Raw genomic sequence first — 109937 nt, forward strand, 5'->3', positions numbered from 1 at the left:
AGAAATTAACATGATGCCAAAAATGCATGGTAGTATTTAAGGAATACGACAGTATCAAGACAATCAGCAAGTTCAACATACACCAGTTAGGGGTGCAGTCAGCATCTATGCTCTCTTATTTACACATTCCTCCCTTCCCGTGGATTTTTAAGGGAAAGAGCACATTTAAAATGAAATGCTCTGCTGAATGTATATAGATAACAGTTTTTAAATTTAATTATTTTATGAAAAAATCTTTAAAAGGGTTATTCAATAATCAGTGCCGGTTTTTTGGTGTGTTCTGCTTCTTGTCTGGAGGAATTTACTACACAGGAGCTGTCTGAAGCGTAAATCAGAATAAACTAGGATAAAGACGCCTCGTAAGCTGATGCTTTGTACGTATTCATTATCTTTACCAGTAGGTGGAGCTGCCACGTTAGGTGCTGCATTTTTTTCACTTCTCCCCCTCCATTCCCCCAGCCTTCACCCTCCCCTTCTCCTAATAAGCTGTTTTCTGATATATGTTGGGTACCGTAGAGTGAGACTGAGAACAGGAAGCGGAGGCAGAATCAGAGAGGATTCTGGAAAGGTCTCTGTGTTTTCTTTTCCACTGAGAATACAGAAATTATAATTAATTAGCACAGCTTTGTGGATGGAAATCTGGACTATTTCAGGAGCAGACAGATATTATCATATTATTTTTGGATGCTGGGCTTTGCAGTGATTTGTCATTCTCTTTCAATCAGGTAAGCTGGCAAAACATTTAATTGTACCCATAATAAATCTTAGCAATATGATCTTTTCCACATTTCAGATCGGATTGTACCCTCTGGTTTGCTGTTAAGGTAGAGTCAAAGATGGAATGGGGAATTCAAAGCCATTTTGTACTGACTGATTGTGATGATGGTGTGATTTTTTCATTTTAACCTCATTAAATCTGGTATCTGGCCTCTTCCTCTTAATGTGATGTTGCAATGCAGTAGTCTTACTTGCAAAATCAGATCATTTTATAATGAAGGTATACTAAATTAATTCCTAGCATTTTATAAAGTGACCTTGTTTCCTAAGAAGAAAAATCTGGTGATTTTCAGGCTCAGGAACACCAGGTCTCCTAAGATTCTGAGCATCTCAGGCTCTGATGATCCAGGAATAAAATCTATGTGGTTTGTTACTGCTATTTTAAATATATATATAGTGTATATATATACATATATATGTATATGGTATTTGAAGAAATTCCTTTATTAGCTAGATTTTGTAAAAGATATGTAAGGAAATATTTTCTTTCTGTGCCATTTTTTCCATGGTTGTGTGTCTGTGTGTATGAGAGAATGGGCTCACGAACTGTTAATTAACCAGAGGTCCACACTGACGATACAGTTCACATTCTGTCTGTAACATTACTGTCTACCTTAACATATCATTCTTAATAGGACTGTTTGAATAAATGAGCACAAAAATTACTATATTTCATGTTATTCTACATTTATCTATTGTCTCATTCATTGTTATCAGTAATAATTAAAGCAGACGGTTATTAAAGGTAAAAGGAAAATATCTATTGAACATCACTTTGATATGAGAATTATTTTTTCAGTAGTGGTTCTAAGACACACGTTCACATTAAAACAATATATGATATTATAGTATTAATTTGGAAAATATTTCCAAGAGAAAACAGTAGAAATGAAAAAAATGACAAAAAACCCACCGCACAACATGATGAAGAGCCCACTGTTTACAAATCACCATCTCAATCCATATAGGAAAAAGAAAGTCGGATTGCGTCTCAGGTGGTGTTCAGAGTAGCAAGTGAGGCCTGTACCTGAAGTAGTGAAGTTTTTAATTTGTATTTTTTATGCTGCCAAATCAATATTCCTGTGGCGTCCTTGTGTAACTTCAAAATAAATAAATAATAGCAATTTTGATGATGTTTCTTTTAGAAACATATCGTGTTTGTGCTTTTGTAACTGATTTGTCAAGAAAACAGTTTCAGAAGATGACTTTGTAACAGTTTTAATATTTTATTTTTTTCCTCTTACACATCTCCATTTTGGGAGGAAAGATTGTTAAAGACTAGAATGTGAGCTGCTGCAGTAATCTGAAGCTTCACAGCACCTGTTAATGTTGTTTATTAGGCCTTGATATTTATAGAAACTATGCTTGTGTTGTTATCTTATGGTTTTTCCCTCTAACGAGCAGAAGTTAAGGGCCCATACTGATTTTCTTAGCTGTGCCAATTAAGCTCGGTATTGTTAAGTTCTGTTTAGATAATACTGGCTGCTAGGAGAGGTAGAGGCTTTCACATTTTCACTGGAGAACATGAAACAATTCCCCTGTGCCTTCTCAGGCTCTGTCACAGTGGGAATTTGGTCATTTCCCTTTATTACCAGGTAACTCAGAGTGGGGAGGGATCAAGGGAAAGGAGAAAGTATAGTAAGTATGGGGGTTTTAATTAACGTGCTGATGACACATTTTGTGTTTTCATCTCTTTTTCTTCATCAGATGATAGCATTAGATGAGTTAACTTGTACCTTATGAAGATTAGGCCTGGAGATAAATTTATTTGCCCTCAGAAGACTAAGGATTTTAGAAGCAAAAGGATGGTGGGATGTAAGATGGAACTTTCTGACTGATGGTATCCGTTTTTTTCGGCTGCTATGTTCTCAGCCCTGTATAATTTGCTATGTGTATGCTATGTATTAATTACATTGCTGGAGTCCCACAACTTTTGATGGATCAGAGAACAGCAGATACTAAGAGAGTTCTTTGTGCAAGGAAAGAAAGTTGAGACCTTTTTCTCTAAAGTGCAAATCTTGCCCCTTTTTACCCGTATGCTGTTCGTCCAATAAGGTGACAAGTGAAAAAATTGCTTGAATTCTGCTTGAGTTAAACCTAAGGGAAAATAAATGCAAGTTTCTGATATTTGGTATTTTATTTGTTAAGATGACCTATTTGTTGATCTCTGAAAATGGCTGATGAAAGTAAGTTTCAGGAAGTTACAGTTACTCTGTTCTTTATCAGAAAATTCTAGTTAGAAGTTAGAAACTTAACTTTGAAAAGTCTATTTAGCTTATTTGCCACTCAGTTCAACTGTTCTATATTTTTTTACCTTATAGCTGTTAATCAGTAATATAGACTGTTGCCATTTGCAGGATTATTGTTTTTTCATCCCCACTTGAGGAAATAAAAGGTTTAAAATAGCATAATAAAATTGATGCTCACTAGTTCAGACTGCTTACAGAACAAACGTACACACTCTGAGCTGTGGCTTCAGTGAGCCCGTCCAATCAAGTGTCAACCTCCATAAAATCCATCCCTAGGAAACTGCATCCTCTTCAGCAGAAAGTTGCTGTTGCTCATTACAGCTACCACTCCTAATTAAAAGCTCTGAAGCACATTGCCAATGGCTTCTCTCTCTAAGTTTGGTATTGACTGCCCTCCTATAGGACCTTGATATTGGAGCTGGTATCTTACAAGCAGTTCATGTGCTTTCATAAAAATTTTCTTTGTGGACAATTGGAATGCCTAGGATATTATTGTGATAGTGTTATTGCTTGATTTTCCTTGTCTTATTATGAGGTAAAGCAGAGGGACTAGGGATAAGAGCAGCTCAGGCAGGGACTGTATTACTTCAAAATATAAATATAGAGTAGGAGCACCATATGCTCTTGAGTAACCATAATGTGGGCTTACTATCACTGTAATCCTAAACAGGAGTAAGCAAGTTAAATTCTAGTTCACAAAAATATCTTGTTTCTCATTTGTTCATTATACATCCCAAAATTATTTCTTTCCCTTACAAAAAAAAAAGAAAAGAAACCAAAAGCACCAGCCAACCTACCCTAAAACTGTCATTTCAAATTGTTGCTAAACTTTAAAGTAGTCACCAGTCTTGGTAAGGTCTTCCTACAAAAAGTTACTGTTCACTTACTCTACCAACTAAGACAGATCATGGAATGTCTTTTATAGTAAAAAATGCAACTAAAAAGTTAAAATTTAATTAAAGAGATTAAGCTTTTATGAGGCTCTTTTCACATGAAAAAAACCTTAAGGAAAAGGTTACTTATGGTCAGATTAATTACTTGTCTAGTCATTCATTCTTTATTGTTATTGATCTCTTCTTACTGAGTAGTTTTACTTAGCCAAGTGTAATCATAGCACTACCTTGTGCACAGGGCCCCTTTTCAACCTGAAATTGGTTTTCCTGCTACTTCTCTGGATTCCTGACTTGATCCGTCAACTTTCTGCATGTCATATATCCTTATCAAATGATCGCGTTTTGAATATGTATATATTGACTGTGTAGTCCATATGCAGTGAGTCTGGCTCATCCCAGATATTTCGATTGCATACGTGCTGAGCTACCTGCTCAGCAAAGCTGATGTGTTTCACATGTGTTGCAGTTACTATATAAGTATGGATCAGCTGCACAGCACATACAGCTGACTCCCTATTACCTGCACTGCGTCAGGCACATCCTGATATTTCTTCGCAGGATTTCCTGAATGAAAGTATGAGGGGCAGTAGTAAATCTGAGAGGATATCACAGATGCCAATATGGAAAATGGCTTGGAAGAGTATCAGTACTATTGGCTCTGTGATCCCTTTTACGCTACCACGGTATAACCACTTAACAGGAAGATCTTTGGATAGAGAGACGTAGCAGGCAATTTCCATTTGTAGATGATTTATGCTTAAATTAGACATTGCTTATTTAATATTAGGCCCTCCTTTTTGATATGAGAGGGGAGAAATGTTTCTGGTCTTCTGGCATAATTTATTTTAAGAACAATGTGAAGTGAGAAACTTCCTTTTTCATTTGTGTGTGAAATTTGGGGCTAGCATAAATTGTTGCATGGTCTGCTTACCCATAAAATATTATATATGATTGTATATAGCTTTCTAAGAAGTTACAAGTTTGTATTCAAAATCACTAGAAAAATGAAGATGAAGAATTTAAATGAGCAAGGAGTAAAAGGAAATTAATTGTTCACAGGAGAAATAGTTCCTTTTATATAGGGCAACCTGCAGTATGTGGCCTGGCTACAGCATTCATTGAGAAAAAAACTGCCATCATTTCTCATAAATCATGTCCTTTGACTGTCTGTTAGTCCTGGGATAGAAGTAGAGATTTCCTGAGCCCATGTAGCCTGAATTTGGGCCATGTCCCAAATTCTTGCCTACATAGGTTTGAGTATCCTGAGAAGTCTGCCTTTGTTATGTGCTATTGTACTATCTTTTAGTATTTGGACACGCTGAGGAACTCCAAATGTATGTTGGCTAAAAAAATACTCTCAGAAAACCAAAGTTCTTGGTTGAATTTTAAATATGCTGAAATAAGAAGGTTTCGGATGTTAAAATGAATGCACTTTCTTAGCAAACAACTCTCACTGTCTTCTTGAAAGCCAGTCTCAAAGTACAATTGTGTAACTGTACCAAGACTTTGATACAAGAATATTTTTATCCCTTTTTATTCATATTTGAAATATATGTGTGGTGATCTTGGAAACCTGAAGATGAATTTGCCTGTCCCACCTAAAGCCACAGGATGTTTTTTTTTTCTCAGATGCAGTTAACATGATGCCAACTTGTTTTCCTTGAACACTGAGATTTCTCTACAGTTACTAGGGGTAAGAGCATTTACTTTTCAATGGATGTGTTATTGTGCAGTGGTTAAGTCATAAGAATCAAGCTGGTAGACTACAAAATTAGGATGTTAAGTCATAGGAATGAAGACACCCTATACATTTCATAAAAGTTAACCTAACTTCACAGTGAAAGAGAGAGATTTTTTAACGACAGAAAAATTGTTCTTATTTGAACAGATATTTGTGTTCTCCATTGAAAAGCACTCTTTAGATGAAAAGAATTCCCTAAATATAAACTGGGTCCAAAAATTCACATTTCCTGCGATAACTTTTATGTTACACGGAGAGAGAGAGAGCACTTTTAAATGATGAGTGAAGGCACATGCCTAACTTGCACTCTTGCACCCTATCAAGGAATGAAGGAAATTCCACTCATCACAAACAGCTTTGAATCTTTTCTAAAAATTCTGTTTCACTTTAACTCATGTATGACAGGTGAAAGCAATAGTGCGAGGTTTTACAGTAAGAAAGACAATCTATTTATAATGTTATATATATATGGATGACAGAATATATACATATATATATATGACAGAAATAAGTAGTTAATCTCAAAAGGCCCCAAGAGTCCAAGTTCAGATTGAACTGAAAGAATAGAGAAGGCTATCCTAATGTTTACTTCCATTCAGATTAAATGCCTGAAGAAAAGCCTGTCACTAGTATTTAAGGCCAAAATGTTCATATGAAAAAGTCTGACCTGAGACAGAAGTTCAGACCAAAAGCAATATAGAAAAAATTCAACCACCTGTGTTAGGAAGGAATTTCTTTCTACCAAGTGAAGCTGTAACTGAGTATTAAAGGAGTCTTCCTGAAAGGTTTTTACTGAAAACAATTTAAGTTACTTGTCATGTATTTCCTACATCCCAAGTTGCTTTAGTTTGTGTTATAATACACCAGAATTCTAGTAGCTGCTATAACACTAGCTATCATTCTGTAGTGTGTTTCTTAAAGCTAAAGTCCTCTAATTGGTACAATATTTATTTAATATACTTGAATTTCAACATTACAAGAGACATCATTTAAGGAGGTGGTACAACTTGTACCTCATAGGCTCTGCTCCTTTGGATTCATTACAGTTGTGTAGTGACTAGATCAAAATCATACTTCCATAATCCATTCGGAAAACATTCCAAATTTAGAGTTGGTTAAGTTTTATTAGGCACTTCCATGATGCCTGAATGAATGCCTTGAAAAAATCCATGTATGTTTTTCATAGGCTGTGTTAAGCCACAGGTATAAAGTACGCTGTTTTCATGTTGACTTTCTGTGCATTTTCCTCCTTGTGTAGTAACGATCACATTCAGCTGAGAATTGTGTCTTAGCCTCCCAGCCAGAAGTTTCAGTTTTTTCCCTTTCAGTTTCATACACAACTGTCAAAGTCTAAATGCGATCCATTAATCTTGTGCTATACAAAGTTAATTCTTTCATATTTTGTATTGATTAGTTTCTGGGGCTTAGTAAGACTAGGAAAGTAAGTGTTCCAGTTGCATGGTTCTTAATGATTCAGTTAATTTTCTGAGTTTAGTTTGTTATTTCTTTTTAGGTTCATAAGCGATATTTTGTGCTGCAAATGCATTTGCATAAGTTTCCATAGAAAAATTTAGAAAAGAGTATTACTTTACAAACAGAGCTTTCAATTTTTTTTACAAAGCAAAATTGATACTGCGATGTACTTAGAAATTGCTAAATGATATTTTATTGTGACTCCTTTAACACCTCCACAGTGGATACTGGTGTACGTTCCAGTGTTTCACTTGTCACCACACTTAAATTTTCAGTACAAAAAGGATTAGGAATTAGTTGAACCTAGAGTAGGGGGAGCATGCAACAAATAATTCTGAATCTGGTCAAGTAGTTTTGTGGATAATGCTGTTTCTTGTTAATCTCAAAACAGGTTAAGATTTTTGTAATCACTTAACACTCCAAATATCCCTATAGTTGCCCGAGATTTCCATTCATTGTCTGGCATTTGTCTCTAACATGAGATTTCACTTACTTGAAGCCATCACTGGGGTATCATGCTATAATGACCTTTATAGGAGTGTCTAATTTTGAGTAGCCCCATTTATTTTCTAAATCACATTTCAGATGGAATCAACGTATTTTGCCATGAGACAATGTGACAATAATATGCAACTATCTTTTCCAGCTCATCATTACATTGAAAGGGAGCTCAAGTGCATGAGGGTATCATCTGGAACTTTTTTTGAAGCAATATCATGTCTCAGAATTTGAAGGATATTCCAACCACTCTTAAAATAAATGTTGATGCCATAGAGGCAGAAGAGTTCAGGAAAGAGTCCCCCAGGAAAGAATATATATAGTCTGTCCATCAGGAATCCCCTCTGACTAGGCCTGAGATTTTACCTATGATTCACTCCTGGAAGCTGAATCAGGATAATCTACCCCAAACAAAAATGATTTTGGTGAACAATATATCAGCAAAAATAATTCTCTATCATCACCTTCAGCTCCAATAAAACTGTATAATCTGGACCTGCCTATGAAAATTTCTAGTCTTGGGGTGACAACCAAAGACACTAGATTAAAAAAAAGGCAAAACATTTCTTTTAATGTATTGCAAATATCTGCATTATACAGAAAAGTGATGCTTAAAACTGTAGGACATGAGTTATTAATTGAAATTCTGTAATGAAATTACTCTGACATGGCCCAGGCCTCTTATAAATTCGAGACAGAGGGCTCACAATTCTGCCAACCTCTTTCCTTCAATTTTTGCTGTGACTACCATTGATACTACTATACTACCAAGATGTACAGCATTAGTAGATAACACAGCTGCATCCCTTATCCATTGGAGATAGAGCCAGTACAAACAAATGCAGGATATAATAAATAGGGAGATGGAGACTAGGTGATAGGGTTACATGTGAAAAAAGGTTCTATGTGACTGCCTTGTGCCCTAATTCAAAATACAGATTTATTGAAATTACCTGCACTGCTAGTGTTATTAACAATTTTCACATTTAAGATTATTTCCTCAACACACATTAAAGATGACTTTCTCAACATTTTGCAAACTGGCAAATATTTTAACAACTGGATAGAAGCTACACCCCCTCTTTTGAAAATAAATGTCATATGAATGCTTAGTATTAGCAATTAGTCTTTTATTAGGAAGCTATAGCAGGGATATTATTTTAATTTATATATTTATTTCATATTATTTTAAAGCCTGCAAGCAACACCACTTACGCATTTTGCTTATTTGCACTGACCATGAGATCAGATTTCAGCCACAATGCTACTTCAGAGGCAGAATCCAGATGCACCCAATAGGCAAAGGGATGGGGAAATCCCCTATGTACCCCCAGGGAAAGCTGCATTCAGTGGAAAATATGCATTGGTGGATAAGTATCATTGGTGGCAGTATGAGAGTCATGATCCCCTGAGGGTAGTACTGGAGACACAGCTTTCAGATGTCTTCAGTGGAGCCTCTCTGGTAGTGACTCACCACAGTAAGATGTGCTGAATCAGTCCCTTACTCAAAATGACCAAGACATTGAGTTTGCTATTAGCAATCGTCGGGATGACTTTATGTTACATTATTAAACAAATAGAAGCTCTAATTGTGGTATCACTTACTGTATCTTTGTGAAAATGTAACTCTAGATTAATAGTAACTAGTACTAGGTAAATTCCAGATTAGTATTTTAAATATATTTTCTGTAGGAGTACTTGGAGAGCTTCTATCTTCATAAATAGGAGAAGCAGTAGTCTAGTAGAAAGCTTTCACTTTCTGTTTTTCCACCTTTTGTGTTCTCTTTGACCTGATGTGTGTCTACACAGTTTTTCTTTATTTTATCTAGAGTTTCTACAGCGGCTGCTCATTCTCACTACATGTGGAGAAAAGTATTATTAAGGGCTCCTTTGGCAGGAGCAGAGACCTAAAAGAGAGGGATGTCTTCTTTTTCTTTTCTTCTCTAGGAATAAAAACAAAGTAACAACATTAAAAAGTACAAAAAGTGCCAGAAATATATCTAGTTCAAATGAGAATAAATGTCTCAAAGACATCTCATCTCAATCTCAGTGGCTGAAGACTAAAGTTTGCAAGATGTAAGTAGACTATTTAAATTTAATGAACTACATGCTCATATTATTATAGCTTTAAAGACTGAGGAAGCCATAGCCAGCCTTGGTCAGCTCTTGTAGTGATGCAATTGAAGAACCTGGAGAAGAAATTATCTTTTTCAGCTATTACTTTGCTTGAGACAGAAGAAAAATTTTGTCACACAAAGAAAAACACTTATACCTACATTCTCTATGATAAGCAGAAGTATCCATATTTTCCTGCAAATATAGATTGAATTAACTTCTATTCCTGGTTAAAGACAGTAAATCCAGCAGGGAGTAATGATACACTCTGAAGTTCCCTAAGTGACAGATGAGAACACTCCTGTTAACCTGAACATGGTTATCCTGTGTCTACTAAAGACTGCACAAGTCATGCAATAATCTCAATAAGATCCATTTTTCCCTTTTAGTTAAAGCATGGAGGTAAAAGAATAAAGGAATTGTTGAAACTCATATCACTTAAAGGATATTCTTAAATGTACTTCTGGTCTATGTTAGGTTTTGTGGATTAACCCATGTTCCATTCTGCTTTTCCTAAATCTCTTTGCTATTAGGTTGGGAAAATGTGTCTATGTGACTATGTACTTATCTTTGTCTACCACAATTAATTTTGAGAAGCTTTGGACACAGGAACAAAGAATGACAGAGTCTTGAAGAGATTTCAGTCTTGGAGAAGCTTCTGCTCCCAAGGAGAAAATTTTCTTACCAATTCCATTTTCTGCTAGAAATGCAGCCTTTTTGTTTTCATGATAGCAAAAGATCCAGTAGCTAAATTCTGAGATTTGGCGTTTCTTAGAAAAATAAAGGTAAGACCATCTTTTCTTCTCAGCCAGAAATAATGTTTCATTTCATAAGATGGCCATTTGATATAATGCTATATGTCTTCACTAAAATATCAGTGGGAAAATGAAACTAACATCTTTAATGAGGTCTAGCGGTAGAAAATTGTGTTACATGTATTGTAGCTATTTTCCATTGGAATGTAAGGATCTTTAACATTGGAAGGTATTTGCAAAATATTAATAAAGTAGGTTGGGAAGAGACCCTTCCTCTTAAATTGCATATGGTTTTCATTTTGCCTTCTTCAGGTTTTTCCCATACTTCAACTATTCACGCTTGATCTCTTTTCACACCTTCTCAGAGGCAACTTACAGTGTTAAAGAAAATATAGGGCAGGCCTGCATTTAAAGACTTTCTAGAGGTTTTGGTCAATTTTTAAGTAAATAGGTCAAACAATTTATTTTGGGGGTTCTACAACTTGCAGGTGTGTATCTGAGGAATCTGTGTTCATTTCTTTACATAACCTACTTATTTTTGATTACTCCAGTTTACTAGGTACAGCATAGATTAGCCTTGATGTAAGAATCATAAGCCACTATGGCCACTCCTAGGTAGGAGGAAAGAAGAAATAGGACAAAATTAATTCAAAAGCAAATGTTGCAGTGAGGTCGAGAGGGAAGAAAAGAGCTGTGTGTGGAATGGCAGTGGGAACAAACAGGCAAATAAGCCAGGGGAAAGACTATCCACAGCAACGCCTTGGTAAGAGAGAGCAGCGCCCAAAGATATTCTGAGAAGTAGCTCCTGGATCATTCGGACAGGTCTGAGATTGCTTTCCAGTCTCTAATCTAATCTGGTTTGAATGTTTTCCCATTTGCCTAGCCTTTCACCGGTGGGACTGAATGCCCAGATTTCCAAACTCTTGCAGTACTTTCTTTTCCTGAGACTGAAGTTCTTAAGATTTAGTTAACATGCTTTCACACCTTATTGCAAGTCATTATTGAGGACATTAAATAGAATTGCATCTAACATCCCTGAAGCACCACGTTAGTATTAATTCGTTAGTATTTCCTGTATTTGCTGTTCTTTGGTCATGTTTCAATGTGAACCACCAATTCATATTCAGTCATATATCTCTATCCCATTCTAAATCTTTTTAAAGTAAGGTTTTCTTAAGGAAATATTATTTCTGTTACATACCCTTGTTAGTTGATTTAATATTCTTATAACAAGTAAGTATTTTTGTCTTCTGTGATTTATTAATTTTATTAATAAATACCTGGTGGTTATTTTTTATTTTGAATAGTTACGTAACACTAATGCCTACAGGCCACTGAGGCTGACTGTACCAATCCAGACAAAAATTATAATAATTGCTACAGATAAATTATATTCTAAAAAAATGACACAATAGATGAATGATAAATGTTGGAAGGAATGGAAAAAAGGAAAACAAATCCTACTTATTAGTTAGTTAGGATCTGTAAACATAAATTATCATAGTTTAAATTAGTAGATTACAGTTTAAAGAAGAGGCAGGTCCTGAGCAGGTGCTAAATGCTGGAGGCTGTTTTCAGCTTTGAGGAGGTCACTCCTTTCCTTGAGGTCACTTTCCTTTCCTTTTCCTCCTTTTGTGAAACCAACATTCGTGGATTCCTTGGTTTAGGACCCACGGATATCTCTGTAGATATCTCAATTAACTCTTCATTACGTTGCATTTACCACTTTGAATTACAGCAGTGACATTTTGGGGCTTTTTTTTATAATTTTTGGAGTTTTGTTTCTTATTCAAATCATAGAATCATAAAATAGATTGCATTGGAAGGGACCTTAAAGATCATCTAGTTCCAACCCCCCTGCCATGGGCAGGGACACCTCCCACTAGACCAGGCTGCTCAAAACCTCATCCAGCCTGGCCTTGAACACTTCCAAGGATGGGGAATATTTTTAAAGCAGTAAAAAAGCAGTAAAATATAGTGTAAAGATGCCAGGAAATACAAGGTAAATGTCAGTTATGAAAACATAATCTGTAACTGTAAAAAAATACTTCAGAGTATTTCAGCAGATAAGGAAATTAGCCTCTATGCGCAAATACCATAAGAAATTTCAATAAAAATATTTTATTTTAGATCGTCTTCATAACAAACTAATATTTATCCATCCTTTTATTTTTAGGATGAATTGAATGCAGCATTACCCAATTTGGAATTTGATCAAAGCATAGTAGCTTAAACATAACTTATCTTCACTTCCAGAAAAATAATACCTGAATATTGCAAAAAAACTTCCCAAATACTAAGAGAGGGAGTTAAGATGACTCATTTCTTTAGGCTCTTCCTGCGTACGCTCCCTCTATACTCCTTTCCTTCTCAGGACAGTGGTAGTTTGAGTTGAGGTGATTTTCTGACGACAACAGCAGTGATCAGCTACGCTTTTTACTTCTAAAGCTGCAGAAAATAATCTCTAGGTGATGCTGAAGTGGTGCCATTAGCGCTGTTGTTTCCGTCTCTCCTACCATGGGAGCCCCACCTTTTTGATTTGGACAAATATCTTTACTGGCCTAATGGGAGACAGCTAGTCTTATTAACACTAATGATTTAGAGCAGAGGTTTTTAATCCAGATTTTAGCATCTGAGCGGCTGTTGCTGTGCTCAGCACTGAGGAAGATATTATTCCCAAATTACAGCCTTTCAAATAAAAGATTAGCTTAAGAAAATTTCACAGATTCCATTTGCTAGCCTCGCACTTATTCCAACTCTAATCAAATACATGTTTGTGTGCCAGTGTTTCAGTTTTAATGGAATGAAAATCTCAGTAGTCAGCTTTGTCAAGGTTTTAACAGGAAAATAATTCTGATGCCAGTGTTATAAAAGCAAAAAACCAGCCCATCAGAAGAAACAAGGTTTCGTCTGCAAGGTTTGTTATTTCTCCACCTTGAAGTCTTTGAAGGCTGTATGTGGATTGTTTCATCCAGAATGCATATAACCTGTTAGATAACTTGATTGTTTTCATAAATAATTATAGTATCCACTTGGTTCTTACACCGATACTTTCACTTTTACCATTTGCCTGATTTAAAATATCATAAAAAGAGATACTTAAGGTGACTTCTGGCTTTTTCAGACACACAAATTAATTTGACATTGTTAGCACAGATATTTCACTTACTTTCTGAGTCATCTTCTACATGATGAGAAGATAATTATATTCAAAAATAAAATTTAACAAGTTATCCATAGACATAATATAATTAACTGAAATATGCATAAAATTAAGAACATATGGACAGTGTTTATTGTTCAATCTTACTATTTAAAGGAAGGTACTGAAGGAAAATGGGATAAGGATTTATAGAATGCAATGCTCAAGTACAACTAAATGGATTTACTTGGCAAAAACATGTCTTTAATAAATTGGAGCTTATCTTTTCTAATGAAATCTATTGAATTGTAGACCATTATACACATGGTATCTAGACCCAAATTGTATTTCAAATACTTGACAGTATCAGCAGTATCAGGTACTGAGGGGCCTGGACCACTCAGGTCTTACATGTATTTTTGACAGTATTCCTTTAAAGATAGTTTTTTAATGAAAGCTATTCTGAAATTATTTGATAGACAGAATTCTTTGTCTGAATTCTGCCCAGTATCATTTATATCCTGGCAGTTTAGTCATAGGATAACAAGCAATTTTAAAACCATTGAAGGAAGAAGAGGGAAGCTATCACTAAAATCCAAGTGGTTCATAGTTCCAAGTGCTGCCAAGAGCTTGTTCAGGGCTCAGTGCAGGGAACAGAATTACTTTTGTTTCATTGTTCTATTAAACTACTGCATGTATAGCAACAGTAATCAAACAGATATTTGTGTGTTGTTCTATTAAGCTCAGTAACCTGAACTAAAACACTTGGGGATGTTTAGTATAGGAAAAAACTTCTTGTGTAATAGCAGCAGCCAGGAAAGATATAACTGCACTAGACAGTAGTGGAGGCAGAACCCAAGTGATGTTTCCAACTTGTCAAGAAAGGTTTTTTAAAGAATGTTTTATGACTGTCTGAGAAATACAGTGAAACTTAAGTCTGCCAATATTAGTTTTCCCAGTCATTCATTGGCCCCTTTGTGGACTTCTAGCAATACAAATACATATATTTCTAGTGAGGACAATGTGTTTTGTTATAGCATTCATAACCATAACTGTTAATGGATGAAAAGCAGCCTAACCAAATGCACGGAACTAGAAAGAGAAGATGGACCCACTGATGACTCTAGGAGGGTGCACCTAGTAAGTCTAGTTTCATAGAAATGGTACCTAGATCAACAAGTTTCATAAAAATGGTACATAGATCAACAACTTGAATCACAGACCTGTAAAATGTGTAATAAAGGGATCAATTATTCAGAAAGACCAAAAGGAAACCTCAAACATGTTCTTAGTTTATTAATTCTGGATGGGCAAAAGCAATAATCAAAGGAGTGTGGACTGTATCCAGAGAATGTGTGCTTTTAATTCTCAAATAAAGGAAAATGTTGACTTTAGGATCCTTATAATTGGGAGTTACATTAGTAAAAAAAAGTATCAGCAAAGGCTTCTGTCTTGTACAAACTAAAAATTAGTAGCAGAAGTTTCAGTACAGCAACATGTGATAAGGTTGCCTGCTGGAGGTGCTGGCTGATGTAACAATTTATTTTTCCACTTATACTGCATCAGTACCTCCAGCCCCTCCAGGAGCCCTGTGACTCCGTGGGTTACATTAACTCATCGTTCTCCAGACTCTTCCTTGAGAAAAGTTTTCTCCATGTCTACATTACAGTATATTTTATTTATGAATTTATGGTCAGGTACCTTGGTTCTGCTCTTCTGTTACTTAGATGCTCGGTGCTATAATCTACCGACTAAATTATTTCAATGATCTCAGTGGGGATTGTACACACTGATGCTGTGCTGTGAACCCACTCCAGAGATAAAGTCTTGAGGTGGCACAGGAGCAGGTTTACCCACCATGTCATTGGATTGCTAATTCAGATTTAGGAATACGCAGTTTTATTTCTTTCCTCCAGTTTTCTACTGTAGATTCTTCAAGCGCTTTTTAACAGCCCCCTCTACCTTCATACAAGTTTTGATTTTTTGGGGGGTCATTTGAAAAGTAATCCATTATTTCATAAGATCATTACTTTGGCACTTTGTGTGTATGTGTGCGATTTCTACAAACTGTTCCAGACAAGCAAGAAGCTTTAGGAGAAAGACTATTTGAGTGAATGCAAATGAATACAATATTTTGTCTCAAATCTAGATGTGGCAACTCCAGAATACAGGTGTCGCAAATTCATGAGGTAACGTAAGGAAGACTACATGGCTTCAGGTACAGAAAACACAATTAGAACTCATTCCAGGCACTGAAATTCACTCTTACAAATTGGTTTTCACAATCAAAATTATTACTATATTATGCCACAACCTTTTGCAAAGTAGACATCAAATCATCATTTCTTACTTGGTAGCACTGCTCCTTAACCAGATCTGCCTTCCTTCTGCCATTCCCTCCCTCCAGCCATTCAAACCTCTCCACTGTGCTGTACAGGGCATCAGTTTAAGCAGCTGGTCCTGCTGCAGAAGGACTTGGAAGAAAGAAAAGAACATTACTTTCAGCTGATGCGCTGCAGGCCTTCATAAAGAGACGTGTTGTACAGTGGAGATTTTGGTTCAGGCAGCAGGGACTACATCAGCCAGCACTGGCACCAAAGACATTCATAGGGAACCAGAGTCTTAAATTTCAAAGTAGTTTTAGTCTGAAATAATATTATGACACTTACCTTGCAAAAAATCATAAGCAGCATTCTTTTCCACATGGTCTTGATCATACAGCCTGTTTCTTTTTACTTAAAAGGCTCGTGGTTTTTATTCACAGCTCATGCACAGTCAATAAATGCAACCTAACCTGCTTTGGTACCTAACATTAACCTTCAGCACAGTAAACTGTCAGTAAGAAAGAATTGTGCTTGTTCCTCCCGTAATTCAGTTGCTGTCATTTAAGCAGCATTAATCGTATGAAAACTTCTTTTTCATTTAATGGAAGTGTTTGCTGTTATAAAGTTGGATTACTGACGCATGAAAAATATGGGAAGATAAAATGTATTAACTAGTAAAATATAAGTTTACAATTTTCAAGACTACTTCATAGAATATGCATTTTTACTTGCTGTTAAAAGAAGATACACTGTTAAAACACTTGTATCATTATTTTCTAACTGGGAGAGTCTAAGGACATTGGCAGAGCAGTGTTTGTAGGCAGAAATACTGTCTTTTCCTACACCAGCAGGAAAAAGCTGAAAAATAATTTATAAAATATGTAAATAAATTCTGAGGAATTGCTTTTAACTTTTATTCAGCTTTGAAATATGCTGCTTCTATTTCAGGCCTGGAAAGCGTTTCTAAGCAAATGTTGGGGTTTTTTTCTTTTGGTACAATCTAGTTTTCCTAAATTATCTAATTTTCTTTTATAGGTCATTCTTATGCAAGAGGCTAAAAGTAATTAAATTTGCAGGATGAAAACATGGCACAGGCACTGCTGGTACCACCAGGACCTGAAAGCTTCCGCCATTTTACTAGAGATTCTCTCGCAGCTATTGAAAAGCGTTCTGCAGAAGAAAAAGCTAAAAAGCCCAAGCAAGAACATACAGATGATGATGATGAAAATGGTCCAAAACCAAACAGTGACTTGGAGGCAGGAAAGACACTGCCATTTATTTACGGTGACATACCTCCAGGAATGGTATCTGAACCTTTGGAAGACCTGGACCCATATTATATCAATAAAAAAGTGAGTGAGTAATCTTTTGCTCAAAATAAAATATAATTTTCTACATTTGAGAAGTTTAATCACAAATATAATAGTTAGAGCCATCAAGCCACTAAATATATGGAAACATCCTTTAATCTAACAGAACTGATTTACAGTCTTCTATATTGTGACTCCTTCAACATCTGTGGAGTTACTTCTTATTTACCTGTAAGGAAGATCTAGCTTCCTTGAGCTTGCCTGAACCTGGGAACATGACTGAATTTTCCTGATTTCAATGTAGCAGTAAGACTGGATATGACAAACAAGGTTTTCCAAGCATGATTTTGCAGGGGAGATGGTTGTAGATAACCAGGTAGCATCTGCACAAGTTAGTGAAATAATGAACTCTAACCATATTCTTTGCTTCTGTTACAGCTATACAACATATGTAAACATATATCTATCTATATATGTACAAAATATATCTATATACATATATTTAGCATATAAAGACTCTGTGTAAATCTTGGGTCATACAGAAGTACCACAATGAAAACTGTTGCTTTCAGTGCTTGGGATTGCTATGATAGTTCTCTGCTGCACAGCTGTCAATTAGAAGTCTATGGCAGATACCAGAGAAAAGCTAGGTTTTAAGGAATTGAAAAAAGACAGTTTTGTTGCTCTGAAGACTAACTGAGAGTTTTCATGCAGAACAATCAGAGCAAAGGGTTATGTGTTGTGAGAGAAAAGTGATATGCCTGCGTTTCATATGCAAGGCTATAACACAGCTGGACCATTAATAGCATAGTTGTGCTCCACGAAGAATTTAAACTCCTAAAAGAGGTGTACTTCCCCTTCTGATTTGCACAGTCATACAAAGTCCTCATTTTCACATGAACAGCAAACCAGGGACTTATAGAAAGGCTAGTTCAAACAGATCCATTCAAGTAAAAAGTTTGCCCCTTGACCTTTTTAAAAGTCAGGATCTGCAGTAGAGTATATGGTTTTTGATCTCACAGCAATGATACACACAATCTGGAAACAGACTACCTTTATATTACTTAAGAGAATGACAAGGAACAAAGAAGTGTATCTCTGCAGCTGGGATTAGTTGTAGACTGTGTTAAATTCCTCCAGGATCTGAAATAGTCCAGCCTGGGAATAATTAAAAATACCTTATGTCCTGCACAGATTAATAAAAGTACAGCTGACAGTAAGAGCGGGTTCTGCTCTGTACTCTCTATCTGCTGATTTCTGCATGCTCCTTTAGCAGCAACAAGACGTTCTCCCAGTTCCTGACAGACCTGCAAAGTGTTGTTGGTAAAGAGAGTGAAGGAAGATGAAGCTGTGGATAATAACTATAAATTCAAACATGCAGACAGTGTTTCTTGGACAAGTGCTTGGATTTATCTTTCCTTGTCTCTGAAACAGAGAAGGAAACGGACACAGTTGCTCTGATAACGATTTGAAGCATCACAGCCTGCCATCAAGATAAGAAACGATGTTGAGCAACTATAAAAAAATGAAGACATAAAATATATTAAACTGTAAAGAAAGTTATTTTGTTTGTTAGGAAAAAATCATGCCAATAGTGCTCTCAATTTTGTGGCTAAATTTGTGGTTGCCTTTGGTTCGCAAAGCGGTTTTAAAAATTATGGCTTCAGTAATAGGAATGGAAAATAAAGGAAAATCCATATCTAATTGCATAAGCTGACAGTTGCCAAAGTTAAAAAAGCAGTGCTGTAGATAATACAAATATTAACGTTATTAAGGAAATTTTTAAAAATGAAAGCTCAGAGAGGGAGTGTTGCCAAGGGTTATTTTCATTTATATTGTTTTGGTTATATCAACAGCTCCATGAAGATTCTTGCTTACAATATAATTGTGTGTACTAAACCCTTTTCTTGAATAGCTGCAAAACAATTTAGGAGTAAAGTAGCATAAATAAGTCCAGGACTAAAGTTTTCTAAACAAGTCTTCTACAAATGAAGTATCAGAAAACCTAAGAAGTGCTGAAGAATACTTTCTAACCTCCAATGATCAGAAAAATCAGGCTGATTTTTTGGAACAAAAGTGTAAAAACTGAGGCTGCTGATGGACTTGCTAGTCTATGAGAGTAATTAAACAGCAGAATCTTTTGTCACAGGTAACATCTGTATTTATGTTACATACCAGCCTAATGTGCTCAACAGAAAACAAATGGACATCTTAAATTATGACCTAGAATTAGTCATCCCTCCTCCAGTTTATAGCAGAAACTATTCTTAATCATCGACTTGTCAATGCGGGGAGAATCCCATGTGAATTGGAGTCTGTCTTCAGGCTCAGCTGCAGAGTGACCCTGGGACAGGCAGCTTCTTTCTACCATTTCTAGGGGGTGAAGGACTGTAGGGAAGAGAGCAATCCAGTGAGAGTAAGTCCACTCTCTGTCATCCTCAGTGCTACGCCTGATGTTATTCCGTGAACAGGCACCGGCAACACTCTTTACCTGTCTTCTTTCCCCCTGTAGAGAGGTGTGCCTTCTCTCCCAGAGACGGCAGACCAGGCCGTAAAGGCAGTAAAGGCCACAGAGAGGGCAGCATTTTTCTGATCGCAGCCCAGTTTTTACAGAGAATGGAAATCAACATGGAGAACAGTGATACGATATAGCTCTGCTGAGAGCGTAACAAAGACTCTATTATGGTAACACAAAGCAGAGCCATTACCATTGACAAAGAGCGAAAGGAATGAAGAATAGGCATGTCCTGAAGAAATTTCAAACAGCGCCAAAGATGCAAGTAAACCTCACACACGAATACACTTGGAATAAAAATGAAAACACTTAGGCGATGACTGCCAACAGGAACAGAATGAAGGTGAACACGAACCGTAGGTCAACTTTTAAAAGATAATAATGACCTAAATGTGGTGCTCGCATATAGGGAAAATAAGAGCATATTGTTAAAAGTGAAAACAGCATTTTTTTGAAGGAAAGATTTGTGGTTACAGGATGCCAAATTCTGGTGTACGTCTGTCTCAGACTGCTCAGAATGATGTCAGCTGGCAATTTATTAATCCCTCTTATTTTTTCACAGATACATTTTTAGAAGATACATATAGTTTTTATTGGTAGCATTTAAAACTCTAAAATGAGAGCAAAATAATTTTAAAATTATGGTTAATTGTTTAGTGACAGGTGTTTATCCTTGTCACCATATATATGTGTACATAATTCTGTCAAGTATTTGTTCCAAATACAAACTGGCGTTTAGAACTGCCCTTTTGCTGTTTTGGTTTTATTAGTGTTTGCTCACAAGGTAGAATGTATTTGATTAATTTGAAACTCTGACTTTAATCGAGGATTTTGTTAGAAATAAAATTGAAAATATTTTAGCCATGAAATGCCACATTTTGCCATTATTGATAAACTGGAATTGGTGATGATAATTCCCAGCAATTTTAATAATACCAGAATTCAGACCACAAGCTGGGAAATTTAGCAAATTGGAGAGTTGGCTGCAGAAGACTTACTCCACTGTATCAGTTATTTTCCTACCACAGGTAGACAGTAGAATGGAGCTTGAACCTCCCAGTCACAGAATGGAATCCTTTAGAATGAGGTAAAGGTATTTATGTAGTCAACACTGGATTTTAATTTTGTATTTCTTTTTTGCAGACTTTCATAGTATTGAATAAGGGAAAGGCAATTTTCCGATTCAGTGCCACATCTGCCTTGTACATTTTAACTCCTTTTAATCCCATCAGAAAAATTGCTATCAAGATTTTGGTACATTCATATCCTTTTTTCTTAATGTTGATTCAAGCGTTGCCATTTAAAACTATTTAATTACCGAAATAATACTTTTCATACAGATAAACAGATTATGTCTATGTGGGTGTACGATGCTAACTAAACATATGCTGGTCACACTTAAAAAGCAGCAATATCACATGTGAATTGCAGTATGATCTTCATTCCTACCGAGAGAATTCTCTACTGAACCACCTAAAGCTGTCAGAGTTTAAATATCAGGCTTTATATGCAAAAGGAGACCTGATCCCATACTAAGCCCTGCAGCTAAGGCCAAATTAGTAACAAACCATTGCACTTGAACATATCTAAGGTCACACTTTTTCCAAGACCAGTGGTACTATTCATGAGCTAGACTCACTTAGCAAGGACAAAAGAGCATGAGGAAAGAGCTGCTTTTTCAGGCGTACTTTTTCAGCATTGTGTTTTCAGCATTGAGGTGGGTGTCCTATAAAAGATCCAGGTCAGGATAAAGGAGAATATTTTCAAATATATTTCTGTCATGCCCAAAGAATTACTTGGGAGTAAACAACCACAACCAAGTTGCCTCTTGCGTAAAGATCTTTTAGCGTGATCCCCGTGGCTTCAATGAGTATTTATGTTTGGGTACTCATTTAATATTTTTACATACTTAAGGATGTGTTTAAGTTTCACTTAAATCCTAAACCTGCCATAATTATAAAAGTAATGCATTGTTTTACAGTAAGTGCACCATAACATGCCAGATGGCCTACTATTTAAAATAGATAAAATCATGTTCAAAGCTTTATTTTCAGATTTTATTTAGAATGTCACATTATTTGTACATATTTTTATAAACTCAATATTTTTAATGATTTCAGTGTTATAAAACTGTCATAATTTTTTGACTTACATGCCTTGACTATAATCTACATTATTCAGCATGCTTATCATGTGCACTATTTTGACCAACTGTGTATTTATGACCATGAGTAACCCTCCAGACTGGACAAAGAATGTAGAGTAAGTTAAACATTTTTACTTCTTTATATTGATGTCTTTGGTTTTGTGTGACTCCAAACAAGAAGCATTTATGGAAAGCTGCATGACTCTGGGCTATTCCAGAGTCATGAAGAATCAGATTCCATGAGATCATCAATATCTTTCTGGTTTCCTCCTAAGTAATTTAAATGGTTTAAGACTAACGCCTTGTTCCTTAAAATTATGTCTGAGGAATATCTGAACTTCTACTGTGAAGTACTAACACGAGCTCTTGTCCTTGGGTGTTCTGAGCCATAAATTGGAAAAGGAGATCCGGAACTTCAAATGTGCATGTAAAATTGTTGCGTGTCATTGGTGAGGCCAGCCTTTTATTGCTTGAGTATCCGTGATGTTAGCACAGTGGGACATTCAGTGTAGCTCACTGATGTGAACTCACAAGTGCCAGCCACAGCAAGCACACACAACACCCAAACCGCAAGAAACTCAAACCAATGAGGAAAGAGTCTTACCTGTGAAGGAGTAACAAAGAGCTGATAGAAGTAAGGAAACCACAAAGAACCTCTGTTTCCTTTCTTGTTCACGGTTATACATGCGTGTTTGTTCTCTAACAAAATACAGATAGATGTTTTCCTTTGAAATATTATGTTTTTCTTTGAAATACTACTACTCATGAAAAACCTGGTACTAACTAGTCGTGGTTTCTTTCATTCCCTCCTGTTCTCCAATGGCCATTATTGATTTCTATTTATTTATTTCACTGCATTAAAGAATCTTCCCTGAATGCTATATTTAGAAATGGCACTAGTAGTCACATGTTCCCAGTCTGCTCAACAGTGACTATGGCTTTTTAGGGTTGCTGAGAGTCGGAAAGGAGAGCAGTAGGGTCTGTAGGTAGATTTCCACACAGACCCATGTGGGTCTCAGGAAGTCCCTGCATTACACTGGTTATAACTGACTCTTGCATGTTTTTAAATGAATGGTTGTTCCCACACTCGGTAAATTGGTAATCATCTCCACACCTTCAAGAATAATAGTCTGGGCATGCTTTCTTATATTTAACGATTATTTATGAAATAAACCTGTATTATAGGCATGAGTATAGTTATTATCCAGAACTGATTTTCACAAAACTGTCTGATTTTGACATTAAAAAAAAAGTCTTCATTTTTTGGAACACTTAGACATCTACCTGATTTGTGAATGCAAGCAGAGGCTGCCCTGTGAGTGCCAGAGAATGTACATATAAATATCAAAGTCTGAAATGTATCAATAAATACTAGAATCTGAAATTATTTGCAAGCACAAAAACTGAAATTAAATCAACCTTTTATAAAATGAAGAGTATATATATGTTGGGTTCAAATTTCATCTACTGAACACAACTACATTCTTAAGTGTTGGGGGCAAGTTAAATTAATTATTTCCTCATTAATTATTTCACTTCTGAATAGTTTTTCTTTTCTTTTTTTGTAAGTCATCTTTGATAAAGAATGTCACTGTCTTTTGCGTAAATTTGCAAAAATCCATAATTCCTGCTTTGATGCTTTTCAGGTACACTTTCACTGGAATTTATACCTTTGAATCACTTATCAAAATTCTTGCAAGGGGATTCTGTTTAGAAGGTTTTACTTTTCTGCGTGACCCATGGAACTGGCTTGACTTCAGTGTCATTTTAATGGCGTAAGTTGTTCAAGAACTTTTTTAACTTTTAGGGCATGAAATTAGTGGCAAATTATATTATAATAAATATATTGATTTAAAATTATTTAGTTTCTGCAACCTGTGAAGTTTAGACAACGTATCACACATTTTAGTACTTAAATCAAATTAAAACATGGCAGGAGCCAGCAGAGAGTGTCATCCACTAGTGTAATTACTGCTGAGGCACACTAATTTCATGTCCTACAGTTTTCTGCGCACCAGAATGGAAGCCATCCCTTTGACTTCATGTCACTGTCCTATTATAAGCTAACTAGTTTAATTAGCTGTTCAAATACAAATCAGTGAGTTTCACGTCAATGACATTTAAGCAAAATTGATGAAAATAAAGAATTATAAAATCGAGTTGTACTGAAGAGACAGGTAAATTTTGAAGTTTGATTGCTAATATTGCCACAGAGGTTTTGAAGACCCACATAATTAGTATAAGCTCTGCCTCAATTTTGAATAACTGTGATTTAATTCTACAGGTATGTAACAGAATTTGTAAACCTAGGCAATGTTTCAGCTCTTCGAACTTTCAGAGTATTGAGAGCTTTGAAAACTATTTCTGTAATTCCAGGTAAGAAGTAGTTGGTGTAAGGTGTTAGGCCCCTCGTATCTCCAACTGTTATTTGTGTGCTGTCATTGTGTTTGTGTGTGAACTCCCCTATTACAGATATGTGACAGAGTTTGTGGACCTGGGCAATGTCTCAGCGTTGAGAACATTCAGAGTTCTCCGAGCTTTGAAAACAATATCAGTCATTCCAGGTGAGAGCTAGGTTAAACACCGAGGCTGACTTTCATTCCATTGAAGTCAAATTCACTTCTTTTGAGCATAAGTCTTGCTGTTTGCTGCTCGTGTTGCCAAAAAAAAAAAAACAACAAAAGGCACGGATCATAACCCTGGATTATGATTCTTTGCCTTTCCAGCATTAGCTTCTTTTATTTGGCAAAATCAGCCTTTGAGTTTAACAGATTCTTGCATGAAACATAAAATATGAGGCCTATGGGTTATTTTGCTTTGTTTTTCTGCACTTTATTATAACAAGTTGTCTCTTTTACATTAAATAAGCTTCAGTGCTATGGCTTTCTTGATTTTGAATTTTTTCCTTTATTTTACCACTTAAAATTGACATTAGTCTTAAAAACAACCAAGTAAAAATAAAAAAGCTACCAAAAAGGAGATAAACATTGCACAGGAAAATTTATCAAATGCAAATGATTTTTTTTCCTCAAAATTACTTGCAATTATAACTCATACTATCTTCATGCTGTTGCAAAGTCATATTTAATATTAATTTTTTTTCCTCAAAATGACTTGCCATTCTATCTCATTCTATCTTCATATTGTTGTGAAGTCATACTTAGTATTAACTGGAAACTGAATTATTGGCAGAATATTAAATGCAGAGAAAAACTAAGAAATAAAATCAAATCTATATCAGGAAAGCATGATTGATAAAATTTCCTGCTTGAGAATAACATTATATATTCAGTTTACTGGACTATATGTTCATTGCATATTCATACAAAAGAATCTTTTTCTTTCATTCATCTTCACAATGTCTAAGGCTGCTCATGAAGCTTTACTTTTTGAGAAATAAAAAATAATTTAAGTGTCTGCATGACGTCTTAATTGTATGGGAAGGGCAAAGGTACTCTTTGATAAATCTATGGATCTTTTCTCTTTGCAGGCCTAAAGACTATCGTGGGAGCCCTAATTCAGTCTGTGAAGAAGCTCTCGGACGTTATGATCCTGACCGTGTTTTGTCTGAGTGTATTTGCACTAATAGGGCTGCAGCTGTTCATGGGCAACTTGAGGAATAAATGCCTGCAGTGGCCTCCAGACAATTCGACTTTTGAAATAAATGTTATATCCTACTTTAATAGCACAATGGATGAAAATGGTACATTTGTTAACATGACAGTGAGCACATTTAACTGGAAGGATTACATTGAGGATGAAAGTAAGAATGATTGATATAACTATTTTCAATATATTCTTGGCTATAGTATGTAACAATTTGTGATCAAACAAAGAATATTGAACAGTTTATATGCCTGCCTTATGTGGAACTGCTTACAGTCACTGACTGACAGATATCAAATACATACAATAAACAAGTAAAACAAGCAGAAGGGTTCCTAAACAAATTACAAAGTGATCAGCAGCTAGCCACTCTGATTTTATTGCAATTTATTTTTATTTTACTTTGTAGTACTTTCAGGTTCATTTGATTTATTCACATATATTTCTAATGCTTTCTACACAGCGCATTTTTACATTTTGGAAGGACAAAGAGATGCCCTACTTTGTGGTAATAGCTCTGATGCAGGGTAAGACCCTTTCAAAAATCCTCTGTTGTGTTCTGTAGAAAAAGCAATAACATGGAACCTGTCCATAGTATTCACAACTCCATATTTAGCAGTGTTACAGAATTTAAAGAGTTTTGCTGCTAAATAATGATTTCTTACTCAAGTCAAAATATTTTACTCTCTGGCTAAACAAAATACTCATTAACAGCCTTTCTTCCTGCTTGATTGGAAAATTATGTTGGTGTTAATGATAAAAACTGAACTCTTGTAAAGTCTGTTTTGGAGATGTACTGATTGAAAAAAGTAAGATGAAAGCAAAGGTTAGAACTGAGAAAGAGAATACGTAAAATATTAAGAAAGCACAGTGGTGACTTCATAGTTCAGGACGGAATCTTTTTTTTCAAGCCTAACTCTTCTTCATTACTGGCAAATTCTGCCATACACATGTGCCCAGTTATGAGCCCAGAATTGTTAGCTGAACTTCGATACCTTACTGGCAACAGTGAAGAAGCTTATTAAAATAAAAATATCTCAGCATTATGTGGGAGATCCCTAACAGTACAATTGGATTTAGCTAATAATACTGTTTAATCTGTCTGTAACCTTAACAACATTTTAGCAATTATTTCTGCCAGGAAATTATTCATTTGGAATAAAGATTCTATTTGCAAAATGTGGCTGAGGAGAATTTAAATATTTAGGTCATTTCAACCAGTGAGCGGATGAAAAGGGTATCTTTCATTTACTGTGTTATTAGTTCGTTTCTTATGACTTTTTTTTCTGAACGAATTAAATTGTAATTCATGGATTTCCTGTGGAAAAATAATGCATATTCTTCCAAAAGATAACAAATATCTTCTAGAAGGAAATAAAAGTTATGACTAAGTAACCTCCTGTTTGGGTTTCACATAGGCAGTGTCCCGAGGGATATATATGTGTGAAAGCTGGTAGAAACCCCAACTATGGTTACACAAGTTTTGACACCTTCAGTTGGGCTTTTTTGTCACTCTTTCGGCTAATGACTCAGGACTTCTGGGAGAACCTGTATCAGCTGGTAAGAAATTTTTGTGACATAAAAAGTAAACTGTAGGTGACATACAAAATTATATAAATAGGCTTATTTGTACATGAGCTGAAAGCATAATGCTATTGCAGTATCAAAGATAAGTGGTGGAATAATATATAGATACACTTTCTACTCCCTAGACGCTACGTGCTGCTGGGAAAACATACATGATATTTTTTGTCCTGGTGATTTTTCTGGGCTCTTTCTACCTGATCAACTTGATCTTGGCTGTGGTTGCCATGGCCTACGAAGAGCAGAATCAAGCAACCATGGAAGAAGCAGAGCAGAAAGAGGCAGAATTTCAGCAGATGCTGGAACAACTGAAAAAACAACAAGAAGAAGCTCAGGTAATGGTGGAAATTGTACTTTCTGAACAGCCTTGGTGTGAGGTTTTCTTACCTGAAAGTAAAATATATGCAGGAATTTAGCTCCGTGAGTCAGAAGTCTCTCTAATTTCTGGACTGATTTTCTATTGCTTTTCATCTGGCATATAGTCATTTTCAACAGGACAATATATATATTCATACTATGAGCTTTCAAACTGTCCTTTCCTGCTGTAGAGAGATGTCTCATCATTCCTGAAATACTGGGCATTGAATATAATATGTTTTGCCGGATAATTACCAGTCATCTGTGTTACATAACCCTAGCCTCTTGCCATTACTCACACCACCCTTTTTTGTAAGCTTACAGCAGCCCATCAACTTCCCAAACATATCTTCCACTGCAGAATCTCATAGCAATCCCATAGCAATCTCCCAGACAGTTCTTTCTACAAAGAGTACTGGACACACTCTCAATTATTCCTTTATTTGATGGCTACCTGAACTGGTTTTCTTAATGAACTAAATCAGCTAGGCTGACAACTGTAGTCGAAGCTACTGGTCCTGAGTTTTGGGATGGCTCTTCACTCCAATAAGTAATATCTCATCCCTTTCCATCAGAGAGGAAACCTAAACTTTTTCTTCTCTCTGGCTGCAGCAGCAACAGGCAATAAATGTACCTCTGTGTATCTATAACAAAGACCTAGAGTGCTGTTACAGAGGGAAATGTGGGAGGGGAAACATGAAGAAGGAGGGAAGGAGAGCATGAAGACTTGTCTAGATGGTGTACCTGTTGCTGGTGAAGGTAGAAGGAAAGTGAGGAGAGTGTCCTTGCTGTGAAGACAGTGAGGGAAGACTGGATTCAACTACTTGCAGGCTGCTAGTTGGATTATGATACATTAACTCTTATGGTGGATATTAGGGATTCATTTTCTCTGTAAGGACTCTGAAGGAATCAGCCAAATCGGAGCATGATGTGGGGCTTTTCTCAAGAGAAAATGGGGAAGCAGGTCTGAAATACATGAAAAAGCCCTATGGTTATACTTTTCTGACTACCATAATTTTAGACCAGTGTCTTGTGCAGCCAGTCTTTAAGGAATAGTGATGCTATTGTTCTGCTGAAGTTGACGCTTCAAGTAGCTCATGCTACTAAACAATGAGGAGCTATACAACTCAATAGTTTATCTTAAGTTCAATTTATTTATGTATATTTGCATACTCTAACCCTTGAGTAAAACCAGCAGTATTACCACAGTGATAATAAAAACAGTTGATAAAAGCCTATAAAATTGTTCATTTTTGGCCTGTTAAGAGTACTTTGCTTTGTAACCTGACAGGCGACAGCAGCAGTAGCAGCAGCATCAGTTGCATCGAGAGATTTCAGTGGTATAGGGGGATTAGGAGAACTCTTGGAAAGTTCTTCAGAAGCATCAAAGTTGAGCTCAAAGAGTGCTAAAGAAAGAAGAAACAGAAGGAAGAAAAGAAGACAGAAAGAAATGTCTGAAGCAGAGAACAGAGGAGATATTGATAAGTTCCCCAAGTCAGAGTCAGAAGATAGTATCAGAAGGAAAAGTTTCCGCTTCTCCACAGAAGGAAGTCAACTGACATATGAAAAAAGGTTTACATCTCCTCACCAGGTACAGCACTCTTTTTTTATTAAAGCATGTTCATTTACTCTCATTTGCTCTTGACTGACATTAAAGCTCCTGTAGCAGCTTTACATATTGGAAGTTATGTAAAAGATGAGCGACAGTATTAGTTTGATATGATTTGACCCATTCTATTAGCAAAGGGATAAAAAGAACATACCAAGGACAACAGTAAACTTAATTAAAACATTTCTGAAAATGTATTTCTGAAGATGTATCTGGTAGATTGGAGAAAGAATCAAAGATTCTTTGATTAGTATTCATATAGATATGAATACTAGATTCTCTCTTCTGCATCCATTTCAAAACTATGCAAATATGTGGTTTTTTAGCAGACCCCATCGTCAAAATACCCTGAATAGGAAGTTACACACTGCCATTAGTTTCTGTTGCTTTCCTTAGCTTCTTTAAATGGTAGGTAATGAGAAAAGTAGCTGTAGTACTCCACAACAAAGACAAAATGTATAGGGATCATTTGGGCTCATATTTATAAGAATTTAATCATACTGTTCTTTTTCATTAAAAATTCATTATACAAGATGGAGAATCATTGCAATCGTAGAAAAAATAGTTTAGGAAGGACCTCTGGAAACCATTTAATCCAAACTTCAAAGCTCTACCCCCTTAAATCAAAGGATCACTTCCATCACTTAAGGATACCTTTGCTTATTTCAAGTCTACACACAGTTATGGTATTTGTAGAAAAATCACCCAAAATGCACCTCTTCAAAATTATCATGTCTGGTCTCAGCTAACAGATGACATTTAGCTACCAGTACTACCCAGGTTTAACTGCCAATGTTTATCTTATTTAACGGTCATATCAAGCGTGTTAGTTTAGAGACTGATAAAAAATATGAGATTCAGTGGCAGAAACACTTCACACTGAAATATATGCACCGAGGGGAGGAAAGCTTAATTTGAGACAAAGCCTCTGTAATTAGTCAAGTATAAGGGGTGATGCCTGGTCTGAAAAAGATACATTTGCATTTCTAAGGAAGTGAAATAATGTTTATTATAATTAAGAAGAATGACCAGGTTGTTCTCTGGATAATAAATTTAAAAAAATGTAAGGGAAAAATACTAAATGTAACTCAACTCCTTTGAGTAATAGTGTAAAAGTATATTTCCAGTCTAATAAAATGTACTATTAGTTTTGGGACAAAGCTGCTCCAAAAAAATCTTTCATTAATTGGAGTGGGCTTTGAGTCAGGCTGGTGCAAAGGAGCTGCAGACAAAGATCTAATCTTAGACTGCACAGTTCTGTCTCAGATATATATATGAGTCCGTACCTCATAGATGAGGATGGTTGAGTGACTTGAGCGTGCTAAAGAGTCACTGACAAAGTCTGAGCAGAAAGGAATTTCTGACTGCTAATCCAGTTCTTTAACAACTTGATAATAGGCCTCTCCGTTGTCTAGTCTAAATTCCCAGATGCTCTTTTACATAGTTCTGGTGAAGAGATTGATTAACAATATATTATGTTTATATTAAATACATTTTTGGTGCACAGAAAAATTACTTAATATAGAAGCAGGTATACTAAGGGGAGGAGAAATTGAGACAAAGAGATTCCATAGACAGTAAACTTTCTGTAGCTTTATTAACATGCAGTAAAGCATTGTTGCATGTATTTGTTCATACTCTGAAACTCGCAGAAAGCTTTCATCCTGGCAATTGTAAGGAAGAACTGTGAAACTTCCACAGAAACTTAAGTAGCTTGGGAAAGCAAGGCACTTCAAATGACTTTTGATAGCATTAAAATGAAATGTGAATTCATGTTGCAGAATAAATAATTATAATCCATTAAAATCAAGTGAAAACAAATATTGTATCTGTCTTAGATTGGAAAGAAAAGAAGGAAACGGTGCAATAGACAGGAAACAGCTCATCTTGAGACATCATGAATTACACAGCAGGGAGGAAATAAGTGATCATCTGAAATAATTTTTTTAAAATTAATTTAACATTTTAAAATACAAAGAGACCTTTATCAAGTAAATAATCTAAATGAGGATAATTTATTAATGAAAGACTGTCTGGGTAATTGTTTTTGCAGTTGTAAAAATGCTTTGGGGCATACATTGTCTGCATATAACTGAAATAAAACTGAGCTGCCATAAGAGTGGAAGGATTACGGGCACAAAATCAGTAAAGGAAGAGCTGATTTCCCTTCTTAGCCTTGCAGTTAGCTCCCTGGTGAAACAGGGTGGCAGAGCATGAAACAATGCGGTAGAATGGTATGGGGAGATAATCTGCCCATTTGGGTCCTGTAGAGATTTTGTCCTTTGCTACAATATTCCGTGTGCAAATGAATGATGCAGCCTGCAAGAAAAGCCAAACTTTCCTTTCATACCTTACTTTCCAGGAGCACGTAGGCACATATATTTCTGCCTTTACATGTGTTAGAATTGCCATCATTTTGGCTTATATTTTTTGTCTCAATCCAGCAGGGACTTCCAGAGCAGGCATTACTCCTACTAAATCCCTGAGGGGTCTGATCCATTTAGCCATGCGCAGAGCACGATAACACATATTGGAAAGACTGGACAACAAACGAAACAGCAGCCATGGAAACATTCTCTAAAAAAACAAGGGTAGCAATGGTAGTCAGAAGAAACCTAGTGAATGTGTGATTTTTTGAAGGACTGTAGGTTGGCCAAATACATTTACAAAGAAATGTACAAAGGGGGCAGTAATTAGTTTACCGCTGTCAGAATTCGGTGTCATGCTCTATAGCAGCTAGACTATTTTAGATAAAATTATCTTCAAGCATAAACAAAACAGCACTTTTTCTCCAGCCAAGTTTATGTAAACAGGTTAGCAAACCCATTTGGCTGATACTCTTCAAGTAACTCAGCTTGAAGCTGACAGCCAGCATAGAAAATTTTATCCCAAATTATTAAAATTTGGTATAGCTGCAAGAGCAGAAGAAATACATCTCATAATGGTAAACACCTGCAAGTCTTTATAACCAGCTGAGCACACACATTATGTGTGTGTATGTATGTATACATAAATCTGAGTATGTATATATAGACATACGTATGTATTGATATATGTATATATTCAGTTTGGTTTTCACAGTATTAATATAAGCTCGTTATATAATGCTATATATAAGCACTATATATATATATAAAAATATAAAACTAATAATAAACTAATATAAGCTCAAAGTGTCACTTTCCCTTTAATTATCCTGGAATAAAACCCACTGCTATTACATATAGTACTTTCTACCTGCAAAACTAGTGAAAAATTGAGAATCATCTCAAACCAAGTTTTTGATGTACCAAGATGTGAAGATTTGTCCAAATGCAGAACGGAAGAAAGCGTAATGTAAGGTTTCTTTTTTCCACAATTAGCACTCATTTTATTTATTCATGAATGCTGTTAATAAAATATGTAGCAAGGGAGAAGAACATTCCATTAACCAGCTTCTCCTGTAATTAAAAGATGAATTACCAACAACCACTGATTTATTTTTCTCATTTGTAAGAGGATATGTTTAGGTAACTGTGTCCCTGGTGAATGCTTGCTTTGAGCTGCCTGATGGCCAAGTGGTACCTTCTGGTAGGTGTGCAGCCTGCTGTAGCCCCCAGAGTGCTATGCCCGAGTGCTACTAGTCATGTTCACACTGTACCACCAGGGCTTCCCCAAGCTGTTGCCTCTGTCTTCTAGTTTTAGAGTACTGAATTTAATACCAAACTTAAGACCACTTCTGCCTCTAGCAAACAGAATAGATAACAATGAGTTGTTATCCCTAGGAATCCAGGGAATGAGAGAAGAAAAGTAAAAGATTTTTAGCTCTGTCCTCTAATAGAAGAAGGAATAAAAGAGAAGTACCTGCAAAACCTTGATAGTGATGTGGAAAACTGTCTTCAGCACAGTCATGGGTCCATACCAATTCATCCTGCCCTCTCTGCTCAAAACTGTCCAACCTTACTCATGTCTTTTGCACATTTCCTCAGTTCGCTACATTTCCTTAACAAGAATTTTTCCCCTCTACTTCAGGTCCCTTAATGAGCACATTCCCCTGCTGGACATACTGATACTTTTGAAGGAAATAGTGACTATCCTTCCTCCAGCACTGTAACTATTCTTTGAAAAGCCAAGAACTTAAAACTTCAGTTCTAATGCTGTTATTGTTTGGGTTTTTTTAAATCTTTTACAGTCTTTGCTAAGTATTCGTGGCTCCCTGTTCTCACCAAGGCGCAACAGCAAAACAAGCATTTTCAGTTTCAGAGGTCGCGCAAAGGATATAGGATCAGAAAATGACTTTGCTGATGATGAGCACAGCACTCTTGAAGACAATGAGAGCAGAAGAGATTCCCTCTTTGTTCCAAATCGACACGGAGAACGGCGCAACAGTAATATTAGTCAAGCGAGTGTGTCATCTAGAATGGTACCAGCCCTTCCAGTAAATGGGAAGATGCACAGCACTGTGGATTGCAATGGAGTTGTCTCCTTGGTTGGAGGACCTTCAACTCTAACTTCACCTACTGGTCAGCTTATACCAGAGGTAATTATAAGTGAACCAGTAATTATTATAGTTTGGCTCTGGCACAGAATTTTTTCTTACTGCATGCCTTATCATTTCTTAGAGCTGTGAGAAATAACTTGCAATAGTTTCTAAATAACAGAACATAAGGGAATAAAAGTGCTCAACCTCCTATGTCTGAGTCTCAGTAAAGTATTATATTACCCTTTCAGGATAATCCTTCAGTAAGAGATCTGCACATAGAAAGAAAAAAACCCCATAAATTGAATTTGACAATGTGTATGTTGTTTCACCTCATCAACAAAGGTAGACATGTGATGTATAACGAAGGATATAACTTGGAAATATGTATAGGAAAACATCTGCAAAATTGAGGAGAATGCAGTTACTGTTCCCATGATAGTTAATAGAAGTACCCCTTACTGCATTTATCTTGGAAGAAATTTTTCTCATAACTTTCATGAGAAAAAGATGTACAGTTCCTATGTTCCTTTGCAACTACATTACATTTCAGTCTCAGTTTCAGACTTCTGTAAACTAAGATGTTCTTTCAAACTTTAAAAAAAAGCAAGCTTTTCCATACATAGCATTTTAATAGGAATTCAGTATGGTATCTTGGTGGCTATAATGGCACTGTATTTAACCTGAAAAGTATTTTCACTATAAATAAGTATTAAGATTTCATTACTCTTACACATTTCTTTTTATTTTTGTTTCTCTCCTATCTTGATATAGACCTTCATACCCGAAATTGAATCAGATTACCTCAAAGGTTATGCGTATATAGTTCTATTTCAGAAATACATTCACTTGAAAAAAGATTTAGCCATTTAACTCAATTGTCTTCTTTAAAGAAACAGGACTAGTGAACTCTCAAAAATGTTTCTTCATCTTCACACTAAGATAACCTTGAAATCCTTTATGAGTTCTGCAGGCCTTTTTTATTCTTTTTCTGGATGGGGACAGAATAATGAGAAAAAGAGTGAGTGGTTTCCATGAATCACAGAATCAGTGGTAAGAAGGAACTAAGATTTAGGAAGTTTTTAATCCCAATCCTGTGTTTAGATCCCTAGGTCACACTCCAGAAGAAAAGCAAAGCAACTGTAAGGACACCTACATGCTACTGAGTAGTGACCTGTTAGGCACATTTAAATCAGAGCCAGGTATTATTGCTTTGAAAAGACTTTAGAAGCCATACAAAACATTCATTGCAAGCATATATCACAAATCCTGTATGAGCATTGCAGTGGGTGAGAATTAGATATAAGAAATATTAAAAAAGATGTGAAATTTTTTTGTCCTATAAAATTTTCCAACCATGCTTATCAGGTTAGGAATGCAGTACATAATGTTAGAGAGATAATTAATTCCTAGAATTATACTCATGTTTCTCGTATCAAAGTTACTTTCTTCAATAATAGTTCACTTCTTTCTGTACTCGCACTTTAATTATTTGACATGACTAGCTACTGGAAATTAATGTGACAGGTTTCAACTTTGATCATTTTTCCTTGGAAGAATAATAATAATCACTAGCAAAAAGATACCTAGCAAAAATTTTGTTCACTCAGTGATTTAAATGAGAACCAGCTTTGGTCCCACATTGCTTTGGTATTGTGTCCCCCAGTTGATTATTCCTAGCACTGTACAAAATTCCCATGGAGTTCCTCAATAAAGAATAAAGAAATTCCTACAGGAAATTACACAGAAACCTTCAGTGTGTAAGAAAAGTCTAGTATGCTGCACAAAGCTCATTTTGATTATCACTACAATATTTATACAGTAAATATTGTTAGTTGGCTGTTGAAAAGGATGGTTTAATTCCACAGTATTTCATTTACAGGGCACCACTACAGAAACAGAAATAAGAAAAAGAAGACTGAGTTCTTATCAAATTTCCATGGAAATGCTGGAAGATTCTGCTGCAAGACAGAGAGCAATGAGTATAGCCAGCATACTTACAAACACAATGGAAGGTATTATTTGATGCATTTTATCTGACAGGCAGTTCAGTGAATTTCTGCTAACTACATGTACAGAGCAATTATTTACATAATCTCCTTTGTAAATGTAAAACTGGCCATGTGAAATCTCTGAACATCAGATACAAAAGGCTTTTGAGCATTTCTACGATCACGTACGCATTCTAAATGGTTAGTCATTTATTTTTCATGGCACCTTCCAAAATATTACTCTATTGAGTGGACTAACGGAGACAAAATAGTCATAGCTAGGGGACTGCCTGAGCCTCAAACAGAGAATACAGGGATTTTCTTCCTATAAGACATTAACAGGAAAAATCAATTAAGATACACAGGAATTGCTATGATAAAGGCAGTGATGTGCTAGAACAATCATTTCCCTTAGACTTAAAATACAGGGATAGACAACTGGAAATGGGAATGAAAATGATAGTTTTAAAGAAAACAACCAACTGTAATCAACCCATGTCAATGCACGTGAACTGCCTTCCTTAAGCATTTCTTAAACTTTCTAAGATATCAAAGATTAAAAAATAATGTATTTGCTATATGAAAAAAACATACATTGTTGTAACAGTTTTGCTTATTTAACGGAAACTGAGTATGCTCACACTTCATACATATGCCATTAAAATATTTTCATAAGCTTAAAAGATCTATCTGCTGGATACTGGCACAGTGTGATAGCTGTTATAGTCAGACAAACCCTGCAGATGTCCTGCAACACATATTCTAAAAGGACAATAAAATATCAAGAAAATTTACAGTGCCCTTAAGATTACTTTAAGAATTGAAATATACTTTGTGAAGTGTGTTCTGAAGCCCTTTGCTCTCAGGTAAACAAATAGATCCCAAACTAGTTGTAGTTCAGAAATACAAAGTTCATATTGTTCATTGTCTTCTAGAAGTATTCACAAACCATTCTCGCAAACATGTATCTTTCTGAGTACCTCTTCCTACTTTAGTGCAAGAGTAAACTGTTGGTACCTCTTGATTTTTGGTGTGTAATTCTTAGTTCTCCTCCCAGGTAGAGAAGATATCTCCTTAGAGGGTGCTGCTCTCTTCCTCCAGCTAAATAGTTTGTCCTTCTGTTTTTCTGGCCAGAAATATGTCAATGTAAATTGTATTGTCCTGATAAGGCACCTCCTTACCCACATCTGGTGTCCATTATTTCAGAAGTTGCTAAGTGCAAGCAGTGGAGTCTTCTGTGCCAACTCAGCGGCCAGTGTGAGTGGCCAATTTTACCCAAGGCCATTCCCATCCTACCTTTCAGCGTTCTGCACTACATGTTCATAAATTTGATTATTCCACCCAATGCATATATTCCTTTGGAAGCACTGTCTTTGTTATGGTTTATAAAGATTATAGAAGACTCTCGCTACTTATGATACCTTTCTCTGCATGGAGGTGACAGTCCGATGTAGCGGGAGAGCTTGTTAGTTTCAATGAGTTTGAGAGCTGTGGCAACTGCCCTTTAACTTCCTGTAATTCCACCCATATATGACAATATTAGCGGCAAAAAGCAATCCACTGGTCCTCGAAGTGGAGAGTTTAGCACTAAATCCTTATTAGCAAATGCTGTAAAATGACATGTTTGTATTTTAGCAATATCACCCATAAGTGTTATGGTGATGGAGACCTCTCTGTGCTCTGAGGAAAACTAGCACCTCCCTGTATGTCTGAAAACTGTCAGATTTCAGATTTGGGTTGATGCTACTATACAGAAATGTTATTGAAACTATTGTGTCCGTTTCTTACATATTTTGTAGTCAAAGTATATCTCACTTAAGTAAATATCAATCTTCTTTCTGGCCTGTCCTCAAACTTCCCATCACATTAGGCATTCATCCTTGCTATTATTAACTCAGTGGAAGTTACTATTCTTCTGTAACTTTGACAATATAGACAGTGAAATGGAAGAAAAAATAGTTGGTAAAGATTCTAATTGAGAGCAGAGTTGTTCTGCTAATATTAACATTGTTGTCCTGTTTTGCAATTAATAGACACTGCAACTGTACAAGAAATTTTCAAAAAAGTTAAATGATAATTTTTAAAATGAGAAAACAGACATTCTGTATATTAAAAATATTGACTTAAATAAGTAATGATAAGTATGCTCACTGAGTCATTGATCTGTTACGATATTGTACTGGTTCAGTGTAGTGGCAAACGTAATACTTTTAGTACCTGAAATCAAAACATGTATGCATGTTACATACTTAACAAAAAAATTTTATGTTTTATGAAGCTTATACAAATCATATACATCAGCTCACTGACAATGGAGTCATGTTAACTTTTAATATCCAAAATTAAGGCATCTGCTGTAAGCAAGTCAACTAGACTAGACTAGACTGTCTAGACTCTCCCTACTGTCATGGGAAAGAGACAAACACATTTCTCTGTTTAGATAGATGTCTGAGATGATTCACTCTTCAGAGATAACTTGACTGTCCACTGGTTGTAGAGGAGCTTAAATAAATTAGATGGTTAACTTTAAGATGGCTAAAATATAGGTGAGGGAAATCCCGTGTTAGCGTGAGCTGTTTATTTGAATGCTTTAATCTTTTTACATATTTTAAACAAGAACTTCCAAAGGGTATAAAGGGAATATTCATTATTTGTTACTTGTTTCCTATTTTTTTTCAGAGCTTGAAGAATCCAGACAGAAATGCCCACCATGCTGGTACAGATTTGCAAATACTTTCTTGATCTGGGATTGCTGGAGCCCATGGTTAAAAGTAAAACACGTCGTCAATTTAGTTGTGATGGATCCATTTGTTGATCTTGCTATAACTATTTGCATTGTTTTAAACACCTTATTTATGGCCATGGAACATTACCCAATGACAGAACAGTTTAGCAGTGTCCTTTCTGTGGGGAACCTGGTAAGTGGTTTGTCATGCAGTACGTGGTGTAAAAATACCCTTTTCTAAAAGAAGAAATGCATTACATTGATTATAAATTTATTCCAGGTTGGTTTTTATAATCAGTTTAGAAACCATATATATGATTTTCATAGATAAAGTGATTTTTGCTGGAGCCTTTAACTTTCATCAACCTCTTTTGTAAATACTATAATTAAAAAACTGAATATGTGTGGAAGTGCATTCTTCACTGGATTCTGGGTTTTTTCTATAAAATGTTAAAGTAGCTTATCTAATTTTTACCATGGTACTGGTATTCCATCACAGAAAAAAAATTTCTTCTGTAAGAAATTGATGAAATATTCAGATGTCGTAATTTCTCTTTGAATTTTTTGCAGTTACACTACAGTGAAAGTACATTTCTAAGAAAGGCATATTTCTTGTTAGCAGTAAGTCCTTGCCACTTTAGGTAACTAAAAAATACATAATAAACTAGAAGATTTTGATTTATTCTCTAACAAAAAGCACCTTCTATCTGTAAGTTTATTAGTAGTGCCTTTCCTGATTTTAACCTGATCCAGACATTTAGGGTTACATATAATTCCTTTTCTAAACAGATACCTAAATGTGGCATAACACTTACGTGTTCTTGTGTGTTTCTCTCCTGAGCCTCAGGAAGCAGAGGACTGAACCTTGCAAATGTTTGTTTCAGAAGATTCATACATTTTTAATTTTTCGCTAGGTCACATAACTACCATAGTTTACGCAGGAGAGGTCTGGATTGACTCACACAGCATGCAGTCCTGAAAATCAAAACCAACCAAGTGTTCTGAACTAATCACTCAAAAAGATTAGTTTTGAAAAGTCTGCTACTATTTAAATGGAGCAGTAATATATTTCTCAGTCAGAGTATGTTTTAAAATCTGAACATCTTCCTTATACTGGTAATACATCCTTCTATGACTTGCGTTCTTGTGTGCATTAAGGTTTCCTTTCTCCTGGACGAAGATTTAATTGCTAGCATATTCTTATATTCATCACAGATTACAGAATATTGTATTTTAAAATGTTGGTCTGTCATATTGTTGAAATTATTTCTTTCCAATCATTTATACTTACAAGGTCTTCTGCCTTTTCCCATACAATTTTTTTTTTAGCCTAGTAAAAGTCATATTTTTAACTACCTTTATAACAATCCAGTATCCTCAATTAGGACTATATATATGCAGTGAATACAACTCCTGCTGGTTTCAATTAAATTCTCTGTTCCTCACTGTATTTGTCTATTAACCTTAATTTTGTGATTTCCATTCAAAATATGTTAATTTACTCTTTGCTTGTGACATCACGGTCTGTTTGATGATAAATTAAATATGACAAATATGACTCTGCCTTTTCTGTAGCATTTTAATGAGAAGGAAGAAATAGTTCTACGACACAGTGATTCATTTTCATAATACTAAAATTCATCCAGTATTCAAAAGTCCTAAGTAATTATAAGAAAACTTGAGTTTACTTCTGTTAAAATGGGGGGTTTTGCCTATTTGCAGATGCAGTTATGCTCAAGAAAAAGTTTGTGGATGGAATGGGTTATTTTGTGAAGGAAATATTTTAAAATGAAATATTCTTCTTTTTTTTTTTTCAATTATTTTGACAAATATGAGTTTTGTCAAGAATAATCTTCTTTGTTGCGTTCTCTTTACTGTACATAGCAATATCTCTTACATTCTTCTGACTATATGGTAACGTCTCTTATATATCAAATTAATAGGATAGTGTTTCTTGCTGTATTTCTAGTTTCTCCAAAGTATACACATTTTAAAATGTTAATATTTACATTTTGGCAATCGTGAATGTTTCCCCAGCATTATATCCACCTCCTAATCTTCTTAAATTGAAAGGTAATCGTGAGTGTAGTTATATAGGATTGTAAAAAGTCAGCTTTGCTTCCATAAAACTTGCTGAAGGAGGACTGAGAACAAGCTGTGTAAAGAACTGTCACAAGGCAATGGCAGAGTACTTTGGTGTACTTTAGTAGACTTTTGGATCATCTAGCATATCCTTTGAGTGTTGTGCAGAATATTCATATATTTTTAGGCATTTTGCATTATGCTCCAAAACATCTTTATTATGCTGCACAAACCACTGATCACTACTCGTAACAAGAAAATGCTGGGTTAACTACTGGACTCTAAAACACTAAGAAGCATTGGTAATTCCACATTTGCCAGTTCCAAATATTTCAAAGAGCATTGTCACCATGAAGTTATTTTTCCCAACAGGAAATAGCTATCAGGTGGAATAGTAGCTGTGTGTGAAACCTCTATATCTTTACAAAAAGCCCAGTGTAAGAAACTCCAACTTCCCCTGTCTATTCCACCCTCTGACCTAAAAGACAGACCTTAGAGAGAGAGTGTTCTTCTAACACTTCTGTTTAGACTGTGAGCAAGGGTGAAAAAATGCTGTCAAGTCTTCTTTTGCTTTACTGGGACTATTCTCTAGAAACAGGACTGAAAACACTGGATCATATCACATCGTCTGCTGGATGGATAGTCCAGCAGGTGTCAAATCTGAACTGGAGCTGAGCTGCTGACTGGTTGGTAAATAGCTTTTTATAGGCGTATCAAACCTCTGCCCCCCTATATCTGTCGTGATTTAGTAATTTGTTATTAATTATCAGTTTTCAGTGTTTAGAAATACTTCGATGGCATTTGGAGATAGCAATCAGCTGGTTTTTATAATAACAGGTACAAGTAACAGGTATGAGAACTCAAACCGGATGAGAAAAATTTACTCAGCTATATAAATTTCTCGTAACAACTCAACTCATTAATTACATTTTGTTTTAGGTATTCACTGGGATATTCACAGCAGAAATGGTACTAAAGATAATTGCCATGGACCCTTATTATTATTTCCAAGAAGGCTGGAATATTTTTGATGGCATTATTGTTAGCCTTAGTTTAATGGAGCTTGGTCTTGCAAATGTTGAAGGATTATCTGTTCTTCGGTCATTCAGATTGGTAAATACCTTGCTAATGAAATATTTGCGTGCAATTGTTTCACTGCATGTCTGTAATAATTACCAGTATTGTAAAGATATATTATATACTTAAATTGACTCACACTGTTTTTCATATATGTCTAACTCGCAAGCCATATTTGATAAGTACAAGTTTAAGGTGTTTGTCAATTGATATCCTTTGATATCTTTTGGTATCAAATTATCCTATTCATATGCTATCCTACTGATATCCTTTGCCAGCATAAGACTAACTGCTACCTTTTGAGATTTTGTAAATCTTCATTGTGCTGATTTCATTAAGATTCATCAAAGCTGAATATCTGTAAAAACATACATATTGCCACCAGCATAAAGAATCGTAACATTTTACTCTTTATATTGTGAACATTACTTTGTGTTACTCATAAACCCCCAAAGTAGATCCTCTCTTCACAACATTTATTTTAATGGCACCAAAAATAAACATTTAGTAACTCCATTACATATAACAAAGAGTCATAACAGTCTGACTTTAGGATAACACTTAAATTGAAATATTACTGAGCTTATATTAGAAATGACTTTTTTATAGCAAATAGTATTGTACACAAACTAATTTACAGGTATGTTTACTGGAGGCACAATTCATGATTTAAAAGTAATAGTTATCACATTACTTGAAAACCTAGGTTACTTCCTGATATATAGAGGAGGAAGTCATGACTTAGTTTATTAGCACCAGTTGCAATGGTACCCAACTTCACATGCCATAATTTGATTACTGAATATTATTTTTAAGTTAGTGTTTATGATTTGAATGACATCACAATATCAGCATCAAATTGTTGCTTCACAAATTGTCCTCTAACTAAGCCTGGAAGACCTAATGTGGTGCTGAGGGAAACGTGTAACCAAGCCAGCAAAGAGGGTGTAGCAAAGATGGTGAAAATAGTAAAAAGTTCTCAAATGTCTTTAAGAATTGTTTGGTAATCATCTGTAAGTGGATGTTCGAAAATATTAAAATCAAACGTGGTGCAAACAGAAATTATGGGTTTTTTTCTATGTGTTATCACTAAGATGAAATGCTGAACACTGCAGTTTAGGCACCCACCAAACTCCATGCTCCCTGCTTTCCATTAAAATAATAATGTGTTCCTACTGAAGAACAAATTAATCTACAGAAACTGATATGCTCTGATAAACAACTTGGACCTAGCTTCTATTTCATAACTAAAACTAATGATTCCTCTGCCTTTTTGTTTTTCAGCTTCGAGTTTTTAAATTAGCAAAATCTTGGCCAACTCTAAATATGCTGATTAAGATTATTGGCAACTCAGTGGGGGCTTTGGGGAACCTGACCCTGGTGCTGGCCATCATTGTCTTCATTTTCGCTGTGGTTGGGATGCAGCTGTTTGGGAAAAGCTACAAGGAATGTGTCTGCAAGATCTCCAGTGATTGTGTGCTTCCACGCTGGCACATGCATGACTTTTTCCACTCTTTCTTGATTGTATTTCGAGTGCTGTGTGGAGAATGGATAGAAACGATGTGGGACTGCATGGAGGTTGCAGGCCAAACCATGTGCCTTATTGTTTTCATGCTGGTCATGGTGATTGGAAACCTAGTGGTACGTGATGATGAAAAATTTTTGAACATTAACTCTGATGCAAAATGTACATAACTTACAGCTAGGCAATGAGAATGTTTGTCATACTTCTGTTTAGAATTAAACAATAAATCTGAATGTGCTAGATTCTGGGTAAAAATATATGATGCTTCCCTTCTCCCCCTTTTCACTCATTTCCATACACTGAAGTACTCTCACTATGGGTCCAGGAATTAGGGAATACATCAAAATGTCAAATCAAACACCCTATCGTGGGAGTGCTGCAGCTAATTGAGAGGTGCTGTTTAAATCCAAATGTCTTCCTAACTGCTCTTGAAATAATAAAGCTTATGCTGCACCAGCTCCTGGGCAGCTTCTTCTTTGGAGGAAAAAAATCTAAGACTTTCTTACACCCATTACAGCTAATTCCAACACTAATACTTCTGACTTAATGAAAATAAAGTATATTGTAGATTTTCTTATATAGAATCACTTGAATTTAAGTACTGAACTTTTTGGCGTGTTTAGGTGTAAAAAACAAAAACGAAATACAGAGTGATTGGACATTCTAAAAATACGATTGAAAGTTTCTAACTCAAAACTATAGAAGAAACCTTTATAGAGAATTTTTCATTTCAGATGACAAGTTAAAATACCAAAGGTTCAATATGTACATATTTCATTGGTGAGAAACTCTTAGAAATCAGGATTATAATTGGAATGCATCATTTACACTTTTACTTTAAGTTTCTTTTACTGTTGACCTTTGCAGTTCATTATGATTGATATGCATAAAAACCGTATTTTGTTACTTGACAAAATTCTCTTCCTTTAGTGATATATTTTAATGTGATTTAAATTTTTATAAAATAGAATTCAAATTGTTCGTGTCCTAGTTGTTCACATGACCTTGCAATCTTGGCATTATATCAGCAGAAAAGTGCAGAGCTCCAGAAAGTTATTTATGATCAGTAACCTACTCGACTATTTTTTTTAGTATTAGCTTCAACATAGAAATACTGTTTCAGATTCATATTGTCTTCTTTCTTCCAAGTGTCTTTTTACCTTCAGGGTTCTTTTCTGGAATTGTGAAAGTCTGCAGAATTAAATCTCATAGAGAGTACAAATGAGAGACCTAACACAGTTAACTATGGGGAAGTTTGTTTATGCCATTTTGCCGTATCATGACAACTTTTGATGCCTGGTGGTATATCAGACCGAAAGTATGAAATGATTTAATTGCTTGTAAGCTTTAGTGATATAGCCACAGTTTATAGGAGATTATATTAAAACGAGAGTAATGATGTTTGAATTCTGAGGCAATAAACCACAGCCCTCAGGCAACACTGGTGTGAAGATTGTTGCCTGCTGATGAAAGAAATCCATTTCATTTTTAAATTAAGAGCAAACAAAATTTTCACTTTTTGCCAAGTGAAAAAGGAAAAAAAAATCCAATTACAAACAACATAGGATTATTATAAATAATAGGGATTAAAGTGTAAAATTAATTTTTAAATACTCCTTTTATCCTTTTATGACAAGCTTTATGTAATTTAAGGGACAAGCCCAGAATTAACAAAAAATCGCAGTCTCATGGTATAATCTTCCAAACAGTAGTTTGAAAGTGTAAGTAGGTTATTATAGCATTAACTGATACAAGTTTCTAAAATACCTGCATCATAGAAACCCATCTAATTTTACGAACCATGTTTAATTCTACTTAAATTCCAGTGATTTTAAGTGATTTAGACAGAGGCCTTTCAAACCTCTGATGAATGTGTATAGCTAGAATTTTTGTAACTTTTTTTTATTTTATAGTCTAAGCAACCATGCTGCTTCAAACAAAGACCAAAAAAGTTTAAAATAATTATGTATTAGCTTGTCTGCTTTCATCTTCTGAGTGAATACTGATCAAAACAAATAAGGAGATATTTTGTAATTTAAGGTGCTAAGTGGTTGTCTAAAATCAGTGAATGTTGTTTTTCAAAACATTGTGTGCTATTTGACAGTATCCTGTAAAAATACTCACTTCTTATATGTATGTATTTACTGTACAGCTGTATTCTCTCATCTTTTAGGTATTGAACCTGTTTCTGGCCTTGCTGTTGAGCTCATTTAGTTCAGACAACCTTGCTGCTACTGATGATGATAATGAAATGAACAATCTCCAGATTGCTGTGGCAAGGATTCAGAAAGGCATAGATTATGTTAAAAAAAAGATACGGGAGTTCATCCAAAAAGCCTTCGTTAGAAAGCAGAAAGCTTTAGAAGAAATCAAAGCACTTGAAGAGCTAAACAACAAGAAAGACAGCTGCATTTCCAATCATACTGCTGTTGAAATAAGCAAAGATCTGAATTATCTTAAAGACGGGAATGGAACCACCAGTGGTGTAGGCACAGGCAGCAGTGTGGAAAAATATGTAATCGATGAAAACGATTACATGTCATTCATAAACAACCCAGGCCTCACTGTGACAGTGCCAATTGCAGTTGGAGAATCAGATTTTGAAAATTTAAATACAGAAGAATTTAGCAGCGAATCTGATATGGAAGAAAGCAAACAGGTATGATTTTTTGTATCTTAATGATTAAATTGTAGCCATGCATTTACATAGTTCTTAATTACATATTTAGAATTGTTTAAAAAACTGTCTTATCCCATGTAAATATATTTTATATTTTATTATTTTATGTAATTATAATTCAAGAAAAAAGTACCATAGGTGATGGCATACTAGGGAGTCCTTAGAGTTTACATCTTTAATACTCTGTTTATTAGCATTTGGACGATGTATAATTTTAAATATATCTTTCACAATTTTATGAGGTTTTAGGACTAGCACACATTTCATAAAGCATTCTTTCTGTAGCACCTGTAATGTGATCAAGAATTTATGGAATAAGAGTATTGCAGAAGGATAAGGAACAATCAAGAGTATGCAGCTTTGCATATGCAATCAAGTATAAGTGGAGAAATATTTTTTTTTCTCTATCTAGGGTAGTTGTAAAAATGAACCCAGAGACATCATAAATCAGTGATGTATTCAGTTTTGTGAGTAATATTCATACAGATTTTGGGTTCAGAGACTGTGGCTGGCGGAACTGAAGTAATCCAGATACCAATCAACGTCATGGTAATGTGGTATCTCAAGTTATCCTTGAGAGCAGAATAATCTTGTAATATAGATGCATGTGGAAACAGTTTACTTGAAAGCCTTATGCTATTGTTATTGTGCAATGAGACAGCAGTTGGTGTAAAAATCAGAAGCCACGTGCCTCAAAATATAAGTGGCTCAAGTACCAGAAGTGATCATGAAGAGGTGATAATGGTATTCAAGGTAAACTTTTTATGTTGGGGTAATGATCAATGACAAGCTAATAAATGCATTAGCAGAATATAATTCTATGCAATGCCACTAGAAATGTAGGAACTGTGAGGTTTAAGGGATCAGGAATCATGGGTAAATATGTTTTCAATTAGGTTATATGCTATGATGTTGTCTGATAACTCATTAATACAAAAAAGTTTGTTTACCATAAAGAAAGTTCATGACTGTATCATCGCTATACGGCTGCCATATTTGCAAATAATGCTGTATTCCTCAGCAATAACCAAACTATACCACATAACATTAATGGAAAGCCACGATCCAGTTAATCATAGTATGGGGTTTTTGCTAAAGAACATAAGGGAACATAAAGTGTGTGTGTTTATTTGCAACTGCAAAGAACAACTCTGCATAACAACTGTAAGATTAAGAGCAAGATATCCTATCAGTCATCTGAGTTGCTCAGTTATGTGACAAAGATTTTTTCAATGATCACCTATAAGATAGTATTGCAGTGCTTATCCATGCAATTTAAGAATACAAGAGATTCAGGAAGTGTAAAGCGATATGATTTATGAGATCAACTAGAATAAAAAAAAAAGCTTTCAAAGTGACTCTGGGTCTGAGAGCTAAGTATCTTTCACGTAAGCTGATCTAATAAAAATTAATTGTCTTTTCCAATGAACCTTTAGCGAAGTCATCTAAGTCTTTTCATATATTCTGATATTCTTAAAATGACATTTTACTATAAATTTTCTGCTTTCCTTGTGGTTAGTTTTGATAAATACAGTGATAAATGCCTTCCTAGTAACTTTTTTCATCTTATTAAGTTACGTGCCTAAAAATTTCCTGAATATGTTACTTTTAAAAAAGCTTGTAATATGCATTAGGAAGTTGGGAGGCTTATAAGCTGTGCAGATGTTAAATGTGTGGTTACGTGACACGTTAGCCTCAGCAGCAGAGCTGGCTTGGGAAGTTCCCATCCACACCTGGGCTCCTGATCCCCCGGCAGTCTTTACCCCTTTCTCTGCTGCAGTGCTTGTGGCTTTGTACTGTAAAGAGTGTCGCTGGAGCGATGTAAGTTAAATAACGTCACCCCATAGGTATTATTTGTTTATTTCTTCTTTAAGATAGATTGAATGGTTCAATTTATAGTGTACTGCCATATATGCTATCAGAACAGCTGACAATAAAACAAAATGCAATGCAAAGGCAGAAGCTCTTCTGCTTTCCAAGTGAATATATGATGTAAGTACAACCCAAGAAAATGGAGTAAGAGCCCTTGTTGTGCTGAGAAATTCTGAATGCTACCAACTTCAAGGTGACTTTCACAAGTCAATTGCTCTGTTCATTCCCATCTTTGCTTGGTTCGGGTATCATGCTTTATTCCTCTAAGAAGTTGTTTCAGGACCATAATAAATCAAAAGGGATCTTGCCGTTTTTTATGGACTTTAGATGTATCCGTATGTCTTCAGGAAGAGAAATCAAATCCAAAAGTCTGTACAAGCAATTTGAAAGTGAAAATTTCACATGACTGTGGGAAATCCGCCAGTAAATGATGGTTGGGGTATATATTAAGAACTTGTGGAGAAATTTACAATGGGGATAGGATAAGTTTAGGACTTCTGCAGAGCCTCAAGATTTCCATAGAATGTAATAATCACTACCATTGCAAAGCTGGAGCAATAGTGCTTCCCTCAAGTTCTGCTCACACACAACTGTTTAGCATTCAACTGTTTGACATGTATTTGTACAGTGCGAGTCTGCATATTGTGAACGGTATCTAGTAAGATAGGAATTTCTTACCAGTGCCCTGAAAATTGTGAATTCTATATTAACTGCAGTTTCTGTTCTGAATTCCTTACTCCATTCCTTCTGGATGATTTTTAGGGAAAGGATAAAGTCCCTTTTTTATTGTGTGTATAAAAATCGAGCTTCTTTGGTACTATATGAACAGATGTTCTGATGTGTGACAGGAATTTGTGAAGATTCCCAATCTATCAAGTCAACAGTACTGTTGAATCTTTTACTGCCTTCTGATTGTCTTTTGAGGAAGACAAAGAGTATATTGGCACAGTGTTACCTCTCTAGAACAGTACACCATAATTTGCTTTATTTTGCCTCTCAAGGGATACCACTGAGACAACATGCATCCTAGGAGAAGGCCTGGTCTGCAAAAGGAGGGGTACGAGATAGGGCAAAACTTTCCCTGCCTTAACTGTGGCAATACTTAGCACTTAAAATACCCTCAGGAGGTATCCCCTTTAATAACTTTTTATTTAACAACAGAGCTGTGGGAAGCTAGATCTGCACAGGAACTGTGAAATGAATCATTTTTTTTCTGGTGTTTTACTGACTGACACTGATATTAAGAGCAGAATAATTATTTAAAGTCTATCAGCAATAACAGGTCATGCTAGAAGTGGGGCAGGGTCTGTGTGCCCCTGAGGAACATGCCAAGAGAAGATCATTACTTAGTAATTGTAACTGCAGGTGAATGAGGAACAAATCGTAATTTTTCCTATTTTTATTATCAGATATACTATAGTACATAATTAGCTACCAAGTTTGTTTTGGAAGGCTGGTTCCTTCCTCCCCTCTCCCCTCCCCTTCATAAAAACACTTTCTAATTAATTTGCTAGTTAATAACTTCATAAATCTGTAAGAATCTATTCTGGAACCTGGTTGCAAGTCCCAGACCTTAACAGATCTTTCTAACACATATCACTAAAAATTTGGGGAAGTCTCTGTTTGAATGAAGCATAACGATAACATTTATTACATTTAAAAGTTACCTACTACTTTAGAGTAATAGTTGGCTGAAAGTACCTGAAAGAAGTGAACATTTCATTGATACTTTGAAGGAGGATTTTGTCAATATCTACTATCAGAAAATAGAGGTGCAATAACCACTGAAATAACCATCAGAAATAACAGATTTCTGCTCTGAAATAAAGATACTTGAGATAATTAACTTTAAAGATAATAAAGTAAAAGTAACTAAAGGGGATAATTTAGTGCTTTTTAAAGTTAGCATGGTGGATGCTGTTTCTGTTATAAAATATGCCTGCTAGTCAGTGAAATGAATGGACTGTGTTAATCTTACCAAATGTAAGACTCCTGACTATTGTATTTCGGTACCACTTAACAATTGTTCATTATATATGAATCACAACTTTATTAATAAAGTTTTGAATTTCAACATGGCAAAGTAATTTCAAAGATATTCACAGTTATGGAAAGCTTATTTCACAAGTAAAGGAATACGTATACCTACAGGCCTCTATCATTCAGAATTCCAAAAGCCTTTATATCTACAGTATATTTATAGTAAGTACAGGCTGCTCAATTAACTTCTGAAATCACAACAGATGGTTTTAATAAAACTAAAACTATTCTTCATCATCTAATCCACTGAATTTTCAAAACAAGGAATAAGTTCATTTTTTTGATCGGCTTCACTAGTGCCTTTGTGACTTGGTGAAATAAAAAGAAAGGAACACAGTTATTGCATTCCCAAATATTAAGCATTGCCATTGAGCTTCAGTAAACTTCTTAGCCAAAACATAACCAGTAGAGATTTGATCAATTTGTTGATGATTTTTTTATCACATTTCTTTTAAAATATCCAACAATCTAAATTCCCCTTTTCTAAAACTGACCAATTCTGGGACAGTATCTTCAAAAGTCACAGATTCTTTAAGTTATGGACTAGCTGTGGATAACTAACGAATGACACCGTATCTCTGGATACACTGATGGGCCACTGTCCAGACACCAATCCAATCCTGTTTTGGAACAATTAGAGAGAGTTTATAGAGTCAGAAGTATATAGCACACTAAATCTAAAACTAGAAACTTAAACAATATGATACTTCATCACATTTAATTTGAACAGAAACGAAGGAGGTTTGCTTTTATTGAGATCTATAAGTTCTACCACCATTATTAGAGGATGAAGGAGGAATGGGAAGACATACATCTTCAAAGTATTTTTGCTTACTGTATGTACATCTTTTGCAAACAAAAGAGATAATCACATAGTCAGTTAAATGAAGACTAGAACATTAAACCAAAACAAACCTTAAATTTTTCATTAATATGCATTAAGCACTATATAAATACTGTAATACTTTCCAAATCTGCTAACCATGTCTTTATTAATTTAATTCGTTGTATTTTTATTTATGAATCACAATTTCAGAGTGCGTATTATTAGGTCTAGCTTCTGCGTCTCTTATTTCTCTAAAATAAACTAACAAGTTCTGTAGAAAAGTTTGTTGAACATTTCAGGTGGTATGTATTTCCCTTTTTGCCAACTGATCATAAAATATTTAATAATTATGTTTTAATTGTGTTAAAGCCATGTTTGAATTAGAGATTCCAAAAAGAGGAAAACCCAAGATCCTGTGTCTTGAACTTCACTACCTACCATTCTTACTTCTCGCAGGGGTAAAACCAAGCTGGAGCAATCAAGAATGCAGCTCTGGTGCTTTTTAACCAGGTAGAGCAACGTGTCACCACTTTCACACAGGTTACCTAAGCAAGTTATACATATATATGTATATATATATATAATCACTTTTTAATGGATTTTGACTGGCCTGCATGCTATTCAGCTATGTACCTTCCCTATCCATTGCAAGACAGTAGAAACATGCACAGCTGCTCTCTGCTGAGTCATGGGACTCACATCACAGCATGGTCAGGTGGGACTGGCAACCCCGACATACATTTTTTAACTCTGCTAATGATTTTTCTGGATAATTTAATACAGTATTTAGCAATAACTGCATGCTCTACAGGTTTTGAAGTATGGATCATCAAAGTACTGGAATGTTATACGTTTAAGAGGACAACGAAAAAGGGAGCATGCATAGTTTTTAAAAAATAAAAACAACCCTTTTTGATTCAGCCCTTATAAATGTAAATATTTAATGAAATGTGTTAAGTGATTTATGTAATGATTACTTCACTTCCTTAATGAATAACATTTAAACTATCAGTAGCTACTCGCATAAAAATTACACTGTTATACTTTTAAATCTACAATGCACTGTAATGCAAATCTTCAAGATGCTACACACTACAATCTTTATTCATTTGGGCAGTGCATATCTTGAGTTTTATAAACTGTAAGCAGAGCAAATAGTTTCATAATTGCTAAAATTATACTTAGGAAATAACCCTCCTTAAAAAACCGTCAAAGCAAAGCATTTTACAAATACTCTTTTCTTAAACTTTAAACTCCTTCATAAATTGTGGTATCTTGGAATGTGTTTCACGGTAGCAGTCTGTGACTGAGCTGGGGGACTTGGTGTAAATTAGAAAGACTATGGAGTAGTTGGCATCATTTTTATAAAATTCCCTGCATATTTACCGTAGGGTTTTTTTCATTATAGGCAAGTATAATCTCCATTTATGCATAATTGGCAGAGCCTTCAGGAGTAGGGACAGCAAATACTGAACAGAAGCCAAAGTTACATGAAACTAAGGAGGTCAAATTATCCTAGTGAAACTTGGCGTCAAAAATTTGCTGTGATTGAGATTTCAGTCCTATAGCAGGATTCAAAGCTGTTGCCTTCAGGCAGAGTCTCGCTGGCTTCAAAAGGATAACCAAATGGTTGTTTTGTACCATTGATTATAGTATCGTATGATCTATTTATATTATATCATAGTATAAATTGCCCAGAGATTACAAAAAAAAAAAATCATATTGGTGTTTATTCTGAAAATTGTCAGATTGTACTGATGAAATTTTAAACCAAGATATGCTTCAAACATCAAATAAAAATCTAAGGAAAGAGATTTTTAAAGTGGTTTACTTAATATTATATAAAAGTCAAATATCATAAGGCCTGAGATTTAAAGTCAGTTTAGAATACCTTTGGAATCATTGATCCCCGTTATTATATATTCTGTCACTCGATTACAGTGCAGCTTTCAAGATTCAGAAGATAAAACCACGTGGCTGAAAAGGCAATTTGTAATGGCTGAATCCCTTTATTTTATTGTCACTTGAATCATGAAGCTGTTTGTAAAGCTTAAAATTTTAGTAGCCTGCTCTTGCTCTTATTGAAATCTAGAGTAAAATAAGAGCAAGACCGGGTCTTAAGTGAATGCATTTTCTTGTAAATGGGCACATTAACATGCTGTTGGTCAAAGCTTGTTTTAATGATCTAAGCTGTTGAAAAGAGATGCACTGCTCTGAAAGGACAGTATGGAGGCTGATGATATGTATATTAACCAAATATTTGGGTTGGTGATGAAGCATTTTTTTTACGTTATATTCTATACAATAATACTTGTAACACTATTTTCAGAAAAATATAAACTCATTGAGGTAGTCGTATTTTTTATTTTATTTGTGTGTGTGATTTCCACAGTATTGCTCAGGCTTCTGCTCTAGTCAAGCATGTTGTTTTGCTGATTCAGGCCTTGAGAATGCTGCATCATAAGCAACTGCTTTCAAATGTATCCTTGTAAAGGAAAATGTGTTATCACTGAAGATGCAAATAAGCATTTACAGGGCATGGCGTGTTCTAGAGGCTGATAATCACATTTATGAGGTGAAAAGAAGATTGTGTTAATCCATCATGTATCTTGAATTTCCTATTAGTTTTATTGCTAGGAAAAAAAAAGATCATTAAAGTCGCCTTATTTAAAATGCAATGGTTCTTTCCTAATTTAGGGTCTTGAAGCAAAGAAGAGGAGTTTTATAAACTTAATGAGGTTTTTTTTACAATGCAATTGTTTGAGATTATTTGAAAAATAATGAAGAGAATGGTTTATGTGAAAAATAATGAAGAGAATTATAGTAGGTTTTGTTTATACCGATTATAAATTGCACTTCTGTCACTTGGTTTTTAGCAACTATGCTGTCAGGGCTATCTGCAACAGTTTAGAAGAAGCAGTAAAAAAACTGACTGCCTTTTAATTGGCACTCACAGAGATTAGTAATTGACACTCGCTATGTACCTTTATCTTGCTACTATTAAGTAATTGATTTAATGAAGGTGGATCAGGCCATGAATTAGTTTTAATTTTCCTAACTTGAATGTGACAGATGATTATTTTCACAATATTTGTCTTTTATTTAATGAAGAAACTGCCTATAATTTCAGTGACAGGTTTCAGACTTCTTATTTCTTTATATTACAATGATATATAATAAGAGAATTAATTCACAAATCCTTTTTCCTTTTTAAAAGACAGCCTTATGCGTGGATAATAGGATGGTGTGCTAATAATGATGCTTAATATAGTTTACATTACTGTGCATTTTGGTCTGTAAATGTAATACAGAAAACAAAGTTTTCTCACTATATGAGGGACACGGTATTTTATTTCAGACTTACTGATCTACATGACCAGTAATAAAATGATTCCATTTAGAGGCAATACGGCTGTAATTATTTTACATACATAATTTTTGGAAATCTTAGAGGAAGTGCAGAATCAAAAAGGGAAACACGTTATTTTAACATGTTTACTAAGCAAAAACTAACCATTGGGAACTCCAGTTCTCAATGTATTTATACAAATGTTTTCACATTTGTCAGCATGATTTTCCATGTATGACAGATCATAACATTTAAAAAGGGAAAGAATGGCTTTCAAACTCATACCTCTGTTCTTGTTAGGAATCTTTTCTATTATGCACTAAGTAAGTCCTTTATTTTTGGTTATAATGCAGTAACAGCCATGCAGCCTGAGGTCTAAGGGACCCTATATTGACTACATTTGCAGGTGTGTGTGAAGGGCAGCTTCTTGAAACTTAACCCTGAAATTATCCATCACCCAACATGAATTTTTTCTAAACTTCATTCGTCTTATGTAAGAGTTGAATATGAGGAAAAAGTTGCTTACCAAACTATATAAGGTTATACATGTCATTTACTTAATTTCTGGTAGAAAAAATCCCTTAGCCCCCAGTGCATTTTCGTGAAGGGACTGGATTTTAACTGAAGAGTTAAATAACTAGTTTTAATTTGCAGCAGTGTCTCTGAAAGAGAGAATACATGGAAATACCTCCTTAAAAATTATTGTTTATTATTTACTGCAAAACCATTCAAATAATCTGAATAGTATTTTTTTATATATTCTAAAAATGTTACTATCTTGAAAGCTAAATGTCAAAAGTACTTGGTATTAAGCATTTTCTCAAAAAAATTTGCATAGAAAGGTCTTCATACAGGTCAGATCTGCTGAGCTGAAACCACAAACCTAGTCTGTGACCAAATGCTCTATTACATCAGTGCCTGTACGATTTAAAGTACTTAAGTTAGAGGTGCATTGCAGATCCCCCTCGAAATTCCTATGTATTACTGCTCTGTGGTGTAAACCAGACGTATTTCGCTGCTGTGCGTGTTTTAATGTTGCTTTCTGATTACAAGCCCTATTTCACAGTAAAAGAGAGTGTATTTTCTATGAAAGCAATTAAAGATGCAAACAGTATCAACAACTGAAAACAACTTGCAAACTCTGTGTCTAATTACTGAATTAGTTGTGTGCATCTTTGGCAGGTTTGGCCTTTCAAAATATGCTTTCTTAAAAGGACAGAATTATGGGCAGTCTTGCATGACTGAAAAACAGCTTGACCTGATCCAAATTCCAATGCATTTGGTAAAAAGTTACTTAATTTCAATTTCTTGATATCAGTCTCCACTTCTTGCGGTTTTCAGATCTAGAAGTGCTTTTACTGTAGTAAGGACTGTAGTATTTCACTGTACACAAAAGTAGTAGGATCATAGAAAAATTTGGGATGGAAAAGACCTCAGGAGGTCTCTCAATATGCACAGAAGACTGAAATGCAATGAAGAGATTTCAGATCTGGTAATTTGTGCTTTCTGCAAAAATTAAATTGTGCAGAAATTTGCCATTAAATGCCATTAAATTTACAACACTAATCAAGATATGGTGTATGTTTGGGAAAACGTCATCTGTAGTGGACATGAAGATATATGTGGAGCTTTCTGTTAGTTCATTTCACTGAGAAAACTAAGACACATTTTCAGTGTAATCCAATACAGTAAAGCAAATGAAATAACTCGAGAGCGTGGTACATGCAAGCTCTCCTGTTTTAATACTACTGAGAATACTCCAGAAGTCTTACATATGGATAAGGTTAGTAGCAAAATTATATTGTATTGTTCCTTATGAGAAGATAAACTGGGAAACAGAACTATACAATGTACATCTCATTACTGTTTTCACTTATGGTGATGCGTATTTATCAGCATAAATGTAGCATTCTTCAAAAGTCAGAGACTGGCATGATCTGATTCAGTACCATTTTTTAAATAATATGTATCTAATGAGAAAAAACTTTTCTGTGGAACTTTACTTGCAGAAAATAAATGCATCCAGTTCATCAGAAGGCAGCACAGTTGACATTGCCCCTCCTGGAGAGGGCGAGCAAGCAGAAATTGAAAGTGAAGAAGCTCTTGAACCAGAAGCCTGTTTTACAGAAGGTTGTAGAATAACTATTGACTTCAGAGATGTATTAGTAAAATGGCATTATTACTAGGCATATGTAAGTGCTTGAGACTTTCAAGTCTGGTGGACCTTCATGACCTCAACAATTGAAAGAAAATACTCTTAGCCTAGAATGCTGAAACTCAGATACCAAAACACGGTTTCCCCAGGCTTTGAGTAACTTTATTTGCCTGGCTACTGCATACATCTTGTAAATAAGAAACTTCATTAACTTTTATATTCTTAAAATGCTTTTCAGTTATTTGAAAGGGACCTTGAAATTTGGAACAAATTGATTTTTGTGAGACTCCATCAACAAATGGAACAGTTACATGCCAACAGTCAAAAATACCAATGTTTTTTGGATTGAGATTACTCATAATTATGTGTAGCATTGTCTGTTTTCTCTCCAAATTACTTATCTAAATTCAGATATTCAGGATCCTATAAAAGAGGATTCCAGTGTTTAATTTAAAATTTATTATAAAATTTGTTAAAGTTTCTAAGAGCGTTTACCACAGTAAATACTGACTTTGAAATAATTTGCTTTTGGATCTCTTAATCTAATGCAGGTTGTGTGCAGAAATTTCCATGTTGTCAAGTAAGTATAGAGGATGGCAAAGGAAAAATATGGTGGAATCTTAGAAAAACCTGCTACAGCATAGTTGAGCACAACTGGTTTGAGACTTTCATTGTCTTCATGATTCTCCTCAGCAGTGGCGCACTAGTAAGTAGAAAAAAATCGCATATGCTGAAATATTTAAATATATCCTTAGAAGCAACAGCAAAATTCAAGTTTGCTTCAGAAAGAGCTGTTTTGAGTGGCACTGTATAAAACTACCTGATTCCATTGTTTCAGGACGGAATGAAACTTGGCCCAAACTGGCAAAAGTTTGTTAAATTTCACATGCACTTTTTTAGTGATACTTTTGGTTTACCACTGTAAATGTGGTGCAATTTTATTTAAGCCAGCATAGATGTTCAAGTTTTAAATTGTCTGCCAATTTTCAGCATGTTCAGCAAGGGATTTGCGTACAAAGGACCGTTGTTAACTGTGAATATATAGCTATATGTATGATTTTAAGTTCTTAATTCCTTCTAGGCTCAGCCACTTCTTGGATTCTGCTTACAAAAAACCATACAAAAAATTGAATAATTACTTAATGTTTTTCCTTTTTTGGAGGCAAGAGATAGGGAAGAGCGTGACAGCAAGTTAAAACAACCACTTTCCAATAAGATTTACATTACCCACCTTTCCATCTTTCTCAAGTTGAATATTTGCTACAGTATCGATGTGCATAGTATACGTTCTAGCAAATACATTGCGCTTTAATTTGACTTTTAGACATAAGGTTGATTGATGGGAGGATAGAAATGTAATCTCCCTAACTGCTTTATAGAATGGAATAGCCATATCTGGAACAGATTTTGTATAAGAAAGGGGGTTTTGTGTGTGTATGTGAAAGTTTCTTAACACCACACTGTACGAAAATTCGTGCTTTGAGTTTATTTCTTCGTTCATTGGTAAAATGAGATATATTTATTCTATTCCAGACAGTGCAGAATACATAAAGTTGCTTGAATTTGCAGTATGGTTAAAGGTGGGAAATAAGTAAAATAAGAGGATGCAGAAAAACAAGAGGAAAGCTCTGACTTCCTTACTTTTTATTGATTTCTCCCTTATTTTTTACCATACATATTCTGTGAAACATTAGTAATTCCTGAATATATATCTTTTCATAGGCTTTTGAAGATATATACATTGAACAGCGCAAAACTATCAAGACCATGCTGGAATATGCCGACAAAGTTTTTACATATATTTTCATTTTGGAAATGCTTTTAAAATGGGTAGCATATGGTTTTCAAATATATTTTACTAATGCCTGGTGCTGGCTGGACTTCCTGATTGTTGATGTAAGTACACAGTCTTTAATATTATAAAATTCACTATAGTAAAGTCCTTTATGTTGTAAAACTCATTACTACTAAGTAATCTTCTTATAAACGTGCAAAAATAATTCACATTGTATAGTTATACTGCATTAGCCACAGCCTGCAGTGATCTGGATATGTTATTTAAAGGACATTTATATGCCAGAAGGAAAAGGATGTCTGGCCATCAGTTTGTTCATTCTTCATGGTTAATAATTGTATCAAACTTGAGATTTTATGAGGAGGAAAGCTAATTTTGAAACATGCAATTTTTAATGGACTCTGATCATACTACCTTATTCCTTTGCAAAAAGACGCTACATTATGAAAGTTTCTTCTACAAACATCGCAGCTTTGCAAGTGCAACAATACATTGGGTCCAGATTTCATCTGATTTCTCAGTACTTCATCCCCCCAAACTATACTGTTATAAATTTTAGTAAAAGAGAAAGACAGTGGCTATTTGGTCTAAAAATTAATTAGTTTTAATGGGCTGACAATCTGCAATAGTTAAATCAGCTATGACTTGGCAGGGTTTATGATAGAAGAGAATACAAGATTTCTTGGCTGCCTTCCCAGCTGTGATATACTTCTGTGCAAAGGCCTTGCTTATGTTGTCAGAAGGGATCAAAGCTGGTTTTACTCCCAGAATATTTTGGTCTCTTGCCTTCACACATTACCTGACCCAGTTCATTGGCTATACATGTCCTCAGTGTCGAACGAAGAGATGGCATCCCAGGGTAAACGTGCATTTATAGTAATTTCTGCCCAAGCTGCCGTATTTCTTGAGAAGTTTTACATAAATCCTGGTCCCATGAATACTTGTTCTTTATGAATATAGAATAGAAATGTATCAAATTTGTGACTCCCAGAGGAAAAAAAACCTAGCTAGATTGCCCCATAACTCAAAATGGAAGACCTTCTCTTTTTTTTTTTAACCTGCTCAAGTTAGTTTTGTTATACTGTTAATCTCTAGCTCTGTCCTGGAAATGTACACTAGAATGGAGCAGTGTAAATGGTTTTCTTAAGATGATGTTAATGCAGAAGACAGATGCTCCCTTCCAGGATTATGTTAAGAATGGAAATTTTTTTTAGATAAACTACAACTCATGTTTTAATTATTCTTTTTGTAACATAAACCTAAACAGATTATTCTAAGCTATACGCCATGGTTTCTTAGTAACAGTTTAGCCTCGGAGATGCTGTTATCTGAGCAGGCTTTCAGAATTATAAAGAACATCATCATAAGTAAATCAGCTTATTTTGCTAACTTTTTACCCATGATTTTTTAATTTAATAAACAAAAGTATGACTAAACAAGGTTGGAACCTTCTACTTTTGAAGAATTATATTCAATGTTCCAGAAAGTGGTAAAAAATGTCTTACTGTGCCTAAGGCTATTTCAGCAATTCCTTTAGCACCACCAGACAGCACTTGAAAGAAATGTATGAACTCATGTTATCTTCCTATAGAAAGCAGAGAATCTACACTGCTTTAACCCTACAGGGGAAAACCCTATCCCGAAAGGGGGAAAGGGTACTAGGCCAAGAGTTAGCAAGGCTCATAGACAGGGCTTTAAACTAGAATCGAAGGGGGAAGGGGACAAAACCAGGCCCACTAGTAATGAGCCTGGGGATAAAGGGCCAAGGAGATGGGGGTGAAATCGGTAGCCCAGCTCAAGTGCATCTACACGAATGCACGTAGCATGGGCAACAAACGGGATAAGCTGGAAGCCATTGTGCAGCAGGACAGCTATGGTGTAGTTGCCATCACGGAAACATGGTGGGATGACTGTCATGACTGGAATGCTGCAATGAATGGCTATAAGCTCTTCAGAAGGATAGCAAGGAGGGAGAGGCAGGAGTGTGGCTCTGTACGTTAGGGAATGTTTTGGTTGTATAGAGCTAGATTTCAGTGATGATAAAGTCGAGTGTTTATGGGTAAGGATGAAGGCGAAGGCAAAAAAGGGAGCTGTTGTGCTGGGAGTATGCTATAGACCACCCAACCAGGATGAGGAGACAGATGAAGTATTCTATAAGCGGCTGGCTGAAGTCTCGCAATCTCCAGCCCTTGTTCTGGTTGGGGACTTCAGCCTGCCGGATCTGCTGGAAACATAACACAGCAGAGAGCAGGCAGGCTAGGAGGTTCCTGGAGTGCATGGAAGATACCTGGTAGGTGAGCCTACCAGGGGAGGTGCCTCACTAGACCTACTGTTCACAAACAGAGAAGAACTAGTGGGAGATGTGGTGGTCAGAGGCTGTCTTGGGTTCAGTGATCATGAAATGGTCAAGTTGTCAATTTGTAGTGATGTAAGGAGTGGGGTTAGCAAAACCTCCACCTTGGACTTCCGGAAGGCAGACTTTAGCCTGTTCAGAACACTGGTTGAGAGAGTCCCTGGGGAGATAGTCCTGAAGGGCAAAGGAGTCCAGGAAGGCTGGACACTTTTCAAGAAGGAAATCTTAAAGGCCCAGGAGCAGGCTGTCCCCAAGTGTTGCAAGATTAAAGGGCAGGGAAAATGGCCAATTTGGAAAATTCCAAAAAGGAACTTTTGATAGGACTTAGGAATAAAAGGAGGGTTTACCACCTTTGGAAGAAGGGACAGGCAACTCAGGAGGAGTACAGAGATCTTGTTAGGTTATACAGAGAGAAAATTAGGAATGCAAAAGCCCAGCTGGAGCTCAACTTGGCCACTAACATAAAGGACAACAAAAAAGTTTTTATAAATACATCAACAAAAAGAGAGTCAGGGAGAATCTCCACCCCTTACTGGATGCGGGGGGTGAAAGTTGTGATTAATGGGGTGGAATCTTCTTGGCAGCCAGTCCCCAGTGGTGTCCCTCAGGGCTCAGGTTTGTGGCCACTTTTGTTTAATACCTTTATCAATTATCTGGATGAGGGGATTGAGTGCACCCTCAGTAAATTTGCAGATGACACCAAGCTGGGCAGGAGTGTTGATCTGCTTGAGGGTCGGAAGGCTCTACAGAGGGACCTGGACAGGCTGGATCAATGGGCCAAGGCCAATTGTGTGAGGTTTAATAAGGCCAAGTGCCGGGTCCTGCATTTCAGTCACAACAACCCCAAGCAACACTACAGGCTTGGGGAAGAGTGGCTGGAAAGCTGCCTGGTGGAAAAGGATCTGGAGGTGTTGGTTGACAGCTGAATATGAACTGGTGGTGTGCCCAGGTGGCCAAGAAGGCCAACAGCATTCTGGCTTGTATCAGGAATAGCGTGGCCAGCAGGAGCAGGGAAGTGACCGTGCCTCTGTACTCGGCACTGGTGAGGCCTCACCTCGAGTCCTGTGTTCAGTTCTGGGCCCCTCTGTACAAGAGGGACATTGAAGAGCTGGAGCGTGTCCAGAGGAGAGCTACCAGGCTGGTGAGTGGCCAGTAGTAGCCAGTAGTAGAGTCAGGAGACCAGGTCATATGAGGAGAGGCTGAGGGAGCTGGGCATGTTTAGCTTGGAGAAGAGGAGGCTGAGGGGGGACCTCATTGCTCTCTACAACTATCTGAAAGGAGGTTGTAGAGAGGTGGGTGTTGGCCCCTTCTCCCAAGTGAATAATGACAGGACCAGAGGAAATGGTCTGAAGTTGCAGCAGGGGAGGTTTAGATTAAATATTAGGAAGAATTACTTTACTGAAAGAGTGGTCAGGCACTGGAACAGCCTGCCCTGGGAGGTGGTTGAGTCACCATCCCTAGAGGTATTTAAGAAACGTCTAGATGTGGCACTTCAGGGCATGCTCTAGTGGCAGAGATTGTAGGGGATTTTTTTTATGGGTGTATGGTTGGACTCGATGATCTCAAAGGTCCTTTCCAACAAGTTTCTATAACATGCAGTTTAAACAGGTGTGATTCAGTGGCATTGTCCTACTAAGAACACCAGTGAGCCCTTCTTCATTAGAAGTGACTAAAGTTAATCAAAGTGTTTAATTCCATCCTCTAAAATTATTCAAGAGTAAACACTGATAGGCCTTTAGGGCTTTGACCTTTAATATCTTACATACCTGAGTCTCTCACTGTGAGAAATAGCCATAGTTGCTGTCGGTGATTGTGATCAAATTAGATTTTAATAATTACACAAAGAAATTGCAATTTTTAGCTCTGTCGGTTTACAGCCATGAGAGATGGTACATCTGGCTACCTCAGTTTAAGACCTTATCATGCCATCTCTGCACCCCACCCTTCTGTTATGTGCAACAACATCTGTAGCAAGGAGACGATATTTGGGTGGAGTGCCTTATCTACTCAAAATCACAATCTGGTAAATTCATTCAATTAGTTGACATTTATCAGTGGTTTAAGCTAAGAGACTGAATTTTGGATGCAGGGACATATTAGCTTTTTTTGGAAGACTAATTCTGGCAGAGGTATCCAGTAAAGGCTTGAGACAGCAATATATTAACCCAGTGCAACTAGATGCTACAGAGTATGTCATCCTGTACCTTGGTTTCTGCTCTCACCCCTTTTTCCAGAAGCCATCAGTCATGAGTTTATTATGTCTAGATTTTGATGTAGAGCTGTAATGACTCTAAGTTCTCTTTGCCACAAACAAAGCTAGGAGACATGACATCAAGGAACGAGACAGGGAATCTGGGAACACCCAATGAGTTTGTCAGTTATTAAATTTGTTTGTGTAGTTTTCTACTATGATATGTACTCTTAGATAATCTTAAGTGGATACTGGTTTATGCTGTATGTTTTTGAACTTTATAAGGTAGTCCTGTAATTTGGTATAGACGCTTTATTTCTAAATTATTGTGTTAATAAATTGTACTTGAATGAATCGGAAATAGGTAACTTTAAAACAAATCATGTATTTGCCAAATACCATGGGGCAGTAATGAATTCGTAAGTGGAACGAAATCTTTGACCTTCCTGAAATTGCTCATGCCTGATAAAAATTCAATGGGTACAGTTTTTGAACAATGAAATAAATGTAGCAAAAAACACCTCCAATTGGCTTTGCTGCATAGTACATTAAAAGTTAGTCATATTGATGGCTTATATAATATTTCTTCGTATAGCTAAAAATGTTTCATGTGTTTTGTTAAAACAGTTAAAGTAATTTAACTAAACTGTGCCCTCAACCTTTTTATTAGCTTTTCAGAAGAATTAGCTCATCAGCAACATTCCGGAAAAGATCAGCGTCACATTATACTAATATACTATATGCTGTATACACAGAGTAAGAGGCAACTGCTGCCCTGACAACTTCATAATAAAAATAAGCAGAAATAAGAAGATGAGCATATTGATATTTTGGGAAATGAGATAAAGAAGATGTCACTGTCTTCTGAGGCAGTCTCATATGTCTTTATGTGTATCCTAACATGGTACACTACGATAACATTGGATAATCCAGAAATTAGTGCAAGTAATTAAGTCAAAGGGATATTCAGATGATATATGCATGAAACCTAAGGCTCTTGTTCAGTGAGTTAGGGAACAGAATCATAGCTTGCAATTATGCATCTAAACAAAATGAATTTTGAACACTTGCCAGTAAAATAACATAAATTAAGAATTATTCACCAAGTACATAGAGAAAAAATATTATTTTAGCATAGGACCATAACATAAGAAAGGGTACATAAGGCATAAGAAAGGCTATATTGGGTCCAGTGTCCTGTCTCCAAGAGTGTCAAAAATGCCTGCCCGGAAAACTGGTAATATAGTATCTATCTATCAAAAAATAAGAAAAATCATTAAATTCTCAATAGAAAGAAAAATATTTGGAAATTTTTTTTCAAATCTTGCAGTTTATTTTTAGTTAAGTGTAATACCTGAACGCTTAAACTACATGAGAGATAGGTTAAGCAGCACTGGAAGTGAGGAGGGCCATATGCCACTGAGGACCTGGAATCCAATAACATAAATTAGCCACATCACCAAGTAGCACAGAATTCATATGGATTAAAATTTTAGGCCTAAATAGAAATAAAGTCAATGTGGAGCTGTATGACCAAAGATCTGACTTGGATGACAACCCTGACTGAAGATCTTGAGCAGGGCTAATTGTGACTGCTAGGTTTCAAAGCATTTTTTGCAACAGATTGTATACATTAGAAACCCTGCATTTTTCGGAGATGAATGTAAAAATGTAAAAATTCTTTCCACCATTTTGAGTTCATTTTCGTTTCTTAAAATTACTGCATCTGCATGCGTTCCTGTCTGAAAAGAAAAAAAATTAATCTATTTATCAGTGTACAGAGACATTTATTTTCTCACCTATTAGAAAAAACCAGGTGTAACAGATGACAGAAGACCAAGCTAAGAAGACTGAGAAAACCAGAGCAGTACAGAACAGCTGTATATACTTATGCTGTATATACAATAGAATTAATATCAAAGAATTCCAAGCAAATCTTTGCCTCTTGGTTGAACTGTCCTTCAGAGGAAAACGTGTTGTTTACAATAGATCAAGTATTTCTCTGTGAACTTCAGGTTTGTGATGTAAGAGCACTAGCACCATGGTAAGAAAGCTGCAAGAAGTTTGAAACAGAAATCACAAACTAGGCTGGAGAAAAACTTACAATCAGAACCTAAAAACTGCCAATATACCCACTGCCATTGAAGTTACAGGAGCTACAGCTATGTAACTAGCTTGTATGGAGTCTTGTTTGTGAAACATAGCTAAGGCATAGTGCTAGTTTGGGCAGAAAAGTATAAAATGAAGGAGCCATAAATGTGAATTCAATTTTGAAAGAGACGTCTTGCTCTCCCAGTGAGAGACATATTTTTTAATATATATTTCATAGGCTCTTTCAAATCTGTAAAATGTGCTGTCTTTACACTAAAGTTTATTGTCATGTCTGGGTATCTTGTTGATGTGAGTGAATCAATGAATATTCTTTTAAAAATATGGAGAATTCCATGTCTTGTCACCTCTGGAATATATTGAGTGGCTCTCTCACTGTAGAATCACAGCACAAATAAATTGTATTAATGACAATGATTAATAACAATTAATGAAAATAATTAATATAAAGGCAGAAATAATAATGTTATCTCTTGTAAGTGAACAGACCTCAGTTACAGACTACAGAAAATCAGTAAGATTTTCCTCTTAATATGCTTATAAATCACAGCAAGTTCTTTCACAAACTTAGCCATTACATAAAATAAGCCTTTCCTTTGACAAGAAGAAGTAGATCCTGACATGTAATCCAGTTGAACGGTACAGTGATATGAATTCACTAAAATACTATTTTCTGTTAGATTAATTTACACAGCAACATACTAATGAATAACTGATTTCTATCTGCTCTTGGATTGTCCTTTTGAGACATGATCTCGTTACTCTTGTGTTTGTGATTCATCTAATTGTTCTTTATGGATACAAGTAACATAGGAAAACACCTTTTCAAATAATGGGTAAAATCTTACCACCATTATCAGTGAATGCCTGTCATTTCTCTACAGCCAATTATTTGAAGAAGTCTCTAGACTGAGGTACAAAAATATACATTTGAGGGATTTTTTCAAGGACTGAAATATGCCTGTGTTCATTTATGTGTCTTCTATGCTTTTGGTGGTAGAACTGAATAAAATATGAGTAAGGTATGATATTTCCCCGCTCCTGTCTCCAAAACTGCTCAAAGTAAATTAAATTCTTTCACATTAATGCTGTTCAAAACTTAGTTCCATTTGAGAAGCAAATTAATTGCTCCTTCCCAAAGTGGATTGGCTTATAATAAAATCGCCGTAATGTGAATCAGGAGCTAACTGCTGTTGTAGGTAATAAAGCACTTGCTGTTATAATGCTAACATCTGTTAATATCTATCCCATAATATTTTCCTATGCTTAGAAGAGAAAAAAATATTGAAAGAGCTGTCAGGCAAGTGAGATATATTGTGAAATACATGAAATATATTGACCTCTGTCAATATACACTTCATAGATACCCTGGCTATTGTTGCTATGAACTGAGTGTTTGACTTCGAAGTAGTATTTATAACAAAAGCTAATTAACCAGTACATTATTTAGCATATTAATAGTGATTATAGATATTAATAATATTTTCAGTAGTTAATAAACTATCCTAATGTATTCAGAAATTTAAATTGCTGAAGGTTGAACCTTAATGAAGTTACTGAAATTAGGACTATTTTGTCTTTAAATATTTGTGAAAATTTTATCCTTCACCAGTAGTGCACTTCCATCAGACTGTTAAACCCTATCCAGCTATAACAGACATTTAATAGCATGTAGTCCTTTTTTGAACATGCCTTCATATCACCTCTTGCCTTTCCAGCAAGTATGAAAATTGTGGGATTGGGCCTCCAATGCCAATATAAGCAAGAATGGTGTTCCTCCATTTGTCACTGTTGATCTTTCTGTTGAAATTTCTGCTGAATATGTATTCTTTCTAAATAAAGTGTATAATAATTTGAATAATAATAATTTTTTTCCTGTATTTTTATAGGTCTCATTGGTTAGTTTAATAGCCAATGCTTTGGGCTATTCTGAACTTGGTGCCATTAAATCGCTTCGGACATTAAGAGCTTTAAGACCTTTAAGAGCCTTGTCACGATTTGAAGGAATGAGGGTGAGATAAAATGAATGACTCTGAATGAAAGAATGCATACAAAAATTACTGTAGAAGTGTGACACTCAGGCCTTCTGCAAAGAACTCCAGAATGGGAATGCATGCAAAAATGTGCGGAAAAAAGGCTTTCTGACATGTCCTTATATGCAAGATGTGTACAGCTTACATTTGGAGATCAGACCTTGAGCTCATTAAATTTGCCGGCTCACTGCTGCAGAGTTGTGTAATCCCAGCCCCCTGACTGTTAAAATTTCCACTGATTTGTGGACCTATATAGAAAAGTAAAAGGACATGAGAAATTTTAGAACAGAGGGTTGGGTTTTTTTCCTCCAGTTTAGCTGTAGTTAACTGTACCTAACTTCTATTCTCTGCTAGTTTGTCAGTGGTTCAGGATGGAATGGGATTAGCCAGAAAACAAAACAAAACAAAACAAAACAAGGTGAAGAAGCTGACAACAGTAACATACCAGAAACTAAAGCCTCCCTGTGGCTCCATCTACCTGTCTGGGGAAAAAAATCCTACAATAAATGCTGTAGTATTAGGGAAAGGTTCTCTGAACAAATGCCTGAAATAAGGATAGGGCTGGAAGTATAGAAGGGGAGAGATGCAAAATCATTTTCTCAGCTATTGTCCTTTCCTTCATATGAATGCATCTGCTGCCATCTTACCTCTCCTCCTACACATCTAAATCATTGCTGTTGAGGAAATTATTCTTTTCATATTCTGCCAATCTGACAAAAAATCCCCACCAAAGTATTACAAGCTGTCTGCTGAAAATTTCCTGGAAAAAATGATGCATAAAAAATTAACACGGTAATGTTATTAAGAAATCTTTTAATCTTTCATCTCAAAATACCTAGACGCTGCAATCCATGTTTATAGTTTGGTGATAGGTCTTACGTTCCCAAATAAATAGTGTGGTTCCTGTCTGGGTTGAGGCTGCTGATATTCTAGAGGTGGCCACACTAGCCAGCGTAGGGGAGCATGTCCTGTGGCACATCGCCATTACTACTATGTGTGACATGATTTGCATTGCAAACAACACGTAAGTGCCTATCTAATAAACAGGCAAAACCTCTATTGATCTTAGGCTACTTTCAGACAAATTAGTGAATTGAAAAATACTACTATTTTCAAAACCATTCACAAAAAACTACTGCAGTCTTGACTTGATTTGGTAGAAAATTATTGTCTGAATATCTGTGGCTTGCTTTCAATTCAATCACAGTAAGAGAAAATTTTTGTCAAGGGATTTCATCTGATCTTTTGCTGCCACTTGCCCATATAGAGTAGCTCAATTGTATTAAATGCAGCCAATTAAAAAAAAACCCTAATGGATAAGTGTAAAACAACTATAGTGAGACAGGTAATTTAAAACCAAGCCTTCTAGTAGATGCTGTTAATAAAAACTAAGTAAGATATGCTTAATTATGTTACATTGTATGTAGACGCTAAAATAAACTGGTGCCAATATATACATTAAGTTTCTGAGAATAAAATCATTAGTAATGACAGTTGCACATGCAGACATTTTTATTCAGTCTTCCACATCATCATTCTTTGATCTTTTTCTGGTTTATTTTCTATTTATAGATTTTGTTTTGTATGGTTGGAATTTAACATTTATTTCTCTCTCTTTCTCTAGAGCACACAAATTCTAAGAATCCATCTTGCTACTAACAGGTTTTCTTTTGCTTTTCGAGTTTTTTTTCAGACTTTTGCATTGTCTTGGTTTCCATATTATTTTATTTCTTGCTTTTTGCAGTCTCGTTAGTGTTTTTAATGAATCTTAAATAACGTTTCCCCCATAAATTTTTAATGTAAAATTTTAACTGTCCATCCCACATTAATGCTGTTTTAACATTTTAAAAGTATTTTTATTTTTCTGTTCACAAACTAAGTGGCTATTTTGTCTGCTTTGTTCACTAGGTGGTTGTAAATGCCCTTGTAGGAGCAATTCCATCTATCATGAATGTATTGCTGGTTTGTCTTATATTCTGGCTCATCTTCAGCATCATGGGAGTAAATCTGTTTGCTGGCAAATTCTATCACTGTGTCAACACCACAACTGGTGAGATGTTTGATGTCAGTGATGTCAACAATTATACTCAGTGTGAGGAACTTATAAAAAACAATCAAAGTGCCCGATGGAAAAATGTGAAAGTAAACTTTGATAACGTAGGAGCTGGATATCTTGCTCTGCTTCAAGTAGTAAGTAAATTTATATATATTATTTTTGCTCTTTTTAAAGCAGTCTAGGAAAAATGGTCAAGTTAAGACTGTTAACTACTCAAATGATTTCTTCACAGCGATGATGTACAGCTTACACAACTCTATTGCATTGCTACCTGTAATTTTTGTATTAATGATAGTAGAATAACTTTCCATTCCAAGGCTAGATAACACAGTCTCATCATGATGATAATAATGTGTAAATAATAAGTGAAAAAGGTACAAGAATCTTTAGTGGTGCACAATATAAATTTCAGGAATGCATTTCATGAGTTTTGCCATGGTGGACAAGGATCAGAGGTCCCTTTAATTATTAAAAAGGTCCCTCCCCTCCTTTATGAGCTCAGTTATCTTTTAAGACAGGAGGGGAGATAGCAGCTTAAAAGAGGGCAGACATCCTAACTGACTGTCTGGTCTGAAGGGAGCAAATAAGGCCGGCCAATGCCTCCCACATAGTCTGTTCCTAGGTATCATTACACATCCACAGCAACATTCTTTCACAGTCAAAATCCATTAATCTAGGAACTTTTGACACTGTGAATAATTTTTTCTTTTGCCAACAGCCTGGTCAAGGTAGAGTGGATTTTTCTTCATGGCTGTACTCATCTAAGGAACCATTTTGTAAGTTAGATGGTGAAAATAAACTTGGTGTCTCCAGTGCAGTTATTTGTTTAACAGGGGCTTGATTTTCCAGACCTGGAAGTGGGTTTAGGGTAAGGAATCATAAATAATGCAATATCTGAGATTGGGGCACCCAATGTTTCATGTAGCATGGAGCCAATTCTTTCTCTATTATCATAATATTTGTGTAAGAGGTCTGAAATCCTCTGAGAGAAGGAGAAGCTGCCCATGGGAAGAATATGGATAGTTACTGAAACACAGATCCTAATTGAGTATTAGGTCTGATTAATCACATAACACTTTCTCTTGATGTTTGCAGATAAACAGCACTTGCTACTAAAATAAAAATATTTCATTAAGAAGTACATGAAACCACAAAGACATTAACCTGTGGGTAAAATAGAAAAATGTAAAATACTTTTATAACAAAAAATAATCTTGAATTATAACTACCATATTCCATTAATGCTTGTTAAAGATTCATTATAATATACGAAATACTGTTACTTATAGTATTGTCCTTGTGAAGTATTAGATGTTATCATATTGCATAGCACATTCATTCTATTAATTACTGCTATTTATACAATGTCTGTAAACTGTATTTGCCTTTCAAGTCCTTTTCCTATGGACTGTGGTATAGAAACGTCTTTCTTCTAGGTACTGAGCATACCTTTTATTTATGCCAGAGGAGTAAAGACCTTAGCTCTTTACAGGCCCCTTGGCTTAGAATGGAACTTCTGATAGCTGATATCTGACCCAAAACACAAGAAAGAAAGAAAACAATTATGTTTAGGTGATTGAACTTTGCAGAATCACTTGTCTGTAAGTTGACATACAGCTTCACTGTATGAAAAGATGTCAGAATGTCATGGGATTGTTACTGCTCTGATATCACCAAGTTATCTAAAAAGGGTAAGCTTGTCCCTTCTACCCCAGAGCAGGTCAGTATCCCTACCTGACCTTGATTCTCAAATTAGCTACCAGGCTTAAAATGTTTTGCCTCTAAAGGCAACGTGACTCTCATATGCTGAGTAGTACTGAATGATGATTCTAATTCTCTGACTTCAGATCTCATTGCTACCCTTATACTAGAGATTAAAGTGAACCATCTTATTACCAATACTCGCCTCTGAAGATGTATAAGGAAAACTTCTAGTCTCTTGAAGCTGTGTCTAAATGTCATCTGTGTCCCCCATCCAGACAGTGTTGGTCTTTAATTACTACATCACTACTGTGGACCTTTAGTTCTTCTCTTTCTTTATTTCTTTTTCTTCTAATTTTTCATTATTTTCCTTTTCAAATATTCGCTTCCTCCCTTTACTTTTCCTGCAGAGATTAAAGCATCCTTAAGCATGTATCATGTCACCTCTTCAGCTGATTGCCTCTATTACCATCTCCCTCCATTCTTCTCCTATATTTATTGCTCTTATTAAACTGCTCATCTTCTAATGGTGCTATGCAAAGTGCACCAAATGCTTGTCAGTTGTCAAATGAGCTAGAAAGATGTGTGAAGCCTGGCTCCAAGCATACCTTCTTAGTAAATCTGTATTGCACTGCAAGATTCAGGAGGACGTGAATACTCCCAGAGTGCAGGTTTTCTCCTGTGAAAACTAGCAGCTATACCAAAGCACCAGAGCTACTTCTGGCAACCACAGACACAAATATACTCCTTGGGATCGTTCCTCTCCTGAATCTCCTCAGGAGACATGCTCTTTATCTGTCAATTTCACAGACTTTTTATCTCTTTTTTTCTCTATTGTGAATAAGCTTGGAAACCCAGGCTAATGAGCAGGCACTCACACCTTCAACTAGCATGTCACACCAACACCTTGGTGTTCCTCAGAAAGTGGACAATCCCTGTCCATGAAAATCGCCTCCTTAGAGCAATGATGAAAGATATGTTTTACTCTTTATTCTACCTAGACAAGTCTCTGTAGGAACTGAGCACAAAGTTTTATAAAAGTTAATCACAGCTCTTTGACAATTCACTTTTTGGTCTTCTGTAAATCTTACCCCTCAAGAACCAATGTTGATTATGAACAGAGTCTATTCATTTTAGTTACGTGGGATTAAAGAATTTCTAAAAATACCATGGCTATTTAGCCATAGAAAAAATATTCAGATGCGTGTTGGTATCTGTCCAGACGCTGTATTGTTGACTCCATCAATTCGTGCTGTAAACTTGATAAAATGGCTGTCACCACCAGTGATTTCAGTAGATTCTCCCTGAACATCTCCAGCATTAATGTCTATCTGAGTCTACCATTCTTCATCTGCAAAGGAAGCATCTGCAGCTCTAAACACACTGTGCTGTCACTAAGACCTTCAGAGCCTGATTTTCAATATTTTTGGAATACCTAAAAAATAATTTCTCAAAAAACCTAGTATTACTATGAAAAATATTTTATTATGCCTGTGTATTAAATGTGGTTTGTAAATTTAGAGATGATTTCATTAAAAGTTAAGATCCAAATGCTGTGACCTAGTTATCTTCCACATTATGAATTTTTATAGGGAAGATAAACAATTGTACTTTATTTCTAGGCTACTTTCAAAGGATGGATGGATATTATGTATGCTGCTGTTGATTCACGAGATGTAAGTGTAAGACTTTCAAAGATTGTCTGTTGATTATATTCTGATATCGAGTATAAAATTTAAACAGCTACAAATACAATGAAATTAAAATTATAATCAGCACCAATATATATTTTTTTCAGATACATTTAGGCTAGAAAGGAACTTTTATGTAACTTCATGAGTCTTAGAATTTGTAGTGGAAAGAATTAATTCCACTTCCTTCTGTTTAGACAAATAAGTTAAATTAAGTTAACTGGACTTTTTTTGGAAAACCTATTGTTAATGAAAAAAACAAATAAGAGGGTTTTTTAACCACTTCCTTTGGTAATCATGAGTATGAATTAATTTAAGATTATATGATGTAATTATTACGTATTGAATTTATTAATCTTGTTTTATGATTTGTAACTGTGCATTTCATTCTTTCTTTAGGTTGAACACTTATGTTATCTAGCTATTTAAGTTCAATTAGATTTTAAGGTTGAAGACCATCTGCTAAGTTTTCTAGGGATTAGAATTTTATCTTGGCTACAAAAGTAAAACTACATTTACCTTGTACAAAAAAGTGCAACACAGATGCCTGAACTAGTTCTATACAACCTAGGTTATAGTCACTCTAGTGATATCCATCATCACACAGTGCTAATTGTGTCCCAGAGTAATATATTCTGTTTCATTAACTTCAGCATTTCTACATCTAGCACATTGTGCAGTAGAGGTACAGGCGTTGAGATGTGGAATCCGAAAGAATCAAAACAATAAAAAAATCCTCCTTAGAAATTTGCCTCAATTTAATGGATTTCACAAAACATATACTCACTAGAAATTTACTGAAAGCATCTGTTTTTAGCTGGATGTAAGAACACTCATGTAAGATCAAAAGAGTTCCAGGGAGATTTAGGCAATAGTAAAATTGATTGATTCTGTTGCATGAAAATATACTGAACACAATATAAAATATTTAGATTTGTGCTGTTAAAATTTTTAGTACTAATGACTGCTCTCAGTTGCACATTGCTTCTTCCTTCTAGACAAGGGACTTTGTGTATATATACATACATAAACATATCTGTGTGCACATTTACTTTAAAATTCATTAAGTCATTCTGTCAGCTTCCAGTTCTCCAAATATTGATTGTAATGGACATGTTGGGTCTTTTTAATAACTGAGAGCAGTTTATAGCTTTTCTAACTGATAGCATATACCTATTCATAAATTATATATTGTTTTTTACGTCTAGTATTCTCATGGGTAATAAAACTTTATAATATTTTGTAGGTAGAAGATCAACCTAAGTATGAGGACAACTTGTATATGTATCTTTATTTTGTCATCTTTATCATATTTGGATCGTTCTTTACCTTGAACCTTTTCATTGGCGTCATTATAGACAACTTCAACCAACAAAAAAAGAAGATAAGTATTTTAAATGTGTCCATAGTGCTTTTAATAACTTATGTAAAGCTAATAAAAATCAAAAGTTATTTCAAGTTCTTGAATAAAAATGTCTCTTTTTGAAACATAATCTGTGTAAAATTTGTGGATGTGATTTTGACAAGTGAAGAGGGACAAATGAATTGGTTCATAATAATTTGAAAATTGTGTAGGAGTTAAAATGAAGATGCAAAAAGGGAATGTGCATTGTTCTTATGATTAGATGTAATATTGTCTGGCATGGAAGAGTTTCTTATTTAATTAACTTTAAAAAATTAAGATAAATTAATTTTAATTAATCTTATAAAATGTTGACACTTAATGAAGATACAATATGGCACCGTGTTCATGAAATAGATAATAGTTCTGAGACCTGATTAAACAGTGGGTTAAGAGTAAGTCCAATAGAGCTGAAAGATGAACAGTCCTAAAGATACAAGAAAAAATGTGTACGAGCTCTATTTTTCTAACACTTCTGTAAGAAATGAGGCGAACTTCTTAGACACATATACACTCCATAATTTATTAGCAATAATTAAGCAAAGGTATAAAAGGAAGGATATTTTTTGACATAAAAGCATGTTTAAAGTAATTATATTGATAATGCATATAGTTTTATTTAAAAGAACTTTAAAAATCTAAAAATGTGAATAATCACATTTAAAATATTTTGAAGCCTCACAATTCTTAGCCTTCAACTGCCCAAAAGTACTAGAACCTCAGGATCATTCAAAATCTTTGTATGCTGTGAAAAAGCAGTTTCATATGATTTGGTTTTATCTGATCACCAAATAAAAAGCAGCAGTAGCAAACAGAATCTATGGTAAAAGTCAACCGGGAACTACAGAAATTTCTCCTTCTGGAAATATTCTTTAGCTTCTTAAAAGAGCCATAAACACATAATTCTTTGGGCTTTGATATCCAGTTTAGCAGTGACTTTGACATTGTGTTTCCATCTGACTTAGTTCAGACTCATCAATAATCACGATTTACGTTATACTGAAGTTCGGGCAGTCAGTTGCACATCTGACTGGCAGCATTTGCATCTGCAAACAAAAGCTAATCTGAGTTAGTCAAGGTTCCAGTGGTGTTTTAATTAAGAATTTGCCATGGCATGATTTGGATTACTTTTCTTAAGTTTATATCAAAGGTGATTTTTTTGCCGTCTTTAAAGAGACCCAAATACTCTCCCTTGACACAACTTGTGCCTCAGAGTTACCCCACTTTTAGACCTGGCTAGCTGTAATCCTAAAAGTCCAACTAGAATTTAGGACATGTAAGGCACCAGTCAGGCTCCTATGCACTAAACATAGCCTAATCAGCAGGTTATTTAACAGCATCGGTATAGTAAGAACCATTTTAGCGATGTCAGCAAAAGTGAGCATGAAGACACTGGAAAAATGCAACTGTCAGCCTGGCAAGGCACCAGTAACAGGGGGTTTTGTATGTTAGGAATGCATATGAGCATCCACAGTGTAAATACCTGAAAAAATCACTTTTGTTATATAAATCAAATATGATTCTATGATTATTTTACAGAGAGACATACTGTAGTTAAGTGTTGTATGTGTGGACATGACAGTAATTAGTTTTGATATTATTTCTTTACTTTGGAGGTCAGGATATATTTATGACAGAAGAACAGAAGAAATATTACAATGCAATGAAAAAACTGGGATCCAAAAAGCCACAGAAACCTATACCGAGGCCAGTGGTAAGAGTGATTTGATTTTAATACCCCTAATATTAAATACTCATTTGGGAATATGATTTTATCCAATAAGAGAAAGGTATAAGTCTGGAAAGAAAATATTTTTTCCATTTATTTTCTTGTAAGGATAGAATTTGTCCACTTTTTTTAATTCAGCATACTAGATCGTTCATATTTCATTTAAAAACATACACTCTGAAGTATGAACTATAGGATTTAATAAGGTTGATGAGATAAATTTCATAATTCCCTGCCTAATTCCTAGAAAAGTGAAGTTGATTGGATAATTTATTGGTTCTTGTTAACCATGGATAAACTTCATTTTCTGTTTTTTCTCCTCCCAGAGAATTTGTAGGAAATGGTGATGCAGTGGCCCTTGCTGCTGAAGACAGAAGGGGGCAGTGGTCACCTAATGTGAAAGAAAAAGACAGATGCACATAATCTTACAGAATAAAAGAATGCCCCAGGGAGTAAAGCATAAACTAGGATAAATTTGTCTCTAAGATAAGAAACTACTCTGTTATTTACTGAACTCCTACAGTGTTTGGAAAAAAAACTTGTTGCACCTTATGCACTGAGAGGTTAAAAATAGTCTTTCTAGGGAGAGACATATGGCGATAAACATAAATAAGTACTAAAGGAAAACTAGGATATTGCAGTCGTGGTGTATTTGAGACATGCAACTGCAATGGTCCAACGATCTCACCAAGCATAATTAGTTTAAGGAAGAGAGAGACATCTGTGGGGGTTAGTATTCTAAAACCATCTAAGAATAAAGATCAGAAAATGAGTTTCTATTTGGCTGGTACCCTTGCTGGGTATCGAGTTATAACACCAATAATATAAATTGACACTTTTATTACTATTATTATTGCACTGTTTCCCTTCTGTCCCTTCAGCCAACAGTGGTAGACTTTTTGATCCACTCTAACTGGATGAGACACAAACCAACATGGGTTTGGTGTATACTAAACCAACATGGGTTTGGTGCATTGTGAATGGGTCCTGCTGTGCACTCCTAAATCTTGCAGGGACTTACTTGCTTTCACATTTGGCATTTGTAAAGGCAAGTATTTTCAGAGTATAAACTGTATTCCATCTTTGTTTTTGCAGAACAAATTCCAAGGCATGGTCTTTGATTTTGTTACCAAACAAGTATTTGACATCAGCATCATGATACTCATCTGCCTTAACATGGTCACAATGATGGTAGAAACAGATGACCAGAGTAAAGAAATGGAAACAATTTTATCCCGGATTAACCTTGTGTTCATTATCCTTTTCACTGGAGAATGTGTCCTGAAATTGATTTCACTTCGCCATTACTACTTCACTATAGGCTGGAATATTTTTGATTTTGTGGTTGTGATTCTCTCCATAGTAGGTAAGAGCAATTCCCTTACAAGAAAGAACTAGTGGAAGGAAAAGGGAACATTTGTTTCAAGAATGTTATGATACTGAATATGAACTTTCCTGTTTCCTATATGACTTACATGTTGAAATGATGAAGTTAAGCCAATATAGTCCTTCATAAAAGACAGTGGTATTAGGCTCAGCTTCAAGAACTAATTAAATCTAAGACAGGAACTTCTCTTTCCAGGCTGCTTTAGGAATAACTGAAAGCTTAGACAGACACTAGCTACCTTGCCACAAGCAGTCTTCCTTCTTTTACTTATTTCCCTTCTCCTAGATAGCATTTCAACATAAGGAAAGTGCTTTCACCTTAATAACAGCTTTCAATAAAATGTAGCAACTTGTATGAATTTTTGCTATAGGACAGAATCCCTATACTGATTGTTTTAGAGATAGTGATAAATCAATCTTTCTATAGGTAAGGAATGAATAAATTTAAAACTATATTTTAAATATTCACTTCTTTTCTCTAGGTATGTTCTTAGCTGAGATGATTGAGAAATATTTTGTGTCCCCCACACTATTCAGAGTGATCCGACTTGCCAGAATCGGTCGAATCCTGCGTCTCATTAAAGGCGCTAAGGGAATCCGCACTCTGCTTTTTGCTTTGATGATGTCTCTTCCTGCTTTGTTCAACATTGGTCTGCTGCTGTTCCTGGTCATGTTTATCTATGCGATATTTGGCATGTCCAACTTTGCCTATGTTAAGAGGGAAGTTGGCATCGATGACATGTTCAACTTTGAAACGTTTGGCAACAGCATGATCTGCCTCTTTCAAATTACCACATCTGCTGGCTGGGATGGTTTGCTCGCCCCAATTCTGAACAGTGGGGAGCCAGACTGTGACCCCCATAAAGATCATCCGGGGAGCTCTGTGAAAGGCGACTGCGGCAACCCTTCTGTTGGGATCTTCTTCTTTGTCAGCTACATCATCATCTCATTTCTGGTAGTGGTGAACATGTACATTGCTGTGATCTTGGAGAACTTCAGTGTTGCTACTGAAGAAAGCGCTGAACCCTTGAGCGAGGATGACTTTGAGATGTTCTATGAGGTCTGGGAGAAGTTTGATCCCGATGCAACACAATTCATAGAATACAGTAAGCTATCAGATTTTGCAGCTTCGTTAGATCCTCCTCTTCTTATAGCAAAACCAAACAAAGTCCAGCTTATTGCAATGGATCTGCCCATGGTAAGCGGCGACAGAATTCACTGCCTTGACATCTTGTTTGCTTTCACAAAGCGTGTTTTGGGGGAAAGTGGGGAGATGGATGCCCTCAGAATACAGATGGAAGATCGGTTTATGGCAGCCAATCCTTCTAAAGTCTCCTATGAACCAATTACAACCACATTAAAACGAAAACAGGAGGAGGTATCTGCTGTCATTATTCAGCGTGCTTACAGGCGTTACCTTTTAATGCAAAAAGTTAAAAAGGTGTCAAGTATATATAACAAAAATAAAAACAAAGAAGGAGATGGACCAGTTATAAAAGAGATAATTATTGATAAACTAAATGGGAACTCCACTCCAGAAAAAACGGATGAGAGTTCCTCTACAACTTCCCCACCTTCTTATGACAGTGTAACAAAGCCAGACAAAGAAAAATACGAAAAAGATAAAGCAGAAAAGAACTACAAAGGTAAAGATGTCAGGGAAAATAAAAAATAAAGATCTAAGAATTCTGCTTGTGGGACAACTTGTTTACAGTCTTTGAGAGTGAAGCATCAACTGGACTCCTGCAGGAGGTTTATGCCAAACTGACAGTTTTTACACATATATATGTGTGTGTGTGCGCGCGTGAGTGTGTGTGCGTATATATACATTATATATATACTTAAGGTCAGTGCCTATAACAAAACAGTAAACCTTCATCATCAAACTGTGACTCTGTGAATGAGGGTAACAAACTTGACAAGAGGTTACTGTTTTCACTACAGCTGACACTGCTAAGAACGAGGGGGAAAGTGGCTCCACAGAGAAAACGGAGCATAAAATGCGTGCAAAACGATACTTTTTTGTGTTTCACACATTGCAAAACATGTAGAACAGTAATTCTCTTCACTGTTTGTAATGCAACTGCTACATTTGTCATATTTTTACAAAATTAGTATTAGTGTATTTATCATTTTTTAATTCACAAGTTGTTTACTATTATATGTGACTATTTTTGTAATAGGTTTTATGTTGGGGAAAGAGGTATGAGGACCAGGTGTTCTGCTCTCAGATTCTCTATAATGTACATCTAGAAGTGATTTGCATAGGCATGCTGCACTTGTCAATCATGGATAAATGAAAATATAACATTGCACAAAGCTAAAGATTTTAAGAATTTCCATGTTTCAGGGTTGCTCTTAAATTTGAGGCGTTCTAACTACACGTACAGCTGCATCCAGATTATGTGCATCCAGATTAATGTGCCTGGAAAGTCTCCTCTAATTTACAGGAATCTACAATGACTTATTTTTATGCAAATCATTAAACATGAAAAAGTTCTTGTTTTTGTTAAAATATTCACAGCTTAAAAAATATTGTGCAATTTCTGCACTGGAAAAATAGCTTAACCAAAATATACCTGGGGGTTCTATTGGTTTTGGGTTTTTTAACAGCTCAAATTTTTTCCTCGACTGTTCTTTACTTACTGTTTTCTCTCATTATGGCCAACATCCAATGAATCAATAAAATACCCTTTTCCATGTAAATATTAATGGTATACTGTCGTGCATATTTAAGTATAGAATTAAATGGGTAATTTGCAAGAACTCAACAGGACATGTTATATTCTATGTCATTATAGATAGTTTGGAGAGTATCACTGATACATGTCAATGCTTTTGCTGCTGTATCTTGCTCCTTCCACTGTCCACAGTCTCCACTATAGGAAGCCATGTGTCAGTGGTGAAGTGAATCAAATTGTCCAACCAGGCCTCATTCTTTCAAATCATTAAGCAATAGTTTGCAGCTATTTATGAGCTTTTTTAGTTTTGCCTTTTAAGTTTGAAGTGGCTACTATATGGTGTAGAATCAGACTATACAGGCCATATTGCAAACTGTTTAACCTGTTGAAAATGTGGTTAGCATATATAAATAATGTAAAGAAATACCATTTGGCAACAGTTTTGTATATAAGAAAAGTGTCTTCAAGTTTAGACCACTGTTTCTTATATTTCTTTCCTCATTCACTTGGCTTACTTTCTAACCACGGTAATTTCAAACTGGCATTATCACACTATGAGGAAAAAAATGAGTATTTGTAGACTATCTTGTTTTAATATTATATTTGCATATATTTCAATGTGAAGTAAATTGTGTAAATCTGGAACCCAGCTTGTTTCCAAATAGTTATATCTGGTAACAGGACATAGCAAGGAAAGTATTAGGGGAATGTGCGAATTTCTAGCGCTGTTTGCATCAGAAGTTCCAAGATAGTCTCATTGTTCATGAAATCCTTGCTATCTTGCAGTGTCTGTTTACATAGCCTATTCTTATTCTTTTTGGATCACGCTGCACTAGACTTGTACAAATAGGATCCACAATATTTCCCAAGAACAAAACGGCACATTTGTAAAATCGAGAACATCAGGACATTCTGTGTTTCATACACAAGCTAACATTAAATGTAGATTTTTTCTTTTACAAATGCTTCTGACTTGTAATGTGTTGGTGAAATGCATGCAGGAAATTGTTATTATCATAAACAACGTAAACAATATTACAAACGAGCCAAAAAATAAAGATTTCATTTTTTATTGTATTTATTTTCCTTTGTCTCTGTCCTTCTGTTGGTTAAAGCAAGATAAAAACTGGCTTTGGTACAAATAAAGAATGTTTTCTTTATCACTAGAGCTAAATACCTTATTCTTCACATTTGACCTTTTTTATGTAAAACAATTTAAAAAATCTGAGAACTTTGACCACACCCTATTGATTTCTACTTCTTTGTCACCAGCATACTGTCTGGGGATAACACAGGACATCTAGACATTCTGGCCCAACAGCCTTTCTGTTAACCCTCAAGAGCCCTTCTGAACCATAAAGGCACCGCTCAGTATCTAAGGTATTGTTTTAGTTCGCGACACTGCTGCTACCAAAGCTGCCCACGCTTTATGAGTCTTAAATGTGCAAACAAACTCTGCAAAAAAGTTGTTTGTCTAAAACATCCAGCTAAAGGGCTCATCAGAAACAGACAGAAGTTGTTTTAATTGTACAGTGATTCTTTTTATTCCAGTAATTCTCAAAAGCAAGAAATACCATTTCACTTAATCTCACAAGACAGGGACCATACTGAAACTCAGCTGTGTTAAGTAGTGTTCACAGTCATAATATCCAGATGTTACACAGTAGAAGTTTTGACTTACAATGGATGTCTTGATGCTGTTCAAGGACAGAAAGATATAGTACATTGAAACACAATATTATCTTACTAAATTTAAAATATTATATTTCAAAAATAGCAGTAAGTAGAATATTCCTGGAGTTTGCTCACCAGCATGCTTTCAGTTTTTTCTTCATCTGTGGATATTATGCCATGTTAGCCATATTTTGGCCAAACCCTAAATTGGTTGGATAGCTATGAAATAATTGATGAAATATTAACACTACAATCTATTAAAATCTGTAATATGATGAGCATCAGCAATTGCTGCAGCAGAGTCTCTGAGTTGGTATTCCATGCAATAAGGAAGCCATATTTGCTTACAGGAATGACTGTACCTACACCAGAAAAAATGCCTTACCAAGAACACACAGAATTGTCTAGCCTGCTCATACCATTAGTTCCTGGAGCTGGTCCCTGTCCCTCTTAGAAAACAGGGTTAAAGCTCAAGACATGGCCTCCCACAGTTGTCTGGGCATCCTTACAAGTACCTGGCCTCCAGGCCCAAATTAGAAAATCCTCTAATCACATTGTGTTAATGTCAGTATGTAAATCCTTGAAGTCAAAGTTATGTACATTATTTATTCCAGCACTCCTCTGAGTACCTTATCTAACCTCATAAATGATTCAATTTACTTCCAGAGACTTTTGGAGCTCTTCTGCCTCTTTGGTCCCTGACTTCACATCTAACAATTGCATTTTACTCATACCTATTCATATTAGCTGTTCAAAATAGCACCTAAAATCTGCAGAACTCATGCTCTGTGAACAGGTTGGCAAGTGTTCTGATGAGGAATGACAGTTCATTTTCAGGAGCCTGGAGTCTCTTACAGTACTCTTTCAAAGTAAGATTACTGTACCCAACTTCATTACCAAGCACTGTATTAGGGAAAATATCGACAATGCTTTCAGCCTGGACCAGCAGGAATGGCAGAGGGTCTTGTTTTAACCTGGACTGGAAATGGGCTCACTGCTTTGAGGGCATGTATGTTCCTCCTAATTATCCTTTGCTGCTTCTGTGAACTTCCTCTTCCTTTCTATCCCTTTTTTCACAGAAATCAATAGAGTTTGTATAATTTAAATCTCACGTCATACACTCCTCTCCTACACTTCCAGATCATTTGAACGGAAATGCCACTTGAAAGAACTCCCTATGTGGTACTAAGCAAACAATAGTGATGGCTATCCCAGTCAAGCATGGTTTTCTATTCCTACCACATTGTGCTTGGAGTCCCTTTCCACAGGTTCCAGTCGGCAAAGAAGGATCCCTTATGGCTACTAAAATCCCTGTTGTATGACTATACTGAGCCATGTCCATGAACAGGTGAATTTTCAACATTTCCAACCACAGATAAAATGCTTTCCACTACGTATTAAACCTCTTATCTGTCACGTATTGCCAAAATGAGAGTATTAGTAAGGCTGACAGTAGAGCTAGGTCACTCTCATAGTATAAGTTCATTACTCGCTGCTTTTATTTAATGAGTTTTTAGATTAAAAAATTTCCACATGGATGCCCAGAAAGGAGACATATTCAGTACATTGCAAATTAATTCATAGGGCAGCATAGCTTAATGCTGTTCCCAAGCAAGTGTTCTCAGAAGTCCTCGAGCCTCACATGAGCTAATGCAGCAGTACTAACATGTGCACAGTCATAAAAGAGTAATGAGCTTGCAGAATTAACTGAAGCTAATTCAGCACTGAAGTAATATTACCAAAAGAGGAAAGCTCAGCGTGTGGTGGCAAAAAAAACCCATTTCCTCAAAGTAGTAGCAGACTGGCCACAATAACGATAAGCGGGACTGCTATTAGAGCAAGTTAGGATCCCCAGTAGTCAAATGTATTTACTGTGAAATTCATTAATCCATTAAAGGAAATTGTGAGTACTCAGAACTTTTTAGTCCATTATGAATTGCGTTTTGTATTTTATTGGAAAAAAAAACAACAGTCAATCATTTAGAAGGTAAAATTATGACGGGAATTAATAAAATCAAGAAAGCCCTCAGCCAAAGTGCTCATCTCCAGTATATGACTTACATGTTACACCCTTATTATTGCTACATGATTGTTACAATTGTGTGAATATTTTTACACTGAAGAGCTTAACTCTCTTGAAGTGCCATGTGTTGTGATTTTTATGTTCATCTCTTCAGTTCTTCATCTAGATAGACAAATTTGAAAAACCATAAAGAAATCCCAGCAGAAAAAGAACTGACAACTGAACTGACAACAAAACCTAATACTTAAAATGAGTTTTCATTATTTTCTATTTGTTGCCTGTTTGAAGAATGGTTATCCAGACAGAGATAGGACTCAGAAAAGAGAAATAACACTAAGGCTGAAAACCACAGAAATAATTCATTATAAATAGACAAAGCAAATAGTAACCACAGTTCATTAGTCATGTGTTCAAATTACTGAGCTAGTTACAATGGATGTTTTCTAAAAGATCATTATTAGTTCATGTACAATTTAATAACAAGATGGGATAAGGTAAAGGGGGATCATGGAATGCTTTGATCTGTTTCCACTAAACACCACAGAGCAGGGATGTGATTTGTCTTTGTAATGCAACGCATACCCTCCACCACTTTACAAATTAAATACTTCACCCTCACAGAAGAACACATGCTGCAACATGAGCCTCAGCTAAGCTAAGAAAATAAATTGTACTGCAGTAGCCTAAGTAAACTGAAGCCAATTACCATCTCTCAGGAGAGAACACAAATCACATGCATCTCTGCAGCAAGTGCTATGTTTGATGCATATAAGAAAAGACATATCATGAACAATTTATAGCAGTAAAGCAGGCATCCATTCCCAAGTACATTTCCTGTATAATAAGAACCATTTAATGTTTTTTTTCTCATAACCTACATTAAGGGGAAAGGGGGAAAATGGTATCAGCCCTAAAATGTATTCGTTGTTCTTAGAGGAAACACATATAAAAAATAAAAAAGCATTTACCAGATCTTACATGGCATTGTTTTTTAAAAAAACCATAAGCCTCTCATGAGAATTTCAGTATCAGAGGGTTATTTGCTCTTTATTCTAAAACCCTTATAGCCTGTACATAGATCACAAACACTCTGCCCTACCAGCCTCCTAATGTAGAAATGTCAGGTTTGCTTTCAGAAGGCATAGCCCCAGGTATGTGCCTACAGCAAAGTACAAGCAAAGTACAGTCCTAATGAGTGAAATTGGCCATCCTAAATCAAAGTGGGTCATGCCATTTTTTCCCTCAGTCTAATGCAGTGATATCAAATCCAGCAAACTAAAAGACGCAGTTTAACAACATGCCATATAATAGCAGCTATATTCAAAGGTAACATGCACAGGTTTTTTAATTATGTCATACAAACACTGTAAGTGGTTGTATTATGAGTTGCTTTCCCAGGGAACTGGAACTGATTGAGTTCAACAGCCACAAAAATTTACACTTCTTCACATTTTTTCTCTTGTTGCTATTACAGGGGATGACAGTGATAGGTCTAATTTTACGACTCTACAGGAAGCTTAGTTCTGGTATACACTTCAGATCCCAGCTCTGATCTAAGGAAGGAAATTGATTGACCCAGAAAAAATAACAGCTTTTTGTCTCTGCTGAACACCAAAGGCCTTATCCTACCTCTTCACGTAAATAAGCAGAGGAGGATCTGAGAAGTATGTGAAGGTATTCAACGGGAAAGCTGTATAAATTCTCTCTCTCAACTAAGAGACATTAAATGAAATACATAAGCACAAAAAGATACAGAAGAAAAAAGGGATGATAGCTTTAGTTGGCATAGTCAGATCCTAACATGTGGGACACATCATAGGTATCATTTATTCTTTGGACAGGATTTTGCTACTGCAACTCCAGGCACCAGGGAACAGCACATTCTTTTCGAACTCTGAAAGTGACAAGGGACAAAACTGGCAGAGCATATGCTACTTCCATGAATGTGCGCTGTGTAGAAAGGATGTTACTAACATCTCCCATCTGCACTAGGCACATCCTTAATTCATGTGTTGCAGAGTTTGTGCAGAAATGAGGACAAGCAATGATTTTTATTTTACCGTTATCTTTGTTTCATAATGCAGCTTTTTAACCCAGAGTCCGTATTTTTAAATGCTTAATTTACATGTATATTTTCAGTTATATGTTTTAGATATAAAAACCTTTAACTGCTCCATTTAGCACATTTTTTTTTTCTTCTCTTACAAAAAATGAGAACGAATTATCTGGTTCATCCAAGTTGTGCAATAGGAAATGCAGAAAGGCAGCAGTGGTATTTAAATTACCTGCATCCTCTGCCCATGCCCTCCAGGTTTCTGATACACAGCAGAAGAATCTCAAGAGTTCCAAATGGAGACGTGAAGTAACATCCCACTTGCTGGCCATATACATGGAAATAAATACTGAGGGCAAAGAGCCTTAAAGGGTACTCAGCCTCCAATGGACAGCACTACAGGGGAATTCTCAGTTCCCAGACCCAGCATGATTATAGCCTTTTGCATACTGTGATCTGAGTTCATAAGGACTCTGATGTTGACACCTGATAAGTCTTCATGATTGGCACGGAAGAACAAGTCCTAAAACATAGTAGGTAACACAAATACAAAGCCCCCCATTGTTCTATTAGTCTCAGAATACTTGCCCAGAACAAGTAATGCTTTTTTAGCCAGGTGATTTACGCTATTTAATTGTCAATCGACCAGGCAGGGCAATTTGATGGCTGGGCTAGTAAATTTTCAAAGTGATTTTGCAATCCTGTATTTCTGGTACTAACCATTCTACTTCTATTTTACAGTTTGTACGTATATACAAGAATGCTCCTTGTTGTACTTCAAATTAAAATACGTAACTGACAATCTTGGAAGACAATGCAGTTTCCTAGTATGGCTGCTCCCAATTCATCGTTCTGCAGAATGTGTTGAGCTGAAGCTAGAGATTGTAAATATTTTACAGTAAAATAATATTTCTATATTTTCTAGGTCACTGCTTCTTTCTGTTCCTGAATCATTAGGAGCAAACAGCAGACTGGTGGAACTGCTGCATCTGAAGATGGATACAAAGAGACCAATCATTCTCCGCAGCTCACCACTGCTCCCGCACTCCTCCACAGCACTGAAAACATTACTCTTCCCTTGGGAAACTAGGATCCAGGTGGTAACTCTCATTCACTCAGCACGGGGACTTAGACACTTCAAGGAAGTACTAGCTGGAGACTTTTCTTACATTTAGCCAATTCTCTCTAATTAATTCTCCATTAAAAAGGCAGGGCTTCTTCCCATCTTTACTCTCCTCATGCCCTATACTCTCCTTCTTTCTGTCAGCTCACGTTAAATTTGAGTCAGGGAGACCTTCCTGTTGTCTGTGAACAGCATTCCTAGCTGAACTTTAGGCTGAAAATTCCAATGCTGAATAATATTAGTAACATCACAGATTACAAATTCTTTTCCACAACTCATCATCACCAGGTATTATATGTAGACATGTGCTGCTGTGGTGACACCTGCATGGGCCTTAAAAGTAAAATTTCAGTCATGTAGACAACAAAAAAAATCCCTTCTGAACCACAAGGCCAGCTTTCATTTAGCTTGTTCTGCCCTTTCAAGTCTGAAAGTCCTTTTCCATTTTTAAGTTTATGTTATTTAACTCTCTTACAACCCTCTCAAGCTTTTCTCTCCTTACTCAAACACATTACTTCCTCCAGCAGCAGAGATGTTTACCTGTGCTGCTGCAAAGGAGGAATGGAACTGAAACGACAAGTATCCTGCAGCAACACCAACTCCAGCTGCGGTCTCAGCAGACCTCAGTTTAAACAAGGCCATGCCAGGTCAGGCCACAGAAAAGCACGTAAAGGGAAAACACTGGCAATTCACTAGGTGGCACTTTTTGAGACACTCAAATCCAAAGCCAAAGATGATGCAATCCCATTTTTCAGCTATAGCATCAACAAGGTCAAACCACATTTAATCACTGAAAATGCTATTAGACCTCTTTCACAAGCAAAAGCTGGCAGTCTGTGTGTGCTAGGCATTGTCCAGCTTCTTAATTCAACCAAACTAAATTGCTGGGAGGTACTGAGGGAAGACAGAGCTGAAGGACTTTTTCCATTTACTCTCATTAGCATTTCCCACAACGGCATGTATACTTTCTGTCACTAGATGTGGTCACAGCCACAGAGCCCTCCCTTCCCGTTCAGACCTAAACCACTAATGCCCTAAACCACCACCGTATTAACCTGCTTTCACCTCAGAACAGGTATACCTTTCCTTCTGAAGTGCCTAACTCTGGGAAAATCTATGGTCAATATAATGCAGAAGCTCAGGCAGGCTGACTGTAATGGGCCGTTTGCCTTTCTAATCCGTGTAAAGACTTTAAATGGTAAATGTGAGCAGCTCTTGTCACACTGTCTGCAGTGATGTATTCTTTCAGATTCCTGTGTTTCAGTGAGCATACACATATGCAACAGGGTAGGTGTGTAATCAAGCACAACCCATACAAAAGAACCCACAGCTAGAAGGAGTATATCTTGATGCCCTTCCCCCCATTCAGGAATTACTATCATCTTACAAGAGCCCTCCCTAAGGGCTGTATGTAGTCATGGTGACAGGACATCACCACCTGTCTGCCCCTGCAATGGAGGCAATGAGCCAGAACACAAAGCTTTGTTTTGCTGCTGCTGAATGCATACAGCACATTTCCAAATAACCTGATCCTAACAGAAACCAAAGAAAATGAAATCAGTTTTCAAAGTACAAAATCTGAAGTTCCAGATTTAATTGTAAAGGGTTATGAAAATGAATCAATAAAACAAACAGTGGTTTGAAAAATTACATAAATGGACCTATTGCATATGCTTCAAAATGCAAATTTGAGCATAAAATTATAAAAGGGATGCTTTATGTCCAAAAGTCTAAAATGCAGGCATTAGAGAAACAGATTTTACAATGGGCTGCAATTGTTACAACACGTTGCTTTTCTTCCAGGGGAAATGCACATGATTATACACCGTTTGCCTGCAGTTAACAGTCTCCAGTTTTCAGCATTTTGCCAGTTTGTGAGACTCTAAACATCAGCTGACCAAAAGTGACACAGAAACCGGCTAAACTACTATCATGGTACCACACAGTGAAGGGAAGAAGTAAGCAGCATAAATCATTAAATAAGCAGGCAAAATCATCTCAGCACAGACAGGAGACAGCCTAAACAGAATGGGAGCAAAGGAACTCCTCCTTTTTATTCCTATATATCTAGTCTATTCCTCAGGTTATGCATATATTGTGGAATTAGGCAGCACCTCACAGTTCTCAGATGTGGGTGCGTGCCCCTACCTTAGCTTGACCTTACACTGGGCAAGACATAGCGACTATCTCTTTTCTCTTCCCAGCACGCTGGGTTTCCCCAGGAAAGAAATGCAGGCTGGTAGGGATTTTCAGAGTTCAACAGGTTTCCTGAAATGGGTGACTGGAGAGCCACAACTAAAAGCCAAGCTGCAGAATTCTCCATCTTGTGGTTTAGATTTACCATCACAGACCATATCTAGATTTTCCAGAGGTTGTGCTGCTGAATTGCATTGGGCCTCTATTTCCCTAAATGGGCAAGAGTTACTGGATACCTACAGCTCCTATGGATCCATTCACATGTGCTGGCTTTCTCAATACTGTGGACAACTTCTTTCAGTGTGGTAGACAGTGTGGAAGATCATAGAATCAGGTTGGAAAGGATCTTGAAGATCATCAAGTCCAACTGTTAACTTAACACAGCCAAAAACACCACTAAACCATGTACCTAAGCACCCCATCTACACGTCTTTTAAAGACCTCCAGGGATGGTCACTCAACCACTTCCCTGGATAACCTGTTCCAATGCTTGATAACACTTCTGGTGAAGAAATTTTTCCTAATATCCAATCTAAACCTCCCCTGGCACAACCTGAGGCCATTTCCTCTTCTCCTATCGCTTGTTACTTAGGAGAAGAGACCACCACCCATCTCGCTACAACCTCCTTTCAGGTAGTTGTAGAGAGTGCTAAGGTCACCACCCTTTTCTTCAGGCTAAACAACACCAGTTCCCTCAGCTGCTCCTCCTAAGACTTGTGCTCTAGACTCTTCACCAGCTTCACTGCCCTTCTTTGGACCTGCTAAAGCACCTCAGTGTCTTTCTTGCCGTGAGGGGCCCAAAACTGAACACAGTATTTGAGGTGGGGCCTCACCAGTGCCAAGTACAGGGGGACAACAACTTCCCTAGTCCTGCTGGCCACACTATTCCTGATACAAGCCAGAATGCTGTTGGCGTTCTTGGCCACCTGGGCACACCACCAGTTCATATTCAGCTGACTATCAACCAACACCTCCAGATCCTTTTCCACCAGGCAGCTTTCCAGCCACTCTTCCCCAAGCTGTAGCATTTCATGGGGTTGTTGTGACCCAACTTAAGGACTCAGCACTTGGCCTTATTAAACCTCATACCATTGGCCTCGGCCCATCGATCCAGCCTGTCCAAATACTTCTGTACAGCCTTCCTACCCTCAAGCAGATCAACACTCCTGCCCAGCTTGGTGTCATCTGCAAACTTACTGAGGGTGCACTCAATCCCCTCATCCAGATCATTGATAAAGATATGAAACAAAACTGGCCCCAATACTGAGTCCTGGGCAACACCGCTTGCGACTGGCTGCCAACTGGATTTAACTCCATTCACCACAACTCTTTGGGCCTGACCATCCAGCCAGTTTTTTACCCAGCAAAGAATATGCCCAACCAAGCCATGAGCAGCCAGTTTCTCCAGGAGAATGCTGTGAGAAACAGTATCAATGGCTTTACTAAAGTGTAGGGAGACAACTTCCCTCATCCACTAAGCGGACCATCTTGTCATAGAAGAAGATCAGGTTAGGTGTTCTTCCACCCTTTACTACACCATTTGTAAACAGTAAACATTTTATCTTTCAAATAGTTAGCAGAGAAGACAGAGTTTTGATGAAGTTAGGAAGAATGAAAAGAGTGGTTCAGTGCTCTCAGATATGTTATTGGTTCAATTTTGACTTTCTACCACCGCACAAAGTGGATGTGCTTATGCACTCTGCCTATAGTCACTCTCTTTCCAACAGATACCCATTTAACAGGCAGGCAGAGGCTTTCTGGCATCAATAAAACATTAAGGCTTCACGTCTAAAAACAAAATTCATCAAATGCTGAAGGTCACATATGCTAAAGTTAATCTGCCATCTTGTGGGTATATACCACAATACACTGTTTTTAAATATCTACTATACAATTTATTACAGACAAATTAGTATCTTGGACTTGTATATTAACCGACTAAGAGTAGACAGTGAAAGATTTCTGAGTGAAAAGCGGGAGATACAAATACAATCTACCATCTGGTAGGTAAGACATACACAATGGGTATTGTACATCCTAAAGATGTAACCACAGACCAATATTTCCCAAGATATAGTACTAATTCTAGTTGGGGAGACACTCTAGGCTAGACTCTTGGTCACTCTCAAAAATTAACAATACATTTATAATCAATGATTTAACGACATCATAAATCAGTGTAACTCAAAACAGAAAAAATAAGTCAGACTGTCTTCTAAACACAGGAAGAAAGAGCAGTCAAGAAAATGTGTCATCTCTTCAATGTGAGATGGAATCAAAACCTAGCAGTGAGTTTTATCTAGTAGTACAAGACGACTCAGGTTTTATTTTTGGCTAATAAACTTCTCTATTAATAAATTAAATCCACCTGGAACTACTACTGCATTCAATCTGAACACAAGTTGTAAAGCACATTTTCATGAGTTGCTGAGTAACAACTTCGTTACTGCTTTGGCTGCGGGATAGAGCAAGCATCAATGCAAAGGTAAAGTCACAGAATCACACAGAATCACAAAATGGTTTGGGTTGGAAGGGACCTTAAAGATCATCTAGTTCCAACCCCCCTGCCCTGGGCAGGGAACGCCTCCCACCAGACCAGGCTGCTCAAAGCCTCAAAAGTCCAAACAGCATCCGCAATGGTAGAAACGTCAAAAGGATTTCCCCATATATATAACTGTCAACAAATTATGACCATCAAAGAAAAAAATAAATTCACAAACGTGCTTAAATACTGCTCTAAAATGCAAACAACCCTTCTTTCCTTCCTGTGTTACATTAGGTCAAAACAATGTCATGAAGTTACATTAGTTTAATTGGTGACTAATTTCAACAGTGTCTTGAAATCTTAGTCCTTGGCAGGAACTCCCAAACTGCTATCACACCTCACGTGCATTAATATTTGTTTTCATTCTACTGAAAATCTCTCTCTAGTCATGACTTGTGGAAACTCTTTCTAAAATTAACAGTAAAACATTGATTATACTTTACATACAGATAATTTATTTCAATATAATCCTTCATTAATAGACTTTTCCTCATTTCTGATCATAATGACTGTTGCAAAGTCTTCTGTGGTGCTTTCATGGGAATATTTCTACTAGATAGGAGTAATAATCTAGTATTACCGAATGTCATGTGTCTAACACATTTCACTTTTTTAACACTTTGAAGTCAAACTATGATTATGTCTTAGTAAAAGTAGTTAGGTTGCTTTAACAAAAAGAAAGAAATGGACTCGAAGTACAGGCAAATAGCGTTTTAAACCATCACTGTTAGAGCCATGATGTGTGTCACTTGTGTAAGTATTGTGGAAGAAATTCACTTTTTTCTTAAGCAGGATTAAGGAATTAGCTTCATTCTTGGGTTAGAAACCTGGAATCTTTATGGGCTAGCTAAAGCAAAATAGCCAGCTTGACTCAGGAAAGCAAGAAAAAGGCTGAAGAAACAGCAATAGAAAGCCTTGCTCGATAGTTTGTTATATCCCTCCAAACAAAAAAATGCTATTCAAAAGAAAAAAGAAAAAAACAGAAAAGAAAAAAAATAATTTTGTCATGAACATTTGGGATGTATTTTCAGACTCAAAAAAAAAAATCTACAGAGCTTTTGGCTATTTACCCAGACAAAGATAACAACCCTAGCAGTAGATAGACGTGAAGACATTGCAGATGTGCTGCTGTTTTTGAGTCATTGAATGAATCTGACTGGGTATAAAAACTATGTCAGAGGGAAAACAAGGTCAGTAGAAGACCTCTTTTGGGTCACCTCTCACCTCCAGTGCAGCTGATTTGAAGGAGGGGGTGGGATAGGCCAATATAATAATATGCTTGATTTGATTTAATGATAACATTAAATATTTTCATGGCAGACTAGCTTGGTAGCCTGCTGAGTCAAAATTCTGCCTTACCCATGCAAAAAATGATTATACCCATCAGGTCAAAGACGACAATATCTTTTTCCACTTTTAAAAAGAAAGAACTATAAGAGATACAAATTCAGATATAACACAGATACAGCCGAAAGCATGTAATTTTGTAATTTGTTTGTACAATCCACCTGTATTGTTTCTGCTCACTTTATGAGTGTTGTATCAGTTGGAGTATTGGTTAATTTCAGTTAAATATCATCAGAAATGTAAGTATGCCACAAAAGCAAGACATGGATTTTGAGCTACTAATCTTTCAGTGGAATTACTACCAAGACTTTGGTTCAGTTCACTTTAAAATTAAGTATTGTTTGCAAATCCAAATTCTATATATGAGATGTGATTTTGAATAAAAATTCTTACCATATCTCTGTACCAGTCATGGCATCCTACATTGATTTTTGTGTGATATCTGAATATAAATATATTCTAAAAATGCTTCACACAATGACACTGAATATCAACTGAAATAAATTTCTTCAGTTATCTATAACTTTGTCTTCCCTTGTTATGTGCGTATATTATATACACACATACAAAATGCAGTTCAGAGAACTTCACATACAAGTATTCAGCAGTGTTACACAGACAAAAGTGACAACAATGTCTCATTTATGGGTGCAAGAGACTATGTGGATGTCTTCCCACGGTCAAAACAGACATTAAATCTGAATCTGTAACCTCAATATAGGGATTCTGTTCCTTGCCACCTACATGTGAGCATGCCTCATGCCGACCCATCAGAGAGCCTATGGATGTTTCTACACCATTTAGGACAAGTCAGATCACACCTGTCAAGAGTGACTCATACAGATAAGGCAACAGGTTTATCAAGAGATAGTTACCATAGCAAACAGATAGTGAGTTCAGTTTTATATGAATCAAAAGAAGAGAAATAACCTCCAAAATAGCTAGGCACTATCTTCAGTACACTATGTGGTTTTTTAATTCTGCAATTATTGAGCCAGTGCTACACAAATCACCGAGTCATACCATATACCTCATAGATGCATTTTGATCAAAAGATACTGTAGTTTGAGTTCTAATACTGATGAGCTACCAAAATACCAGATGCCCCTCTCAAACACATTTCTTAAACATTGTCGACATATTCTAGAGACAATATGCTTGACAACATCTGGCACACAGAATTGGCAAACTATTTAGAAAAATAATTCTTTTTTTTTTTAAAGGAGAAAAAGGTATGAAACTGATGCCAAAAAAATTCTGAAACCAAGTCATCCATGAACAAGCCAGTGTAACAAACCTAGTACATGAACAGCAGTATCAAAACAGAATACCGTCAATTACTTTCTAATTTAATGCATTTTACATTATTTGAGAAATATCTGAGAATATCTGAGAAAAGGAATAAATAACACCACTACAGCTGGAAAAGAAAAACCAAGATGGTTCATGCAGTTCGCTAGTTTTGGCCCAAAACCCAGATATTCTGCAAATAGAACCAGCAGTAAGAATTACAGTACAGCACATAATACATTGTCATTAACTATTAACTACTTTGATTTCAAAGGACTTCAGGGGGTCTGTGTGTGATACACACACTCAAGACACATAGTCTCTAAAGCAAATCAACTGTATTATAAGAGGATAAATGCCATCAAGAATATCTCTGCCAGAACTGTAAGTAATTAACAAAACACCAAAAAATCCCAGCCTATTCTTGTATTTTATTTGCAAAAAATTAATATGCAATACATCAAAAGATGTTTCAGATCAACTTGAACAACTGCAAACTTCCTCTGAAGAAATGCCTTTAAAATTGCACGAAAATAGTATTGTTGCTTCAGTGCTTGTTACCTATATTACATTTACTCAGACTGCAAATCGAGTAAACTGAAGTAAATCATTCACTAAGTTGTGCTGTTCTGTTTGTTTCCCTTTCCTTCCAAATTCAAATTCCAGAAACAGAATTTGAAGGTCAAGCTATGTTATTTTTGGCTTTTCTACTAACTCTGATTGAAACATGTTCTTGTCCCACAGGCTATAATTTACCCATCACTCTGCCCAAGTAAATGATCACTTTTGCACCTCTCTGCCCTGCTTATATCCTCCCTCTCAGCTTCACTCCATAGGAACCAGCTATCTCCTTTCTCATATAACCTGAGATCAATTATTCTCAACAGTATTTAATTTTGAAGTTTGTTGTTTCTATTTCAGATCCAAAAAAGGGGCTTCTGTGACCAAATGACACTTTGCCAACTGTACTAATTGTTCCAGGAAAACATATCACCTAGACCTACAATTCCAATCTAGCATCTGGTAGCTAAAACATACGCAGTCAGTATTGTAAAAACTTCTGTGTAGTTATTTTAATAATTCAGAATGAGACAATGAGATGAAGAGATTATTGCCCCACTTTACATATCCTATCCAATTATGGCATTTCTGCAGACTGCATTGCATAGTCACTCACATCATGCAATGGAAATTTGTGCATAAATGAATAAAAGACATTACAGGTTAGAACTTCTATAAAGTGCTAGCAAGGGTTAAATCACGTCTAAATACTTCGACAGTTGAGTCACGTGGCTGCTATTGAATGTGCTCTTTGCCTTAAGCTTTTCCTTGTAATGTGTCTTGATCTGTAAAGGAATGAAGAATAAAATAGCTAGGAAATATTATTTCTTTCCTCCTAGTGAAGTGGGGGAAAGAAGGGAGAGTAAGATTCAGTATGCATAGCAGACTATGTAGTGAAATCAAAGAACCCAGTGTACAAAAAGAAGTGAAAGCAGTGGCATCAAAAATGAAAATTATTTACTTACTAGAGTATTACTTACATTGAAACACATCAAATTTCAGCTGAAAACAGGACCCGTTTCATTTTTTAGTTATTCAGTTTTAAAGGAACTAGCCATTTGCCATAAAGAAAAAGTTTTGTTAAAAACCCAGTCATACGGTGAAAAAAACAGAATGCCATCAAGCTAGCCTTGTCATTTTTGCAAGTTTAATCTTAAATAATAAAATAAAGTAATGGTCTAAACAACAAAGCCAACTTCCTCCATTTTTGTTCTATCGCCCCACTGAGTTTAAAGTGCTAATGTTTTCACTAAACCCCATACATTGTAAGAAAGTGAAGGAATCACTAAATAAATCAAAAATTGTACAGGTTCATCTATTTACATATATTCATGTGTTTCTAAAATAGAAGCAGATGGGAATATAGCAGGCAGTATGGGAGGAGGCAGGGAAACGGAGAGAGATAATCATAGAATGGTTAGGATTGGAAGGGACCTTAAAGATCATCTAGTTCCAACCCCCCTGCCGTGGGCAGGGACACCTTCCACTAGACCAGGTTACTCAGAGCCCCATCCAGCCTGGCCTTGAATACCTCCAGAGACAGGGCATCTACAACTTCTCCGGGCAACCTGTTCCACTGGCTCCCCACCCTGAGTAAAGAATTTCTTCCTAATAGTTAATTTAAACCTACTCTCCTTCAGCTTAAAAACATTACTCCTCATCCTATCACTACACTCCCTGATAGAATCCCTCCCCATCTTTCCTGTAGGCCCCCTTTAGGTACTGGAAGGCTGCTATAAGGTCTACCCGGAGCCTTCTCCAGGCTGAACAACCCCAACTCTCTCAGCTTGCCCTCATAGGAGAGGTCCTCTAACTCTAACATCATCTTCGTGACCCTCCTCTGGACTCAGTCCAACAGGGCCATGTCCTTCTTATGTTGGGGACTCCAGAGCTGAATGCAGTACTCTTATGAGAGCAGATTAGAGGGGCAGAATCACCTCCATCAACCTGCTGGCCGTGATTCTTTTGACACAGCCCAGGATACAGTTGGCCTTCTGGGCTGCAAGTGCGCATTGTCGGCTCACGTCCAGCTTTTCATGCATCAGTACCCCCAATTCCTTCTCCTCAGGGCTGCTCTCAATCCCTTCATCCCCCAGCCTGTATTGATACCAGGGGTTGTCCCGACCCAGGTACAGGACCCTACACTTGGCCTTGTTAAACCTCATGAGGTTCACACAGGCCCACTTCTCAAGCTTGTCCATGTTCCTCTGGCTAACATTCCATCCCTCAAGCACGTTGACTGCACCACTCAGCTTGGTGTCCCCTGCAAACTTGCTGAGGGTGCACTTGATCCTACTGTCTATGTCACTGATGAAGATACTGAACAGTACTGGTCCCAGTACAAACCCCTGAGGGACATCACTTGTCACCAGTCTCCATTAGGACATTGAGCCATTGACCACTATCCTCTGAATGCAACCATCCAACCAATTCCTCATCGACTGAACAGTTCACCCATCAAATCCATCTCTTTCCAGTTTAGAGAGCAGGATGTTGTGGGGGACCTTGTCAAAGGCCTTACAGAATCCAGATAGATGACATCCGTAGCTCTTCCCACTGATGTAGTCACTCCATCATAGAAAGTCACTAGGTTGGTCAGGCAGGACGCGTCCTAGGTGAAGCCATGCTGGCTCTCTCAAATCACCTCCCTGTCCTCCATGTGCCTTGCAATAGCTTCCAAGAGGATCTGTTCCATGATCTTGCCGGGTACAGAGGTGAGGCTGACAGGTCAGTAGTTCCCAGGGTCCTGCTTTCTACTTTCTTTAAAAATGGGTGCAATGTTTCCCTTTTTCCAGTCACCAGAGACTTCACCTGACTGCCATGGTTTTTCAAGTATCATGGAGAGTGACTTGGCAATTACATCAGCCAGTTCCCTCAGGACTCTGGGATGCATCTTGTCAGGTCCCATAGAATTCTGTGTGTTCAGGTTCCTCGGGTGGTGACAAACCTGATTTTCTCTTACAGCGGGAGGGACTTTTCTCTCCCAGTCCCTGCCTTGCGGTCCATCCACTTGAGAGGTGTGGGGAGAAAGGTTGCCAGGAAAGACTAAGGCAAAAAAGTGGTTGAGCACCTTAGCCTTCTCCTCATCCATTGTTACCAGTTTGCCAGTCTTGCTTGGCATTAATATGGATTTTAGCAGAAGCACTCTACTCATTTACAGTCTGAGATATATAATATGGAAAACTTATGACTAATGAAGTATTAACAATTTTTTCTCTTCCAGTTCTAGTTTTGCTCGGCACAAGACTGGAAACTAGCAGGGGTAAATGAATCACCATTCTTGTGCTGTTTACCAAGCTGACATAAAAAGCACTGAAATCTGATAAAATTTTCTTAATATCTTTCTTATTACTGTCATAAAGAGGCAAGAGATTCAGAAGAAGAAAACAAAACTGAGCTTCATGTTCACTAGAATCACTGGAACTGCAACTCACTAGAATCAGTTCACTGATGATATTGTCTGTGAACAAGCAGCATAGATAAGGTGGAGCCAAATTTTCAAAAATCTGACCATGCCTTTTGAGTGTTTACCTAAGTTTACCACATGCGATCCTGAATTTTTACTCTCTCTCAACAAATGGCAGCTCAAATCTAAGAAACAGCACAAGCTAAGTATGAACTGCTGCTAAGACACTAAACATCATTTTCACATGTATTCTCCATGTAACCAGTTGTAACATCAGTATTTTACCACTTACCCTCACACTTCTGACTAATGGTTAAATAATACGTTTTTGCAGTAAAGACAGGAACTATTACCCTATTTATGCATCACTTTAGCAAACTGAATGGCTTATTGGGGATATGGTATGACTAACATGAGGTGAAGGAAGGAAAAAGCTTCACATCCCCATATTTCAAATGAATTTCATAGTTAAAAAGATGGTATGACTATGTAGTCTGGCATGATCCTGTTCTCTTCGTGGTCACCAGTCACAGGATCATAGAATCATAGAATGATACAGGTTAGAAGGGACCTTAAAGATCATCTAGTTCCAAGCCCCCTGCCATGGGCAGGGACACCTCCCACCAGACCAGGCTGCTCAAAGCCCCATCCAGCCTGGCCTTGAACCCCTCCAGGGATGGGGCATCCACAACTTCCCTGGGCAACCTGTTCCAGTGCCTCACCACCCTCACAGTAAAGAATTTCTTCCTAATATCTAATCTAAATCTCCCCTCTTTTGGTTTAAAACCATTACCTCTCGTCCTGTTGCTACGCTCCTTGATAAAAAGTCCCTCCCCGGTCCTGTGTAAAGTTACCCTACCAAGACAACAAAATTATGGAAAGCACTGGATCAATGCTGGTTAAATACCAGTCTTTGATTCGATGGGTTACATTTTCAGTGATGAATCTCCCTAAAAATTACTCATCCAGAGTCTGATAGTTAAAGTAAATCTAACTAAGTAAAAAACAGAATTACAATAGATGAGTAGCTAATAAAAAATAATGGTTAATTCATGGCAGGATGCAATAAGGATACTCTAACATTCTTATTGACTTGCCTAATCCTAGGAAAATCCTTCTAATTTATTTTTATAGACCATCACTCTGCAGTACAGCAAGTAGAGTTTGTGCATAAACACGATGACCTACTTTTCAACATCTGCAAGTCTTAGCTTGAAGCTTGTTTGTTACTTGAAAAGGCAATTAAAATTTAAACAAGTGTGAAAGAACAAACTCTTATTTTCCTTGAATTTCTGTGAAAAAACAGTATGCATTAACTAACATGCAATAAGAAGTCACATCAGAATTCAAAATAACAGAGGATAATTAACAGTTGTATTCTTTGAGAACAAAACAAATCACAGACAGATACTAAAAAGTATGCAGAAATATACGAGAACAGTAGAGGTAAACATTTCAGGAGACTTGGTTGAGTAATTCCTTTCAAATCATAAACCATGTAAAGAAAGTGTAATTCCACAGAACATTCTTCAAATAAGAAATAAGCTCTGAGCTGATGAACAAAGTGACCTGTGTGAAATTTTGTATGGAATTCATTAAAAATCCAGGCACTCAAGTTGGAACAGACAAACACGTCACATGAAAAGTTACTTTTAAACATCAGGAAGTATTTACATAGGCAAACATATTTCTGTTTTCTTCTATTTGTAATTTTTTTTCATTGCATTTGCTGTTATTATTTAACTATATATTTCAGGACAGATTTATTGTTATTTATTGAGCATGTTACTTATTACAAGCTGAAAAGTGATTACACAAACCAAAACAATTTCTCTTGCAAAGAGCTTGTAAACCAGGCAAACACAAGGAAACAAAGGAAAAACTGTCAAAGGATCAAGGGGCATTACAGCACACATTTTTCAAGGACGCTGAGGAATCAGTCATTTATACCTCTCGGTGTCCTGAAAAACATTCTGGAAGACAGAGGCGCCAAAACATTTTATGTTAGTTATACTAACAAACTATTCTGAGTAAATTCAGCTCCATCTCTGCCCCAAAGGATGGCTTTTTAGTTGAAGTACAAATGCTGAAGTCAAAAGGACTATATTCTGCTACCAGCTCCTCTGCAGACCTTGAGACCTTTGTCTAAGACTGTTACATATTTTCTTTACTTCATTCTGCATGAAGCGTCCAAACGTTACCACTTACACAAAGGCACTTTAACATCTACATAAACAAGCATTCTAGACTTTTCCCAAGAAACTACTGTTTTAGGTAAGGCATACAAACTATTTTAATGACAAAATCTGGCATCCTACAGACAAGCACGTGATACTATGAACGCTTAAGATTTCTGCTTCCACAGACTATGGCATTCATGAAAGAAATAACTGATAAATTAAAGATGAGGGATTGGAAATAGAGCAATCACAGGAAATTAAATCTCCTCTAAAATTAAGTATACATTGCGATTCTTTGTGAACTTACTTTAAAAGCTCAAATATTATTCAATATACAAATAAATTATCTGATTATACAAATATCTGATCTTAGGTGCATTAAAGGAACAAAGCAGAATAGAGGCTAAGGTTGCCATTAGTGCAGAAATGTCAATATTAGTACTTTCTCATTGTACATTTATGTACATTCCAATCCTTATATTTGTCTTAAATTCACTCTTTGAACTGTCCCAATTTCTTTATTTTTACTTACAACCTTCTTTGGCCTTTTTGTCTTACTGAAATACAAAGGATGAAAGAGAACAGCCATGTAAATATATGCTGGTTACTTTGACACTAGTCCTGGATAAAATCATAGAATGGAAAATAACGACTGCAATCAGTTTAGAAATAGAGATGCTAGAGTAACTGATGAGCATCAGAACAGCTTTAGGAGAACTAAGTCTTGCCAAACACTGCTTTTTTCTAAATACAGGTTTATTTGATCAAAGTAACTGTATTGACATCAAATGCCTTGCAGAAGTCTGTTAGCAGGCTTATATGACATTCTGAGAAAAAAAAAAAAATATCAGTACTATGAAAAAAAATATGTATAGGGTCTGAAACCAATTATATCTATGTAAGTTACAGGTATTAAAAGGTAAATGTAAATGAGATGCTACTAATGCAAGGGAGTATTCCCATGTAGCTCCTATGTGGCTGGTTTTGGCCAACAGTAACACAAGCATCTTTATCGTAGACCGGAACACGGTCTTGCATCACATTCTGTCATACTCACTTGAGAAGAAAAGAAAAAAAGTTGACAAACTGAAAATTATCGGGAAAAAAAAAAGAGTCAAGGAACAATTTTAGACCTTAAATAACGACAAATGAAAACTGTACTTCACGTACTAACTACTTTATCCAACTGAATACTGAAGCAATGTGATTATCATCTACATATTTTTATATGCAGAAGAGATTTCTTTTACATTTTTAAGATGTAAAGTGTTATGAGATCATATGGTTTGCATGCTATTCTCTTCAATACCATAATCTAGTAATAGATGCAAAGCCTAATACAGAGTCTTGGAATTCTTGTTAGAATACTTGCATATAAAAAGTTTGAGCTACAGCTCTGTAAAAATCACCCCTTTCCTTTAAGTATGATTTATATACCTTCTTTTACTCTTATAAGGAGGAGTTATTAGAATTATTACTAGAATACTAGATAAAATACTATAATCAAAATTCCTGCAAGAAATAGGAAAAAACAAGAATTAGAAGTTTAAAAAAAAAAAATCACACAAACTTCCCTTCGGATTCACTGTATTATCATGCACCTGAGATTACATACATAGGAATTCAAACTGCCCAGTTCCAGTATCGTTTTCACCATTAGTGCAGCTTTATATCTTAAAAGTATTTTTTTAAATCACATACAACTTGTTATTGAAGAATTCTGCCTTAGTGTGACTTATGTTTGGATTTCTTCTTTTTACCATTCCCTCATTCGCTTAGATAATCCATTTGCTTATGGTACCATCTGAGAAAAGATTACAGGTTAGCATCCTGGAACCTATTAGCCAGCAGACTGTTTCCCTTCTAGATCAGCACCTCTGGGCAGATGGTCTGGCAGGCCAGTTCGCTCCATCCCAATTCTCCCCAGACAGGGAGAAAAGTGATTCATCCCTCCTGGCAGATAAGCTGCTGACATTTCCATCTCTGTTTACTGGCTTAGCTGACAGATTGTTGACATGATCCTTTTTTTTTGTCCCTATTCTCTTTACATTAGAGCTGGGAACTTTAGCAGGTGAACAAGCACTTTCTGCTATAGTCTGGAGACGCCACATGGAGTCGACTTTACTAGTAGTTTCATTTTCAGAGCATAGAAGTTAAGCATGAATATTAAAAACCTACATTGCAAAACTCAGTTTGACAAAAAAAAGAAGGTCCTGAGAAAACAAAGGTATTGCAAGTCATATGATAGATATTAATTTCACATACAGGTGTTATTTATCAAGAAAAGCAAAAGATTTTGCAAAGATTTCTTAAGGTACTGAAAAACACTTATGAACACATCTTGCTCCATAAAAAAATTAAATCAGACCTCTTTTTTACCTTAAGTAACAAGCAATTAAATTCTATAAGCTAAAGAATTTTAAACTCAGAATTTCCAAAAGCAAATGAATATTTTAAAGCAAACAACTGACTTAAGCAGCTCCAGGAGTGTTAAGAGTCAGATCAAAAAGTTCTATCTAGCTATAAAGGAAGGATATATTACAAATTTTAATGATGCTTGCCAGATCCATAAATTTTAAGCAAGTTAATCTTGAGGCTGTTCAACAATACAATACACAAAAAACTTACTTATATAATAGCATTTCACAAATAAATCTTCCTAGACTGGAAGCTTACAAGTCCTATAGGATATAGAGAGAGGGAGGACAGGCTTAGATACAGGGTTAGCAGAATAAAAATAGACTAATAGTGCTCTAAGAAGCAGAGAAAGCAATCACTAACCACTCCTAGACATGGACCTATAAACTTCCAATGCCACTAGACTTCATGACGTGGCCCACAAAAATGTGGAAAGCCATTTACTAAAAACTCATTAAATAGTGATTGTGTTCTAATATTCAAGAAAAAAACCCTATGTTTTGCATATTATTTCTAAATTATTAGGATACATTATAAAGGTAAAAGCTGACGGGATATTTAACTCTGGATTCTTCCTTCTTTGCCCTCAGCCACCACCAGCTGTACTTTTATCTTTGAGCTCTGCCCACTGCTTTTTTGCTGTTGCCTCTCTCTCAGAAACAGCTCACACTTGTTTTTTTTTTTTAATGTTGACGTGATGTGCTTCTTTAAAAATGCTAAGCTGGAGAACTTACATGCAGAAATAAATACTTAGTACCTCTAAGGCTAAATAACTATTTCGTCACATTCACCAGCCTCTAGGGTGCTTACTACTGTAGCATTTTTGCTGAATTAATTCAAAGTACATAGGAACTAATTCTAATGCCTGTATTTTAGATTTGACTGGTACCTGCAATCAATCCTGATAAAGAAGAAAAATACCCTAAGGAGCACAAAAAAAATATTCTTTCACTGGAGTCCAAATCTCAAAATATTTTATTTTTAGCTTATAAATAAGAAATTAGACTATACAAATAATTATTTATTGTATCAACATTGATCAAACATTTCTTGTGCCTGTGATATTTTAAACAGATATTTTTTTCCTAATTCAACAACCTGAAGTTGCAACAGAAACAATTCAAATATGACCCATTTCAAATACCCTTCTCCTATTCACTATTAATGATTTAAATCACCTACTAGCTTCTGAAATTTCTAAGAGACAAGAAAAAAATACCTTCAGATAATCATAACAGAAAATGGAAATAATTCTTATCAGCATGTTTTCAGTGATAGTAAGAGTGATGCTGAAAATCTGCTTCTCTCTCACCCATTTCCTGCACAATAATGTAGAAATCACTAAATACATGGGGAACATTTAAAAGGGAACGTGATTAAGCATTTCTTTTCAAAGTCTGTAGGATGGGAATTATTCAAAATAGGAAGGATACCTCAGATTTATAAACACAGAAATTAGTGTTAGACAAAATAAGATTGGGGGACGCCCCAGGAGACTGGAAAAAGACTACTGTCACCCCATCTACAAGAAGGGCTTAAAGGAGGATCCAGGAAATTACAGGCCCATCAGTCTCACTTCAGTACCTGGGAAAGTTACGGAACAAATACTCCTGGGAGCTATTGCAAGTCAGATGAAGCACACCACTGGGAAAAGCCAGCATGGATTCACCAAGGGCAAATCATGCTTGACAAACTTGATCATCTTCTACGGCAAAGTAACCTGCTCCGTTGATGCGAGGTAAGTGGTGAACGTTGCCTACCTGGATTTCTCCAAGGCTTTTGACACTGTTCCCCACAGCCTCCTCCTAGAGAAACTGATGCGTTACAGTCTACACATGTGGTCTGTGCGGTGGAGGGGGAACTGGCTGACAGGCTGCACCCAGAGGGTGGTGGTAAACAGCTCCTTCTCAAACTGGCAACCTGTCACAAGTGGGGTCCCCAGGGATCAATACTGGGCCCAATGCTGGTTAATATCTTCATAAGTGATCGGGATGATGGGATCAAGTGTACCCTGAGGAAGTTTGCTGATGACACCAAACTGAGGGGGGAAGTGGACATTTCAGAAGGGAGAGCCACCCTGCAGGAAGACCTGGATAGGCTGGAAGTGTGGCCTAACAAGAATATTATGAAGTTCAGCAAGGACAAGTGTAAGGTCTTGCACCTGGGAAAACATAATCGAGGAGTGCAGCACAGACTGGGATCTACCTGGCTGAGGAGCGGCTCTGTGGAAAGGGACCAGGGGGTCCTGGTGTACAACAAGCTCAATATGAGTGAACAGTGTGCTGCAGTGGCTAAGAAAGCCAGCAGGATTCTGGGTTGCATCAACAAGGACATCACCAGCAGAGACAAAGTCATTATCCCACTCTACTCAGCGCTTGTCAGGCCACACCTGGAATACTGTGTTCAGTTTTGGTCCCCAGTATACAAAAAGGATGTGGACAGGCTGGAGAGGGTCCAGAGAAGGGTCACCAAGATGATCAAAGGCCTGGGAAGCCTGCCATATGAGGAAAGGCTGAGAGAATTGGCTTTGTTCAGCCCTGAGAAAAGAAGGCTTAGGGGAGACCTTATCACCATGTTCCAGTATTTAAAGGGTGGCTACAGAGAAGATGAAGACTCCCTTTTTACAATGGGTGACATGGAAAAGATGAGGGGTAATGGGTACAAGTTGCTCCGGGGGAGATTCCAGTTAGACACAAGAGAAAAATTTTCCACAAAGAGAATAATCTCCCCAGAGAAGTGGTGGATTCCCCATCATTGGACACTGTTAAGATTCAGCTGGACAGGCTGCTGGGCCATCTTGTCTAGACTGTGCTTTTCCCAAGAAAGGTTGGACCAGATGATCCTTGAGGTCCCTTCCAACCTGGTATTCTATGATTCTATGAAAGCACACTAGCAAAGGGTTTAAAAAGTAACAATAAAACAGAGTGCACAATATAAAAAACACCAGTATCAGACCTCTAAAACATTGGGTATATACTTATTTTTAATTATTTACAGAACATTTCTGAAAAGGTATCAACTAAACAAACAGATGGAGGATATAGCTAAAAATTGCCTCTACAGCTTCCAAAAGAGAGAAGTTTTGAAAGAAAGACTCATTTTTCTGTTCAGGGCTTTTGTTCTTGTAATTTATTGCTTTTCATTCAGCAGAAAAGAGTATTTTTCATAAGTTTCCCTTGAAAACCACTTTAGATAGACACACACATGACAAAGTACATTTGGCAAGGTATGTCCTTGAGTCACACTGATTTATCTGAACCTGAGTTGAGTTAGACTCAGACTGTTGTAAATACAGTGTATGGGAAAATGGACCTATGACAAAAAATTACAAAAAGATTCAAGTTTCGCAAGACCTGAGTAAGAGTCCCCAAGTGAGCTGGAATAGTAGTATAATGTTATTAGAAGTATATTCTCCTTTGCCATCATGAAGGAGCTGGAATAAATAATATTCTAGCCTGAAATGGAGAACTAGAAAAAAAAAGTTTGAAGGATTTATCCATCTTATCATCCACGGTTTAGCATTACAGGGAAAATAAGACTGATTTTAGAAAATCTTAGTATCAGGAAAAAAATTCTGAATCAACAAGACTTCAAAAAGCTATGTTTCTTATTATTATTGCATCTGTGAATGATAAAGGCAAAATAAAAATCAAGTTAATTAAGCAGTGAAGAAAGTTTTCATAGCTCTGCTAAATATTTCCTCCCAATATTCCTAAATCACACAGGAAAAAAAGAAAAATCCCGTATTTTCCAGTTAGGTTAAATTACTTCACTGGAAGATCAGAAAACATCTACAACCAAAATACAATTCAAAATCTATGTTGATACTCTGTGGCCCTGTAAGTTTGATTTGCATACAGAAGTTCTACAGAGATTTCAAATTTAATTGTCTCCTCCCCAACTTCAACACAAACAATGCACTCTTTGTAACGAATAATGTCTATATTATCATCAAATACAACTGTACAGTACTTCTGATATTTTAGAAAAGCTTTGTATTATTTGGCCACTATTTAAGATGCATTTTCAGAATTTTGTGCAGATAAATTTTAGTACTTTTAAAAAATACTTAAATTCTAGTTTGCTGTGAGGACATCTGCAAAAATAAAATATTTTGTTACATTCTTATTATACATTTTTATGTTCATGATTTTGTGAATCAAAAATGCTACTCCCCTTTATGAAACAGATAAACCTTTTGGGAGGGTCAGCAAATTTAGTCATTTACAGCAAGAAAACATTTTGTTAAATTACTGAATTAAACAATAACCGATCTGAAATGTTTTCGTATGACATAATCTACAAAATAATTGAACTACCAAGGAAAAAATGAATATAATTAAATGTTTAAAAGTCCTTACAATTTCTATTGTCCCGGTATGCCCTTAACTTCCTACTTAGTTATTCTAGTGCAGCAAATAGAACAAAGCTACACTGATACCAGTGTTTCATTCCTGTTATATGTAAATTCTGTCTCCTGAAAGAATGATGCTCACTCACTGTAAATTGGTTCACAAGATGTATTCACTCAATGTAATTAGATGAACTCAACACTGAAAAGGGGAACATTTCCTCACAAAATTTTCTGACTGCTTAAATACTTGACCTCCTCCAGGGTAAGTGTCTTTTCCCTCCATTTTATTTACTTAAATATACAGCCAACCATTTTAAGATTTTACATAAGATATATACCCCCAGAAAGCACGTTCTGTCTGCTGACTTACTAAAAGGGCAGCTAGGCCATTTTACAGTGAAAACACATCAATGATCAAAAAAATACGTTGGTTTTTTTCCAAAGAATAAAGCATCATCAACAAAAAGCACCATTTTGCACACATATTTATCTGACAAGGATGGTTAAAAACCAAAATATTCTGCAGCATCCTAGTACAAGACAAAACTCACTGCCTAAATTTTAACATACTCCAGAAATTCACAGAATTCCAACATGCCCACTTCCTACTCTCTAGGTTAACAGTCCCTTTTTTCTCTTTCTTAGACCTGAAAAAGCGCTGCTTGCGCACAGTGTCTGTAAAAAAGTTTATTAGCAATAGCCCCTGAAAATAAACCAAAATCAACTTTGCTGAAGCACATCATGAGCTGCATTGTTTCTACATATTCTTAATCTCTTCCTTTCTCAGTGTATTTGTTCCTTGTCAGTTTTAATGGGAGAAGGTGGTGAATGGGACTGAGCACTGGACCCACCAAAACTTCACTATTCATGATGCAGCACCTAATGGGACAGTAGAAAAAAGCTGGTTTGAATAATTTAATGTAAAAAAATAAAGGGGGGGGGGATTATCGTGTGAAACAAAAACAATCTTTGATTCCCACAAACTTCTAGGTTTGAATTCTACCTGTTTGTGAACACAGACTATTTGTGGTGAAACTGAAAGAATTAACTGTACTGAAATGGGACACAACTATTGAACGGTAAACTAGATAAGTGAAATCTTGCTAAGACTATAGAATAGTTTAAAGATTTGAATCTCGTTAAATTCCATATTGATCAAAATTATGAACATGAATTTATTACTCAGCAGTCCACTAAGCTTCTTGTTTCTGAAAGATTTGCTAAACTTTTGCTGGCAAACTTTTTGCTGGCAAACTTAGAATCTAGAATCAACAAGAACGTTGATCCCAGTAAACTAAAGACCAGGCTACCGCAAGATACACAGGGAATTTGATACATGTAGGACCTTCTCCTCACGTCTCAGAGGTGGACATTCCATTGCACTAGAAATGAATTGTTTCAGATGCTTGCATGAATGAAGTTGATTTCTTAGTTTTTACAGCATATCATGGTTTTCCACTTAAGAATGATTCTACAGCTCCCTCCCTGCTCGCCCCCCCCCCCCGGCCCAGTATTCATCTGCCATATTTCACCTCATTTTTTGACAGGAAATAAGAAGGATTTTTCAGATTCAAAATGCCTTTCAGCTTATTTTAAGGAGACTTTAAAATACAAAACTGAATTGGGCAGAAACCGAACATCTTTTTATATTTTATAAAATGGAGACCTGCAAGTAAATTCAATTTGTGGTCAAAAGAGACACAATGTTTCCTTCAAATGCATGGTAGGATAGCTCAAAGTGCCTGTAAAATGTGCTCACTGATGCAAATGCTTAAAACATTATCTACTGCCAGTAGCTGCACCACTGGCAGTAGATTACAACTGCAGAAAATTTCTATCTACTATAGCAGAAAACTGACACTTTGTGCATGCTTACAACTAGGCAGAAAAGCCTAGCAAAAAGAAGAAAAGCATTTTTAATAAATATAATTATAAAAATCAGGTTTTAGATAAAAATTTTCATATACCATAAAACCTTATCTCACTGCGATGGTGCTGATGAATAAAAACATTTAACAAAATTATTGTTACTGTAGGTTTTTACCTATGTCTGTAAGAATGGGCCTTTAAAATCTGAAAAAGAGGCGACCTGAGATCTATAGGCTTGAAAGCAAAGAAAGCGTGTTATAGTAGCCACCTAGCTGTTATGACTGGTACAGTTCTCAGTTTTGAATTTCTCAATGCATTAAATATCTCAGATTGTCTGTAAATGTTTCCATCAAAGCTGCTTATATTAAGTGAAAATTGTGTTGTGCAAACATTTTATTAGGTCATTCTTTCTTTTTACTGTCACACCTCAGTGACAGATGAACATTTCCCATCAACTGCTGACAGACTGGGCCTATGAAAGCTGAAACTGGAAAATTTCTTTCATGGGTCTGTACAGAGCAGTAAAGTCCTGGTGGGAAAGATACCAGAATCCACTACTGGCCTAAGCACAATTGAATAAGTTTATGGGGAAGCACAGGATGCACTGCTGCTCCAACGATAGATTCCACCATAGCTTCTTTCCACATTTCGATCTCATTCAGCACAATCACCCGAGATTCACGTACATACACAGCCACTGTGATAATTTTTTTTTCACCATATTATCTGAAGGTAAGAGAAATCACTGAATCATTTAGGTTCAAAGGGACCTCTTGAGAGCATCTAGTCCCACTCCCTTGCGCACATAGGGTTGCCCAGACCAGGTTGTACAGGACCATGTCCAGACAGCTTTTGAATGTCTCTGCAGACAGAGACTCCACAACCTCTCTGGGCAACCCGTTCCAATGTTTGACCATCCTCACAGTAAAAATGGTTTTTCTTTTGTTCAGAGGGAATTTCAAGTGTTTTAATCTGTGCCCATTGCGTCTTGTCCTATCAGTAGGCACTAATGACAGGAGTCTAGCTCCCCCTTTTTCATTCTCTCACAGTAGGTACTTATACACATAACAAGATCCCCACTGAGTCTTCTCTTCTCCAAACTGAAAGTCCCAGTTCTCTCAGTATCTCTTCATATGACGGATGCTCCAGTCCCTTGATGATCTTTGTGGTCCTTCTATGGACTCAATCCCGGAAGTCCACATATGTCTCATACTGGGGAGCTCAGAAGTGGACATAATACTCCATATATGACCTCACCAATGCTGAATACAGAGGAAATGGATCACCTGCCTCAATCTCCTGGCAGTGCTCTTCCTAATGCAGCCCAGGATGCTGTGGGATTTCTTTGCTGTGAGGGTGCATTGCTGGCTCATGTTCAACTTGCTGTCCGCCAGTACCCAAAAGTCCCACTCTGCAAATCTGTTTTCCAGCTGGGTGGCGCCCAGCGTGTACTGGCAGGACTTGGCACTGCCTCTTGTTGAACATCATGAGATTCCTCTCTGCCCAGTTCTCCAGCCTGTCCAGCCCCACCTGAATGGCAGCACAACCACCTGGTGTGTAGTATTGTATAGGAACTCCTCAACATTTTTGCATTGTCTGAAAATTTGCTGAGGGTGCACTCTGTCCCATCATCAGGTTATTAACAAAGAGGTTGAACAGTACTGGTCCCAGTACCAACCCCTGGGGTACACACCAAACAGTGACTTGCCTCCAACTGAACTTTGTACTATAACGTTATTCTTCAGCAAGTAATGCAAGAACTTCAGTTAGTTTGCTTCAAATTCATTATTTATATTTTTTCTTGGTTCAACAAATTCCATAAATATTAATACACATGCTATCAATTAAATAACTTGAGTACAGTTTTTCTATTTGACCATCTGCAGCCAAAATAAC

At 36.3% G+C, this 109937-nt stretch overlaps 1 protein-coding gene across 2 annotated transcripts; it reads left to right on the forward strand.

The window, feature by feature from the left end:
- Positions 1–514: 514 nt before the first annotated feature.
- On the forward strand, positions 515–80079 carry LOC141746695 (sodium channel protein type 2 subunit alpha-like). 2 transcript variants are annotated; one of them, XM_074595676.1, is made up of 30 exons: positions 515–725; positions 5549–5612; positions 9461–9707; positions 10280–10531; positions 17003–17319; positions 20936–21054; positions 21965–22054; positions 23585–23713; positions 24411–24502; positions 25429–25701; positions 26008–26071; positions 26963–27104; positions 27257–27463; positions 28777–29076; positions 33266–33613; positions 35436–35568; positions 38224–38462; positions 41291–41464; positions 42713–43069; positions 45127–45612; positions 55730–55850; positions 56427–56581; positions 57598–57771; positions 66213–66335; positions 68265–68546; positions 71736–71789; positions 73051–73188; positions 74816–74920; positions 76031–76301; positions 76804–80079. In XM_074595676.1, the coding sequence occupies exons 5-30, from the start codon at positions 17053–17055 to the stop codon at positions 77994–77996; spliced, it is 6036 nt and encodes a 2011-aa protein (XP_074451777.1). In that variant the 5' UTR covers positions 515–725; positions 5549–5612; positions 9461–9707; positions 10280–10531; positions 17003–17052; the 3' UTR covers positions 77997–80079. The 2 variants fall into 2 exon arrangements, with proteins under 2 accessions (XP_074451777.1, XP_074451778.1); XM_074595677.1 differs by lacking the exons at positions 515–725; positions 5549–5612; positions 9461–9707; ... (2 more) ...; positions 20936–21054; positions 21965–22054 and having other exon boundaries at positions 23441–23713.
- The last annotated feature ends 29858 nt before the right edge of the window (positions 80080–109937 follow it).

The sequence above is a fragment of the Larus michahellis genome, chromosome 7 (genome assembly GCF_964199755.1).
Source record: "Larus michahellis chromosome 7, bLarMic1.1, whole genome shotgun sequence".
Lineage (NCBI taxonomy): Eukaryota > Metazoa > Chordata > Aves > Charadriiformes > Laridae > Larus > Larus michahellis.

Coding starts and splice junctions, on each gene's coding strand:
- LOC141746695 (XM_074595676.1), top strand. CDS start 17,053: ATGGCACAGGCACTGCTGGTACCACCAGGACCTGAAAGCTTCCGCCAT. Junction 66,336..68,264: donor CACGATTTGAAGGAATGAGG/GTGAGATAAAAT, acceptor TTTGTTCACTAG/GTGGTTGTAAATGCCCTTGT. Junction 71,790..73,050: donor CTGCTGTTGATTCACGAGAT/GTAAGTGTAAGA, acceptor AATATTTTGTAG/GTAGAAGATCAACCTAAGTA.